At 42.8% G+C, this 140,474-nt stretch overlaps 7 protein-coding genes and 2 pseudogenes across 14 annotated transcripts; 5 read left to right on the top strand and 4 right to left on the bottom strand.

The window, feature by feature from the left end:
• Window positions 1-10,512: 10,512 nt before the first annotated feature.
• LOC106605265 (retinoic acid receptor beta) lies at window positions 10,513-24,842 on the top strand. The gene is made up of 8 exons (XM_014200710.2): window positions 10,513-11,090; window positions 14,804-14,952; window positions 16,666-16,807; window positions 19,094-19,260; window positions 20,322-20,498; window positions 22,952-23,156; window positions 23,416-23,574; window positions 23,961-24,842. Exons 1-8 carry the CDS (start codon window positions 10,940-10,942, stop codon window positions 24,137-24,139), a joined length of 1,329 nt encoding a protein of 442 aa, XP_014056185.2. The 5' UTR covers window positions 10,513-10,939; the 3' UTR covers window positions 24,140-24,842.
• A 4,665-nt stretch (window positions 24,843-29,507) lies between these two features.
• On the bottom strand, window positions 29,508-45,267 carry LOC106605264 (serine/threonine-protein kinase Nek10). Of its 2 annotated transcripts, none has more exons than XM_014200709.2 (34): window positions 45,111-45,267; window positions 44,758-44,876; window positions 44,529-44,589; window positions 40,760-40,896; window positions 40,578-40,673; window positions 40,409-40,493; window positions 40,194-40,235; window positions 40,015-40,093; window positions 39,860-39,927; window positions 39,585-39,664; window positions 39,397-39,483; window positions 38,977-39,201; window positions 38,494-38,633; window positions 38,332-38,393; window positions 38,106-38,183; window positions 37,946-38,010; window positions 37,757-37,859; window positions 37,231-37,359; window positions 36,760-36,897; window positions 36,545-36,590; window positions 35,988-36,109; window positions 35,724-35,826; window positions 35,452-35,527; window positions 35,049-35,178; window positions 34,878-34,948; window positions 33,590-33,888; window positions 33,429-33,500; window positions 33,277-33,331; window positions 33,091-33,128; window positions 32,897-32,997; window positions 32,634-32,744; window positions 32,360-32,474; window positions 30,540-30,592; window positions 29,508-30,389 (listed from the first exon to the last, which is right to left on the bottom strand). In XM_014200709.2, the coding sequence occupies exons 2-34, from the start codon at window positions 44,826-44,828 to the stop codon at window positions 30,306-30,308; spliced, it is 3,222 nt and encodes a 1,073-aa protein (XP_014056184.2). In that variant the 5' UTR covers window positions 44,829-44,876; window positions 45,111-45,267; the 3' UTR covers window positions 29,508-30,305. The 2 variants fall into 2 exon arrangements, with proteins under 2 accessions (XP_014056184.2, XP_045574372.1); XM_045718416.1 differs by having other exon boundaries at window positions 44,758-44,862.
• A 413-nt stretch (window positions 45,268-45,680) lies between these two features.
• Window positions 45,681-57,789, top strand: LOC106605262 (septin-7). Of its 2 annotated transcripts, XM_014200706.2 has the most exons (15): window positions 45,681-45,898; window positions 47,446-47,447; window positions 47,597-47,699; window positions 49,740-49,846; window positions 51,762-51,862; window positions 52,039-52,173; window positions 52,900-53,017; window positions 53,260-53,352; window positions 53,856-53,952; window positions 54,057-54,108; window positions 54,249-54,377; window positions 55,327-55,347; window positions 55,988-56,123; window positions 56,451-56,593; window positions 56,851-57,789. In XM_014200706.2, exons 1-15 carry the CDS (start codon window positions 45,895-45,897, stop codon window positions 56,888-56,890), a joined length of 1,281 nt encoding a protein of 426 aa, XP_014056181.1. In that variant the 5' UTR covers window positions 45,681-45,894; the 3' UTR covers window positions 56,891-57,789. The 2 variants fall into 2 exon arrangements, with proteins under 2 accessions (XP_014056181.1, XP_014056182.1); XM_014200707.2 differs by lacking the exon at window positions 55,327-55,347.
• Window positions 57,511-59,873, bottom strand: LOC106605263 (protachykinin). The gene is made up of 5 exons (XM_014200708.2): window positions 59,292-59,873; window positions 58,965-59,067; window positions 58,852-58,862; window positions 58,365-58,419; window positions 57,511-58,270 (listed from the first exon to the last, which is right to left on the bottom strand). Exons 1-5 carry the CDS (start codon window positions 59,391-59,393, stop codon window positions 58,260-58,262), a joined length of 282 nt encoding a protein of 93 aa, XP_014056183.1. The 5' UTR covers window positions 59,394-59,873; the 3' UTR covers window positions 57,511-58,259.
• Window positions 59,874-61,570: 1,697 nt separating this feature from the next.
• Window positions 61,571-70,309, top strand: LOC106605248 (uncharacterized; annotated as a pseudogene).
• Window positions 70,310-70,794: 485 nt separating this feature from the next.
• LOC106605378 (collagen alpha-1(XXVIII) chain-like) lies at window positions 70,795-85,935 on the bottom strand (annotated as a pseudogene). The gene is made up of 36 exons (XR_006769915.1): window positions 85,412-85,935; window positions 84,866-84,999; window positions 80,689-81,257; window positions 79,982-80,002; window positions 79,831-79,890; window positions 79,606-79,659; window positions 79,461-79,505; window positions 79,293-79,319; window positions 79,159-79,203; window positions 79,011-79,055; window positions 78,055-78,108; window positions 77,376-77,444; window positions 77,217-77,285; window positions 76,943-77,011; window positions 76,723-76,791; window positions 76,507-76,575; window positions 76,311-76,379; window positions 76,106-76,174; window positions 75,951-76,022; window positions 75,763-75,831; window positions 75,601-75,672; window positions 75,447-75,515; window positions 75,252-75,320; window positions 75,076-75,144; window positions 74,904-74,972; window positions 74,699-74,767; window positions 74,471-74,539; window positions 74,293-74,361; window positions 74,054-74,134; window positions 73,934-73,969; window positions 73,811-73,847; window positions 73,493-73,713; window positions 72,892-73,224; window positions 72,451-72,635; window positions 71,780-72,065; window positions 70,795-71,624 (listed from the first exon to the last, which is right to left on the bottom strand). The product of XR_006769915.1 is annotated as a collagen alpha-1(XXVIII) chain-like (transcript).
• A 724-nt stretch (window positions 85,936-86,659) lies between these two features.
• LOC106605261 (GATOR complex protein MIOS) lies at window positions 86,660-95,512 on the top strand. Of its 3 annotated transcripts, none has more exons than XM_014200704.2 (12): window positions 86,660-86,774; window positions 87,533-88,407; window positions 88,591-89,074; window positions 89,527-89,625; window positions 89,834-90,088; window positions 90,518-90,687; window positions 90,993-91,058; window positions 91,173-91,331; window positions 91,632-91,784; window positions 92,165-92,381; window positions 92,916-93,045; window positions 94,161-95,512. In XM_014200704.2, exons 2-12 carry the CDS (start codon window positions 87,589-87,591, stop codon window positions 94,249-94,251), a joined length of 2,643 nt encoding a protein of 880 aa, XP_014056179.2. In that variant the 5' UTR covers window positions 86,660-86,774; window positions 87,533-87,588; the 3' UTR covers window positions 94,252-95,512. The 3 variants fall into 3 exon arrangements, with proteins under 3 accessions (XP_014056179.2, XP_014056180.2, XP_014056177.2); XM_014200705.2 differs by having other exon boundaries at window positions 86,666-86,945; window positions 92,165-92,369; XM_014200702.2 differs by having other exon boundaries at window positions 86,666-86,945.
• A 621-nt stretch (window positions 95,513-96,133) lies between these two features.
• On the top strand, window positions 96,134-121,483 carry LOC106605259 (glucocorticoid-induced transcript 1 protein). 3 transcript variants are annotated; one of them, XM_045718413.1, is made up of 9 exons: window positions 96,134-96,288; window positions 96,408-96,788; window positions 100,099-100,247; window positions 107,287-107,379; window positions 111,941-112,048; window positions 116,086-116,223; window positions 116,694-116,892; window positions 118,460-118,580; window positions 118,851-121,483. In XM_045718413.1, the coding sequence occupies exons 2-9, from the start codon at window positions 96,458-96,460 to the stop codon at window positions 119,254-119,256; spliced, it is 1,545 nt and encodes a 514-aa protein (XP_045574369.1). In that variant the 5' UTR covers window positions 96,134-96,288; window positions 96,408-96,457; the 3' UTR covers window positions 119,257-121,483. The 3 variants fall into 3 exon arrangements, with proteins under 3 accessions (XP_045574369.1, XP_045574368.1, XP_045574371.1); XM_045718412.1 differs by having other exon boundaries at window positions 111,938-112,048; XM_045718415.1 differs by lacking the exon at window positions 96,408-96,788 and having other exon boundaries at window positions 96,136-96,288; window positions 111,938-112,048.
• Window positions 121,484-122,015: 532 nt separating this feature from the next.
• ica69 (Islet cell autoantigen 1) lies at window positions 122,016-129,774 on the bottom strand. The gene is given in 14 exon segments (NM_001173875.1): window positions 122,016-123,212; window positions 123,472-123,564; window positions 124,505-124,783; window positions 124,954-125,016; window positions 125,321-125,361; window positions 125,470-125,523; window positions 125,526-125,572; window positions 126,043-126,141; window positions 126,253-126,378; window positions 126,806-127,004; window positions 128,826-128,949; window positions 129,095-129,167; window positions 129,393-129,567; window positions 129,678-129,774. Coding segments are annotated over 14 exon segments (1,512 nt in total). The 5' UTR covers window positions 129,695-129,774; the 3' UTR covers window positions 122,016-123,090.
• Between the last annotated feature and the right edge of the window lie 10,700 nt (window positions 129,775-140,474).

Genomic DNA, 140,474 nt, shown 5'->3' with positions numbered 1-140,474 from the left:
AAACAATCCCAGAACAACAGCAAAGGACGTTGTGAAGATGCTGGAGGAAACAGGTACAAAAGTATCTATATCCACAGTAAAACAAGTCCTATATCGACATAATCTGAAAGGCCACTCAGCAAGGAAGAAGCCACTGCTCCAAAACCGCCATAAAAAAAGCCAGACTACGGTTTGCAACTGCACATGGGGACAAAGATCGTACTTTTTGGAGAAATATCCTCTGGTCTGATGAAACAAAAATAGAACTGTTTGGCCATAATGACCATCGTTATGTTTGGAGGAAAAAGGGGGATGCTTGCAAGCCGAAAAACACCATCCCAACCGTGAAGCACGGGGGGTGGCAGCATCATGTTGTGGGGGTGCTTTGCTGCAGGAGGGACTGGTGCACTTCACAAAATAGATGGCATCATGAGGGAGGAAAATTATGTGGATATATTGAAGCAACATCTCAAGACATCAGTCAGGAAGTTAAAGCTTGGTCGCAAATAGGTCTTCCAAATGGACAATGAGCCCAAGCATACTTCCAAAGTTGTGGTAAAATGGCCTAAGGACAACAAAGTCAAGATATTGGAGTGGTCATCACAAAGCCCTGACCTCAATCCTATAGAAAATTTGTGGGCAGAACTGTTAAAGCGTGTGCGAGCATGGAGGCCTACAAACCTGACTCAGTTACACCAGCTCTGTCAGGAGGAATGGGCCAAAATTCACCCAACTTATTGTGGGAAACTTGTGGAAGGCTACCCGAAACGTTTGACCCAAGTTAAACAATTTAAAGGCAATGCTACCAAATACTAATTGAGTGTATGTAAACTTCTGACCCACTGGGAATGTGATGAAAGAAATAAAAGCTGAAATAAATCATTCTCTCTACTATTATTCTGACATTTCACATTCTTAAAATAAAGTGGTGATCCTAACTGACCTAAAACAGGGAATTTTTACTAGGATTTAATGTCAGGAATTGTGAAAAACTGAGTTTAAATGTATTTGGCTAAGGTGTATGTAAACGTTCGACTGTATATAGAACCCTTTTTATGGTTATTTATAGAACCTTTATGGAGAATAGTTCTTTATAGAACCAATCTCAATTTCAAAGGTTCTTTGTAGAACCATATAGGGTTTTTTATTCTGGTTTAATAGCCATATTATATTGTAAAACTTCTGTAGGTTTTAATATTGTGTTAATTAACAAGTTGAATCAGGTGTGCTAGCTCTGGAAAGGCTGCGGGTCCCTGAGGAGAGAATTGAGAACTACTGACTTAGTCAACCGTTCTCAAATGACACAAGGCCATTCGTGAATCTTTCAGGAGACACCGTCACTGGACATAGTGTAACGGCTGTCGTTGAAATGAGACCAAGGTGCAGCGGAGGATGTGTTCATCTTAAAAGGTTTTAATGACCGAATGAACACTATACAAAAAAGAAACCAAAAGAACAACCAGCAACAGTTCTATCAGGAACAAACTCTAAACAGAAAACATTCACCCACAAACCCCAAGGGAAAAACAGGCTGCCTATGTATGACTCTCAATCAGCAACAACGATCTACACATGTTCCTGATTGAGAGCCATACACGGCCGAAACAAAGAAAACCACCAACATAGAAAAAGAAACCTAGAACGCCCACCCATGTCACACCCTGGCCTAACCAAAAATAGAGAACAAAAAACCCTCTCTATGGCCAGGGCGTTACACATAGTCATAAATAACATGTACTAGCATAAAACAACAGATTAGATCAACTGGAATGACACTCACTCACGGTTGCACAAAAAGAGCTGTGAACAAACCACGCCCCCAAATTTTTGAATGAGATGCTCTACATTTTAATTATCACTAAAAGAGGAAATAACCCTTTTTTGAAAAGCAAATAACCATTGAAGGGCCCAAAGGATTATTTGAGTCAGTATGGTTCCACATAGAACCATCACCCCTTCCCCAAAAACCCTTGATGATGCCTCATTTGTTTGATGTGTACCTGTTTGATTATGCCCAGGTATGAGTTTGCAACACAGGAGGTTGGTGGTACCTTGATTGAGGAGGACGGGCTCAAACGTAATGGCTGGAACGGAATTTATGGAATGGTATCGAACTCATCAAACACATGATTTCCATGATATCATTCCTTTTACTCCATTCCAGTCATTATAATGAGCCGTCCTCCCTCCTGTGGTTTGGAGCTTTTCTACAGGAAAACATACATCACTAACAACTCCTCCATTTTCAGGGTTCATCCCAGCGCATGCCTTCCCTATGACTATTACTATGTGAAGTTGCCCATGACCTGGACCTAAGCACAGAGCTACTGCGGACAGAAGTATATTGACCTGGCCACCATAGACAACATGGAGGATATGACTACACTGAATAACATTACAGCTGATTATACTGACTTGGCCTAGATAGGAGTGTATGATACCATAACGAACTGGACATGGTCATTGGCTAATAGCCCTGGTGAGAAAGATACAAGGTTTCTAAACTGGTGGACCAGTCAACCGAATAATAAGCATAGCGATCAGCACTGTGTAACGATAGAGAGGAAAATGGGGATAGTAGAGACTGGAATGATGTGCCCTGTAGTGATCGGAAATCCTTTGTCTGCTGTGATGGTAAGAGCCATACACAAACGGTTCCGTCAAATCAACAGCAACTGCGGAATGGTTTCGACTATGGAAATTATACATTGTATTGGGACGAGACGGGATTGGGGTTGGGATTGAATGTCCTAGTGTGTCATTTAAGGAATTACATTTTATTGTTCGTTTTACAGTAAGAGTATAATGTTTATCTCACTGTATACATAAAACAAGCAAAATGTTTTCAGAGGTTTGGTAACAAAATCGAAATACTAAATTGATGTGTGCAGTGGTTTCTCAAGTGTAGTCTGCAAATTGTTGTTAACTTGTGTTGCATTTAACCATTTGTGTAAGTAATTATGTAGTTTGTACAGCTGCTTTGAAGATACTCAGTATTTTGAGTATTTTTTTTAATGTCTTTTTTTAATGTTTTTGGTTCATTACAATGTTGGACAATGATAATATAGCTTAGCCATTTTCAATGAAACAATTGTGTCAGACACTTTGGAAACATCCTTTGAATACTCTGCTCTGTGTCACATGACCCATGCTATAATCCATGCAACTCATCTATCTACTGGTGTAGGATCTTCATTTGATCACTCTTTTTCTTTCCTGCACCACAGGAAATGCAGATGGGCTTCACAATTTACATAAATTCACTGAAAATCTGCACTAACACATGGTTATATTAACAGTATAGCACTTTTTAGGTAGCTAATAGACTAACCACCCATCAACCAACATTATGGACTAACATTTCAAATCCTGTTGCTGCAGAATTATTTTGCTGTGGCAATACCGGTCAAATGTAGATCCTACATCTGAATGAATTGTCTTTTACAAATATGGGGCAAGTGCAGATGAATGTCAGCTTCCAGTCTTAATTCCACATAGATTATAGTTACAACATGGTCCCAAAACAGACACAGTATGGATGTCCTCAATCCACCATTGCCCACAGATGCCCCATTTTGAATAACCATGGCAACCATACATCAATCAAGAAGATGGTTTTCCTTTGTTCGCTTCTTAATAGGCCTGACACTATCCCTTTAGAAAATCAAACACCCATTTAAAAAGAGTTTGATTGAATGTTGGCAGTTTTAAAGCCACTTTGTCCCTATCATCCTGTTGCTGGTTGTGTAACAGCCTGTATAAAAGATATATAACTCCAATAAATAACTCTTTAAAGATGTGGTGAGCTGAGTGAGGGCTAACAACAGGCTGTAAACAGCTAAAAAGCAAAGCTAATATTAAAGAAAATGTTGCCTTCACTCATAGTATCGCTTTTCCAATTCTTCCCTTTTTAAGGGTGGGAAGAAGAGTATCTGTCATTCCTTCCAGAACTAAGCTATAAGGATATTCCCTAGACTTTGGCATGGGATGGATGCAGTGGGACCCATCATTCAGGGCAGGTGGGGCAGAGCCCCACAGAGCCCCACATTTTGAGCCCCACATGTTTAGCAAAATATAATAATATATATAAATATATATATTTCTTTGGGCTTGCCTGTTTTGCATGTTATTTTGGCATTAATACGTGTCACATATCAGTTTGAAAACAATGTAAAAAATATTTACAGTATATCATTGAGTTCATAAAGCTGCATACAAACATGTTTTATTGAGTAAGGCAGCTCCAAAATGCAGGTGTTTCAGCCTAGCTCAGTGCTTTCTGTGGTGATGGAGTGAGCCAGCAGAAAATAAACTCAGCAAAAAAAGAAACGTCCTCTCACTGTCAACTGCGTTTATTTTCAGCAAACTTAACATGTGTAAATATTTGTATGAACATAACAAGATTCAACAACTGAGAGATAAACTGAACAAGTTTCACAGACATGTGACTAACATAAATGGAATAATGTGTCCCTGAACAAAGGGGGATAAAAATCAAAAGTAACAGTCAGTATCTGGTGTGGCCACCAGCTGCATTAAGTACTGCAGTGCATCTCCTCCTCATGGACTGCACCAGATTTGCCAGTTATTGCTGTGAGATGTTACCCCACTCTTCCACCAAGGCACCTGCAAGTTCCTGGACATTTCTGGGGGGAATGGCCCTAGCCCTCACCCTCCGATCCAACAGGTCCCAGACGTGCTCAGTGGGATTGAGATCCGGGTTCTTCACTGGCCATGGCAGAACACTGACATTCCTGTCTTGCAGGAAATCACGCACAGGATGAGCAGTATGGCTGGTGGCATTGTCATGCTGGAGGGTCATGTCAAGATGAGCCTGCAGGAAGGGTACCAAATGAGGGAGGAGGATGTCTTCCCTGTAACGCACAGTTTTGAGATTGCCTGCAATGACAACAAGTTCAGTCCGATGATGCTGTGACACACCACCCCAGACCATAACGAACCCTCCACCTCCAAATCGATCCCGCTCCAGAGTACAGGCCTCGGTGTGACGCTCATTCCTTCGACGATAAACGCGAATCCGACCATCACCCCTGGTGAGACAAAACCGCGACTCGTCAGTGAAGAGCACTTTTTGCCAGTCCTGTCTGGTCCAGCGATGGTGTGTTTGTGCCCATAGGTGACGTTGTTGCCAGTAATGTCTGGTGAGGACCTGCCTACAAGCCCTCAGTCCAGCTTCTCTCAGCCTATTGCGAACAGTCTGAGCAATGATGGAGGGATTGTGAGTTCCTGGTGTAACTCGGGCAGTTGTTGTTGCCATCCTGTACCTGTCCCGCAGGTGTGATGTTCGGATGTACCGATCCTGTGCAGGTGTTGTTACACGTGGTCTGCCACTGCGAGGACGATCAGCTGTCCGTCCTGTCTCCCTGTCTAAGGCATCTCACAGTACGGACATTGCAATTTATTGCCCTGGCCACATCTGCAGTCCTCATGCCTCCTTGCAGCATGGCTAAGGCACGTTCACGCAGATGAGCAGGGACCCTTGGAATCTTTCTTTTGGTGTTTTTCAGCCTCAGTAGAAAGGCCTATTTAGTGTCCTAAGTTTTCATAACTGTGACCTTAATTGCCTACCGTCTGTAAGCTGTTAGTGTCTTAACGACCCTTCCACAGGTGCATGTTCATTAATTGTTTATGGTTCATTGAACAAGCATGGGAAACAGTGTTTAAACCCTTTACAATGAAGATCTGTGAAGTTATTTTGATTTTTACAAATTATCTTTGAAAGACAGGGTCCTGAAAAAGGGACGTTTCTTTTTTTGCTGAGTTTAGGAGCATTGCGCTGTGATTGGCTCAGTGTTCTGTCACTCATGGGAACACTACGTCATCACGAAGTTTAAGTCCTTAGTAAGGGTAGACATCCAAAATTTCAGCCCTTTGGGTCCTGCCATAGAGTTATATTACAAGTGCCCTTCCAAGAAGGCTCAAGGTCATTGGCCACAGATAAAATGATGTCAAATCACTTCATACGTACAGTAGCTTTGATTGGACTGATCATGTCAACATCTTACTTTCAAAGTCTTAGCTAGCAGTCATCATCATGAATCAAGTCTACTGGCAAATGCTTTGGAATCATTGTCATATAAAGAGAAATGATGAAGAGAAATGATAGATAAAATGTATCGGTGCTCATGGGCCATTGGACCTAAACATTACACAACAAGTTGGAAATCGCAAATTTAACAATGAGTGGTTTGTAAGGAATCGTGACAGTGGCTAACCGCAAGCATTGCAACTGGGAAGTCGGGAATAAACGAGCTCAGACTGGTAAAATACATTTTGAACGGTCATCCAACTCGGAATTGGACCGCCGCGCCACCTTCCTGTTCAAGTGAGCACAGCACAACAAGGTGAGTCCATGTCTTATATGCTGCTGCATAAATGATGTAATATGCCAGGAAGATATGTATACTCAGTGTACATAAGAAAGTAATAATAAGTGTATGTTGTGTAGTAAACTGTTAGTAGCCCATGTGCCTCACCCTAATAATTTGGTCTATTTTCACCTCTTAATTTCGCCTAACGTTACTGTTCTGACTTAGTTGTGCACATGTAGCCTATAACCTGTTTTTGAGAAATATCATCATCTAACATTGTAAGAGCGTTCATTGTCTGCTTATATGCCCCCTTTTTTTATCCTACGGTTCTGACTTGGTGTACAGGGAAAATACTTTAAGAGCAGCCCATGTTCTGCATTCTGTCGCTGTACATTTCAAAAGTGCTGAACCCACAGTTATAGTCTTAGCTCGCTCATTAATGTCTTAATCAGAATTACGGAATGCCTCTATCCCATCATCGTTCCCTTATGCCATAGGTTGTACATCTCGATTGTCAGTAGAAACCACATTTGTTTAAGCAAGTCAGCCATATCAGCTATGTTTTTGAAAAAGGCAGTAAACGAGGCTGAATGAATTGTTTTGCTGCCAGACAAGGCTCCGCTAATAGCCAGGTGTTCACTCCATTGTGCTGGAAAGAAAGCTCTGCTGTTGGGACAGCTTTATGTAGGCCCTAACAGTTTGTGGGCACCACTTGTCACCGTTATAGTGCAATTATTGTATTGTTTAGTGTCGTGTGGTGTAGTGGCTTTTGAGTTTGCCCCACCAAGATTTATATGCTAAAATCGCCACTGGATGGATGTAATGTAGTCTGATGTTGAACAGCAATAACATGCCAATATTTAGTAAATTATACTAGTTCATTGATGATGCAGTTTATGTGGGTAATGAGTGTGTGTAATTGGAACAGATGTATTGGATAATGTGGGAAGAGAAAGAGGACAGTCAGTGCCATATACAGGACCATAGTTATACAACAATAATAACTGATTCATCACAAGTAAATATACTGTGGTATCAATGTTTCACTGGGATCTGAGTAGCACTGGGGGAGGGTGCATTGTGACAATCTAACTATGGTGTTAAGGTATGGAAAGCTGCTTCCCATATTAGGCCATCCTTATCCAATCAGTGCGGATTTGCTAGTAATCTGCACTACTGCACTCCTTTGAGGTGAAATTTCACAGCTATTTCACATGCGTGGGAAGACAGTGCTTATATTGGTAGAAAGAAAATATTATTTTTTTTACGCTCATCCATTGGTAGATAACATGCCACGGAAACATATGGCATTTTAATATATAAAGTGATGAACAGACCCTGGTATTTTTTTTAACCTTTATTTAACTAGGCAAGTCAGTTAAGAACAAATTCTTATTTTCAATGACAGCCTAGGAACAGTGGGTTAACTGCCTTGTTCAGGGGCAGAACGACAGATTTGCACCTTGTCAGTTCGGGGATTTTAACTTGCAACCTTTACAGTTACTAGTCCAATGCTCTGGGCTACACTGCAGCTCCACAGTGGCGCTGAAACATTTTTACAGAGAAAGAGAGTGAACAGGGATGTATGATGGAAATGGACAGATTGAAAGCAAGGGAGTATGTACTAGCAGCATACCACCCTGCATCCCACTGTTGGTCTCTGAAGCTAAGCAGGGTCGGTCCTGAGTCTGTCCCTGGATGGGAGACCAGATGCTGCTGGAAGTGGTGTTGGAGGTCCAGTAGGGGGCACTCGTTCTTCAGGTCTAAGGCGATAATACAAATAATAGATGTTTTATTGTCACATACAATGCCATAGGGCAGTGAAGGGGACATTGCCCTCCATAGGGTGCCGTCTTTCGGATGGGACATTAAAACAGCTGTCCTGAATCTGTTGTCACTAAAGATCCCATGGCACTTACTGTAAGAGTAGGGGTGTTAACCCTGGTGTCCTGGCTAAATTCCCAATCTGGTCCTCATACCAACATGGCCACCTAACCATTCCCAGCTTCCAATTTGCTCATTCATCCCCTCTCCTCCCACTGTAACTCTTCCCCAGGTTCTTTTATTTTTTTTTCAATTATATTTTATTTAACTAGGCAAGTCAGTTAAGAACAAATTCTTATTTACAATGGTGGCCTACCCTGGCCAAACCCGGACGACGCTGGGCCAATTGTGCGCTGCCCTATGGTACTCTCAATCATGGCCGGATGTGATACAGCCTGGATTCAAACCAGGGACTGTAGTGTCACCTTTTTCACTGAGATGCAATGCCTTAGACCGCTGCGCCACTCGGGAGCCCAGTTGTTGCTGTAAAAGATATGTTCTCAGTCAATTTACCTGGTAAAATAAAGGGAAACTTGAAACTTCGAGAGAGAGAGTGAGAAAGGGAGATACTGTAAAGGGAGAGGGAGTGAGGCTGCCTGGACTGGGTGATGGGGGCCAGCAGGCTGCAGGAATGCTCTGCATGCCTGTCCTCTGAATGACCCCTCCTCCCTGGAGTGTGGGAGATACTGGGTAATTAGCTTCCTTTAACACTGGAGCTATGGTCCCGTGAATGGGGTTAGCAGTGGCATTGAGGGAAACTATTATGTGTATTTACCTGTAAAAAACTCATTCAATATTTTTATATTTATTCTCTCAGTCAACCCCCCCCCCATCCGGTTTATATATATTCCCAGTTGATATTTCTGAGTTAATCCCCCACTCCTCCTATTTTCTTTGGTTTCATTTCCAGTTGATGTACACTGCAGTTGGTGCTGTTATGTTGAAATTTAGCAGATTCTTTTCCCTTTTTCCCCCCATCTTGATGGCCTAGTTTATCTCTCCTGCACTAGATTTAATTATGGTGCTCTCTCTCAGTGAATTTGTCTTCCATATGTCAGGAATGAGAAATGGAAGAAGACATGGATTAAGAAAAACGGAAGCTAAAGAGTATCGATTTTCCAGAGACATGGTAGTTTAGATAACAAAATGCTAATACTGTGACATCCTCCATATTCGTTTCATTTTAGACTCATGTCATTTTATTGAATTCCCGAGCGTCCCTTTAAAAGCGACAGTTGAAGTGGCCTTTTCTGACAGTTACAGGTTCTGAATTTGCTTTAACCACCTTTTTGCTTACAAAACCACACATTCTCAGGGAAAATATATTCATAAAAACAACTACGCAAATCAGCTTTAAAGTCACACACTGTAAGATGCGTAATAATGTAATGGTGTGCCAAAGGTGTGCAGTCTTTTTGGTTAGGAAAGTTATACTACTCTCATTTAAGTATTTAACATGTCATATCTGTTCTTTGAAATCAAGGGGTATAATTCTTCATTTTAAATTAATGTACATCTTACAGACTGGGGCTTTAAGTTTCCTTATCTGAGAATGCCTTGTTATTTTAGCTTTTACTTAAAGCAGAGGAATTATGCATATTTCAAATTAGAATCAACATACCTATACAGACCTTTCCTTTCTATTTCATTCCATCGCTATCTTTAGCTCAAAGCTCTATCGTTTTCTTATCATATATTTCCTGCTGATGTGAGAGCTTAGAGAATAGCCTTTGAAGTCTTTATTGTGACACTGTTCAATATTTGAATTGCTTATCTATCTCACCCACCTAAGATTTACACTTACAGAAACATTTAGTTCCATTTTTAGGTATAGATGACACAATTGGCTTTACTGTGGAAAAAAAAGAGTAGTGCCCAGGTCATTAATATTAGGTCTACTTTCCAGATATGAAAGACAGCCTAACTTCCACTTATTCAAAGGCTGAGATGTAGATGATTGGAGATGGTTGCTAGATAGCTTACATTTTGAAAAGTATGCTTTTCCAAGTATCTATTTTATTTTATTCGTTGCTGTTCTGTTCTATTTCATTATATTCTATCGTATCAGACTTCTAAAATACGTGTCATTTCTATTGTCAGTAAAAAGTGTGAAATCAATGAAGAAATTCAGAATCCTACAACTTGCTCGCACACTGTATTTCTACCACCATTTGACCTAACATTCTACCCAATATTCTACCTATGCACAAAATATTGACGTCCATCACATCTGGTGAGGGAATCCTTGTATTTGGTGATGTCAGACAGTGTTTGGGTCATTTGAAGGTTAGCGGCCGCCAAAAAGGTTCACGGAAAGTTCACCAGCATATATTAGGTAATTCAATCGGTCCCTGTGACATAACTAGTATGAAGTGGTTGTGTGGAGACAGCGTAACCCATTCGTCAATAAATGGGAGCTAAGAACTCCAAACCAAACGTTGTTATGTAAAATAGCCTACTATTCTGTTTTATCGGGTTTTCACAAGGACTGACTATTTTGCTGTGCTCCCTGCGCGCAATGGAAGCAAATATTTTTTGATAAATGCATTGATGGAAATCTTCTCGCGCATACAGCTGTAGATATTTTTTGCATCGACTCAAATTAATAAAATATAATTTTGGTCAATTACAAACTTTTAACAAAAATGTCCATCATACGCTTGACTGAGAGGGAAAACAGAATCCTACTTGGGCGTGCGAATTAAGGACAGTTGCATTCCATTTGTTCCATTTTTACGTTTCATTAGATCCTGACGCATCTTGATAAGGACTCGGCCTTACGCTTATGTTATAACGAAAAAAACATGTTTGACTATATGGATTTTCTCGCAGTTGGTCCAGGAGAAACGCTGGACTTCTATACTGCAAGTCCTTGTATGCTCCAGGAACCATCTCTAACCGCATGCTTCACTGGACTAACAGAAACGGATTGGCAAATTCATCGGATCGCGCAATGTAGGTGAAGCTTTATTTTTATTTGGCCTATTTGAGGATTTAAGTAATTATCCCTCAGTTGCCAACTGTTTTACTCTACACTAAATCAAAAATATTTGTTGTGATCATGTTACACCAGGAAATACTGAACGTGGGACTTGACATGATACATCCAGTTGTATCTTATTCTCACACCTTTGATGCACTATTTATAATATAGCCTATTCCTTGCGTCAATTGTTCGTACATTGTAGCCTAAACTGTTCCCTGTGCAGTCCTGTATCATTGCATATTTAATCCAAAGACAATGTAAACATATTTATTTAGGTCATGTTGTATGTAGGCTACCATCTTTTTTTCACAGGCTGTAGTTCAAGGTATTTCGTCACATATCTTTCTGAATATGTAATTGATGTCATATATCTAGTTCAAATGAAGTAAAATAAAATATTATTTCAGATATAGGGCTTACATCAACTTCAATATATAAGCCTGCACAAACAAAAAATAACACACAAAACCATTTACGTAAGCCTACACATGAAAGTTTATGTTAAAGGTGCAATCTGCAATATTTACTGCTTTTTATGGTCAATTCAGTTAATGATACCCATTGAATCTTGAAGAATAACTTCCAAATGCCTAATGTGTTTAGTACAAGTGTATTACACCACTATAACCCAAAATATAAGGTTTCTTTTTTTTACTTTTACATTTGTAAATAATGCCTTTGTAAACAAAACGTAGCTTCAAAATATGTTTCAAACTATAATGTTGATATAACTGTTAATCCTTGCATCCATAGCTTTATTGATAATTGGACTGTGGTTACATTTCTCCAGCCCAATCCCTCAGGTTTATAGCAAACCAAGTGACAGGGCTGCCATTTGGCTGAAAAAGGAATGACAGATTGTGTCTTTAAAGCTTTGGAATAGGGTCAATATCGTTGTTATTTTACATGTGCACATTGTTTGCTTTGTTGCAACTGATGATTGCATTTATTTAGTTTCGGTAAGCCTACCTCCTAGTTTATGGAATGAATTCACCGTTGTGCAATCAATCAGTATACTTACTTGTTATCCTAAATCAATAATACATGGATTATTACTGTGAATCCATTGATAATGAATTGGCCATAAAATCTGCACTCTTATTTGACTCGTCACACCTCTGCTGTCACCTACTACACTCACTGTTCCTCTGTATTATATTTTTTATTTAACTAAGCGTGTCAGTTAAGAACAAATTCTTATTTACAATGACGGCCTACCCCGGCCAAACCCGTACGACGCTGGGCCAATTGTGCCCCACCCTATGGGACTGCTAATCACGGCCAGTTGTGATACAGCCTGGAATCGAACCAGGGTCTGTAGTGACACCTCTACCACTGAAAAGCAGTGCCTTAGACCACTGCACCACTCGGGAGCCCATTTCCTCAACTAGTTGTTGATATTTACAGATCAGATTAGGAAGTCAAATTCCATTCAGATACCTTTGGTTTCCTCTATCTGGTGGTTGATCTAGCTGTCTCTTCGGAGGTTTACATTTAGCCTAACACCAGTGTGCTTCTGACAGTCAGTCTCAAGGGCTTCACAGGACATTATGCTCCTTATATTTTCTGCGATATCAAAGGCGTATCGAAGGCAGCACCAAAGCCTGTTACAACATTAGACCTTCTCTGGCAGCGCTCAGTGTTTTGAGATGGAGGAGCATGTCGACCGAAGCCCAGCCAATGTGGTCAGTGGTCAGGACGGTCACTGGGGGTCACCGAGGGTTCATTGGATGGTCACCAACAGGAGGTCAGACGAGACCCAGACTGCTTGGCTTGTCTCCCTCACAGCAAAGTAGTTGTGGGGAAACTCTGCAAGTAAAGCCTAATAATATATTTACCTCATTCATCACTTAGGCTATTCTACAAACACATGAATGTTGTATGATCCAGTGACGATATCCTAATAACTATAATTATTGTTCCTGTTTACAAGTGTAATGGAAAGGGTATTTGGATCTCACTGAGCAATTAGCCTCATGTTGAGTAGCCTACTCACAACCACAAAAATTCCCTCACCACAGATTGCCTTTACTTTCAGCATCTAGCCCCCAAAAGTCCCCCAAAAGACCTCAGTGAGAGTGTGACAGCATTGTGATAGCATTGTGACAGCATTGTGATAGCATTGTGATAGCATTGTGATAGTATTTTGATAGTATTGAGATAGCATTGTGATAGCATTGTGATAGTATTGTGATAGTGTTGTGATAGCATTGTGATAGTATTGTGACAGCGTTGTGATAGTATTGTGATAGCATTGTGATAGTATTCTGACAGCATTGTGATAGTATTGTGATAGTATTGTGACAGCATTGTGATAGTATTGTGATAGTATTGTGATAGTATTGTGATAGCATGCAGAGAAAGTGACTTTCCTTTGACATAGTGGAAGCAGATTGTGGCACACATCTTAAAGCTTTACTCTTTACCAGTTTCTCTCTTAAATGTTGGTGAGCGCCTCCCTCCCCCTCCAAACCACTTAGTCTAGTTTAATATTCCACTGCTTCATCATCAGTCAGTTGCTCTTGTGGCATCCTCCGCCATTGTTTTGCAGTGGAGAGAATACTTACTAATGTGTGTGTTCTCTTGTTTGACCCGGCGAGGGTAGGTTCAACTGGAGGCCATGGGTTCAAGGGGATGGATATAAGCAATTTTTCTATTTTTGTCCCCTCAATTTGGCTTTTTTAGTTATCTGTCACTGGCCCTATGTGCTTTAACGGTGGAGGTGATAAGAAGCCAGCAGGGATGCTTGCCCTGTCGCAGTGGAGGCTCTCTTTAAAACTGAAGAGATGTCTTAAGAGTGTCTGCTGTCGTCATTTTCCCACAAAGTATGGCATTGGAATAGTATGACTGTATCTTGCCTCCTCTTCACCCTTGCGCTCTCTGTGAAAAGGACGACACAGACATCTTAATAGAACAGCTGAACATTATCTCAGTCAGATACGCCGATCAACACAAGGCCTCAACATGTCCTCGGGAACACAAGTGGACTTGGAACCATGGGCTGTCATTATATATGTTCTCAACTCATCTACAGTAAATTCGTGAATCGTTTTCCATAGAGATAGTTCTATTGCTGAGTCACTCAGTACAATGTTTACTGGCCATCGAAAATTAGTACTTGTTCTCTGATAAAAGATGCCCAAGCACTTTTCTGTTTGGTTAAAAACAAAAAAGAAAAAAAGATTGAATGCTATGTTGCATAGTCGTTTTGCAGAATGTTTACTGACCATAGCAATAACAATTGGTCCTCGAATAAAGAGGAGGCCCAAAGACATAATCCAATTTGATATTTCTTCAGTTTTTAGGGATTTAGTACTGTTTTACTTCAACACATTACTGATTGAAGAACATGAAGCTACATAAATTCAATGTATGACTGCATTTTCAGCAGCTGCATTGGAATTTTCTTCTCCTAGCTTTGTCCTAATATTACTTTCCTCTCCTCCTTGTCTTCACGTTAGAGCATTTTGCGAATTAAAGTGACAGAAAAGTGATGAAAACTCAGTCACAGCTTATGATAGAAAGACGATAAGGAAAGGAGGCTATTTCAGAGTTTATGCAGTGGCAGCCCTCATCTCACTCCCAACACTCAGTGCCTGTCTTTCTTCCCAGCGCCTCATCATCCCTCTCTCCCTCTCTCCCTCTCTTCCTCTCTCCCTTTATGCCTCCTGTGTGTCAGCAGCTGTGGAAACCCAGAGCTCCAGTTCAGAGGACCTGTTCGCCAGCCCTCTCTCACCTCCGCCCCCTCCTCGCACCTACAAACCCTGCTTCGTGTGCCAAGACAAGTCTTCAGGCTACCACTATGGCGTCAGTGCTTGTGAGGGCTGTAAGGTAAGGGACCGGACTGATCATGTACATATCTAGAGAAACCCATCTGACTGCTCAAATGATGAATAATTCCACCTTTTTTCCATCAGCGGTTTCAACATATTCACCATGTTCATTTCTACTTTTGAGTTCCACCCAAGATCTAATTTACCTGTGATATGGATAATGGATATGTAAAGCCAGAAACTGCAACAAGCGCCACACACACACACAATTCCCACTATTCTCTGGGGTTCTTAAATGTCCCCCCTCTACCACTCTTTGATGGTCCTTGGCAGTGAGCTATAGTGAGTAGGTGTAAACACAATTGTTCATGAAAGTTAGGACGATTGGCCCTCCGCTTTAGCTGAATGCTCGGGCAACAGAAGGCTCCACAAAGAGAAGTTAAATAATTGATGGGCAGCGCAGTGAACAAGACCAAGAGCGTGGAGGAGACCATGACTACAGATAACATTCTCTCCTCCTCGTCTTTCAGAACAAGATGAAAGGCAATGATCCTAATTATAGATTACGTGTGAGATCACATCTGTGTTAGAGATGAGAAGTGGCGTTTGTTACAGAGTTGTCTCGCTGACTGTTTAATGCAGAAAGTGAGCATGGAGTTTATCTCTCTGATCACCTTCACGAGCATGCCCCGGAGGGGAACCTCATATAAGGAGCTGCATGAAAGAGATTTGTCGATTGTTTGTTTTCTCAACTGTAGCAGGTGGAAAGTGGAAATGGCTTTAGAAATATCAGTAGTCTGTTGATACACGTATTGATCTGACCTGGCATATCTATTTAGATGTTCAAATTAAAAATCTAATTAATTTTTTTCTCTAAAAGAAATATAGCATATAGATTTTTTTAAACATTTAAAAAAAAAATGTATTTAACCTTTATTTAACTAGGAAAGTCAGTTAAGACCAAATTCTTATTTACAATGACGGCCTACCAAACGGCAAAAGGCCTCCTGCGGGGACGGGGGCTGGGATTACAAATAGAAAATACAAGTTCTGTTACCCGGAAGTAACCCGACTTATAATATAACTATATAACGTTACTCAACCTACTGGATTTAACCCTAAAGAGCAGACTCAAGGCCACTAGGGACTGTTTGACTGCCGTGTTTACCCAGAGCAAACACTAGTATCACTAAAGGACCTGAATCTTGGCCCTGATAAACAGCTCATGTGTCGGGATCACACAGCACCAGTCAATACTATTGACTGACTATGGACCGGCCACGGCGTCAGACACAACACGTGTGGTGTTACCCTGCTACACCCTATACCATTGATGTGTTTCACAACATGATTCCGGTTGCATTTGGCATGTTGTTTTTTTTCTTCCTCTAATTTCATTGTGACGGCGTGATAACAGTCATTCATTATATATGAAGGATTTACATGTCGCTTTTTTTTTCTTTGCATATGGAAAACACATGTTGATGTTAAAGGGATACTTGGGGATTTTAGCAATGAGGCCCTTTATCTACATCCCCAGGGTCAAATGAAATCGTAGAGACCAAAATTCAGAAGTGTCCCTTTAATGTCCTCATTTTAGAAGGATATATGTATTCAGAGGGTGATGTAATAACATTACTACGCCACCTCCAAAGTCATTAGAGGTCCTTTCAGACGTCTGTAGAATGTTAACTGCTGGTAGCTGAAAGTACAAGGGAGATGTCTTCTCTATTGAAAACATATTATTATCCTTTCCGTTGGTGCCTCCCAGGGTTTCTTCCGTAGAAGTGTCCAGAAGAACATGGTTTACACGTGCCACCGGGACAATAACTGCATCATCAATAAGATCACCAGGAACCGCTGTCAGTACTGCCGGCTACAGAGGTGCTTCGCCGCGGGCATGTCCAAGGAGTGTAAGTGTCAATAACATTTCAGTGTCTCCATTCAACCACTGAAGAGCAACATTTCTAAACAACGCCCAATCCACTGGATTATACGCCAAAACTGCAAAACACTGCTATGCAACATTCCCAAACTTTTTCATAAAACTCTTACCCAAAATACTCAGAAAGTGTTCACACCCCTTGACTTTTTCCACATTTTCGTGTGTTACAAAGTGGGATTAAAATTGATTGTGACAATATGTCACTTTTTGGGCGAGCCGACCAAATTAACATAGAAGTGTGGGTTCTAGATATATCATTCCACTTGAAAGCAAGTCTAAGAAGAGGTGGATCTGTTCTATGTGCGCTATTTCTATGCGTCCCGTTCTTAAGTTTTGTTTGTGCGTCTTTTACTTTCGGTTTTGTACACCAGCTTCTAACAGCTGAACAAAAAATATTTTGGGTCATGGAAAATATATTCACAGCGGTTTAGATACAATGATTCTCTACACTATAGTAACTTATTTTGTCACATAAACTGAAATTAAGCGAACTATTAGAGTTCTAGCAACCAGGAAATGGAGGATCGATTTCTGCATAGTGCATCTTTAAATGTCACTTTTTGTCAACGAATTACACAAAATACAGTGAAATGTCAAAGTGGAAGAAAAATTATACTTTTTTTTTTACTTAATGGAAAATAAAACGCTCATATATTTTGATTAGTTAAGTATCCAACCCCCAGAGTCAATACATGTTAGAATCACCTTTGGCAGCGATTACAGAGTCTTTCTGGGTAATTTGACTTAAATTTGCTTGAAAATGTACGGCAAGACTTGAAAATGTCTGCCTTGCAAGGATCAACATCCAACTTGACAGAGCTTGAAGAATTTAAAAAAGAATAATGTGAAAATATTGTACAGTCCAGGTTTGCAAAGCTCTTAGAGACTGTTTTGGAATATTTTTTATTCTGTACAGGCTTCCTTCTTTTCACTCTCATTTAGGTTAGTATTTTGGAGTAACTACAATGTTGTTGATCCATCCTCAGTTTTCTCCTATCAGAGCCATTTAACTCTGTACCTGGTTTAAAATCCCCATAAGCCTCATGGTGAAATCCCTGAGCGCTTTCCTTCCTCTCCGTCAACTCCGTCAAGGACACCTGTATCTTTGCAGTGACTGGGTGTATTGATTCATCCAAAGTGTAATGAATAACTTCACTATGCTCAAAGGGATATTCAATGTCTGCTTTTTTTTTTACCCATCTACCAATAGGTGTCCTTTGCAAGGCATTGGAAAACCTCCCTGGTCTTTGTGGTTGAATCTGTGCTTGAAATTTAGTGCTCGACTAAGGGACCTTACAGATAATTGTAATGTGTTGGGTAAAGAGATGGGGTAGTCATTCAAAAATCGTGTTAAACACCATTATTGCACACAGAGTTAGTTTTATCTCAACAAAATGTGGAAAACGTCAAAGGGTGTGAAAAGTCTCTGAAGGCACTGTACCTACAAACCTGTCTAATCACGTCAATGCTTCTGCTGTCCGAACGTTTTCCAAGAAAACTAATTCCACCTCCGCTGTCCAAACACATGAAAGCACTTCAAACACCATTGCCCAGAAGGCCACTGACCCAGATACAATCTCTGTTGTGGGTAGGGGGATGGTGTCATGGTGATGGATGCCTACTACTCTGAATGTCATTCATCTCTTCTACCCAGCATGTCGGCATTACATAAATCCATCAGCACATGTATCAGCCTTGTGGCTGGTATGTAACGGCTACTACTACTACTATTACTGCACCATCGTCTGCCGTTGTCACTGATTGGTGTGTAATGCAGCCCCGAGTGAAGGGTTTACACAGTGATTGCAGGAAGTAGGGCAGACTAGAGTGGATTATCCATTGACTGCACAGATCCGTCTGAGGCGTGTGTTTGTCTGAGGAGACCAGGTGCATAAGATGGATCTCTCCCTGAGATCTGGCTCAGTAAAATGAGAGGCCTGTGTTGAAAACCAATGGTTGAAGTACGTTGACGTGATTTATAGATCAGTCGGAAGGTAACGTGATTATTTTACATTACTTACACACTCACTGGTAAATGTGCACGGCTTGTTTAGAAAAATATGGTCCTTTAACAGACTCTTTACTGTTAACACCTACTATATATTCTACAGGTGTTGCCCACAAGGGAAATCACACCCGATGTATTGTGTTACAAGCACCGTGATCCAACCAACTTAGCTGTTGCAACCAATTCAATTTCATTTTTTTTTTGTTCTTGACTTATCTCCGTTCATATTTCATCCTCTCTTCCCAGCTGTCAGGAATGACCGGAGCAAGAAGAAGGAGAAGAAGGAGACTCCCAAGATGACCATCATCGAGACATATGAGCTGACAGCAGAACTGGGCTGTGTAGTGGAGAATATCTGTAGGGCTCATAGAGAGACATTCCCTTCCCTCTGCCAGTTGGGCAAATACACTACTGTGAGTAACAACCACTGCCATGTTAGCACCATAGATATAAATGACATGTGTCGTGGATAGTGTTCCATTTAAGCCTGTGTCTGTTGAGGCTCAGAAACACTATCCCTGTACCATAATCCATTCATCTAAATGGAACATACTGGTTGTATTGTTGAGATAATACTCGGAACTAATTGCTCTCTCTTTCTCTCTCTATCTCTATTTTTCTTTTCCTTTCTTTCTTTTCAATTCAATTTACTGGCATGGGAAACGTATGTTAACATTGCCAAAGCAAGTGAAATAGACAATAAACAAAAGTGAAATGAACAATAAAAAATGAACAGTAAACATTAAACATTACACTCACAAAAGTTCCAAAAGAATAAAGACATTTGAAATGTCATAATATGTCTATATACAGTGTTGTAATGATATGCAAATAGTTAAAAGTACAAAAGGGAAAATAAATAAACATAAATATAGGTTGTATTTACAATGGTGTTTGTTCTTGCCCTTTTCCTGTGGCAACAGGTCACACATCTTGCTGCTGTGATGGCACACTGTGGTATTTCACCCAACACATATGGGAGTTTATCAACATTTGATTTGTTTTCGATTTCTTTGTGGGTCTGTGTAATCTGAGGTAAATATGTGTCTCTAATATGGTCATACATTGGGCAGGAGGTTAGGAAGTGCAGCTCAGTTTCCACCTCATTTTGGGGGCAGTGTGCACATAGCCTGTTTTTTCTTGAGAGCAAGGTCTGCCTTCGGCAGCCTTTCTCAATAGCAAGGCTATGCTCACTGAGTCTGTACATAGCCAAAGATTTCCTTAATTTTTGGTCAGTCACAGTGGTTAGGTATTCTGCCACTTTGTACTCTCTGTTTAGGGCCAAATAGCATTCTACTTTGCTCAGGTTTATTTTGTAAAATCTTTCCAATGTGTCAAGTAATTCTCTTTTTGTTTTCTTGTGATTTTCTCTCTTCATCCCCATCCCCCTCTCTCTGCCCCCCTTCTCTCTCCCTCCCTCCATCTATCCCCCCTGTTCTCTATCTCTCATCTCTCCTTTACCCCCCCTGTGTAGAACTCAAGCTCAGACACTAGGATCCAGTTGGACCTGGGGCTGTGGGATAAGTTCAGTGAGCTGGCCACCAAATGTATCATCAAGGTTGTGGAGTTTGCCAAACGGGTTCCTGGCTTCACCGGCCTGACTATAACTGACCAGATCACCCTCCTCAAAGCAGCCTGTCTGGACATTCTGGTGAGTGGTGTGTGTGTGTGTGTGTGTGTGTGTGTGTGTGTGTGTGTGTGTGTGTGTGTGTGTGTGTGTGTGTGTGTGTGTACTGTACATTTGTGTGTGTATACTGTATGCGTGAGGGGATATATATGTGTGTGTACTGTGCTGTTTGGTGCAGACACTATGGCTCTGCTGTTCCATTGTCTATCAGCCACAGTGTGCTGTTTGGTGCAGACACTATGGATCTGCTGTTCCATTGTCTATCAGCCACAGTGTGCTGTTTGGTGCAGACACTATGGATCTGCTGTTCCATTGTCTATCAGCCACGGTGTGCTGTTTGGTGCAGACACTATGGATCTGCTGTTCCATTGTCTATCAGCCACGGTGTGCTGTTTGGTGCAGACACTATGGATCTGCTGTTCCATTGTCTATCAGCCACGGTGTGCTGTTTGGTGCAGACACTATGGATCTGCTGTTCCATTGTCTATCAGCCACGGTGTGCTGTTTGGTGCAGACACTATGGATCTGCTGTTCCATTGTCTATCAGCCACGGTGTGCTGTTTGGTGCAGACACTATGGATCTGCTGTTCCATTGTCTATCAGCCACGGTGTGCTGTTTGGTGCAGACACTATGGATCTGCTGTTCCATTGTCTATCAGCCACGGTGTGCTGTTTGGTGCAGACACTATGGATCTGCTGTTCCATTGTCTATCAGCCACGGTGTGCTGTTTGGTGCAGACACTATGGATCTGCTGTTCCATTGTCTATCAGCCACGGTGTGCTGTTTGGTGCAGACACTATGGATCTGCTGTTCCATTGTCTCAGCATACGTTTGTGCTGAAGACAGACACAGTGGTGGTGGGTTCAGACAGAGTGTTACCGCTGAAGGCATGTTTTATTCTCTTTCATCTCCCCATATCTTCTGGTTTTCATTGTCAACTCTGCACCATCAAAGGTTGGTAGATTCTCACTAGCTGCACCATGGTGATTCACTCACGGCTTTATTTTCTCGATGGGAACTCTTTAATCTGAAATCAAAGCGTTATCATGTTTATTTTACATTACTGAGGTGGTTTCTAATGAGGCGTGCAGGGATAATTACTGTGCAGAATGATGGTGATTTAGGCCGTTTGTGAAACTTGACTCAGTGCCTTGCTGTGATGGTCGTTATTTAAGCTACAGATGTTTTTTTAAGGAGTTTTGGAAGATCTCCCTCTTGATCTGTCTATCTCTTTCTCTCTCTACCTGATCTGTCTATCTCTTTCTCTATCTCTCTCTACCTGATCTGTCTCTCTTTCTCTATCTCTCTCTACTGGATCCCTCTATCTCTTTCTCTCTCTACCTGATCCCTCTATCTCTATCTCTATTGACCTAATCTGTCTATCTCTTTCTCTATCTCTCTCTACCTGATCTGTCTTTCTCTATCTCTCTCGACCTGATCCGTCTATGTCTTTCTCTATCTCTCTCGACCTGATCTGTCTCTCTCTATCTCTCTCGACCTGATCCGTCTATGTCTTTCTCTATCTCTCTCTACCTGATCCGTCCATCTCTTTCTCTATCTCTCTCGACCTGATCCCTCCATCTCTTTCTCTATCTCTCTCGACCTGATCCGTCTATGTCTTTCTCTATCTCTCTCGACCTGATCCCTCTATGTCTTTCTCTATCTCTCTCGACCTGATCCCTCCATCTCTTTCTCTATCTCTCTCGACCTGATCCGTCTCTCTCTTTCTCTATCTCTCTCGACCTGATCCGTCTATGTCTTTCTCTATCTCTCTCGACCTGATCCCTCTATGTCTTTCTCTATCTCTCTCGACCTGATCCCTCTATGTCTTTCTCTATCTCTCTCGACCTGATCCGTCTATCTCTTTCTCTCTCTCTCTCGACCTGATCCCTCTGTCTTTCTCTCTCGACCTGATCTGTCTATCTCTTTCTCTCTCGACCTGATCTGTCTATCTCTTTCTCTATCTCTCTCGACCTGATCCGTCTATCTCTTTCTCTCTCTCTCTCGACCTGATCCCTCTGTCTTTCTCTCTCGACCTGATCTGTCTATCTCTTTATATTTCTCTATCTCTTTCAACCTGATCTGTCTATCTCTTTATATTTCTCTATCTCTTTCAACCTGATCTGTCTATCTCTTTCAACCTGATCTGTCTATCTCTTTATCTCTTTCAACCTGATCTGTCTATCTCTTTCTCTATCTTTCTCTACCTGGTATGTCTATCTCTTTCTCTCTCTACCTGCTCTGTCTTTCTCTATCTCTCTCGACCTGATCTCTCTATCTCTTTTTTCTTATGCAGACTCCATGTAGGTTTGTGTTTTACCTCTATGCTTCTCTCTCTCTCTCTGTCTCTTTTTCTCTTTGCCTGAACTGTCCTCTTCTTGAACAGGCATCTCACCATGACCTGTTTCTATACTGACTGTACTGTCCCTTTCTATACTCTCTGTACTCCCCCTCATGTCCCCTCTGTCTCCTGTAGATTCTGCGGATCTGTACGAGGTACACACCTGACCAGGACACTATGACCTTCTCAGACGGGCTCACCTTGACCCGTACACAGATTCACAACGCTGGCTTTGGCCCGCTCACAGACCAGGTGTTCACCTTCGCCGGCCAGCTTCTGCCCTTGGAGATGGATGACACAGAAAGTGGCCTACTCAGCGCCATCTGCCTGGTGTCTGGAGGTACTGCAACTAGCCATAACTTATGTACAGGCAGAATGTTTTATATGGAACGTGAACTATCTTTTTTGTTGTTTTATGAAGGGATGTACTTTTAGTATTTACTCCAATATTTACTCAAATAAATTAACCTCATTGTCATTTTTGTGTATATATACATATAGGCCACGTTGAGGAGTCACACAAACAAAATAGATGAGCTGAATTAGCAGTAGATGAATGATGTGTCGGTGTCACACTGACAATGTCTCTCCTGTGTCAGACCGCCAGGACCTGGAGGAGCCGTCTAAGGTGGAGATCCTGCAAGAGCCCTTACTGGAGGCCTTGAAAATCTACTCCCGGAAACGCCGGCCCAGCATGCCCCTCATGTTCCCCAAGGTCCTCATGAAGATAACCGACCTGCGCAGCATCAGCGCCAAAGGTTAGAGGTCAACTCCCTATCGGCCATGACACTTACTTTGACCTGAACTACAAACCTCTTGGCTTGGCTTCATGACTGTTATAACCAGGTGTTATGGCATATTGTGATTTTACAACACCAGTGCACATCCAACCACATCCAAGGCTCATTTAAGGATGTAGTGTACAGAGAAAAGTAGAGAATCGGGTGACCTGTGGATGTCGGTGTGGGCAACAAGTCTAGTCAGTGTAAAAACCCTTTAAGACATGCTGGGTGGAAGTGGGTTAAATAGGAAAAAAGAAAGGAAATCTGCCACTGATGAGCGTGATATAGTTAAGCGAAATAGTTAAGAGACACTTTGACTACTCTATAAAGTGTCATTGACATTTTCCCTTGTAATTACACAGGAGCTGAGCGCGTGGTGACGCTGAAGATGGAGATCCCAGGTTCCATGCCTCCTCTTATCCAGGAGATGCTGGAGGAGATGGAGAACCTGGAGAAGCAGAAGCAGTCTGAGGAGGTGCAGAGAGCAGACAAGAACATCACACCCACACACGCACCCTCACCATGTCCACACAGTACATAGACACTGGCCTGTTTGCTTGAAAACCTTACGAGAAGGAAAAATATACCTCCAATGGGATGTCCCGGAAAGGCAATGATGAGGATGGTCAAATGTGAACAATACCAGTGAAAACAGTGTATTCAGACTTGAATATATAAAGGGAATTGTAAATAGAATCATGCTACAGTACTTAGCAAAAGAGAATACTCATAACTGGATGTGACTGGAGATATAACAGGACTAGCCTGTGTGTTGGTCAGTATCATAAGGTGCTTAGAAGATGGTTTGAATACATACAGTGCATTGCAGTACTAGAGAGTAGCTTAACGTATTAACCTCACACAGAGCTTTTCTATTCGGATGGGAGTGGAATTCATGTGAATTGTGAATAGACATTCCATTGTGGTGCGACAAAGGGGCAAGGGCATGACAATGCATTTTTCAGAGGTCATTACTGGTTGCGTGTGGGTCACAAATGTACGAGAGATTTTAAAACAGGTTCCTATTCTAAAGTAAGGGGCTTCATGTTTCCATTATTTCAAGTCTTGCATGATTGGCTTTGTTAAGTAAGTGCTATTACTCTCACCATGTCAACATGTATTCTACATACCATTGTATGGTTATGTTTATCTCTATGATGAACGGCATGGTGCTTTTTTTTTTGTGATACTGATTATGATCATATTTCAGGTAGTTATTGGTCTATTAAAGTCTTGAAACTATATATACCCTGGGTGTGTCTGACTCATTTAAACAAAAACAAAAAAATATTTACACGATCCAGTGCTCCATACAAAGGTTGATACTGCCCCCTGTGGTCTTTGTGGAGAATGACACTCAATTGCCTCAGTGGAAAAACTTCTGTGTAAACACAATAATATGAAAGATTCAAGAGTGGCGCAACATAGCTTCAGCATGTAAATCAGCTAGAAAGATGTGTCGGCATCGAGTAATTGTCTCTGGCCCCCTCCCAGTTAGGGGGAGGGATAAGCTCTACAGCAGAGTCTCACAACTCAATCGCTGGTTAAAAACTGTTTTCTGCCCCTCCCAAAAGATAGAATTTGAAGATAATTGGCCCTATTTCTGGTACTCACCCACAAACAGGACCAAGCCTGGCCTGTTGAGGAGTGACGGACTCCATCCTAGCTGGAGGGGTGCTCTCATCTTATCTACGAACATAGACAGGGCTCTAACTCCCCTAGCTCCACAATGAGATAGAGTGCAGGCCAGGCAGCAGGCTGTTAGCCAGCCAGCCTGTCAGCTTAGTGGAGTCTGCCACTAGCACAGTCAGTGTAGTCAGCTCAGCTATCCCCTTTGAGACTGTGTCTCAACCCAGGTTGGGCAAACTAAACATGGCGGTGTTTGCCTTAGCAATCTCACTGGAATGAAGACATCCATTCCTGCCATTATTGAAAGAGATTGTGATACCTCACATCTCAAAATAGGGCTACTTAATGTTAGGTCCCTCACTTCCAAGGCAGTTATAGTCAATGAACTAATCACTGATCATAATCTTGATGTTATTGGCCTGATGAATTTACTGTGTTAAATGAGGCCTCACCTCCTGGTTACACTAGTGACCACATCCCCCGCGCATCCCGCAAAGGCGGAGGTGTTGCTAACATTTATGATAGCAAATTTAAATTTACAACAACAAAAAAAAACGATGATTTCGTCTTTTGAACTTCTAGTCATGAAATCTATGCAGCCTACTCAATTCCTTTTTATAGCTACTGTTTACAGGCCTCCTGGGCCATATACAGTGTTCTTCACTGAGTTCCCTGAATTTCTATCGGACCTTGTAGACATGGCAAATAATATTCACATTTTTGGTGACTTTAATATTCAAATGGAAAAGTCCACAGACCCACTCCAAAAGGCTTTCGGAGCCATCATTGACTCAGTGGGTTTGGTCCAACATGTCTCCGGACCTACTCACTGCCACAGACATACTCTGGACCTAGTTTTGTCCCGTGGAATAAATGTTGTGGATCTTAATGTTTACTACGTTTGCAATCGCAAAAAATTATCTGCTCAGACCCCAACCAAGGATAATCAAAAGTCGTGCTATAAATTCTCGGACAACCCAAAGACTCCTAGATGCCCTTCCAGACTCCCTCCGCCTACCCAAGGATGTCAGAGTACAAAAATCAGTTAACCACCTAACTGAGGAACTCCATTTAACCTTGTGCAATACCCTAGATGCAGTCGCACCCCTAAAAACAAAAAACATTTGTCATAAGAAACTAGCACCCCGGTATACAGAAAATACCCGAGCTCTGAAGCAAACTTCCAGAAAATTGGAACGGAAATGGCGCTACACCAAACTAGAAGTCTTTCGACTAGCTTGGAAAGACAGTACCGTGCAGTATCGAAGAGCCCTCACTGCTGCTCGATCATCCTATTTTTCCAAGTTAATTGAGGAAAATAAGAACAATCCAAAATGTATTTTTGATACTGTCACAAAGCTAACTAAAAAGCAGCATTCCCCAATATGGCTTTCACTTCAGCAGTGGTAACTTCATGAAGTTCTTTGAGGAAAAGATCATGATCATTAGAAAGCAAATTACGGACTCCTCTTTAAATCTGTGTATTCCTCCAAAGCTCAGTTGTCCTGAGTCTGCACAACTCTGCCAGGACCTAGGATCAAGGGGGACACTCAAGTTTTTTAGTACTATGTCTCTTGACACATTGATGAAAATAATCATGGCCTCTAAACCTTCAAGCTGCATACTGGACCCTATTCCAACTAAACTACTGAAAGAGCTGCTTTCTGTGCTTGGCCCTCCTATGTTGAACATAATAAACGTCTCTCTATCCACCGGATGTGTACCAAACTCACTAAAAGTGGCAGTAATAAAGCCTCTCTTGAAAAAGCCAAACCTTGACCCAGAAAATATAAAAAACTATCAGCCTATATCGAATCTCCCATTCCTCTGAATTTATTTGGAAAAATCTGCCTTTTTGAAGACACACAATGTATTCGAAATGCTTCAGTCTGGTTTTAGACCCCATCATAGCACTGAGACTGCACTTGTGAAGGTGGTAAATTACCTTTTAATGGCATTAGACTGAGGCCCTGCATCTGTCCTCGTGCTCCTAGACCTTAGTGCTGTTTTTGATACCATCAATCACCACATTCTTTTGGAGAGATTGGAAACCCAAATTGGTCTACCCGGACAAGTTCTGGCTTGGTTTAGATCTTATCTGTTGGAAAGATATCAGTTTGTCTCTGTGGATGGTTTGTCCTCTGACAAATCAAATGTAAATTTCGGTGTTCCTCAAGGTTCTGTTTTAGGACCACTATTGTTTTCACTATATATTTTACCTCTTGGTGATGTCATTCGGAAACATAATGTTAACTTTCACTGCTATGCGGATGACACACAGCTGTACATTTCGATGAAACATGGTGAAGATCCAAAATTGCCCTCCCTGGAAGCCTGTGTTTCAGACATAAGGAAGTGGATGGCTGCAAATGTTCTACTTTTAAACTCGGACAAAACAGAGATGCTTGTTTTAGGTCCCAAGAAACAAAGATATCTTCTGTTGAATCTGACAATTAATCCTGATGGTTGTACAGTCATCTCAAATAAAACTGTGAAGGACCTCAGCGTTACTCTGGACTCTGATCTCTCTTTTGACGAACATATCAAGCCTGTTTCAAGGACAGCTTTTTTTCATCTACGTAACATTTCAAAAATCAGGAACTTTCTGTCCAAAAATTATGCAGAAAAATTAATCCATGCTTTTGTCACTTCAAGGTTACTACTGCAATGCTCTACTTTCCGGCTACCCGGATAAAGCACTAAATAAACTTCAGTTAGTGCTAAACACGGCTGCTAGAATCTTGACTAGAACCAAAAAATGTTATCATATTACTCCAGAGCTAGCCTCTCTACACTGGCTTCCTGTTAAGGCTAGGGCTGATTTCAAGGTTTTACTGCTAACCTACAAAGCATTACATGAGCTTGCTCCTACCTATCTCTCCGATTTGGTCCTGCCGTACATACCTACACGTACACTACGTTCACAAGACGCAGGCCTCCTTATTGTCCCTAGAATTTCTACGCAAACAGCTGGAGGCGGGGCTTTCTCCTATAGAGCTCCATTTTTATGGAATGGTCTGCCTATCCATGTGAGAGACGCAGATTCGGTCTCAACCTTTAAGTCTTTATTGAAGACTCATCTCTTCAGTAGGTCCTATGATTGAGTGTAGTCTGGCCCAGGAGTGTGATGGTGAACGGAAAGGCACTGGAGCAACGAACCACCCTTACTGTCTCTGCCTGGCCGGTTCCCCTCTCTCCATAGGGATTCTCTGCCTCTAACCCTATTACAGGGGCTGAGTCACTGGCTTACTGGTGCTCTTCCATGCCATCCCTAGGAGGGGTGCGTCGCTTGAGTGGGTTGAGTGACTGACGTGATCTTCCTTTCTGGGTTGCCTCCCCCCCCCTGGGTTGTGCCGTGGCGGAAATCTTCGTGGGCTATACTCGGCCTTGTCTCAGGATGGTAAGTTGGTGGTTGAAGATATCCCTCTAGTGGTGTGGGGGCTGTGCTTTGGCAAAGTGGGTGGGGTTATATCCTGCCTGTTTGGCCCTGTCCGGGGGTATCGTCGGATGGGGCCACAGTGTCTCCCGACCCCTACTGTCTCAGCCTCCATTATTTATGCTGCAGTAGTTTGTGTCGGGCGGCTAGGGTCAGTCTGTTATATCTGGAGTATTTCTCCTGTTTTATCCGGTGTCCTGTGAGAATTTAAGTATGCTCTCTCTAATTCTTTCTTTCTTTCTCTCAGAGGACCTGAGCCATAGGACCATGCCTCAGGGCTACCTGGCCAGATGACTCCTTGCTGTCCCCAGTCCACCTGGCCGTGCTGCTGCTCCAGTTTCAACTGTTTTGCCTGTGGCTATGGAACCCTGACCTGTTCACCGGACGTGCTACCTGTCCCAGACCTGCTGTTTTCAACTCCCTAGAGACAGCAGGAGCAGTAGAGATACTCTGAATGATCAGCTATGAAAAGCCAACTGACATTTACTCCTGAGGTGCTGACCTGTTGCACCCTCGACAACAACTGTGATTATTATTATTTGACCCTGCTGGTCATCTATGAACATTTGAACATCTTGGCCATGTTCTGTTATAATCTCCACCCGGCACAGCCAGAAGAGGACTGGCCACCCCTCATAGCCTGGTTCCTCTCTAGGTTTCTTCCCAGGTTCTGGCCTTTCTAGGGAGTTTTTACTAGTCACCGTGCTTCTACACCTGCATTGCTTGCTGTTTGGGGTTTTAGGCTGGGTTTCTGTAGAGCACTTTGTGACATCAGCAGATGTAAAAAGGGCTTTATAAATACATTTGATTGAATAATCTAAAGCCAAACATACAAATAGGATTCTCCACAGCAATAGATTTATTTCCAATGTAATGGAAATACATGCAATAGTTTCTATTAACACACAGACCTGAGGACACGAATACCTGTCTGTCGAAAGTTAAACATAGGTAGAAAGTGCATCTAGCTTCACCTGAGATTTCCTCAAAGCATAGCTGTTTAGAAACAAATTAAAATGTACAATTAATAACGTTTAACATAGAATATCATCTGGAAGTAGACTATTTAACTGTGTCCTCAACAACAACAACAAACAAGTCATTGTATAGCGACATTAGGAACATGCCGTCTGATGCAGGTCAGACAATACCAGAGATAAAGCAGTAAAATCCCTATCCTGAGTCTACTTAAGAGTTAAAGAAAGTGTAACCTGAGAGAGAGAGAGATCACAAAATAATCACACAAACCTCACACAAGCACACAACACTGAGAAATACCCTTTAAACTGTACAGATTTGTACATATAATCAATGCATGAGTACATTAGCTCAGTGCAAACTCAAAGAGGAAAAACTGCAAGTGACCATACAGCTTTAATTTCCTAGGCCATAAATAGTCCAATATGCATATGTTTTGGAGAAGTATGACTGCTTTCTTTGACCCGAAATCAGTACTCCTACCCTATTTGTCTCTGTTTGAGCCTTTCGTGAAACACTTCACTTTTATGCAGACTGTGTATCATTGATCTACTTCCTTCTCAAGGTTATCAGCCTCTCAAAAAAATGTAGTGGTAGCCCATTTTGACAGTGTGACTGGAAAACACTAGCATGCTAATAAAGATATGCTTTATAAGGGTGGTGGTCACTTGTTTGTCCCTGTTGCACCCTGGTCAATCCTCATTGCGTTGTAGTATCCATTCTCCTCCAGAACCTCCTCTATAATGGCCTGAAATAAAAGATCCCTTATAGCATTCATATTTCCTAACCAGTTTCTCAGTTCCAGCCAGACATAGACATCCACATGTCCAGAAATATGTCAACTACAACAGGCTATCCTACTGTATTTATTTCTATACATAAAAAAACAAATACTAACCTGCATTTGCTCATAGCTGATTCCCTCCTTGAGATCACCATTTTCCATATCACCTGTAGCACAAAGTTACATTTTAGGCTTCTAAACACCTAGACAAGAGTTATAGCGACCCCCGTGGGAGACAACGTGAGAACACAACACTCATCATGTAGCTTTGGTTCTTGGCTCAGTATTCTGTTAGATTGCTACGTTAACCAGTATGCACTAGGACTGAGGTTAGGGTACCTTGCTTGCAGGGTTGGGGGGGTAATGGATTACATGTAAGGGATTACAACAACAACACAAAAACGGTAACTGTAATCCGTGACGTTACCAGCAAAAATATTGTAATCAGATTACAGATACTTTGGAAAAACTAGATAATTACTTCAAGGATTACTTTTAAATTCAGAAAGGATGTTTGTGAGAAAAAAAATCTTTGACACTTCTCTGTTTTCTCAATGACGTTCAAATCAGCATTGAAAAAAGGTGCAAGTTTAAGTTTGTTCCACCTGAGCGAGTCTGACCACAAGTCAGAGACCACTATGATGACACACCAAATGGGTTTGATGGATCGCAGGAAAAGAGCAGGAATAAGCAGTCCAAGCTATGTCTTCCAATGGTGCGACTGCTGTCGGCATCCAAAGCTGATCCAACTTGAAGGAAAGGATGACAGTAGTGGTGTAGTCTACGGTGATACGGATATCACTTATTATTGATATCTACATAGCGCATTGATGTGAGCTGCTCTCTTATTTAGCTATTGTGGTTGTTGTGGATGGCTGTTCACAAACCTAAATGTGCATTTGAATGGTTGAATGGTTGAATTTAAGAAGTTTAAGCTGCCTATCAATCGTTGTTTTTGAAACCAGTGGACAGCCAGTGAAAAAAAACGTATAAACGCCTCATGAGCTTAGTTCAACTGTCACACTCCATGAGAACCAAAAATATAAGCTTGTTTTACTCCAATGTTTGTAAACACTGTATAGCCTCATAACGTGGTTAAAACGATAATTGTGATATCATGGATAGTCAGTCCTTGCATCCATAGCTCTGTCTATTCATCTGAGAGTGGTTACATTTATCCAGGCCCATCCCTCAGCTTTTTACCAAAACAGAGGCGGGGCGACCGTTTTGTTATTGTTTCATCTGTGGATTTAAACAGCTGCATATTATCAAGATATCAAAGTGTCACCAACAAAAAGGTAAACAATAGGCCTATAGAAAATGCAGCATATGGCATTCCTTTTACACATGCAAATAGCACTTTTCAGGAGTGCTCAAAGCATGCCATTCCAAGAGAGCAGAATTTATTTTTCAACTCGAATCAATAAGCCCAATCAGTCCTCCATGATAACAATCGTAAATCATAAACAACAGAGTAGGGCTGGCTAATAAGTCCTTAGTTTTGGGGTCATGCTCAAGTAAAACAATTTGGCTAATCTATACTTCCACATTTCCAAATCCTATTCTTGAAGATCCAGGGTGTAAAACATTTATTGGAATGACTGGAATTCTGATAGACTTTGGTTTTTAATGTAAATATATAATGGAATCATATTATTATATGTAGTAGAAAGCGATAGGTTAGAAGAAGCCCACATAACCAACCCATAGAGTAAAATGTAACATCCATATATGGCCAGCTATGTAAACTTTAACATTGATTTATCCTGCAATAGATGTGGTTCAATTGGTAACATACATTTTTGCCATCTTCTAATGCATCTTAAGGGGAAAGTAATCTAAAAGTAACCGAATGTAATCAGATTACGTTACTGATTACAATTTGGGACAGGTAACTAGTAACTGTAACGGATTACATTTAGAAAGTAACCTACCCAACTCTGCTTGCTTGGCAGCACCTAGATGGTCTCCTCCAAAAGACTGGACCAGAGACCACCAGTCTGAGCTGGCAGAGCCTGACTCTATTAGCTCTGGAGACCCCTGGAGCAGCTGGAAACAAAATGGAGATCAACACATACGGATTTAACCCGTAAGATGAACTAGACTGGTATATAGGCTTACAATGCCACGCTGACTACCGCAGCGCAACTCCATAGTTGAGGCAGACCGCTCTAACGTTGCTGTAAGTTCCTGGTCTCTTGTACTTACCTTGTTAAGCTCCACCTTGAGATTGTAGGGACTGCTTTTGTAGTGGAACAGGGACTTTTTGAATCTCTCAATCGCCCGCCGTTTGACACTGTGCTGAAGAGCTGGGGGAAGCTGAACATAAAATGGTTAAAAACAGTACGATTTAAAATATAATGGCTCAAATGTCTAGACATACTGTATACACCAACCAACTGGTACATAGTTCTCATTATTATTACCGGAACTCTAAATCAAATGAAAATCTAAAGTACATATAGACTTACCTGAGTGATGTAAATGATCTTATGCAGTTGTACCAGGAGTCGTTGGATGGGATCATCGATCTGCCGAACCTTCCTCTGAGACACGTAGATTCCTGCTGACACTATGAAACCCGCATGTTTATCAGTTGAGTTGAACCCACTTAACCAAAGTTGAAGGAGGAAAGAAGAACATCCTTCAAAATGACCCAGTTTACCTGGTCGAGGTTTTGGCTTCGGAACAGCAAACTCACCACTGAGGAAAACAGGATGGTTATTTTAGCCCTTGACTGACAAACTGTTGTCATGACACAAACAGTATAGGCCCTCTTCAGATGAAATGATGATATGGGTAACATTCAACAACATATAATATATCAGAGTATGATCGTATATAGACTCACCCAGCTAAGTTTGGTTCATCTACCACGGAAGCGCTGACGCTACTCTTTATCGGCCCTTTAACAATAAAAAAAATCCAAACATTACACTTGGAAATACTCCTAGTAATTGAATGATCTAAATTCAAGTGAGCATTTTGAATTCAAGTGCTCACCAGCGTCTTTATACCCAGAGACAGTGGAGATGTTGGTATGAGAGGGATCTAGATCTTTATCTGAGCCATTATCTATATAAACACATAGATCATAATCAACATGGTAGAAAATGTTTTATGAGAAACATTAATTACGGCCATATAATCCAAGGAAGATTTACCTTGGCTGTGTATTTTTTTGCTTTGGTTTGAGCTGTGGCCTAAAGAGAAGTATGGTACCATGGACTCATCAGTCCTACTAGTGGTTTTCTCCTGGTCTTTAGAGGAGTGGCAGCAGCTGACCCTGCCCCTATGGCTCTCCAGGAAGTACTTCTGTGCTCGCTTCCTGTCTCGCTCCGCCCTCCTCTCCAAAGCATTCTGGGAAGTATACAAACTGTCCATGAACCTCATCATGATGTCAGAGATCTTGGAGCTGACTTCCACGATGTCTGGACGCAAGTCTGCGTCAGTTGTCAGGCACCTGAGGGGTATTATGGGAGTTATTTAGGTAGTAATCAGATAATGTAGCATCTTATCAAGCATTGTCCATCATTGATTTGAGTGATGCAATGTGTGATCACTGCCTGGTACGGCAATTGCTCTGCCTCTGACCGCAAGGCACTACAGAGGGTAGTGCGTACGGCCAAGTACATCACTGGGGCTAAGCTGCCTGCCATCCGGGACCTCTACACCAGGCGGTGTCAGAGGAAGGCCCTAACAATTGTCAAAGACCCCAGCCACCCCAGTCATAGACTGTTCTCTCTACTACCGCATGGCAAGCGGTACCGGAGTGCCAAGTCGAGGACAAAAAGGCTTCTCAACAGTTTTTACCCCCAAGCCATAAGACTCCTGAACAGGTAATCAAATGGCTAACCGGGTTATCTACATTGTGTCCCACCCACCACCAGCCAACCCCTCTTTTTACGCTGCTGATACTCTCTGTTTATCATATATGCATAGTCACTTTAACTATACATTCATGTACATACTACCTCAATTGGGCCGACCAACCAGTGCTCCCGCACATTGGCTAACCGGGCTATCTGCATTGTGTCCCACCCACCACCAGCCAATCCCTCTTTAACGCTACTGCTACTCTCTGTTCATCATATATGCATAGTCACTTTAACCATATCTACATGTATATACTACCTCAATCAGCCCGACTAGCCGGTGTCTGTATGTGGCCTCGCTACTTTATAGCCTCGCTACTGTATGTAGCCTGTCTTTTTACTGTTGTTTTATTTCTTTACCTACCTATTGTTCACCTAATACCTTTTTTGCATTATTGGTTAGAGCCTGTAAGTAAGCATTTCACTGTAAGGTCTACACCTGTTGTATTCGGCGCATGTGACAAATAAACTTTGAATTGATTTGATTCTTTGCTATCCACATCAAAGATATTTAAGTGAAACATAAATGAATGAACTTTATCATATTTTTATACTTCTATACTATATTTATACTTACCATTTAATCATGTCTGTGACTCTCTCTGAGAAAATGCCTTCCACCACTGGTTCATAGACTGCCTCCACAATCTACCAAACACAAACCACAGTTTAGCAGCAATAGCCCTAGATACATAAGATAACCTATGTGAGTAGGTGTGTGTGTGTATATGTGCGTTTTGCGTGTTACCTTGGTGGCGAGGGAGAGCATGTTGCTGCTGTAGAATGGAGGCCTCAGTGTGGCCATCTGGTAGAGGATACATCCGCTAGCCCAGACATCAGCCTTCTCCCCATACGGCTCACTCTTCACTATCTCTGGACTACACACACACACACACACACACACACACACACACACACACACACACACACACACACACACACACACACACACACACACACACACACACACACACACACACACACACACACACGCACAATGGCAGTTGTAGAGATCATTCAAATGATATTGGAGTGTCAGTAATGAAGCTTGATAAAGGCAGTCGTGCCTTAGAGACGACCTACTTCCTCATCAGGACAGATCTACCTGAAATCTCCCCTGAGTATGAGTAACTATTATACACATAACTCACCAGGAGTACAGTATGGTCCCAACCACTGATGTTAGCTTGCTGTTCTCCTGTTTCTGTTTAGCCAGACCAAAGTCAGCTGAAATGGATTCAGTTCAAATGTTTTACCGACACGTATACCTTCAGGCATAAGGACATGATGTACGTAAAATGAATGGTAAGTGGTTTGCGGAAGATTTTGACTCATTCATATTTACGTGTGCCTCTGGTTTTAGTACAAGATGCCATGAGGAGGGAGAAATAGAGCATGAAAAGGACAACTGTGATTGACTGACTGATAGTGACTTTGTCCCTCTCTCCCAGCATGACGTTATTAGGAGTGAGGTCTCGGTGGACGATCCTCTTCTCCTTGTGCAGGTACCTTAAAGCCAGACACATCTGAGGAATTTCATCGGGAGAAGAAAAACAAGGACATGCATTCTTTAGTAAACAACATCATAGCATTGATTGATTGATTCATTCATAGCAATTATCCAAGAGAGAATTCAAAGTCACAGTAGCTTTGTTGTCAGTGCAAAGCAATGGAGGCCGATACTTACCTGGATGAATATGTTCCAAAGTCTCTCCTCTGTGAATTGCTGCTCCTTCTCTTTCAGAGAGTTGAAATGGTCCCAGAGGGGAACACCTTCTATCAACTCCATGACAATGTACAGCCTGTCACCTGAAACAGTGTTCATAGTCATTTATAAAGCTGATATCTTAATAATGTTAACTCGCTGCTTTGTGTGATGTATTGTTGTCTCTACCTTCTTGCCCTTTGTGCTGTTGTCTGTGCCCAATAATGTTTGTACCATGTTTTGTTCTGCTACCATGTTGTGTTGCTACCATGCTGTGTTGTCATGTGTTGCTGCCTTGCTATGTTGTCGTCTTAGGTCTCTCTTCATGTAGTGTTGTGTTGTCTCTCTCGTTGTGATGTGTGTTTTGTCCTATATTTATATTATATTTCTTTTCATTTTTAATCCCAGGCCCCCGTCCCCGCAGGAGGCCTTTTGCCTTTTGGTAGGCCGTCATTGTAAATAAGAATTTGTTCTTAACTGACTTGCCTAGTTAAATAAATGTTAAATAAAAAATACAGAAATGTGTGTCTGACACTTACCTTTCAAGAATGTCTTGTAATATTTCACAACATTTGGATGGGTCATCTTCAGGGAACAGAGAAAAAAAGGCATGAGTGCTCATCATTCAAAAAGAAGTACTGACTGGTGTGTTGTAGGTAATACTGTATATAACCACATGGTAGAATATCAACAAACAAAAGCTACGTGTGAGACATGAACAACTGTATCTGGCTGATAGTAAACCAATGCTAACCTGTTCCTTAATGATGGTGAGCTCAGACACTATCTTCTCCACGTTGCTGTCTCTGGACTTCTTATCTTTACCAAAGGCAGGGTTGTGGAGATTCACTTCCTTCAGAGCCAGAAGGTTCTGACCACTCTGTTTCCTCACCTCTCAGCACAACCGCACACAACAATCAAAACCAGATAGGTAGAAAATATACCAGAAAGAACGTTAAAGACGTGTGGAGTGATATTAGTGCCAAAATACACTTCAGATTCAATTTCTTTTGCCACTAAAATCACTCCATAGTCATGCCAAATGGTACAAATTCAAACTCAAGCATGTAGAGGTAGCAAAATTCTAGTGATCATGAGTCCTTGAAATCAAAGCACAATCAGACATGCCACATCAATCACAACCACATTGTAATGGTTGTCATGTGTCCACTCATACATGCACGTTAAGGTTGGCACTGATGAATGGCTCAGTGGGAGGCTCTACCTTGAACACACTGCCGAAGGCCCCAGTGCCTAGATGGTCCAGTATGGAGTAGCCATTGATCACTCTCAGAGGAGGGCGGTTCTGGTCGACAGTCTCAATATTCTCCCTCAGGCTGTCCAATTCCTCCTGCTAAAGGCAAGCCAACACACGCCAGTAAATAATCCTCACAGAGTGGAGTAGGGTACTAATGACGGCAGAGAATAGTTCATGAAAATAGTAAATTAATCATTCTTCTGATTATACGGGGCTTTACATTACAATCTAAAAGGAGACAGGAGAGGGCCCTTGAATGTACAGGTAACTGCCAAAATAATGGAAACACTTGAGTCAATGAGGGATAAAAAGTATATTGAAAGCAGGTGCTTCCACAATAGAGTTCCAGACATTTGTAGAATCTATGCCAAGATGCATTGAAGCTGTTTTGGCCCAACACCCTTTTAAGACGCTATATGTTGGTGTTTCCTTTATTTTGGCAGTTACCTATATGTTACGTATAGTCGTTTTTACAGTATAGCAGTTTTCTCACAGTGTAGAGACAAACTTTTGCTTGAAGTGCTTCATAGACAGTGATGTCTCTCACATAATGTCCAACATCAATGAACAGCTCAAATAAATCTGTAGGAAAGAGCCTGAAACATGATTTTTTTTTAAATACATTTTCTGAAAGAAACAAATATGTACATTGACTTTAAGAAACAATGTCTTATGTCATCACCTTTTAAACAGATGTCGGTTAAATTCCATGCTGAAGAGGAAACGTAGGGTCCGAAATGCATAGCACTGTCAACATCAACAATAATGACTATCATTGTAGTATAAGGGCAAACATGACATGATAATTGTAATTACACCATTATGTAATGCATGTGTAATACCTGTAGGGATATTGCTTTTGGTCCATTGAGAAAGCTTTGTGGCAGAATCAATTTCGCAATTACATAGACCCCATTCTCCTGACGAAGCAAAGAGAAGGCATTTCAAAAATGCCCTTTCCACTAACACAATTCTGAATCAGTATCATAATCCTATATATTGTCCAGTCCATTGACTGTTCTAATGGCAGCCAACACTCTGTTTATGTTTGTGGCTAGGTGCCCTTACCTGAACCACCTGATGTGCAGTGGTGTCATCCAAAACGAGCTCAGTCAGAGCCGCACAGCATGCTGCAATAAAGACAGACATTTACACAAGATCATGTTGAACGTAGATCAATCTATAATATCTATAGTCAAAATATCCAACATGTCCAGTGTATGTTCCTACCTGACTGTAGAGACATGGTGTCGTCCACATCCTCCTGTAGACTGAGCTCCTCACTGACGTGCTGTCTCTGGATGCGTCCCGCTGCATTGGCGCTGCAGAAGGCCTCGATAGAGGAGCGGTCCGAAACGTACGACGGCTCACTGGAACAGACAACATACAGTACATTACGGAACCCTACTGGTCTGGGTTGCATACCACTTTCTCATCATCTGAATTTCCTCATGGTCATAATAACCACTAACCAATGTTTCAACCACTGTCTTTGACCCACTAAACTCTCGAGTAACTCTTGACAATACTATATTAGCTTAACCAGAGGTTGCATACCATTTTCCCATAATCACAATTTACTCAAGGTCATAATATGCACTAACCTAGGTCTCACCCAATATACTGCATTTGACCCAGTGAACTCCTGAGTAGTCTATGCTCTCCATGAACTTTTATGATACTTCTTTAGTCTATCCAGAGGTAGCCTCTCACCTGTTGAGGATGTGGAGCAGCTGTTGCACCCCTCCCCAGGTGCGTATCTCGGCGCTGGTGTCTGGCTCCTCACACAGCTGGACCAGGACCCACACTACGCTCCACAGCAGCTTCAGGTGCTCCCCGTGCAGCAGGCTGAGCAGCACCGGCAGGCCCTCGCACTCCCTCACCTGCTCCCGCACCTGCCGCACCGGGGAAAGCAGCCGCAGCAACTCTGCACTCATCCTGAAAGGGACACAGAGAAAAATGGATACGCAAAACACATATCAAAGCAAGACATTGGAAAGTGCATCTTATTGCTAGTGATATAGTGAGTGATGTTGTTGATGGGGGTGTAAGGCGAACTGTTATTTTGAAGCAACTTTGTTGTGCAAAGATGAACGCATAGAGTGTGACTGATTAGGGAGGTAGGTACTGTACCTTTTGGACAGTAAGTCATAATCTTGTAGTATAACAAGAAGATTCTCCACGATTGACAACTCTCCTATCTTCTTCTTGCATTCTGAACTAGGGGATAGATCAAGTGATGTATTTAAGTGTTAGCTACAGTGTATACTTTGACTAAAGGTATGCATGATGTCCCAAGGTCCCTTTATAAGAGCAGTTACCTCTCAGCCAATGAGGTGAGTGCTAGGAGGGCACCTAGTAACACGCTGCTGTCACGTGTTGATAGGAGCTTTACCAGGGTCTGAGCATGAGCATGAAATCTTACATCATTATATGCTCATTAGTTACTACTTTCCAAGACAGAAAAAAACAAAAACCTATCCACAAGTAATGGGGAGCAGACATTGGACTAACAGTCAGTTAGGAGTACAGCTCTTCATGTAACACAATCCTACTGTATATTGTATGAGGCAGTGAAATTTGTACAATTGTTTACCTTATGAGCGCCACTCTCAATAACCCACTGCCTTTGGTCCTCCACTGCAGACAGTTTCTGAAACATATCTATTCAGGAATGAAGAGACAAGGAACAATAAGGAAGGACATTGAGGGAAATACAGGCTACTTTTTGGGGGGGATTTGATAACTCACACGTCATGGTGACCAGCTTCTCCATGGCAAATGTCTGCTCTCCACACCCCAGATAACTGCTGCACACCAACTCCATGTACTAAAGAGGGAGGGAAAGGGATAGAAAGTGACAGCTATAAAAAGCAACACAGGACTGTCAGACTATACGTTTTTTTTAAATAGATTTAAAGTACATTTACCCTTGCGAGAAGATCGACACCTTGGAGTTGATGAAAAACTCTCTGAAAAGAGAGGGTATGATGAGAATTAAAAAGATACCTGAAATCAGAGTGTTGAATTGTCCTGGTTGCTTGTCAGGTTTTTGTCAACTAGTCAAAAGAGAAAGGCAGCACGAGTCATATCTATTTTACATCATACGAAGTTGAAGGAAGAAAAGGCCCATCATTTGTTTTACCTGATAAAGTGGTTCTCTTACAAGCAATCGTAGACAGATGAGCACTCTAAGGACAGACTCAGGTGGTGCATGGTCGACCCAGTCACTACAAAGGAAGTACACACACAACTGAGCAACTTTCAAGACCTTCATCAGCTGCACAAAAATTGTTGAAACCATATGAGACTACCTGCACAGTCTGTTCTTGACCAAAGAGGTAAGGATCTCCAAAAAAAGCTTATGTTGAGGATGACTGTTGAAACAATGTTGATTTCTGTATGTTGCACTGTTAGAAGGAAAGATGTGTGAGAAAAGTTAATTATGTGATCAATCATATTCAAGGAATCCTAAATGCATTATTTAGGGATTTACCTGAATTTCTCCAGCTCAGGATCTTCAGAGGTTATGTGAATCTGACTCCTATTGCTGCTGGCAGTATTTAGCTGGAGAGTGGTCTGGGATCTTCCTCCACTGTTGCGGACCTTACATGACTGACTCAATACTGCCACCTGGAATGTCAGGCAGACAAACCTGATCACATCATACTGTACAGTCGTGGCCAAAAGTTTTGAGAACGGCACAAGTCTGCTGCCTCAGTTTGTATGATGGCAATTTGCATATACTTCAGAATGTTATGAAGAATGATCAGATGAATTGCAAAGTCCCTCTTTGCCATGCAAATGAACTGAATCCCCAAGCAACATTTCCACTGCATTTCAGCCCTGCCACAACAGGACCAGCTGACATCATGTAGGCATGTATCATCAGGCAGCCGAGCGGAAATGGAGGAAAACTCGCCTCCCTGCGGACCTGGCATCCTTTCACTCCCTCCTCTCTACATTCTCCTCTTCTGTCTCTGCTGCTAAAGCCACTTTCTACCACTCTAAATTCCAAGCATCTGCCTCTAACCCTAGGAAGCTCTTTGCTACCTTCTCCTCCCTCCTGAATCCTCCTCCCCCTCCCCCCCCCTCCTCCCTCTCTGCGGATGACTTCGTCAACCATTTTGAAAAGAAGGTTGACGATATCCGATCCTCGTTTGCTAAGTGAAACGACACCGCTGGTCCTGCTCACACTGCCCTACCCTGTGCTTTGACCTCTTTCTCCCCTCTCTCTCCAGATGAAATCTCGCGTCTTGTGACGGCCGGCCGCCCAACAACCTGCCCACTTGACCCTATCCCCTCCTCTCTTCTCCAGACCATTTCCGGAGACCTTCTCCCCTTCCTCACCTCGCTCATCAACTCATCCTTGACCGCTTGACCCCTTCTGAAAAAACCTACACTCGATCCCTCCGATGTCAACAACTACAGACCAGTATCCCTTCTTTCTTTTCTTTCCAAAACTCTTGAACGTGCCGTCCTTGGCCAGCTCTCCTGCTATCTCTCTCAGAATGACCTTCTTGATCCTAATCAGTCAGGTTTCAAGACTGGGCATTCAACTGAGACTGCTCTTCTCTGTGTCACGGAGGCTCTCCGCACTGCTAAAGCTAACTCTCTCTCCTCTGCTCTCATCCTTCTAGACCTATCTGCTGCCTTTGATACTGTGAACCATCAGATCCTCATCTCCACCTTCTCCGAGTTGGGCATCTCCGGCGCGGCCCACGCTTGGATTGCGTCCTACCTGACATGTCGCTCCTACCAGGTGGCGTGGCGAGAATCTGTCTCCGCACCATGCGCTCTCACCACTGGTGTCCCCCAGGGCTCTGTTCTAGGCCCTCTCCTATTCTCGCTATAGACCAAGTCACTTGGCTCTGTCATATCTTCACATGGTCTCTCCTATCATTGCTATGCAGACGACACACAATTAATCTTCTCCTTTCCCCCTTCTGATAACCAGGCGGCGAATCGCATCTCTGCATGTCTGTCAGACATATCAGTGTGGATGACAGATCACCAGCTCAAGCTAAACCTCGGCAAGACGGAGCTGCTCTTCCTCCCGGGGAAGGACTGCCCGTTCCATGATCTCGCCATCACGGTTGACAACTCCCTTGTGTCCTCCTCCCAGAGTGCTAAGAACCTTGGCGTGATCCTGGACAACACCCTGTCATTCTCCACTAACATCAAGGCGGTGACCCGATCCTGTAGGTTCATGCTCTACAACATTCGCAGAGTACGACCCTGCCTCACACAGGAAGCGGCGCAGGTCCTAATCCAGGCACTTGTCATCTCCCGTCTGGATTACTGCAACTCGCTGTTGGCTGGGCTCCCTGCCTGTGCCATTAAACCCCTACAACTCATCCAGAACGCCGCAGCCCGTCTGGTGTTCAACCTTCCCAAGTTCTCTCACGTCACCCCGCTCCTCCGCTTTCTCCACTGGCTTCCAGTTGAAGCTCGCATCCGCTACAAGACCATGGTGATTGCCTACGGAGCTGTGAAGGGAACGGCACCTCCATACCTTCAGGCTCTGATCAGGCCCTACACCCAAACAAGGGCACTGCGTTCATCCACCTCTGGCCTGCTGGCCCCCCTACCTCTGAGGAAGCACAGTTCCCGCTCAGCCCAGTCAAAACTGTTCGCTGCTCTGGCACCCCAATGGTGGAACAAGCTCCCTCACGACGCCAGGACAGCGGAGTCAGTCACCACCTTCCGGAGACACCTGAAACCCCACCTCTTTAAGGAATACCTAGGATAGGATAAAGTAAACCTTCTAACCCCCCCCCTTAAAAGATTTAGATGCACTATTGTAAAGTGGTTGTTCCACTGGATATCATAAGGTGAATGCATCAATTTGTAAGTCGCTCTGGATAAGAGCGTCTGCTAAATGACTTAAATGTAAATGTAATGTCAGTGATTCTCTCGTTAACACAGGTGTGAGTGTTGATGAGGAGAAGGCTGGAGATCACTCTGTCATGCTGATTGAGATCGAATAACAGACTGGAAGCTTCAAAAGGCAGGTGGTGCTTGGAATCATTGTTCTTCCTCTGTCAAATATGGTTACCTGCAAGGAAACACGTGCCGTCATCATTGCTTTGCACAAAAAGGGCTTCACAGGCAAGGATATTGCTGCCAGTAAGATTGCACCTAAATCAACCATTTATCGGATCATCAAGAACTTCAAGGAGAGCGATTCAATTGTTGTGAAGAAGGCTTCAGGGCACCCAAGAAAGTCCAGCAAGCGCCAGGACTGTCTCCTAAAGTTGATTCAGCTGCGGGATCGGGGCACCACCAGTACAACTTGCTCAGGAATGGTAGCAGGCAGGGGTGAGTGCATCTGCACGCACAGTGAGGCGAAAACTTTTGGAGGATGGCCTGGTGTCAAGAAGGGCAGCAAAGAAGCCACTTCTCTCCAGGAAAAACATCAGGGACAGACTGATATTCTGCAAAAGGTACAGGGATTGGACTGCTGAGGACTGGGGTAAAGTCATTTTCTCTGATGAATCCCCTTTCCGATTGTTTGGGGCATCCGGAAAAGCACTACCATCAGTCCTGTGTCATGCCAACAGTAAAGCATCCTGAGACCATTCATGTGTGGGGTTGCTTCTCAGCCAAGGGAGTGGGCTCACTCACAATTTTGCCTAAGAACACCGCCACGAATAAAGAATGGTACCAACACATTTTCCGAGAGCAACTTCTCCCAACCATCCAGGAACAGTTTGTGATGAACAATGCCTTTTCCAGCATGATGGAGCACCTTGCCATAAGGAAAAAGTGATAACTAAGTGGCTCGGTGAACAAAACATTGATATTTTGGGTCCATGGCCAGGAAACTCCCCAGACCTTAATCCCATTGAGAACTTGTGGTCAATCCTCAAGAGGCGGGTGGACAAACAAAACCCCACAAATTCTGCCAATCTCCAAGCATTGATTATGCAAGAATGGGGTGACATCAGTCAGGATGTGGCCCAGATGTTAATTGACAGCATGCCAGGGCGGATTGAAGAGGTCTTGAAAAAGAAGGGTCAACACTGCAAATATTGACTCTTTGCATCAACTTCATGTAATAGTCAATAAAAGCCTTTGACACTTATGAAATGCTTGTAATTATACTTCAATATTCCATAGTAACATCTGACAAAAATATCTAAAGACACTGAGGCAGCAGACTTTGTGAAAATTAATATTTGTGTCATTCTCAAAACTTTTGGCCACGACTGTACAACACAAAATAGAGGGTTCGACATTCAGCTGAATTGACATGTCCTTACCTGGTGTCTGTGAGCATTAGTTTCAAGCAGGGACAGTAGTTTCCTGAGATCATGTGATTCTCTAAAAATGTAACATTTTGGTCAATCCTTTTATTCCAGTCAAAACAGGATATCAGTTGTGTGCGAATATTTTAGTTGAAAATGTCCCAAAAAAACTAGGCCTATTTTGACATTATGTATGTGCAGTATCTGAATTGACTGAAACTGAAATTACTTCAATACATCTTACTTGTTGTCTGGTCCCTTTAACTTCTGGAGTAGTTTGTCTGCTCTTCTCACCTTTTTAACTGGGTTGGGCATTATACAAATTCCCTTCTGCTTCCATGGGTCATACCTGAGGTACAACTTCTGATAATTGACACAATATAACAATGCATTCAATATCATGGCATTTGGTACATTGTAACTGCTCTCAATATACAAATAAACATAGTCTGTTTTAGAAACATTAGCCTAGCGGTAGCTAGTAACACTGAACAACAACAGGTGCGACATAGTTCAGGAATAATGCAGCCATCCACTACAAGGAACACAAAACAAAGGAGAAACATGATTCCTTTGAGCCACTGAGCAGTCCCTTACCCTCCTTCACCATGGCAAATATGTAGGATACACCTGTTATTTTATTATTCTTTTTTTCTTTCAAGCTTGTTTTCTCCTTCAAGGTTGCAGTTTATTCATGGGCATATTATGGGAAAGTATGTGCCCGAATTGGAAAAGGTCATACTGAAATTGATGATAGTTTTAACCAATAGGTAGAAGCAACATTATTATGTGGTAGTTTCTATGGATACAACTGACGCCTTTTCGCATTCCGTCACCAGATAATTTTGTTTTTGGAATGTAGTTGTTTCTTGTTCCCCTGTTATTATAGCTCAGTGGGTGTTCCAGTTTCACCAAGTGCATAAATAAACACATTAATACAAAATAACTGTAAATTAACAAGTAGGTTTATAGCTCTTATTTTGATTAATATTTATTTTTCATACACTACTAACCTGTATGCATCTATCTATATGCAAAATAAACTTCCGATTTTGGAAAGTTAAGTAGATGCAGAGTTTCTGTCTGGTTTCTGTTGATGGAAAATAAACAAGATGAAAACAGAGATTATCTAAACTTTTAGCAAAAATGTAACACTTTTGTCGCGATAGCATGTGGATAACTCAGGCAATGAACAAACTACCGCGAGATGTTTGGTCCTTAATTTTTGCTATTCATAATCTCAGTACGCATTGTATCTGGCGTACTCTCCGTCGTTCAGGTGTGACATTACGTCGGCCATAGTACGTAGGTATGCGCTAGTGAGAAGGGGAATGTCGGGTTGTGAATGATCGGTTTCTGAGCGGCAGCAAACGTCAACATTATGGGTGAGCCTACTTACTCTATCAAAAATGTCCGAAAACTGCTTTGGAAATTACATTTATAGCTTGTTGTATCAGAATGGCTATTTTAAAGTAATGGTTGTTCGTGGCTTTCTAGTTGTCTGAGTAACCAACGCCCAGTCGTCCCCCCACCAGTTGTTGGATGAGTTGCTAGCTGGTTAGCATTAGCTTAGGCATTTCCTGTGTAGTTATTTTGTCCCTCATCACGAATTACTTGCGCCAATTTTACCTACCTAGTGGTTCATTCCAAACGCTAATGTTTTATTTGATGTATCTGGTGTTTGTTAAGTAAACTCAATCGAGGTAACGCTAGCTAGCTTTTTTTTTTATTGTGGCGATAACGTCATGTTCACCACCTAACGTTAGCCAGCTGGTTTGCTAGCCTGCGATTCAGAAAATGCCAACGCCATGTCCTTACCCTTAAATTAAATTATTGTCCCAGTATTCACCAAGCAAGCCATTGTTTATTGTTAATGGTTAACTAGCAAAACAATAATGTCAAGCAATGTATTTACTTCCAGCTACTTCAAACACTTGATTTTCCCATGAGTGCTACACTGAAAAATAGATTGAAGTGTGTGTGTGTGTGACACCATATAGTGTAGAAAACAGCAAACCAGAGTATGTTCTGATAATCTGAGGGAAGGGGACAGATGAGGATAAACACTCGCTCAAACCAACACAGTTAGATTCTCAGACCTTGGATAGATCTAAGGACAAGTCAAGTCTGAAGATGGGTATCTTTGGGTGTCTGCCTTTTCAAATTGGTTTGGGGGTAGGACCAAATCAAAGCGAGCCAGGTTTTTTATTAAATTAGGCCTATTAAATTGCGATGAAGATCCACTCATGACTGCATGACAAAAATGTGTACTCCTCTCACGACTTCCTTCAATTGACACGATAACTGAAACGGAAACCACACTAGCTAGCATAATCGTGAAGAAAGATTTGAATCAGTTGCCAAAAACATTTTCCGTGTAACAGTGTAAAGCATTGGATGCTGGTGGGAGGACGGGCTCATTGTGATAGCTGGAATGGAATATATGGAACAGTATCAAACACATGGAAGCCAGGTTTGATGCCGTTTCTTTTATTCTATCCATAACAATGAGCCCGTCCTCCTATAGCTCCTCCCACCAGCATCCACTGGTGTACAGATAGTGATCTCACTCATACCATGCATGGACATAAAGAAGACATACAATTTCAACGATAATTTCGCACAGACATAGGCTTTCAATTGAAAACATTTGAACAACAGTCCAAGGCTAAGGGCATCAACAGAGATTGGGCTCCGTTATAACCCATGGCAAAGCCAACAACATTGTATCATACTATCCAACTCTGTGATGTTATGCTTGCTAACCTAAGCACACATTATTTATCCCCAGGCTTTACAGTTTGTGAAATTGATTCTGAAAACAGAATTCTTTGTTAGGATTATTACTGATATTGATTGTTGTCGCCTGTGTTCTCTCCTCTGGCTCTTACCTCACTTTGGACCACATCGCATGATTATTTCCATAAAACAGCTGTAAGTATAGATGGATTGGTCAGTTAGGCCAATGTTTATTTGCCTTCTTATCAGAATTACTTTCCCATCATTTTTGAAGTAATCTTGGCCTGTTACAAAACATTGCAAGCGCTGTGTTGGTGATGTTGTGCTCGTATGTTACTTTCCAGCAACAAAAGAATCTGGAGGGGTATGTGGGCTTTGCTAGCCTTCCCAACCAAGTGTACAGGAAGTCGGTGAAGAGAGGCTTTGAATTCACCCTGATGGTTGTGGGTAAGAAAATGCTATTCATATATTGAGGTCATGGTTCAACCGAGTCATGTTTTCAGTCATTTCAGTTCACACAACACAGTTGACCAGTTAAAGCTCTGTATGGTAAGTTTACATTTGGAGAAAGGAATAGTTATGTACAAGCAAAGTGCATGTATGTGTGTGGTTTTAACCACCTCTCAGTCGGGGGAGGGGAGATAACCTCTCTCGTTTACTTTTTTCCACATCTGCCTGCCTTTTTTAAAATAGCATTGTTTTGATTGGATTTATTAAAAACTGCGCAGTATTCTCAAAAATACGAGAGTGCCTTTGAAGTACTTGGATGCGGTCGTTGAACTCGGCCAGGACCTTCATTTGCTAATCAGTCACTGTTTGGAGGGAAAATGTTTCTTTGGGTCAAACCATTTCCTGTGGTCGGCATAGCAGAAGTTCTCCCTCACTGCTAAGAATAGTTCATCTCGCATTTCATCTGAACAGCAGCCTCTTTCTGAGCCAGTCATGGGTTTTATCATTGATCAGTTTAAGAAGTCAGGCTACACTGGTCATTCTATCTAAACATGTCTGCCTTGCCAGGCATTCGCATGCAACGGGGTTCCTCTTAAACAAGTCACCATGATTTACCCTGCTGTATAAAATGTCCTTTAAGGCAGTGTGTTGGATGGTGCCCAAGTTGGCTGTTGGGGCCCAGAAATGCCTTGAAGATTTCGCCAGCCTGATTGTTGCAATAATAATACGTTTTTTAAAGTCCTATTTCTGTGAATGCAAATGCATCACAAACGATGCATACTTTGCATATGTGAAGCAGGCTAGTTTATATAAATACACCAGTGTTTTCCATGTAACAGGACAGATTGGCGTGCTGCGCTCAACAAGGCATAGTGCGCTGTGCCAGTCACCGCTGATAACGCTAGCCCTTTCTCACACTACCAGTGACCTAAGCCAGCAGGGACATGTGGGCGCAAAGCTCCTCAGGACTGGGTAGAGGAGCTAGCTCTGCCTACTGCCGAGGCAGTGCGTATGCAACAGTGTACGAGACTGATATTGCTGAATAAGCAAACTATCAACCATTTTCTTTTTTTCCTGTAGATTTTGTATTAAAATGTGATGATACAAAATGATACACTGTTACATACACACTGTTACATACACACTGCCTCGGCAGTAGGCAGAGCTAGCTCCTCTACCCAGTCCTGAGGAGCTTTGCGCCCACATGTCCCTGCTGGCTTAGGTCACTGGTAGTGTGAGAAAGGGCTAGCGTTATCAGCGGTGACTGGCACAGCGCACTATGCCTTGTTGAGCGCAGCACGCCAATCTGTCCTGTTACATGGAAAACACTGATGTATTTATATAAACTAGCCATCCATATTCATAGGAGGATGAAGATGGGCATTGAAATGCACGTCGTCAAGTGCAATCACTCAACGCAAACGGTAGCTCTCAACTCTCAATACTGTGGCCTGTAAACAGCAGCTAGTTGACGATCGAGGTCAGTGCCAGTGGTCATTTCCACTGCCCTAATGATTTCATTCCCCAGGAGCATGGAGACCAGGCACACAATGGCTAGCCACGCTAGAGAAACGGGACCACACAGCCGGCATGATAAGAGGCATTCTCTAGCCACGTTCAGACCAGGAGCTGTTGTCCTAGCCCTTTACACAATCATTAGATGGATGGTCGTCTTGGACAAATGTCAATGGCCCTCAATCAAAGACATGACCTTTGATGGGATTTATTGGCTGGGCTTTATTAGATGCTTCTACAGTACCCTGGGATGCCTCTAAAGTTGCATGAATGGCTATCACACACTGGGATGTACCTGCTTTCAACATGTATGGTTAGCTGTTTATAATGTCTTTGAATGTTGTTCTTGCTGATATATATACTGTGCACACTAGGCCGATATGTTGATTTGAATTGCATCGATTCAGTCATTTAAAATGACAATGATCCTAATGTGGCAACACAGTCATTAGGCTATATGAGCCATGCTAAAAAAGAAAAATAGATTGTTTTATTGCAACTGTTTTTGTTTTCTTCTTCTAGGTGAATCAGGATTGGGCAAGTCCACGTTGATCAACTCTCTGTTCCTAACAGACTTGTACTCGTCAGAATACCCTGGGCCTTCGCACAGAGTCAAAAAGACTGTACAGGTAGTTTAAAACACTTCTGCTTAGGGGTCCTGGATTCTCTTGTTGAATATCCTTATTTCACTGATGACCATGTTAGTTTTCCTCACTGTTGATACCTTGGCATTTAAAACACATTCTGCGCTATGGAGCAGACTAAAGTATTCATACCCCTTGACTTATTCCACATTTTGTGTTACAGCCTGAATTTCCTCACCCATCTACACACAATACCCCATAATGACTTGTTTTTATTTTATTTTTGCCAATGTATTGAAAATGAAATACATTTACGTAAGTATTCACACGTCTTTGTCAATACTTTGTAGAAGCACATTTGGCAGCAATTTACAGCTATGAGTCTTTCTCGGTAAGTCTCTAAAAGATTTCCACACCTGGATTGTGCAACATTTGCCTTTTTAGTATTTAAATGTTTTCAAAGCTCTGTCAAATTGATTGTTGATCATTGCTGGACACCCATTGTCAGGTCTTACCATAGATTTAAGTCAAACTTGTAACTCGGCCACTCAGGAACATTCACTATCTTCTTGGTAAGCAACTACACTGTAGATTTGGCCTTGTTTTAGGTTACTGTCCTGCTGAAAGATGAATTCATCTCTGTGTCTGGTGGAAAGCAAACTGAACCAGGTTTCTCTTTAGGATTTTGCCTGTGCTTCGCTTTATTGCGTTTCTTTTTTTTTATCCTGAAACTCCCCTGTCCTTAACGATTACAAGCATACCCATAACATAACACCATTTTATGCTTGAAAATATGGAGATTGGTACTCAGTAATGTGTTGTATTGTATTTGCTCCAAACATAACACTTTGTATTCAGGACAAAAGTGAATTGCTTCACATTTTTTGCAGTATTACTTTAGTACCTTATTGTAAACAGGATGCATATTTTAGAATATTTTTTTCTGTACAGGCTTCCTCTGTCATTTAGGTCAGTATTGTGGAGTAACTATAATGTTGATCCATCCTCAGTTTTCTCCGATCACAGCCATTTAAATGCTGTAACTGTTATAAAGTCACCTCTCCGGCAACTGAGTTAGGAAGGACGCCTGTATCATTTTAGTGACTGGGTGTAATGGTACAACATCCAAAGTGTAATTATTAACTTCACCGTGCTCAAAGGGCTATTGAATGGCTGCTTTCAATTATTATAATTATTTTTTACCCATCTACCAATAGGTGCCCTTTGCGAGGCATTGGAAAACATCCCTGGCCTTTGTGGTTGAATCTGTTTGAAATTCACTGCGCCATTCAAGACGTTTCAGCTTTTCATTTATTTAATGTAAAGAATTTCGAACAACATTATTCCACTTTGAAATTATGGGGTATTGTGTGTAGGCTTGTGACCATTTTTTTTCTCTCAATATAATCCATTTTAAATTCAGGCTGTAACACAACAAAATGTTGAAATGGCAAGGGGTGTGATTATGTTCTGAAGGCCCTGGATGTGATTTAGTCCAGAAACTTGCTCTACTTGGTCTCCAAAACCCAACGTGATCTCCACACAGATGCTCGTCTGTTTTTCTGGTTCCTCTGCATAGTTGGGTAATGGCACGGTGTTAGACTGCATGTTGATACAGGCAGCTAGAATTAGCGTCACCCACCTGCCTCAATGTTGTCTTCCTGAGAGGTTGTTTTGGTCCTCTTCTTTCCCTTCATTGGGATTGGCAGTATGCTCATTTCTTCTGTGTTGTTGCAAACACTCTCTTGTGGAGACAGGTGTTGGCTCAAGGCATTGGGTCCTGCATTCTTTTCCAAAAGTTACACAACCAGAAGTGTAGTGGGCGCTTGATATTCTTACGACGGTTATTAGGAAAGTTGTATTGTTCACTATCTCACTGTCATACACCAAATATGAACAGTAACAGTATGCATTTAGACAAGCCAACTATTGAACGCTAATATAATTCTCTATTTCCCAGGTGGAGCAATCCAAAGTGTTAGTAAAGGAAGGTGGTGTTCAGCTCCTGCTCACAATAGTCGACACCCCAGGATTCGGCGACGCTGTGGACAATAGCAACTGGTACGCAAAGTTTGACAACTCCTCCATTTTGGCTCCAGTAAACGCATTGATCTTGACCCATTTGACGACAGCCATTTCAGCTCATAGCTTGCGAGCAGGTTTCTAGGATGTAGCGACCATTTTTGGCTCAATGTGTGTGGGTTTGTTTCCTCCCTGTGGCTGTGTGTACCGCGCAGCTGGCAGCCGGTCATCGACCACATAGACAGCAAGTTTGAGGATTACCTCAACTGTGAGTCGCGGGTGAACAGACGACTGATGCCCGACAGCAGAGTGCAGTGCTGCCTCTACTTCATCACCCCCTCGGGACACGGGTGAGTCTGGGTGGGAGGGAGGGAGACAGGTCGGACACTGTGAATGAAGGGGTAGGGCGTCTTGAGATTTACTCAGATTTCACAAGTGTAAAGTACAATACCCCATATTAGAAATTCCAATAATTTTTGGCTACTGCCTCTTATAGGATTTTTTTTCACTCTTTAGGGTTGTTTTGCAGTATACATACATAGTTGTGTTTCATATGACTGTTAGTGCTAAAGGGCATTGGCCATCCGTCAGAGAAGGCTGTGTGTGTATCGTGGCTGTGGGGTAAATGGGGTGTGTGCATCTTCTGTTCTACGGGGCGTTGTTTTTACAATCCCCCAGTCAGTGTTGAGACAGGCTCTTAGGATGAGCAGCTTATGCTGGCCTCTCACACACTGACCCCTCACACACACACACACACACACTCCTCACAGCACCAGCTGATATAAGCTGACTCGCACTTGAGTGCCTTGCACAGTGACACTCCTCACGGGAAACAGCTGGGGAAAGTGTTCTGGACACAGTAGTTATTTGTGTTGTCATTGTTGATAAATGACTTGTTTGTTTACACTACTAAAACTCTATGGCAAACAATGTTTTATTAGTTAATAGATGTAAGGAAAGAAATGTGAGCTTGGTGGTTTTCTATGAAAATAGTGGACCTGTCAGGAATCTGTTCATCAGTACCCCTACACCACCATTTATGGTATTAATGTACATTTTGTCACGTCTCCCTCCAGACTGAAGCCTCTGGATATTGAGTTTATGAAACGGTTGCATGAGAAGGTGAACGTCATCCCACTGATCGCGAAAGCAGACACTCTCACCCCAGAGGAGTGCCAACGGTTCAAGAAGCAGGTCAGTGGGCTCTGTCTGGGCGGGCTGGGCATCAAGGGTTTACACAGACCAAGACCTGATTGTTGCAGATAGAAATGGAGTGTTTGGACAGAATGGGCGGTTTCCCATTCCACATACTGCTCTGACGATGCCCTCTAAATCACCCCTGGGCAGTACAGTCTGAATGGACTTGATACCACATGATGAAGAACTGTCTCACACGTCTTGTGTATGTTCATAAAACATACTGAACCTTCCCTCAGATCATGCGGGAAATCCTGGAACACAAAATCAAGATCTACGAGTTCCCAGAGACGGATGATGAGGAAGAGAACAAACTGGTGAAGAAGATCAAGGTATGACACACGCGTACCGCGAGTAGTTGTAAGCACCATGCGTGTACCAACGAACTTAGCCTTTTCAACTGTTAGGCACTTAGCTACATCACTCCCGCCTGGATATTGGGATCGCAATTGTTTTTGCAAAATCAACAATTCCCCGCTTATTATGCGAGGCTGTGCAAATTACCAATCACCGCACTATTACCACATAAAACAGTAAAATAATTGCAACATTACCGCATATAGCTCTCAATCACTGCACACAAAAAAAGAGTGCTGGACATTTTAACCAATAATGCACTTTTACTGCATAAAATGGTTCAATCAAGCAGCACGTCAAACTTTTTTCCAAATTGGTCGAAATCGTCGCAAATTGCCATGCAAAACATCCGAATTGCCTCAGCAAAACCAAATTTTTTGACCCACAACTAGTCTCTCACAAAATTCTGGATTGTATATATACACATACATACACACACACACTCGCCTCACACACCATTGTGTTATTTTGCTTGCAGGACCGTTTGCCCCTGGCCGTGGTGGGCAGTAACACCATCATCGAGGTGAACGGGAAGAGGACCAGAGGACGACAGTACCCATGGGGAGTGGCAGAAGGTACCAGGCATGATGGGAGATGAAGTTAGGGGAAAATGGAAAATCTGTTAAGAGGCTCCTTTTGGAGAGGGGTTTAAATATGTATTGATTGTCTTTCCTTGCAGTTGAGAACGGAGACCACTGTGATTTCACCATCCTACGAGACATGCTCATCAGGTACAGACTCAAAACATGAAGTTACAAAAATGTATAGAAAATGGGGAAATTACAATTTATTTTATTTTTGTAATGTTGTCAACCACATTGACCATAGCCTCAACTTGATAGTTTTCTAAGACTTGTTTTGTTGCGTACAGAACCCACATGCAGGACCTGAAGGACGTGACCAATAACGTCCACTATGAGAACTACCGTAGCAGGAAGCTGGCGGCCGTCACCTACAACGGACAGGACAACAACAGGGTCAAGGGTCAACAGTCGACGAAGTGAGTCCAACAGCTACCAGTGGTTCTTTATTTAACAAGGCACAGCCTGACTCTTTTTGATTCAAGGCAAATTTTACTGGACATCTGAGACATTTGAAATGTTTTGTCATATTGATGTGATATTTAGGCTGTATATAAATGGATGTTATTGTCGTAGTGTTCTTTTGGAGTTTTTCCCCCCAATATAGGTCCATCATTCCAAATGCAAGTATTATAGCTTAAAGGGATACTTATGGATTTTTGCAATGAGGCCCTTTATCTACTTTCCCAGAGTCCGATGAACTCGAGGATACCATTTTTATGTCTCTCTCCGTGCAGTTTAAAGGAAGTTGCTATCTAGCACAATGCTAACTAGCGTAAGCGCAATTGCTAACTAGCCTTGCCCATAGACTTCCAGTCATTGCGCTATCTACAGATACCCATGGACTTCCAGTCATTGTGCTAACGCTAGTTAGCGGTGCGAGCCAATGCTATCTCGAACTTCCTTCATACTGGACACAGAGATATAAAAATGGTATCCACAAGTTCATCTGACTCTTGGGAAGTAGAAAAGGGCTTGGTTGCCAAAATCCATAACTATCCCTTTAAATTCCACACTGTTGCTCTCTCACACCTAAGACCCTGTTATGTACACCAACCACGCTCCGCATCGTAGCCCTTTTACTGAGAGACACCCTCACACACTGCGGTTCCTAACGCACAGCTAAGCACCAAACACATGCTACTAATGTAAGGCTACTACTGCACACTACTACTACACACACCGTTTCATGCCTCTTGAAAAGTGGTTTTGTTTCTTTGTGAACTTTTCCTTGTTTACCGCGAGAAAGTAGATGTTTCGTTCTTAGTGTATGTTTTTGTTAGTGCGGTCAGTCCGTTTTGAGTTTCTCCGTTGTCGTAGTGCATGATTTCATCACAGCATGCTAAGTGTGTGTTTCTGTTTTTTTAGACATGACACAGGTGAAGGCATGTAAGTGGTCAATTTATGTTTCCTTAGATCATTTTGTTTTAATATACCATTTTCCTCCCTCCCTTTCCTCGTGTTCTTCTGTCTGGGTTCTCTTTCTCCCAGTTCAAGGTGTTGTTCTCCTCTCCTTTCCTCCCCCTTACGTCAGACAATGTCTCAAGGAACCCTGTACATGCCAACATTCAGAAGTCAACTTGGAATTGATAAATATGCATATTACACTGAAAACACTTCAAATGTAATTAGCGTAGTTGGACTGGTGGCTTCTTCTCACTTTCAATTGAGTTTACTAACATTTAGCTAAGCTAACATCCCAAAGCACCACTTTTTCACTACAGTTACTCACTAGCCTCTGCTAACAGCTTAGCTAACTCAGCTCCGTGATTGCTTGGTGCTGGTCTTTGAGTCCCCTGCTCCAGAGCAAATTGGGTTTCTTCTTCCCTCTGCTTTTCCACACTTCAGTCACCACATTGTTGGGTCCTACCATTCCTTTCATGCATAGATCCTTGTATGTACCAATTCCCTGTAAGGAAATGGGGGTGGCATTACTGTGCGGATTGTTCCACTGTGTTGGTGATGGAGGGGGTCGGTGCACTGTAGGACTGGTCTGACTGTTTGCGTGCATACGTGTGTGACCCTGCAGGAGCCCCCTGGCTCAGATGGAGGAGGAGCGGCGGGAGCACGTGGCCAAGATGAAGAAGATGGAGATGGAAATGGAACAGGTGTTTGAGATGAAGGTCAAGGAGAAGATCCAGAAGCTGAAAGATTCCGAGGCTGAGGTAACATCAGTCACGTTGCCTTACTAAACTACTGACCCCTACCGTATGGTTTGACTTCTTACTTCCTGATGCATAAACACTCACTTTTTGGTGGGTGTTGATGCACTGAAAGTCTTAGTGAGACAGTGAGTAGGGTGTGTGAGCGGATGTGTTTGACTAGTTCTCGTGTGTGTGTGAACTTCACTGCCCCTCTCTCTGAAGTGTTACATTTCCAAATGCACACTTATTTAACCAGGATAGTCCTCTTAGCAACAATTGTCAGTTATTCAGTGAGTCACAGTTGTGAGCATGTCTTTTCAATTGTTTACAAAATCTCTTCTTCTGCAGCTGTCGAGGCGTCATGAGCAGATGAAGAAGAATCTGGAGGCCCAGCACAAGGAGCTGGAGGAGAAGAGACGCCAGTTTGAGGATGACCGGGCCAACTGGGAGGCCAATCAGCGTCTGGAGCAACAGAGACTGGATGCCTCCAGGTAACACTGTCTGTCACACACCTGAACTGTAGCGGTGACTTTGGTTGTTACAAAAGTAGCTCTATTTATTGTTGTCTGTTGGATAGAGAAAAAAGCTCAACTGGACACACAAACAACGGGTCTGTGCAGGACGTAATACCAGCGTGTCCCACTAGACGTCACTGTTGTATAAGCATATCTCAACCACTGTTTGTAAATGTTTGCATCATTATATTGCCTTATATACTATATTCAATGCAACATGATCTCCTCTACAGGACTCTGGAAAAGAACAAAAAGAAGGGGAAGATATTTTAGATGGTGTTTCTGCAGAAACACCAAGTTGTACTTGTTGCCAGCTCGGACATCCGTGTGTGGCACCAAACCAACACCAAAGCTCTTGTACAGCCCAGCTGGGTCTGCATGTACTGTCACAATGACCGGAAGAGAGCTGCCTGTGGACTTCTCCAAGGAATGTGTTTACCTTAACCAAACTTACCGTCTTAGACAGGCCAAAACCATATATAACTGAATACTGCCCAAGGTTGCAATGTCTATTTAACAACTGATGTCTACAGTTTTATGCAGAGCAACAATCATGTTTCAGTGGTTTTATTCGTTTACATGCACAAAAGATCTTCCATGATGTGGAAAAGGAAATGGCATTTCCAAAATCCTTTTTGTTTAGTAAAGTGTAACAGATAAACCTCATACTGAACAGCTCCCCATGCAATGTAGCCTAACAGGAAACAACTGTCTCGGTCTCTCAATAGGAGGAATGGGAAATCTAAGAGGCTAAAATGCACCTTGGGCTTTTTTTTTATGGCTGAAGCTTTTTCCAAAATGTAACGCTTTCTTCTGTTTTTAGCAAATTTCACTAGCCTTGGACCACCATTAACTTCATAAATGTTATATTTCAGTTAGTTTATTTTTATATATACACCGAGCCAGCTAAAGTCCTTTTTTTTTTGTATGTAAGAATTCTTATGAAGATTTGACCAGTTTCCGAAGTGGATTGACTGTTTAAAATACATTCAGTAGTCGTACAAAGAGCAAAAAAAATAAATGAAAGGAATATTTCTGTAACTCCACATGTCATCAGATTAAGTGGGAAAGGAAAGTCAACACCGTATTTTGCTTTGGCTATGTACTCCATCTGTATTTTTTATTAGTATTGTACAAAGTCACTTAATAAACGTGATAGACTTGCAATGCAATGAATGCTGCTAAGAGATGCATGTTGATACTGCATTACTACATTCAGAATACCTATTATGTAGGCCTACTGAAATGTAAACACTTTAAATGTTTAGTATTAATCTGCTTTGTCTACACCATATCTCCACCAGAGGGAAACATGGGTTTCCTTTTCAGCGTTTTCTCAGTTTAGTGGTTTTACTTTTGATCTAAGTATTCTGCCACATTACATGCACAATATGAATGTTTTCAGAGCAGTAACAGGTTATTTCCTTTAATATTTTTGACATTTCACACCACAGTAATATGCATATTCCTTCATTTTCTAAAGCAATTTTTGCTAGTAGTGTTCATTTGCTGACTCAAAATGGTTTCAAAACATTGGACATCACGCTTGACTGAAACAATCATGCAAACACATGTTCAGTGCACCCTGGTACACACTTGATTCTTTTGATGCAAAGTTGTATGTAGTTGCTTTGGAGATCCATTAGAAGGAACCTGCAGGAAAAACAGTAATCAACAGTATGTCCTAAGAGGGGAAAAAACAATCACTCAGATTGAGTCATAGATACACTAAATGCTGGTATTTTACCTTGTTCTTCTGAGCTCCTTTTACCCATCAGTCCAGCAAGACTCAAATGTTTGCCCTGGAAAAGAGGTGAGAGTAGGGCTATTTCAGAATGAAATAAGTACATCTCCCGCAGTGATCCCATTTTGACATTACACAGCAGAGCCTCCTTGGTGGTTTTCATACCTTCTATCATAGAATTACATATTTAATAGGATCTCTGTGCCTTATATCCCATTAATATCTTCATAATAGTAGCCTCAGTAAAATTGAATTGAAATGGTCGTGGCGGCTGGGTAGGTTAGAGCGTTGGGCTTGTAACCGAAAGGTTGCGAGTTCAAATCGCCGAGTTGACAAGGTACAAACCTCTCGTTCTGCCCCTGAACAAGGCAGTTAACCCACTGTTCCTACGCCGTCATTGGAAATAAGAATTTGTTCTTAACTGACTTGCCTAGTTAAATAAAGGTAAAATAAAAAATTACCAACAGTGTCTAATGCATGCAACACTTACCTGGGATTTTGCTGCAAAGAGTGGAAGGGAAAAAGCAGAAATACAGATGAGCTTTTATAGAAATAGAATATTATATAAAATATTGAATTATTACTAGGACGTAGTTAGCCTACCAGAGCCTCTTTTCCCCATAAGGCCGAAGAATTGGCGTGACTCAGGTTTTCGAGTCATTCTTTTCAGGATTTCTTTATATTGCTCAGATAGTTGCCATTTCCTCTGAATCGATAAAAAACACAATTTGGCTTATTCATTTGATAGTAGCCTAGGCTAATCATGAGATGGTTATAGTAATGCCCGTGGCTGATTCCTAAATAGTCCACATTTACAAATGTACGGGACAGTGCTGAAACATGTTTTATCTTAATATCGACAATGACACTATAGGCTACAGTCAAATATTTAAAACATATTTTTTTTCCAATTTGAGAGAAGTGTCCTACCGTTTCATTGTCTTCTCTCCAACTGTCATCCAAATATTTTTTTTGGCTGAGGACAGTTGCCAAAACGAGGGAAAATACCATAATGAGTAGAATTATCTTCATTGTGGTAGCAGGTGTGCTGTGCGTAAAGTTGTTCCTCTTCGTGCGTTTATTTTATTTGATGAGAGTAACTGTACTGATAAAATCAGACCAATGGCCTGAATAAATACTGAATTCCTATAATATCAAGAGTTTCAAAGATGCAGCCTTCTGCAATATCACACGGAGCAAATTTAAACAGAGAGAAGTGCGTCTATCCATTGGCGCGACATTACAATCGGCGCTTTTATGCAGAAACAGAGCTGAAGTGGATGTCAATGTCAAGCCGTTTTGTTGTAACATAATTAGGTCGCATTATGAATCAGTAAGTATGCCTTTGTGTTTCAATTTCTGAAGGGGAAAACCACTGTTGCTTCTATTCAACAGAGGCCTAAAATCTAAATGTCTGGAACAAGGCTAGCCTACTTTTGGCACTGTGCTGGACTCGCAAATCAATCAATTCCATCCAGAAGTACGACATATACAAGTGACGTCAAAACGTCATATTTAATACATGGCAGCCTATTTATAGCGCTTTTGAATGACACAAGCCGCTTTATATAGTATAAAAGAAACACAAGAAACGTTAAACAACAAGTAGGGAGTAGGACTCCCAAAAATGACGCAGAAAAATTAATCCATGCTTTTGTTACTTCTAGGCTGGACTACTGCAATGCTCTACTTTCCGGCTACCCGGATAAAGCACTAAATAAACTTCAGTTAGTGCTAAATACGGCTGCTAGAATCCTGACTAGAACCAAAAAATTTGATCATATTACTCCAGTGTTAGCCTCCCTACACTGGCTTCCTGTTAAGGCAAGGGCTGATTTCAAGGTTTTACTGCTAACCTACAAAGCATTACATGGGCTTGCTCCTACCTATCTTTCCGATTTGGTCCTGCCGTACATACCTACACGTACGCTACGGTCACAAGACGCAGGCCTCCTAATTGTCCCTAGAATTTCTAAGCAAACGGCTGGAGGTAGGGCTTTCTCCTATAGAGCTCCATTTTTATGGAATGGTCTGCCTACCAATGTGAGAGACGCAGACTCAGTCTCAACCTTTAAGTCTTTACTGAAGACTTATCTCTTCAGTAGGTCCTATGATTAAGTATAGTCTGGCCCAGGAGTGTGAAGGTGAACGGAAAGGCTGGAGCAACGAACCGCCCTTGCTGTCTCTGCCTTGCCGGTTCCCCTCTTTCCACTGGGATTCTCTGCCTCTAACCCTTTTACAGAGGCTGAGTCACTGGCCTACTGGTGTTCTTCCATGCCGTCCATGGGAGGGGTGCGTCACTTGAGTGGGTTGAGTCACTGACGTGGTCTTCCTGTCTGGGTTGGCCCCCCCCCCTTGGGTTGTGCCATGGCGGAGATCGTTGTGGGCTATACTCGGCCTTGTCTTAGGACGGTAAGTTGGTGGTTGGAGACATCCCTCTAGTGGTGTGGGGGCTGTGCTTTGGCAAAGTGGGTGGGGTTATATCCTGCCTGTTTGGCCCTGTCCGGGGTATCATCGGATGGGGCCACAGTGTCTTCTGATCCCTCCTGTCTCAGCCTCCAGTATTTATGCTGCAGTAGTTTATGTGTCGGGGGCTAGGGTTAGTCTGTTACATCTGGAGTATTTCTCTTGTCTTATCCGGTGTCCTGTGTGTATTTAAATATGCTCTCTCTAATTCTCTCTTTCTCTCTTTCTGTCTTTCTCTCGGAGGACCTGAGCCCTAGGACCATGCCTCAGGACTACCTGGTATGATGACTCCTTGCTGTCCCCAGTCCACCTGGCCGTGCTGCTGCTCCAGTTTCAACTGTTCTGCCTGCGGCTATGGAACCCTGACCTGTTCACCGGACGTGCTTGTTGCACCCTCGACAACTACTATGATTATTATTATTTGACCATGCTGGTCATTTATGAACATTTTAACATTTTAACATTTTGACCATGTTCTGTTTTAATATCCACCCTGCACAGCCAGAAGAGGACTGGCCACCCCTCATAGCCTGGTTCCTCTCTAGGTTTCTTCCTAGGTTTTTGGCCTTTCTAGGGAGTTTTTCCTAGGGAGTTTTTCCTAGCCACCGTGCTTCTTTCACATGCTTTGCTTGCTGTTTGGGGTTTTAGGCTGGGTTTCTGTACAGCACTTTGAGAATATCAGCTGATGTACGAAGGGCTATATAAAAATAAATTTGATTTGAAAAAGAGTGTGATGTGTCAGAATGAGCGAGAAAGCAGGTGTGTGTGAGCGAGAGAAATAGACGAGTATGCGTGCGTGTATGTGTACAGTGAAATCCTTGAACCAAGCATAAGCATAAGCACACATACAGTAATAATCCTTGCGTCTGTAAGACTTTTTAGCATTTATGAGGCGCCGTACAAGTGCACGCGCCCACTTCATAAATCCCTTGGAATTAACAAAGAAGTACTCGTCCTTATACCGTCTGTCAACTCCCGGCTCAATGCTTTTTTTAAATACATATTCTGCGTTTACACAGCAATGACCCAATATACTGCTGTGTACATATTGATTTAGAAAACTGTCTGTGGTCCATTTAACTTTCGTTTTTGACTATTATTATTCTATCCTGGATAGTTCAGAGTTCTCAGGGTGTCATCAGAGTTATTTAATGACAGATGGGCCATGTATTTATTGTTTTCTTTGTTCATCTTCTGGAAGTGATGTATTTATTGAAAGATTAATTACATACAGGGTGAAATATGCCGGTGATTGTCAAGAGACTTGATGTGCGATATGATTGGCTGATGGGTTCCTGGAGCCAGATGAAACACCAGTTGATTGATGCAGGCGATGGGTGTGAGCCTGTCCCCTCCGCTGCAGGTGCTGTTGCCTGGGCTCCTTTTTCACCAAGGTCAGTTATGAGACAGAGAGAGGGATAGGTGGAGAGATGTGGGGAAACATTTAGCTGCCATTTTCCAGGATTAACAGAACAGTTGTTATACAGTTGTCCATAATGTATCCCATAGATTTTGAGAGGTTGTGTAAAGACTCACAAACAGACTTTCCATGTGCTTGAACTCGACATGAAGGAACACATTGACATTGTTTGTTTCCGTCCCCAGGTGAAGAACATGGCCAAGTCCAACGCCACAGGTGTCCTTGTCCATGCACGTCCTGGAAACCCAATCCAGGATATGAACTGTGTGGGAGACAAATGGTATGCCACTAGGCATACCTGCTGCCATAGTGCATCGGGAGCCCTCTGTAGCCCAGGCTCTTAGGTAACTAACACTGACTGAATGACTCATACAGTGTTAGGTCAAGTTGCTTTCCTCATTTAACTCACTGGAAGCCATGCTTCCTCTAAGGATGAAGTGTTCTCTCAGTAGTCTTAGATGGATTACTCATGGAAATTATCTATCGACTCCTGACCTGATGAGATATGCGAGCAATGGTCAATAGAACATACTGTGTATATTATTTTACACTTGTTGATTGTCAAATTCGCAACCATGGAGGAATATTGGACCAAATAAAGTGAATATATGGATGTTTATATTCTATGTTTTGTAGATATGGGCACATGGTGACCGTGTCCTTTCAGAGTAACCCCTCTCCAAACTTCTTCATTGGCATTGACCAGCAGGGGGCACTGTCTGAGATGGGCTGGTTCCACTACCCCTCCAAGTTCATCAACTGGCAGGCCCAGTGGTAAGCAGTAAGCACACTATGGATTCCCCAATTATTACAGAAGACATCAGGAATTCATATGTCAGGAGTATGCGAAGAAAGAGAAAGATTTTCAGCTATTTGGTAACTATAACCACTCCTTCATAGGTTTGATTTCTATGAGGGGCTTCAGACTAGACTCCGTGACCCAGCCTGGGTGGTCCCTGTGTTTGAGGAGGTCCAGATGCAAGGACAGAGTGAAGCAGTAGCCACAATCAGTGTAGATGAAGGGGGAGACAGGTTAAATAATGTTTTTTAAGCCTTGAGAAAATTGACACATGGATTGTGCATGTGTGCCATTTAGACGGTGAATGGGCAAGACAAAAGATTTAAGTGCCTTTGAACAGGGTATGGTAGTAGGTGCCAGGCACACCGGTTTGAGTGTGTCAAGAACTGCGATGCTACTGGATTTTTCACGCTCAACATTTTCCCGTGTTTATCAAAATGGTCCACCACCACCCAAAGGACATCCAACCAACTTGACACATCTATGGGAGGCATTGGAGTCGACATGGGCCAGCATCCCTGTGGAACACTTCCGACACTTTGTAGTCCATGCCCTGACGAATTGAGGCTGTTCTGAGGGCAAAAGGGGTGCAACTCAATATTAGGAACGTGTTCCTAATGTTTTGTACACTCGGCATTTATGGTCGTGCCATACACTAAGTCGACAATAAATGCATCAGCTTTGAATATAATTAGAATTTGATAATATTTCAAAGGAATTTTGACTTTGCCATTTCACTGTGTCGGTAGACATGTTGGAATTTGACATGCTGGAGTTGGACGCGTTTCTGTCCTGTCCCAGCCAGAGGAATTACTCCCACTGGGATCACACTGTGCAGCTGTTTGTGTGCTGTAACGATTATCAGTCCCCATTGCAACATGGAGATGGGGCGCTGTATAACAGCCTTCATTTGTTCATTTGTTGTCACATGATATTGATACCATTTGACATGAGTCCCCAAAATGCATTTTGGTATTCGTTAAGATCACTCAAGAAGGGCAAAGCTGTTCCATTTCCATTGACTTCCATTGATGTTTTTTATCACCATATCAAATAATTTGGGGTGGCAGCGTAGCCTAGTGGTTTAGAGCGTTGGACTAGTAACTGAAAGGTTGCAGGTTCGAATCCCTGAGCTGACATGGTACAAATCTGTCATTCTACCCCTGAACAAGGCAGTTAACCCACCGTCATTGAAAATAAGAATTTGTTCTTAACTGACTTGCCTAGTTAAATAAAAATTCTAGTTAACAATGAAGTACCTTACTGTGATTGTTTTCAATTAAAAGGGTAAAAAAGAAAACCAAATAGCTTCTTATTAAGGAGCAATTTCTCAAAGAAGAATTTTACTGGGACTGTCTAGGAGTGGTCTGAGGGGCCTAATGGGAGGGATATGTAACCTGAAAACTAGCACTTATTGGCAGAGGTTTGAAACTCTTTTTGTTATTGGTCTACTGACTTATACCACCTGGTGATGTCGCCAGGCAGGCCAAAACACCCGTGCAAAACAAGCAGAAATTCCAGGCAGTCTTTTCAAACAGCTCTTACACTAAAAGGGTATTAATCTTCACAGTTTTACAGTATTACTTCAACTTCATAGTGTGGAAATATATACTGAACAAAAAAAAATGCAACAATTTCAACTGAGTTACAATTCATGTATGGAAATCAGTCAATTGAAATAAATTCATTAGGCCCTAATCTATGGATTTCATATGACTGGACAGGGGTGCAGCCATGGGTGTGCCTGGGAGGGCATAGGCCCACCCACTTGGGAGCCAGGCCCAGTCAATCAGACTGAGGTTTTCCCCACAAATGGGCTTTATTACGGACAGAAAAACTCTGCAGCTTCATCAGCTGGTCTCAGACGATCCCACAGGTGAAGAAGCCGGATGTTGAGGTCCTGGGATGGCGTGGTTACTCATGGTCTGCGGTTGTAACGTACTGGACGTACTGCCAAATTCTCTAAAACGACGTTGGAGGTGGCTTATGGTAAAGAAATTAACATTAAATTCTCTGGCAACAGCTCTGGTGTTTATTCATGCAGTCAGCATGCCAATTGCACGCTCCCTCAACTTGAGACATCTGTGGTGTTAATGTTCCTCCCCCAGAGGCATTGGGCGCTGGCTCACTGATGTTTCTCCTCTGGTGCCTCTGTTGAACAATGGGAGATGTACCTTCACCATGAAGACTGTGTCTTGGGCCATGGTGGTGTCTCTGAGTCAGATTCAGCCGCACAAGTCACTCAAGTAAGTTATAATGCCTACATAACAGGGTCACAGGTGTTAGGGCTCCCGAGTGGCGCAGCGTTCTAAGGCACTGCATCTCAGTGCTAGAGGTGTCGCTACAGACCCTGGTTCGATTGCAGGCTGTATCACGACCGGCCGCGATTGGGAGTCCCATAGGGCGGCGCACAATTGGCCCAGCGTCATCCGGGTTTGGCCGGGGTAGGCCGTCATTGTAAATAAGAATTTGTTCTTAACTGACTTGCCTAGTTAAATAAAAATAATAACATCTGCATAACACTGTCATAAGACATTCATACTCTACACTTTTTAATTAGTATTTTACTGATCATTGTGTATCAGAATTCTTCTCTAAAACACATGTATATTTTTTTACTGTATAGAAAATGCTAAGTGATGGTTAGGCAATAGGACTGACTCTTTCACTTTAAAAACCCCAACATTAAATAGGTTTCCAGTATGTGGGTATGCCATCCTGTTGTGTACAGTTCTACTAGTGACAAAGCAATGGACAGAAATCACTCTTCTTGAGCAATTTAGACCATTTCATCCCTCTTTCATCGTGGGTAGAAAAAGACGTGTACTTCCATCCTAAGCAAAGTGTCATAGAAAATAACAGGATGTTTGCAAATAGTTGCTGGAAAGTTGTCCTGGCAAAGGACAACCCCCCCATGAGTCTCGGTCATGACAGATTAGTCATGGAGAAAAAGTACTCCCGTATCAGCTTTTTCTCACTACACCGATGCAATACCGTCTAAAGACAGTATCATTACAGCATCATACTGTATTTCTTATATGGTAATAAGTAACAGGATGAACTCTTCAAACAGATGTTAGAACTAGATTTTGCTCTTGTTATAGACAATCACTCATACAAACTTTACCCCTTTAAGCTGATGTCATTGTACAGTGGAGGCACCTTTGACAAGGAATATAACAAGAGATCCCAACCAATCAAATTCACTGTCCCAGCCTCAACAAAAAAGGTATGATGCAGAATTGATATTTCTTCTGTTTACATTCACTCATAATAAAGGGTAATTGTCATATACTGCATGTTCTTAATTTTTTTTATATGTCTTTGTTTTAGTTAGTGCTTTGGCCATAATGTGGGTAGAAACTGCTTTACAAATCAAGTTATTATTGTAATCAGTCATTTTATGTACCATATTGTGTTTTAGGTGGAGTTGTATGCTGTAATCCCAGACCACCGGAGCAACGAGAACAGCTGCGGCGAGTTCTGCTTGACATCACACCACTTCCTCGTCAACGGAGCATTCAATCACGCTCGTATTTTTGACTCGGCAGGTGGGAAATGACTAACAGTAAAATTTGGTCATGCAGATTCATATAATCTTCCCATAGTCTGGGCCATAGTTACATCAGGGGCGGAAATCCCGGGGGGGACGGGGGGGGACACGACCCCCCCATCCTGGGAAAAATATGATTTGTCCCCCCCAATATATCACTGAAGCATAACTATGTAATTTAAATAATATTAATAATACGCAATGAAAGCAATTGTGCTGATTATAGACACTTAATAGCTTGTTTTTAAGTTTCAAAAGATTGCGACCCCCCCACCCTTTGCCTCACAATGGTTTGATCCACTGCCAGTTCCTTAGCTTGCGAGGTAACGTAGAGGTCGTATCTACTGTCTGAAAGGCACTCAATGCACGTAACTGACGTGAGGTTAATCCAGTCAATCGCGCACACACACTAGCTGAATATGCAGAGCTAGCGCGCAAATATGAACTATTAAGCTAGCTAGTACCTATTCCATTTATGTGGCGTCGTCAAAGATGGAATCTTTGCTATCGTTAATTTATTCCAAGATCAGCATGCATGTAAGTTAGTGCTTCAAAGTCCCTGTGATAAGGTTAGCGATAAACTGAACAGAACTACACTCTCTTCTACCATTGTTTTAAATATATTTAACGGTCTCGTTGCAAAAGCTAAATTGTCGCAAGGGAACTTTTATTTATATATTTTATTTCATCTTTATTTAACCCGGGTAGCAAAGATTATAGCAAACACCACTGAATTGGTGCTCGCTAGCTTTGCAAATTCAGCTATTGTTAGAAGCCAGCCAATATGAAACAAACTATTAAAATTACAAAAGGTTGCAGCATATGTTGTGTAAATGGTGAACTCATACAGCTGTCAACTCTTGTCACTGCAATCCGTTTCACATTTGCTAGCTACCTTTTAGATCGAAGCCCATATAGAATGATAGAAGATAAGATGATAGAAGCCCATCTCCTACTGTAAATAACCTACATACTGTGTGTGTGTAGCCAACCAGGTAGAAAAATGGCTGAAAAATGGCTGAAAAATGGCTGAAAAATGGCAGAAAAAAGACGGACATCAGAGTATTTTTCAGTACACCAAAACGCAAAGTAAGAACCCTAGTAGCCTAATATCTCAAAGACTAGTTGATAAAATGTTCATAAGAAAGAAATGTAATTCTAATGGGAATGTTTCACAATGATGTCATTAGGCAGAGCAGGCAACAGATGGCACACAGACAGCAGAGTTGGGGACAGATATGCAGGGACAGACTGGCAGAGACAGGGAGTCTCAGGTAAGTTTGTTGAGTCTTTGTTTGGCAACATTATGAAAGGTTCTCAATTTTTTTTACTTGTAAAATAGGAACATAATTGGAAAATGCCATGGATACCCCCACTCTCAACTTAAACTGGTGACTGAACTAAGATTTGTTAAAGGCAATGGTATTGCTGTTGTGATTAGTTGTGTAGTTTTGGGTACTGGTAGTTAGGAGTACGGCAAACACCTTATTTCTTTGGTTCCTCAATATACATTTACCATATTAAACGTAGGCTATGTGTTACAGCACTACTTTTGGTGTCCCCCTCAGGAATTGCTCTTGAGAAAATGTAATGTAATTGTCCCCTCCAAAGTTGATATCAGATTTTCGCCCCTGAGTTACATTAGCATGATGAGGTTGTATTCCTCTGGGGGCAATTACAATGAACCGCGGGACGATTCTTTTTTCTAATTGGATGGACTGGGGGGGTGGAACATTATTGTTTTTACACCGTAAGTATGCCTAAATAGATATTGTATTTCCCAATAGCATAATCATTTCATACCTTGATTACATTGAGACACGGTCAATGTCTCTTCATGTATTCGTAGGAATACTTGGCAACAGATTTCCTAAATTAAAGGATTTAGCTAAATTCCTGGAAATGTGTATTTTTTTTCCCAAACACAAAAATTATAACATGTACAAAAAATAAATGTTTACTGATAATTTGGCCTGCATGCTTCCTGTTGCTGAGCCCTGTCCTAGGGCGTTTGCCTGCTTGTGTCCCTGTTCTATTCTTGTTTGAGTGAGTCAGGTGTGGGCCATGCATTCTGTTCCAAATGAATGTAGATACTACCATATGAATGCATTATACTGCATTTACCATGTTTTTAATGCAGCATTCTTTAACGATCCCATTGTCCTGACTGTTTCCCGGGGTTGTGTTATTCTCCAGGTTCAGCCCTGGGGTGTGCCATGCGGGTGGGAGATGTGGCGGTGCCCAACGAGTATGGCACCTAGCTGTACGGCCGTGGAGGCTGGTGTGATGGGCTACAGGTCAACCCCTGGAGGATTGAGATCACCACACAGGTATAGAACTGTCACCAGACCTCGTCATGAAAAGTTGCCCTTGCGGTTCGTCATCAGAAACCTCTTTGTTTAGCTAGCAGTGGATACGATCGCATGCAACTTCAAATGCAGCTCATGCAAGTTAACAAACACGTAATCAGATGGTTATCGTCTGCAACATCACAGATGTCATCAGAGGATGGATTAAATCACCATTAGAGCTAGTTAAAGCCAGAAGAATAATGCACTTGTTGAACATAGCTATAGCCATCAGTCTTGCATGTTTTCATGGTCATCACTTAGTCACTGTTAAGTTTGTCAGGGTTCTGACTTTAGCGTCGGATATCCTGCTACAGAGCTTTTTGGTGTGGGGATGCGTGCGCATCACTCGAACGTGACAATTGCTAGTAAACGAAAAATGGCTTTATACGTCCTTTCCATAGAAATATAATTTATAATTAGCTCTATCAAAGATCTATCTAATTTAATCATTCTATTTCTATGGTTCTTTCATCCTCACCTCATACTGGGTTGATATTGAACTATGAAATGATGACGTAACAGATTTCTATTTTCCAGTTTCAGAGCACAATGTTGCCACCTTCAAATGCATACTAAACAGGCATTCTTTCACCATGTAAAGAAGACCATAAAACATAGTCTTTGTAAATTTGCATGCCTTTTTTTGGTGTTTTAGTTATTTGTGACATTAAAAGAGTTTCAAGACAACAATTTTGCTAATCTTCTATCCCGCATACTGCAGGGTTTTTGACGGAAAGGTTAAGCATTCAATTTCAAAATGTTTGCTACAGTAGGCATTTGTGTCCCTTAGTTTGCAGTGGAGTGCCCTTCATGAAATTAGCCTATTAGATGAGTACAGCACTTGATCACTCATGAGTCCTTGGAAAGGCACACATGACCCTGTCTTTCCAAGGCTTCAGTTATATTTTATTCATTTGATAGACACACACATCATTTTCATGGCCACTTCATTTAATTACCACAGGCTTAATTTGTAATCCATGGATATTACAGTATTGGGGTTGTTGTTTATATTTGTTTGATTACTATAGTGTTTCTCCTGAGGCCTTGAATTGTTATTTCTTGTTGTCTTTCTCAGCTGGACATGAGTGGGATTGAAGCCGATACTCTGCTCTACTTTGGCCTTTACAGTGGACAGGAGCCCAATCCGTCTCAAGACCCTGGCTACATTGTCATGCTCTCTTATCTGGTGCTCTACAAGTTGTGCTCTACAAGTAGGGGGGAAAAAATTATGAAATGTATGCATTCACTACTGTAAGTCGCTCTGGATAAGAGCGTCTGCTAAATGACTAAAATGTAAATGTAAAATGTCTCCCTGACAACCAGGTTGTCTTGAATGTGAATTTTAATGACTGTGATTGATGCGAATGAAAACCAATCATGATAAAATACTTATTTTCTTATCAGACTGGCACTTTTATCCAGTAATATTGTAGCCTATTCTATGTTCGGGTGTGTCACCAACTTGCACTGTTTTCCCACTCAAGAGTTTTCACTCGAAGTTCGATACAAAGAAGACGTCATCTTGAATAGCTCATTTTGCTCTTCAGAAAAGTTGAAGAAGGCTACTTAACCTGGTCAATTATGTGTAACTACACAAACGTAGCTTTTAGTGTCAAACTTAAACTTTCAGGTGATGACAAGACACTTTTCCTGACGCAAGATCAACCACCTTCTGCTTCTTCAATTATGCAAGTATGTCTTTTTGAACGGTTCACTTGCAGAGGTTGGAGGAGTGGGGGTTGGTTACATTTGCTACCACAGACACGAATGCATTAAACAGTGTGATATTTCACAAAATGTTCAAATATATCTGGATGTTCAAATGAACAACATTCTCTTTGTTCATTTAATTAACTTTAATGAAATTGTGCAGTGTTATAAACAATAATATCCAGCAGTCAGTTTTCATACAAATGAGTTACTTATAGAAAAGTTAATCAGGATAAAGGTTAGTGTTAAGACCTGCCACATTTGCAACATTACCATTTAGTGTTCAACAGTGTTTTTGGAAATCAATACGTTTCGCACTGCCCTTATTACCCCATCTTGAACATGAATAAATGGAATGGTTCCCTCACTCTATACTTCTTTCAAAAGCCCTAAGTCTCATTCACTTACAGTTACCTCCAAGAAATGAGGGAGCTTATGTTAAAACAAAGACACACATATACAGAGTTATGTAAATAGCTTATTGCCCCTGAGGGGATAAATTATATTTAATTCAAGTTAAATTGAATTGGTGCCATGTTACCGCCAACAGTTCCAAGACGAGGGAATACGAATCCAAAATAACTGTGATCGAACATTTGGTCCCAACATCACCTAGTACTCTCTCCGACAAGTTTTCTATCCATTTCTATCCACATGTCAAAGTATTGGTGAAGCGATAAGGCACTGATATTGAAATTGACCCACCTTTGACCCAAATATATCATGTCTTATCAATACAGTCAAGTAGATTTATAAGCATTCAAAACAAGTCAACAAATGTGTGTATGTTAGAACTTAACACAGGTTTTTTTGCAGCTCTTCTCCGATTCAAATCGGTTTTGGTTTCCCTGACAGCCTCCGAACCAGAACTGGGCACAGGCGTTAGCCGTAGTGTCATAGTACCACTTCACAAAGTAATTCCTGCAAGGCCCGGGGTCCAGAATCTGTCCACATCTCTCATCTGGGGAAAAAAGGAAGACAAATGGGGGACATTGCTTTTACTTGTACTGTATAGCGTTCAATGAAATGACAAGAATAGGAAATGGGGAAATATCAGCAAAGGCTACATAGTAGTTTGAGCTCTGGAATAGTGCTATATCCTATCATTCAAATCACCTGGTATTAAAGCATCCTGGGGCAGAGGTGGAGAGGTTGGGGGAGAGGTTGGGGGGAGCCCGGGTAGCTTTACTACGGGATGGGGCCTCTGGGTGGGGGCCTGGGAGCCCGTCGTGACCACACTGTGGGAGGGGTTCTTCATCTCTGACGGAAGAAGGAACTCTGGTAGGCGCTTGAAGGGTTCCCTGTCAAAGGATGGTACCCTGTAGGTCTCAGAGTTATCTCGGTCCCCGATCTGGGGGCCCTGTGGGATAAAGACTTTGTCTGACTCTCCTGGTGGACCTGGCTGTTTACAGAGGGTAAAGAAATGGATATATGTATTTTGTACATCTGCTATAGTATGTGATTGCAATCAAAATCTTGACACACAGGTCCATGTATGAACGCATTTGCAAATGAACATGTGCATGCACACACACACACACAACACACACTCAATTCATGGCTAATTAGCAGAAATTCAAGGTCAGACACTATCCTTATGTGGGGCCTTTTTAGCAATCATTTGGTTATGGTGAGTTGTCCTAATTTTCTTCACAATATTATATTTTACAATGACATGATATATTGTACTGCAAAGCTTAGTGAGGTCCGTAAAGCTCAGTAAATTTGCAGCCCTATTCTGATCATGACAGAACCATTATGTAAAGTCGAAGTGTTGTCATTCTCACCACCATCTGTGTTTTTGTAAAGTCTCCATTGAAAGTGGGCGTGTCAGTATCAGTCCTCTCTGGGGTTTCCCTGACAATCCCGGCTTGTCCAGGGGTTCCGGGAGAGTATCTGGAGCTAGGGATGGAGCTGAATTGGGCCCCGCCATCACTCTCACAGATCCGACTCAGCAGCTTGCTCTCAAGGGCTGGACGATCCAAGACAAGACAGTACCCCAATATTATTGGGACTAGGCATTAAGACACAGCTATGTAAAACGTACAGATATTTAGGACTGCATTTTCTTCGGCTAGTTTTAACAGCACAGGTGTTTCTCTGGCTTTAGAAGTATTTAGGCCCACATTAACTATTCAAATATAACTGTGGCTTTACAAGATGTTCCTTACAAGGAACATAAACTTCAGTAAGGATGGACATCATAGTGAAAGGTACTTCCTGCTTACCAGGAAGTGTCCTGAAGTCATCAATCAGGTAGACGTGTTCCCTGTCTGGGTCAGAGGCCATGAGGTGGAGCTCTTTCTTAAACTCCTCGTACAGCGGATCACTCTGGTTCACCACCCCGATGACAAACGTCTCAATGTTACTGCCATTGGCCTCTTTCACTGCCTCCTCCAGCCTCACAGAGTCCCTCTCGTCCGCCTGTCCATCTGTGATCACTATGGCCACTTTCCTCACCCGGGCCTGGCCGCCCGGAACACCTGGTTGGCCTGATGGATGGCGCTGCCCGTAAAGGTGCCTTCGCCCAGGTAGGTCATAGTGCGAACCGCCTTCTTCACCTGGTGGTGATAAATATTTATAACATCTCTGATGTAGCCTTGTCCCAGATCTGTTTGTGAGGTCTTATGTGACAATGACCATAAGAGTTGGCAAGACAGCACAAACAGATCTGGGACCAGGCTACTGTACTAGAGAGTAAGATTTTTCATTTTGGACGCTTGAGAGAAAATCACCTTGCATTGAACTGTTATGTCATATGAATTGAATGACATCATTACAGAGGCCTCAATAAAGTTTTGAGAAATATAAAACTGAGATAGTCTTGACCTGGTCCCGGCTGGCTTGCTGGTGCAGACTGACCACCACCATGTTGATGTGGCTGTAGAGGACCACCCCGATGCGAGTGGTCTCCCGGCTCACGGAGGCACGGTCGACCAGAGCGTTCACAAAGTCCTTAACCACGTTGAAGTTGTCAGGGCCCACACTCTCTGAGCTGTCAATCACAAAGACCAACTCCAGTGGGCTCTCACGGCACTTCACCCCACAACCTGGGGAAAGAGAAAGATTCATTGAAAGTCTCTGCAAACAGCCATTACAGGTATGGTATTGTACCTGGTGTGTGAATTACCACATTACCACACTAACCACATATAGATCTGACCAGTTTGATGACCTCCTCTCTCTGTAACAGATGGTAAAACACTTTAGTGTCTAGTCATTGTAATACTACAGTACAGAGGTACAGTGTACAAAACGGACTATACTTACTGTTAGGCCAGCTTCCCCTTTTTCTCCCAGTCTGCCCTGTAATTCAGGAGGTCACTCAATAACAAATATATACATCTGATAATGTCCATGCTTTTTCCAGATTTATAGTAAGACTAGTACCAAAGGTCCAGGAGCTCCTGTCTCTCCAGTCTCTCCACTGTCCCCCTTTCTGCCTCGTTCGCCCACGAACCCCCTGTCTCCCTGTAGGAACAGCAAAACGGAATCATTTTTCTATAACTTTGTCAAGTTCAAGACCATTTGTGAGACTGGATTTGGTTCTGGCTGCCGAGATTAGAGATTGGATAACATCTCTATATTTATTAAGCTACATGTTATATTGTTTGTGTGGAGGTTCTTACCTTATCCCCTTGAATACCCTGTCCTGGGGGCCCCCTGGGGCCCGTGATCCCCTGGAATCCTGACTCCCCCTATCAGGCAAAATCAATTCAGCATTTTGACCTGTGGAAACACAGCACTAGTATATGCCTGGCTGTACCATGACCTAACATGGCTTACTAAACGGTCCTTTAACTGTACCTTTGGTCCTTGAATGCCCTCTCCAGGCAGTCCCTGGGGACCCGGTGCTCCAATCTGACCAGCTGACCCCTGCAGAGAGAATCATGTCATCTTGATGCTCCGCCAGTCATATGGTTCCTATAAATCTTGCTCAATCATTGATATCCTGTGTACTCCAATCATGATGGCTAATTTCTCCTCCTACACATTGCTAAAATGATTATTATTGGTCTGAATAGGATTTATGACCTTGGGACCCATTAGCCCAACTCCTGGTGCTCCAGCTAGTCCTGTGGGGCCTGGAGTTCCCCGGTCTCCCTGAACAGAAAGATCCTCAGGTTAAATACTCACATAGAGATCTCAAAACAAACACATTAAGTTGCCCCTATAATTGGGTTAAGGTTATTTTGTGACCTAAATAGAGTTTATGCAATCATTACACCGGAAAACTCACCTTAGGACCAGGTAAACCTTTTCCTTCTGGTCCAATCTCACCTGTCAGTCCTGGTACTCCAGGGGCTCCCTAATAAGCATGACAGAACATCCATTCATACAGTATACATACTGAATAGTCAGCATAGATCAATGAATATGATCATAATACTAGAGAAAATGGGGATACTTACTGGGGTTCCAGGAAGGCCTTCCCCTTTAAGCCCAGCTGGACCAATGGGCCCTGGTAGCCCTCTCTCACCCTAAAAAGTGAGAGTGTTTTCACACCAATGGTCTTATGTGGTTCATTGGACATTTGAGAAATACTTGCACCTCCCAAATCAAACTGAAAGAAGCTGAATCAAATGACCTTCGGTCCAGTGATTCCTATTCCTGGTTCACCAACATGTCCGGGTGGGCCTACTGCACCAGGGTCCCCCTGGACACAAAACAGCCCAACATAAAACAGAACACTGACATCATCCTTAAGATATGGTAACACTTTAATATCCTAATAAAGTAGTAACCAACAGTGTTGTCAATGTTCCTTCTCACCAGAACTTACCTTGATTCCGGGTAAACCCCGCCCAGGTGGTCCATTTGTACCTGCTCGTCCAGCACTTCCGGTTTCACCCTGAAACAGGAAATATTTTATAACAGCAGAACCAACCATGCTTTGGGTCAGTAGTGTTGAGCATGACTGTTGTGCGTGCGCTTACCTTGGCCCCCATTGGCCCCACAGGCCCTACTGCCCCTAGCTGGCCCCTGGAGCCCCGCTCCCCTCGGTCCCCCTGAGAGAATAGTCACAGCTTGATTTCAGACACTCTTTTCCATAAATCTTTTTGAAATAGTGAAAATGCTTTAAGATAACTGATTTGTACCTTTTCTCCAGGGACACCTTTTCCGGGTGCCCCATCAGGTCCCCTGGGCCCATGTAACCCAATGTCACCCTGATACCATGTGAAATAAATACACAATACTGTAAACAAGGAACACTGTCAGTTGACAGACTGGCATTAATGTACTGTTCTAGTGATAATGACATTGCATCACAGCACACTGTGCCCACCTTCTGTCCTATGTCTCCATCCTCTCCAGAGAGGCCCGGAATACCAGGTAACCCCTCCGATCCTGGTTCTCCCTAGAGGAGCATTTACAAATCTCTATTAACACAGTTTTACTTCATCTGGTTTAAATACTGTCTTACTAAACCATCAGACTTACTTTAGGTCCTGGCTCCCCAACACCACTCTCCCCTGGGATTCCAGGCTCACCTGAGAAGCCTTGGCTTCCCTGTAGAACAAACAGTATATGTGACATCATATTTACTAAAGGAATATACTGTACGTTTGCGTCTTGCATTCAGATCTAAGACTTCCGTTTTTGCCTGACATTAGACTCCCTTTGATCATGTGACATTCAACCTTACCTTTTGGCCCATAAGTCCCACACCTGGATTCCCTCTGGGGCCTGGAGGGCCAACTGGCCCTTGGTTCCCCTGAAAAGAAGGGGACATTAGAAGAAAAGGAATATGAGTATAAGTATGTGTGAGTATACAGTATGTTTGAGAATAGACAAATTGACATTATACAGAAGGATCTGACTGCAGTTGAATCAGAATGTACCTTTTCTCCTTGAATTCCTGCCCCTGGCATTCCCACCGGTCCTTGTGATCCAAGCTGTCCAGGATTTCCCTGAGAGAAACATAAGACCACCCATCAAATGTCATTTCACTGAAGGAATATGGGATCATTCTCAATGGATCATTGATCGTTTATCATCATACGGACCAACATAAGACCTCAACATAGTAATGTCCAATAGTCTTAAACTTGCTTTACCTTATCACCTTTGACCCCAACACCAGTGAGACCACGCTCACCTCTGGGGCCCTCGTAGCCTCGATCCCCCTGAAAAAATAGATACTTGAGTCCACATTGATTTAAAAAACATATGACATATTAATGGCCCGTTGTACTTACACCAGACCTCCTTCTGACTTTAGGATGTGTACAGTTATACCTAACAGTATAATGCTCGGACACTCAAATATTTGCCCACCTTTGGGCCAGGGAGCCCCTCCCCAACAGCTCCCTGGTTACCCTGAGCTCCAGCAAGTCCTGGGGGTCCCTGAAATAAACAGTCTCATCATTTTTGACCCTCAAACAGTTTCAAAATGTACTGTCCAGTAAATGGAAACATTTAGTTTTGTTTTTAGATTACCATTGTCAAATCTGATCATATGAATCAGAGGTAGAAGGATAGGGTCATGTATAACGTTCCCATAGCGATCACTGTTTAGGTATCCAAAGCTATCATCTACAGTAATACTTACTGGCTGTCCTGGCTCTCCAATTCCAATGGGACCAAGGGTTCCTGGTCTTCCCTGAATTCCTTTGGCCCCCTGAGAACAATGACACATTTCAACATTCATGTTATTTACATAAACTGTAAATGTATAGCATAATCTCTGTAATTGTTATTATAAGGTTACCTTTGGACCTGGGAACCCAATGCCAATGTCACCTGCTGGTCCAGATGCACCGGTGGTTCCTTGGTCCCCCTGTGTTAGAAGTGTACGATCACTGTGTGAATGTGTCAAAACGCCTACTACTTGAAACCCACACCACCAACAAGTTAGTCATAAAACGCTTCTATTCCAAGTTCACACTGTAAGAGAAAACCCTTCCCTGGTGCTTCTCCACAGAGGAACTCTATCCAACAGAAGTCTACGAGGATGGAAAATGGCAATAAAATGCAGACAAAGGATCTTCATGGGATTCAATAACGCATCTCAGAATGGCATTTACGAAGAATACAGCAGTCACTTGTTCCTGCTACACATTATGTTCTTCATTGTGTCAGATTTTGTATTTTTTTATTGCTAAATAGCTAAATGGCTCTAAATCACTCTTGATTCCAAGGCCTTCCTTGTTTGAGAGGTCTGGTCAATGTCTGACAGAAAGTGAAGGATCGGTATTTAAATAGAAACGGAGAGCAAGGTCAACTCAGCTCTCATGGCTTCTCTGGCCAAGCAACACACTTTGACAATAGAGATGCTGTGTGAAAATGTGTTTCCATGTAGGAAAGTGTCATACAGTAGCACCCATGAATGTAATTGGCTGATTTCCTAGCACCCTTGAATGTCATTGGCTGAGAATTAGCGTGCCTACTTTAGGTCCTGTTTGGCCCTCCGGACCCTGGTCCCCGGGTGGTCCGTTAACACCCTGTGGAAGAAACCAAAAAAAATCCAGAAATGGCCTTAATGAATAAAAGCACAATGAAGTTGATTTATATAATGCACAGGTTCCATTGCAGTATCCTAACAGGTCCATGTGAAATGGTTTTGAAATGGCGTCTACAACAGCCTTTTTTTCTCACTGTACAGTATGTAGCTACTGTTTGAATAGAATTGATAGCCCAGAAAATCTAACTTATCCCTGATATCTGCCAAATCTATATTGTGAGGAGGTGTATTTTACATTTTACAATGTACCAGTTAGTAGCTGTTTCTTACAGTTGAACTAATGCAATACAAACGCACAGAACTATACAGAACAGAGCAGTAGTTTCGTTCCATTGTCAGGGCCTGGTGTCAAAACAACACTATCACTGATACCATGCCAGACGAGGGGCTGATAGTGAGGAGGAATAGTGCCACTGAACTGGCAACCCTGTCCTAGCCGCTAATCCTACGACATAAAGTCTGCTCCTGGAAAAGAATAATATCCTGCAAGCCTGGATTCACTGCTTTAGATACTCACATTAGCACCAGGATTAGGCATAATCCAAAATTCACATTCCATAAGTGCATGGATGGGAAAACGACAAACTCAACTTCCATTTTCCATATTTGAGAATGAAAGGGAATAAGGGATGTCTCTGACTGACTTAGATGTCGTCTGTTCTCAATGCCTGTACTCATTTCCACCCTGTCATCAAACAACATCTCAGTTAAAAAAGTACTCAGCCCTTGCTCTAAAGTGCATCATTCATTGAGAATCAATTAACCTATTCCAGATGAACATACTGTATCATATGCATTCATGATTAAAACAAGGTCCTAAAAAGATGTGTTAATGTGTTGAAGGAGTTGTGTTCTAATAAAAACAACAATGTTACATTGTACCTGGTCTCCTCTGGGTCCCCGTGGGCCAGGAGGTCCTCCAGGGCCCTGTAAGATGACAAGATGACATCATGCTTCCGTTGGCACACATACTGTAGAATAGATCACAATGTTGATTGAACCAAAATGGCGCAGTAATCATTGTACTTACTTCATCTCCTTTTCCCCCAGGGGTGCCACAGTCTCCTATCACCCCCTGAAATACAGCACAGGTTCAACCAATCATTGGCAAAACACTTTAAAGCAAGACAGTTGTATTCTGAAATGTCTTGAAAGATGTCCCACCTTGTCACCTTTATAACCAGGACTGCCCTGTAAAGTAAGAACAACAGTGTTCAACACCCAGTACTGAAGGTATCTCAGTCAATTATGGACATGTGGCGGTTAGATGGAAGTTAATTAGAACAGAATGCCTCAGAAAATAATGACAGAATAAAGAAATACATAGTATACCTCAAGACCGTCACTTCCTGGTCGGCCACTGACTCCCGGTTCTCCCTTGTAGAATTGTGACAGTGTTATAAATGTGAGATCAGGATTGTATGTAGATCACTGAGGTCATTAAAATACTGAAAATCACTATCTTTTTACTACTTACCCTTGATCCTTTTGGACCAGATGGTCCTTCATATCCTGGATCTCCTTTTTGACCCTTGACGATACACAATAAGTTAGTATATGGAGTCATTGTTGAATGAGAGTATTCTGTATTTCTTACAAGGTTTTTGTTTTGTTTTTGTGTGGTGCGTCAGTCATACTGGGTTACTGCATAATCCTTACTGTAGACCTAGACGTTCTGTTGAAAAACATCTAGTGTACTCACTGGGTTTCCAGGAGGGCCTCTCTCCCCTCTTTCACACAAACACACTTTAGCCTGTGGACACTGATACAATGAAAAGAATACAAAATCAATCTTATCACTCCACCTGCTACTTCCAGTGGCATTGTAGTGTTTATTGTTTTGAAGTACTTACCGTCTCAAGCGCTATTGCACCCTGGATGGGGAAAAAATACAAGAAGATTGTGTGAGATTTTTACCTAGAAACAATTCCAACAGTACCACTATTGATTGAACATTGTATTGTACCTGAGCAAGCCTGTACATGAACAATGGTACAGAATAAAACAACAGGGGGTACAGGCGGTAGAGAGCTAGATCACTTCCTGTCAGTTTTGCTTAATAAAGCTGTTCTCTTTTAAACCTCTAATGATGAATATGAATTTAAAAAACTATGATGGATTTTTGGAAAATGTATAATTTATGCTATTGTTTTCCCATAGACAGGTCTTGACCTCATTTAGAATATAGACAAATCTCTGTGTTTATGGAAAATGCATATTAGGGGAAGAATTCCCCACACAGCAACAATTCTGCCATTGAGGTTTGAGCCCCCGCTTAGGACACAGACATGATAACAAGACAAGTTTATCTGAGGAGCTCAGTACTGTTGGACAGTGATGTGTGGCAACTAACTTAGTTACCCTCACTTTGTACCCTGACAAACCTCTGGAAAAAGCTGTGAAGTTCTCATACTCATATAGAAAAGACAGTGTGGAAGGTACTATCATACCCTTTTCACACTACAAACAAATGTACCCAAACCATACTGTGCTGGCCTGGTTAAGCATACCAATCATCTTCAACTTGAGTGTAGGGTGACTTTGATATCAGAACACTCACCAACTCTTTCAGTAACTTCTCCTCTAGCTGGGGGTCAGTGAGACTGTGGACGAATTGCTTGGTCGGTGTGCTGGCGATAGCCCGGAGTTTGGCACTGTTCTGGCTCTGGCGGGCCAGGTCCGACAACCCTACAGCAAAAAGCTTCACGCCACTACCCTTAGCATCCGCTGCTGCTCCGATCACATCAGGGTTCCTCGGATGATCGGCACCGTCGGTCATGAGCACCGCCACCCTGACGCTGTCCTCCTTGGTCTCCTGGGTGAAGAGCTGCGTGGCGTTGGTGATGGCGTAGGTGGAGTAGGTGCCATGGCCAATGTAGGCCATGGAGCTGACTCTGCTGTGGAACACATCCAGGTCCTGCCAGGCAGTGAAGCTGTGCTCTACAGACACGGAGCTGCTGTACTGGAGAGCAGCCATCCGGAACTTTAGGGTCCATCCAGACAACTGGAGCATGGTGAGACGAGTGCTGAAATGCAGAACAAAGGACTTCTGCTTCTCGAACAGGAAGGTCTTGGCGCTCTCCGAACTGTCCAGAATGAAGGCCACCTCCATGGAGCATGTTGTCATGTCTGGGAGAGGGATGCATACATGTGTTTTACATGGAGATCGATTGGATAAACTTCAGGCAAATGTCAAAAGCAAATGAACATTTATACTGAAGAAAAATATAAATGCAACATGCAACAATTTCTAATATTTTTGCTGAGTTACAGTTCATAAGGAAATCAGTCAATTAAAATAAATGAATTAGGCCCTAATCTATGGATTTTTTTCTATTAAGCCTGCTTTGCTTAATAGAAGGAATTTGAAATGATTTCTACTTTTACTTTTTATACTTAAGGTTATTTTAGAAATTACATTTACTTTTGATACTTAAGTATATTTAGAACCAAATACTTTTAGACTTACTCAAGTAGTATTTTACTGGGTGACTTTTACTTTTACTTGTGTAACTTTCTATTAAGGTATCTATACTTTTACAAGTATGACAATTGGGTACTTTTTTCACCACTGATTTCACATGACTGGGCAGGGGCGCAGCCATGGGTGGGCCTGGGAGGGCATAGGTCCACCCACTTGGGAGCCAGGCCAACCCACTGGGGAGCCAGGCCCAGCCAATCAGAATGGGTTTTCCCGTACAAAACGCGTTATTACAGCACAAGGTGCACCTGTGTAATGATCATGCTGTTTAATCAGCTTCTTGATATGCCACACCTGTCAGGTGGAGGGATTATCTTGGCCATGGATAAATTGTCACTCACATGGATGTAAACACATTTGTGCACAAACTTTGAGAGAAATAAGCCTTTTGTGCGCATGGAAAATGTCAGGGATATTTTATTTCACCTCATGAAACTACTAGCCGCCTCCAACATAGTTTTAGAAATTTGGCAGTACGTCCAGCTAGCCTCACAACCGCAGACAACGTGTATGGCGTCGGGTGGGCGAGCGGTTTGCTGATGTCAACATTGTGAACAGAGTACCCCATGGGTGGTGATGGGGTTATGGTATGGGCAGGCCTAAGCTACGGACAATGAACACAAATGATTTTATTGCTGGCAATTTGAATGCACAGAGATACCGTGACGAGATCCCGAGGCCCATTGTCGTGCCATTCATCCGCCGCCATCACATCATATTTCAGAATGATAATGCACGGCCCTATGTTGCAAGGATCTGTACACAATTCCTGGAAGCTGAAAATGTCCCAGTTCTTCCATGGCCTGCATACTCACCATACATGTCGCCCATTGAGCATGTTTGGGATGCTCTGGATTGATGTGTACGATAGCGTGTTCCAGTTCCCACCAATAGCCAACAACTTCGACGCAGCCATTTAAGAGGAGTAGGACAACATTCCACAGGCCACAATCAACAGCCTGATCAGCTCTATGCGAAGGAAATGTGTCGAGCTGCATGAGGCAAATGGTGGTCCCACCAGGTACTGACTGGTTCTGATCCACACCCCTACATATTTATTTTGGTATATGTGACCAACAGATGCATATCTGTATTCCCAGTCATGTGAAATCCATAGGTTAGGGCCTAATAATGTTTTTTCAATTGACTGATTTCCTTAGCTTTGAAATTGTTGCATGTTGCGTGTATATTTTTGTTCAGTATACAGGGCATTCGGAAAGTATTCAGACCCCTTGACTTTTTCCGCATTTTGTTACATTAAAGCCTTCTTCTAAAATGGATTTTAAAAATATATATTTTCATCAATCTACACACAATACCCCATAATGACAAAGCAAAAACAGAAATACCTTATTTACATAAGTATTCAGGCCCTTTGCTATGAGACTCGAAAGTGAGCTCAGGTGCATCCTGTTGCCATTGATCATCCTTGAGATGTTTCTACAACTTGATTGGAGTCCACCTGTGGTACATTAAATTGATTGGACATGATTTGGAAAGGCACACACCTGTCTATATAAGGTCCCACGGTTAACAGTGCATGTCAGAGCAAAAACCAAGCCATGAGGTCAAAGTAATTGTCCATAGCGCTGCGAGACAGGATTGTGTCGAGGCACATATCTGGGGAAGGGTACCAAAACATTTCTGCAGCATTGAAGGGCCCCAAGAATACAGTGGCCTCCATGACTCTTAAATGGAACAAGTTTGGAACCACCAAGACACTTCCTAGAGTTGGTGCCCGGTCAAACTGCGCAATCAGGGGAGAAGGGCCTTGGTCAGGACCAAGAACCCGATGGTCACTCTGAAAGAGCTCCAGAGTTCCTCTGTGGGGATGGGAGAACCTTCCAGAAAGACAACCATCTCTGCAGCACTCGACCAATCAGGCCTTTATGGTAGAGTGGCCAGATGGAAGCCACTCCTCAGTAAAAGGCACATGACAGCCCACCTGGAGTTTGCCAAAAGACTCTCAGACCATGAGAAACAAGATTATCTGGTCTAATGAAACCAAGATTGAACTCTTTGGCCTGAATGCCAAGCGTCACATCTGGAGGAAACCTGGCACCATCCCTACAGTGAAGCATGGTGATTTCAGCATCATGCTGTGGGGATGTTTTTCAGCGGCAGGGGCAGGGAGACTACTCAGGATCGAGGGAAAGATGAACAGAGCAAAGTACAGAGAGATCCTTGATGAAAACCTGCTCCAGAGCTCTCAGGACCTCAGACTGGGGTGAAGGTTCACCTTCCAACAGGACAACAACCCTAAGCACACAGCCAAGATAACGCAGGAGTGGTTTTGGGACAAGTCTCTGAATGTCCTTGAGTGGCCCAGCCAGAGCCCGGACTTGAACCCGATTGAACATCTCTGGAGAGACCTGAAAATAGCTGTGCAGCAACGCTCCACATCCAACCTGACATAGCTTGAGAGGATCTGCAGAGAAGAATGGGAGAAACTCCCCAAATACAGGTGTGTCAAGCTTGTAGCATCAGACCCAAGAAGACTCAAGGATGTAATCGTTGCCAAAGGTGCTTCAACAAAGTACTGAGTAAAGTGTCTGAATAATTATGTAAATGTGTATTTCAGTTTGTTATTTTTTTGAATACATTTGCAAAAAAAAATCTAAAAACATATTTTTGCTTTGTCATTATGGGATATTGTGTGTAGATTTGTTAGAAGATTTTTTATTTTTTTAACAATTTTAGATTAACGCTGTAACAAACAACATTTGGAAAAAGTCAATGGGTCTGAATACTTCCCGAATGCACTGTACATCTACTTAGAGTAAATCACTGTTACAATGATTTAGACATTTAGACAATGATACATTAAAATCTTCCTGTTGGCTGAGAAAGTTGTTTGACTTCTCCAGCAGATTGTGCACCCTTTTTACAAAAGACAGAAACACCTTAGAGAGCAACTGAATGTAATAAGACATTTTTCCTCTTGAAAACGGCCTATGTCCCATCGATATGAGTCAGAAACATTTATTCTAGTGTAAATAGGATAATTTTCGTCATTAAGTCAGTCCAAAACTAAGATTTGCGAGATAATTTAGGAAAAAGACTGTATGACACGATGGTTAACTGTTATTCTCAGTCGCATTTCCTAATGAGGAGAATTGAAACCGAGGCTAAATCAGTAAATTCAGCCCCCCACATGCACGGGGTATTTCAGATGTAATGTAGCCATATAGATAAAAATAATAACGGATAAGCCACAGTGACTGACCATCATCACTAACATGTGGACTTCATTTACCATTTCCTCCATCTCTGAGGACACTATACTTTCCTTTTCGTCTTTTCTGGCCTATGGCCTCGTGAAGAAGTGCCAACAGTAGAAGGAACAGAGCCACTCCTTTCCCCATGTTGTCCTTTCTCAACATTCACACCCTAAACATAGAGAAAAAAAACATATGTCTTATTCAAGTGTGACATCGTTCTATATGGCAGGTGTGGAACCGATCTCCTCAATCACGATCATTCTTGATTTTCACCCCAATTGTTGGAGCACAGAATCAATGTACAGTACATGAGCCATCTGCAGTCACTGTATCAACTATGGGCTGAAGCTGGCAACATAAATGTACTTTATGAATTCCTGTAATGTTGTCAACTATTTATACAGACCAACTAAAACAACATGCCACATCATTTATGTTTTTTTTTTTGTTGCCTAGAAAAGAAAGTCATCAGTGTAAAGTAATCTATTTTTTCATCTTTTACATTCCACAAGAGAAAATAATTGCCGAACTATTTAGAAAGTTGTCATTTGATTTGAAAATGTGGATTTGAATCATCTTACCTTAGTTCTTATTTAAATACAGCCGCCGGTTTTGGTCATAGTCATCTGGAATGGTTTAGGAAGCAGCATCTCGTCCTGATCACCACTTCGGACTAGTCCACGACTTGAAGTGCGATGTCGCTTAGGGATGGACAGCGCTCCGTTCGTCTGCAAGAATGTGTAGATTATTGTGCGCTACACGTCACTATGTATTATCTTCATGTATCTTTATGACATTTCCCAGTTTTACAGACTCACAGACACTGCATAAATTGTAGTCACCCATGGGACGTGTATGTGAGCAATACAATTTGATTTAGTAGCGCGCGTAATGCTGTAGCTCTGGGCAGCGTTGACACGACTGTCATGAATTCCTTATAACGTATTATGCTTAATTAAGCATTATAGAGATGTAAAAAGCTGAGGATAAAAAGTTAAAACACGTTGTGGTTTCTTTAAACATTTCACTTTCCCCACAGTCTACGTTTGAATCCCGTTATTTGCTATTTAGAACTGTTTGTAACCTTTCTGCATGGTGATTGTTTGGATGTTGTACATAAAAATCCCAACTGGTACATGTTATGAAGATTTTCCTCTTCTCCACTTGCACGCCTACTAACTTGAAAAACAGACATGTTTTTTTTTTCTTCAATAGATAGAACCAGAACACAGGCTCCCCCGCATGTTCAAGAATCATTCAACTCCCACGTGGAATGAGACTTAATTTGATTTACAGTAGGATAAGGCCAACCTGTCAGTACTATGGTAAATTAGGGCTAAGTTGTTATGTCCCAACTTGTGTTCTGCAGGTTTGATAAAAACAAATATATAATTTAGTGAAAAATAAGGGGGCTGAATTTGTTTCTCTTTCTCAAACTTTTCTGTGGACCCCTTGCACTTCCCTGCGGACCCCAGTTTGAAAACCCTTACATTTTAGTCATTTAGCAGACGCTCTTATCCAGAGCGACTTACAGTAGTGAATGCATACATTTCATACATTTTTTTTTCTTTCCCCCCATACTGGTCCCCGTGGGAATCGAACCCACAACCCTGGCGTTGCAAACACGGGACTTGATCACCTAACAGATGTAAAAGCCTATTAAACATGCATATCTACTATTACAGTATAATATAAATGTAGTAGTATCCCAATATCATACATCTTTGGTTGTAGCGCCACCTTTAGGAATTGACAGTGCCGTCTTCCCCAAAATTCGAACGTGTTTGTGCGTAACCGGACCTTTCGAATAGCAATCTGCTTTTTCCGGGGAAATATTTTGGTGTAACATGAAAACAAGCACGGCTTAGGGTTGTGGTCGCCACTAGTTACCACATCCACAAAACTATAAAGGCCGCCTATTTCTACAATTTATCTTCTTAAAATGTGAGTTTAAACCTAACCACACTGCTACCTTTATGCCTAACCCTAACCTTAAATTAAGATCAACAAGCAAATGTTTTCATGACATTTTACGATATAGGCAATTTTGACTTTGTGGCTGTGGTAACTAGTGGACACCCAGTTTTGTTCATGTTGACATGTCTGTAGAAATGTGTAAGTTTCTTTCAATATTTTTTAAATCTTTATTATTAGAAACACAATTTACTAATGTTTATTTGCGGTTGATCTGTTTTCTTGACACTGGTACTTCGGGAAGCTAATCTTGCGATGTCAACAAAATTGTAGCTAGCTTGCCAGATAAAGTTAACTAACTACTGTAACTAGCTAAGTTAGCAGACTTTCATTTTTTTTGAAAACAAATCTGCTACAAAGTATCCTATATCCACATTTTGTTTAATTAACTATCTAGCTAGATACAATGTTGCATTAACATCTTGCAATTTAGGGCTATCGTTATTTTACGCCTTGGGATTGCTAACTAAATGTTAGCTGTGCCACTTGTCACATGTCACTAGCTAGCAGTTAGCGACCTAATATGTTGCTCCCGTGCTGCACATAATGGTAGCTGACTACATTGTGACAACATTTGTACAATATCTTCAGCTGAGTTTATAGAAAGTATGCTCAACATATTCGTTTATATAAAGTAGGACTGAACACATTCATTTGTCACTAATAGACTACTTGCTAGCTGTCAGTTGGTAACTTTCAGCTGTACTGTAAATGCTGTTTTCCCCCAGTATACCAAGTTGTAAACCGCAAGAGAATTCTCCAGGACAGCTCTTCCATTTGAACAATGAGTGGCTCAAAGCCAGACATTTTGTGGTCTCCCCACCACGCGGACCGCTATGTCATCTGTGACTCAGAGCTTGGACTGTACCGCATCGGACCTGTGGGGAGCGGCGAGACCAAAGCCGGAGCTCTCCCCCTCTCTGTGGAGACCGCCGCTACCCTATTAGCGATCAACTCTGACACCCCATACATGAAATGTGTGGCCTGGTACCCAAAGCACGAGCCTGAATGTCTGCTAGCAGTTGGACAGGCGAACGGCAGGGTAGTCCTCACTAGCCTAGGCCAGAGCCACAACTCTAAGTGCAAGGAGCTGATGGGGAAGGAGTTTGTGCCCAAGCATGCACGTCAATGCAACACCCTAGCCTGGAACCCTGTGGACAGCAACTGGCTAGCCGCCGGGTTGGACAAGCACAGAGCAGACTTCTCAGTGCTCATATGGGACATTAGCAGTAAGTTCTCCCCAGAGGCTAGTGTAGCCGCTGAAAAGATCCGTCTCTCGTCAGGAGACACAGACTCTGGCCTAGTGGTGACTAAGCCCCTGTATGAGCTAGGCCAGAACGATGCTTGCCTGTCCCTCTGCTGGCTGCCCCGTGACCAGAAGCTGCTCCTGGCTGGCATGCACCGCAACCTGGCCATCTTTGACCTGCGCAACACCAGCCAGAAGACCTTCGTCAACACCAAGGCCATACAGGGTGTGACAGTGGACCCCCACTTCCCTGACCGCGTGGCCTCTTTCTTCGAGGGCCAGGTGGCCATCTGGGACCTGCGCAAGTTTGAGAAGCCAGTGCTCACGCTCACCGAGCAGCCCAAGCCGCTCACCAAGGTAACTGACTGGTATGCTTTTTTTGGTCTGTTGTGAAATTCTTTTGTCCCCTGCCATCCAGTGTACAATCGACTTGCACATATCAGAAGTATACTTTTTGTGTGATCGCATAATGCATAATTGAGCTATAGCCTACATGTTTTGGATGTAAGGATGTACAACTCACTTTCCTTTCATTCCCAGGTGGCCTGGTGCCCCACGCGTATGGGCCTGTTGGCCACGCTGACGCGTGACAGCAACATAATCCGCCTTTACGACATGCAGCACACGCCCACGCCCATCGGCGACGAGACAGAGCCCACGATCATCGAGCGCAGCGTGCAGCCCAGCAACAGCCTCATTGGCAGCTTCGCCTGGCACCCCACTTCCCAGAACCGCATGGTGGTGGTTTCGGCTGCCAACCGCGCCATGACTGACTTCACAGTGTTCGAACGTATCTCTTTAGCCTGGAGCTCCACCACTTCGCTCATGTGGGCCTGCGGCAGGCACCTGTATGAGTGTGCCGAGGAGGTGGGAGGGGAGGGTACAGTAGAGAAGGACATAGCCACTAAGATGAGGCAGAGGGCACAGTCCAGGTACGGTCATGATACGGTCCAGGTGTGGAAGAACCATTTGCTGGCCGGAGGGGACGACCCCCAGCTCAAGTCTCTGTGGTACACTCTGTTCTATATCCTTTATTACACTCAATCTCAACTGGACCTCAAAGCCAGTTCCACTGTGTTTTTTCATTGTTTCCCTCTAATCGGGGACTGATTTAGACATGGGACACCAGGTGGGTACGATTAATTATCAGGTAGAACAGAAAACCAGCAGGCTCCGGACCTCGTAGGGTAAGAGTTGAATAACCCTGGTTTATTACGTTACTGGTGCTTACTAATTTCTAAACATATCTAGCTTTGTGTGATTTATGTGCTGTTCTGTTTATTTTAGATAAAGTAGTCCCTGTGTGAGAGACATGCCTGGCGTTCTGCTTGCACTGTGGTGATTCATTGAATTATCATTTGTCTCTGTGTTCATACACCTGACATACTGGATAGACTAAGTTGCTATATTGTATGTCACTGTTTGCACTGTGGTTCTTATGATGTCTCAGCGTTCCGTTTCCTATGTAAGTATCACTCATGAAGCAGTACACTGAAGACATGGAGCAGAAACAGCAGGGGAGCAAACAGGCCCTGGTCTACTCAGGCATCAAGAATATAGTCAAGTCCAGCTCAGGTAAGCAAGCTAAAGATATAGATCATCTTTAGGCCTATATCTAGGCTAAATATACCGGCTGAACCCTTGAAAGTATTATGCAACACTGCACATAGGTACTGTAAGTTATACAACTCTTTTTCAGTGTTTCTCCTAGGTTTTTCTTTGCGTTGGAGCAAAAAAGCCCCCGAAGTAACATTTGTATGTCTGTTTCTCTCTACTCCACCAGGCACTACAGAGAACCGGCGGTGCTGGAGCGGCTCAGACCGCCAGACGGACGTCCCCAGGTTCCACAGCGAGGAGCGCAGCCTTGCCCTTCGTCTGTGCGGCTGGATCAACCGAGGCCCCGACATCAACGTGGAGCCCTTCCTGCGCTCCCTGGAGGGGGAGGGCGAGTGGGAGCGTGCGGCCGCCGTGGCCCTCTTCAACCTGGACATCCGTAGGGCCATCCAGATCCTCAACAAGGGAGCCTCCGCTGAGAGAGGTACTGGCGTGAAGTCATCTGGGACAGGGCTATGTAATGCATTTTTGAAGATTCTTTGTAAGGGCTCAAGAACTTGTTTGCAATATACACTGTATGTACTGTACACAGCATAAAGTGTGCTACTAATTACTGCCTGGTCACAGACTGACAGGGAGACTAATTAGGTATTGAGTGTTAACTTTACATGCATTACTCTCCTGTGCCCTTGTTGCCTGAGGTGTCACTTCCATCACGTCACAGCAAAAGTACCATAACATACTGCTGGGATTTCACCACTGTAAACAAAAGCAGTATACAGTCAGAAAGTATACCCACCAATATTAGGTTAGGATTTGGCTGCAGTGTACAGTGGAAGCTCATAAACCAGGCTAATAAACCAAGCTATCCAAGCAAAATAAACCAAACTTCCCCACCCTTCCTTCTTCGCAGGGGACCTGAACCTAAACGTGGTTGCCATGGCGTTGTCCGGCTACACGGACGAGAAGAGTTCCCTGTGGAGGGAGATGTGCAGCTCTCTGAGGCTGCAGCTCAAGAACCCCTACCTGTGTGTCATGTTTGCCTTCCTCACCAGTGAGCCTGGCACCTACGACGGAGTACTGGTACGCAGGGAACGGGGTAAACCATTGACATAAACTGGGTTGCCAGATTCATATGTGCATTATCCAATCCTTTATAACATTCATTATCATGTTAGGTTGAAGTACAAAGGGCTATAGTTCCTGAATTGTCAAAAGGGGCTAGGGACCAGGAGGGGGCCTCAGTGAGTTTTCAGGGAAACTACAAATGAATCCTAAATATCAGCAGCAGCATGAAGAGGGCAGTGTTTGACATAATAGTTTGAAGATTCCAACATTTTAAAAAGTACAACTTAGTCATACAAACCTTGTTGTGTTTCCCTCCTTAGTATGAGAGTAGTGTGGCGGTAACGGACCGAGTGGCCTTCGCATGCATGTTCCTTAACGACGCACAGGTAAGACCTCCAGCAAAACACACGACAACATACACTAAATAGACAATCTTTTTTTTTTCTTCACTGATTTACCCCGTTTCTATCTTTTCCTTTTCTCTGTGTGTTGTTATGTAGCTGCCTCGCTACATGGAGAAGCTGACCAGTGAGATGAAGGAGGTGGGGAACCTGGAGGGGATCCTGCTGACGGGGCTGACCAAAGACGGAGTGGACCTGATGGAGAGCTACGTGGACCGGACCGGAGACGTCCAGACCGCCAGCTTCTGCATGCTCAAGGTATGGTCGGAGCAGGGGCTGAATAGTCTTGCGCTGCCCGACATCACACTGTAGAACGGTTGAAGTCGAGGCAACGGGCTGACTGACCTTGTGGTTCATACTAACTATGATCACCTGTCCCGTGTTGGCTAGAATTAGACAGTTTTGCTCAAGATCGATTGTTGCATCTTTTCCCCAAGGATTTTCCCACATTCAGGCTTCTAGATTTGTTGAAATGTTAAGATTTGCTGGGGTTCAAATTCTTAATGATGCTCTGTCACTGTAAGGGGAGCTTCATTACCAAGTGTTCTTCCCTCCCAGGGTTCCCCAGGGGAGGTGGTGAAGGACCCGCGTGTCCAGTGCTGGATCGAGAACTACCGTAACCTGCTGGACGCATGGAGGTTCTGGCACAAACGGGCTGAGTTTGACATCCACAGGAGCAAGCTGGACCCCAGCTCCAAACCACTGGCACAGGCAAGGAAAGGGAAAGGGAACACTGCACTAAGAGATGGGGACATTTGTTCATAGTTATTCACGTCTCTGTCTTTTGGTTTATCTGTTCATAAATCTTCACATGGAGGATGTGACTGAGTGACCAACTTGCTTGCAGGTTTCCATACATTTAAAACACAATAATGAATATGATTATCCTGATTAATAAGTGATGCTAGTTGTTTATTTGTTATTGGTCAGCCAGATAATGATACACTGTATTGGACCCGTACATTCATCTCTAGCTTTATAACCTTAACAATGATCTCGATGCTATAACCTATTCATGTTGGCTTCTGCTTGCTCTAATTTAACCTGCCAGTCCTTATCACACTTGACCTTTGTGTTGTTGCCTGCTGCAGGTGTTTGTGAGCTGTAACTTCTGTGGGAAGTCCATATCGTACAGCTGCTCGGCCATGCCCCACCAGGGCCGCGGCTTCAGCCAGTACGGGGTCAGCGGCTCGCCCACCAAGTCAAAGGTCACCAGCTGTCCCGGCTGCAGGAAGCCCCTCCCCCGCTGTGCCCTCTGCCTCATGAACATGGGCACGCCTGTGTCCAACTGCCCAGGTACTGGACATGGTATGCTCCACACATAGGCTCTGGGTGGAAGTTGCCTGTAGCCACAGATCTAGGATCTAGAATCCTAACCATAATCATTATGGGGAGTGAATGAAAAACTGGTCATGGATCAGTGTTGAAGGTCAACTTTACCCTACTGTCACAGTTCTGCAGCCAGTCTAACTTCCTTATTACACACCCTTTTATGCAAATAGGAATGCAAGTGCATACACACACTTTAGGGTAATTGAGCGAGAGAAATGCATACATACAGTACATTAGCTTGTGATACAATGTTGTTGTATCACTAACTAATACAAATCACACAGAAAATAAATAAAGCAGATCATGAATGTGATGATGATTGTAGATACTGATCTGTACTTTAGTTGGCTTATAAAACATCAACTACGTTATTAATAGTAATTTAGTTAACCTGTATAGCGCTTTTCATTACGGAAAATAATCTGGAAGTACATAAAAAGCAAAACAAACATTCACATTTGATGGTTTAGATTAGATGTGTGTAGTCATACAGCTGTTGTTTTTTTCCAGGCACGGGGAAGTCAGACGAGAAAGTGGATCTGACCAGGGAAAACAAATTGGCCCAGTTCAACAACTGGTTCACCTGGTGCCACAACTGTCGCCATGGCGGCCATGCAGGTCACATACTCAGCTGGTTTAGGTAAGAACATTACCGGAACGTTCAGATAACGTTTTCTGTATCAGAGTAGTTTTGTCAACAGAATGCATCATAGGTCTTGTAAAATGTCCTGGCAGTGTGGTGCCAGGACAACAATCTCTCCAAAATGTGAGCACGACAAAGGAGCTGATCGTGGACTACAGGAAAAGGCGGGACAAACACGCCCCCATTAACATTGACGGGGCTGTAGTGGAGCAGGTCGAGAGGTTCAAGTTCCTTGGTGTCCACATCACCAACGAACTATCATGGTCCAAACACACCAAGACAGTCATGAAGAGGGCACGACAAAACCTTTTCCCCCTCAGGAGACTGAAAAGATTTGGCATGGGTCCCCAGATCCTCAAAAAGTTCTACAGCTGCACCATCGAGAGCATCCTGACCGGTTGCATCACTGCCTGGTATGGCAACTGCGCGGCGTCTGACCGTAAGCGATTCAGAGGGTAGTGCGTACAGCCCAGTACATCACTGGGGTCAAGATTCCAGAACCCATATAATAGGCGTCTCAGAGGAAGGCCCCAATAATTGTCAAAGACTCCAGTCACCCAAGTCATAGAATGTTCTCTCTGCTACTGCACGGAAAGCGGTGCCGGAGCATCAAATCTAGGCCCAAAAGGCTCATTAACAGCTTCTACATCCAAGCCATAAGACTGCTGAACAATTAATCAAATAGCCACCTGGACTATTTACATTAACCCCCCCACCCCCTTCGTTTTTACACTGCTGCTACTCACTGTTTATTATCTATGCATAGTCACTTTACCCCTATCTACATGTACAAATTACCTCGACTAAACTGTACCCCCACACATTGACTCGGTACCGCCACCCCCTGTATATAACCTCGTTATTGTTATTTTATTGTTATTTTTTTATTTTATATTTGTTTTACTTTAGTTTATTTAGTAAATATTTTCTGAACTCTATTTCTTGAACTGCATTGTTGTTTAAGGGCGTGTAACTAAGCAGTTCACGGTAAGGTCAACCCCGGCGCATGTGATTTGGTAGCTTTGTGAAAAGCGTCACACTTTCGATGGTTTGTGCATTTTTTAATGGTTGTTTATTGATTAACCTTTGGTTGTCCTCTCTGTTCCCCATAGGGACCATACAGAGTGTCCAGTGTCGGCCTGCACCTGTAAGTGCATGCAGCTGGACACCACAGGAAACCTGGTGCCTTCAGACAGCCACTAGAGGGGCCTCTGGTAGGGTCCACAGCCTAACCACCAGCCTAAAACCTGCCTGTGCACTCTCACTACACTATGGCACCCACCAGTCGACACACCCCAGACTAAGCCAGGTTGCTGGGTACTGTTCTGGACAGGCCGCTTGAATAGTGTTGACACTGGGTGATCGCTTGAGTTGAATAAAAACGTAACATCTTTTCATAATCGTATGGTAAGAGAGGCTAGATGTGTTACTGATGAATCAATGAATGTCTTGAAGGATTGTGGCTTGATGCTTACTAATGACATTAAGGAGATCCTTAAAGGGATATATTATAAAGGTTGTGTTATAAACGGCCTCCTTTAACCAAACCTGAATCAGGATGATCCTTTAATTCCTAGCATTAGCATATAGCCTTCATTTCCCCTATGCCTTTAATCAGCCAGCAGGTAAAGGATGTGATTGTGTGCCAATATATTGTAGCTATGTTTTAAGACCTATCTTTTTTCAAGCTTTCTTTCTAGGTCACAATCAGACCGAGATATCTCGAAAAACATTGACAAAGTGATGAAAGAAGGAAGTTAGTTACCCCAGGCAACAGAAAGAGAACAAATTGACAATGCTCTCTCTCTTCTGGTTACACTGGCCTGTGCCACTCTTCATCTCACATTGTATGTTAGGGCTTACAGTGCAGCGGCAGGGAGGGGGGAAGTTGTCTGTGTATTCACCTCCCATCTCCCAGCCTGTGTCTTGTGAAAAGAGGCAGAGAAAAAACAGCAGCTGCTCGGCACTCCAACAAGACCCTCCAGATTGTTCTCTTCATAAAGAACTTCAGCTGCCGGAACACCACTGAACACCATTGACTCAAAGAGGGCGAGAGCTGGAGAGCGAGAAGGCTCTCGGTTCTCTCTCCCCGGGCAAAAATCGCGCACAAAATATGCATACTACACATCAATCCGGGATGGGTGTCCAGACGTACTCCACAGGGACGGCTATGTGTAAGCTGCATTGTAAATGTGTTTTTTTTTCTCTGCCACCCCACCACCCTCCCCATTGGACTACTGCTTCGACTCGGGGAACCATTGTAAGTGAGAGGGGCCTGCACCCGAGCTGGCTAAATCACTTAGTCATGGAGTAGGGAGGGGGGCATGCGAGCTACTGTATTCTGTTTTTCACCACTGTCTCTCAGCGTCGAATGTTTTATTGTGTAACCTTTTTTTGAACCATAATGGAGTGGGGTTGGCAAATTCAGTAGGCGTGTACCGTTCTGAATAAAAAGTTACTTGAACTCAAGTCTCCTAAAAGCGGTTTTTGCATTTGCCTTTTGAAAACAGAATCGTAGTAACTAATTGCTTCAATCTTTGGTGGAAATGTATGCTCTTTTAATTATAACTTTAGGCCTAAATCTTTGGTATTCTCTATGATGCAACTGTTACCGTTTTGTCTCATATTTACATTTGTATAGAGGAAATAAAATACACATTGACTCTCCAGTAAATATCTAGGGTGTAAACTCACAAGTCCTCATAAAACATATACATATAGGGACTATGCAAATTTGGTTTGAAAACGGTGAGGATCATATTTCATCAAATCGTGTCTTTGTCCGAGAGTCAGGTTTGTCCAACAACATTTCGTCCATATGAATTCATGTCATTACATCACACATGATGTATTTAATTGTACAGGTAATTACACAAATATTGTAAAGTTAATTTTTAAAACGAAGGTTTTGAGAAAAATTGGTCCAATCCTTATAATACATCGATGACGTTATTGGCTGAAAGTACAGTCGATAGACATCATTGGACCAATGAGTAATGTTACTGTATAATTCAGCTGTCCAACCACATGATCAGAATGAACGAGTGCAGCCCGCCCAGGTTTATCAGCCAGTAGTCTTGCGGCTACAACTGTCATTTACAGTGGACATGGGGACGGTAGGGAAGCGCCAAAGATTAGGGAATATGTTTAGCTAACTATATAAATTAAGTTTGTAAAACAACATATATTTAAAGTTATCGACAAACATGCACAAAGAAGACTTGTTTTAGTGTTCTTCAGGTAAGTTATTGCAGTAGAATTCGCCTTTTCAAGATGCAAGATAACTGCGAGATTGCTGCAAAATGAGCTCTAGCAGCATACGAGCTAAAATTAAAGGAAGTTTATCCTCTGTTTTCCAGAAGCGGATATCTTGTCGATTTTTTTCCTGAAAGTGATACGAAGCAGCAGAATGTCCGTTCCCACCAACTCGCTTCAACAACAGTCCACAGTCAGACGTAGCAATGCAGGGTCCCCCAGTTTATCCAACAGCTGCCGTTTGCACCCCATCCGTGCTACCGTGCCCTACCAGCTCCTACGCGGGGGCCAGAGCAGCCCGACACGCTCTCTGTCTCTCTCTGTTGGAGGCAACAATGGACCGACAAATAGCCGCGGGTCATCTCCCCCAAGTGCGACACTGAATCTTGGAGTAAATTGCACTGGCGCCACGAGACAGAGACTGTCTCCTGAAAATAGGGTCTCGCACTCACCTGACCGGGGTCCAAACTCACCCATTTGTAGAGGTAAAATATTTTTATATTATCCAGCTACCACATGCTACAATATAGATGTATTCAGGATAAATGCATAATTTTGCTTGCTCTTGGTGATGGTCAAGAGATTGCAGGCGTTTTGTATTCCTGTAATACAGTGTTTGCTATGCATTTTATAGCCTAATTCATTTTTTAAATATTGATGGATTAATGAGAGTGACTGGGCCCCATTCAGTCACCTTGACATGGAAAAGGGCCCTAGGTTTCTAAGGTAAGTCAAACACATGATTTGTCTTTTTTCCGATTTAGGATTCATATAATCAATCATTTGTAAACTATTGGTCCTGTGTGGCTCAGTTGGTAGAGCATGGTGTTTGCAACGCCAGGGTTGTGGGTTCGATTCCCACGGGGGACCAGTACGGAGAAAAGAATGTATGAAATGTATGCATTCATTACTGTAAGTCGCTCTGGATAAGAGCGTCTGCTAAATGACAAAAAAAAAAAATCACTAGCATGTTGGGTGTTGATTGAATATATGGCCCCAGAGTTACACAAAAGGGGAAGTAGGCCCATATGAAGGCCTACTACTACAGTACATCACTAATAAGGAAGCTTATAGTGTCCTCTCCTCTTACACGCCTGCTACTTCTGGACTATTGACAGAAAAGGGGAGGAGAGCAGCAAGATATGCTTAAGGGTTGTAAAGGGGCCGTAGACCCTGAGAATCGTTGTTGAACGAACAGTCAGGTTACAGGTGTATGACCTACTCCCTTTCAACTGTACTGTATTGTACACATCGGGAACATATTGTGAGCCCTATGTTATGGAGAATGGAAGTGAGTGGTGTGACATTTCATGCCTATTGGTTCAGCCTGAGCCGTTGTTCCTTTCAGGTGATAAGGAAATGGAGGGTGGACTGAAGGGCGAGATGGAAGACTAGACCACTCTAAATCCTGTTTCTGAGACAGACTCTCCTGACAAATATTGATGTTGCTGCAGGATGTTGCCGTGAGATGCTGGCCTTCTAGGCAGAGTTCCTCTGTCTAGTGTCTGTTCTTTTGCCCATTTTAATATTTTATTTTTATTGGCCTGTCTGAGATATGGCTTTTTCTTTGCAACTCTGCCTAGAAGGCCAGCATCCCGGAGTCGCCTCTTCACGTTGAGACTGGTATTTTGCGGGTACTATTTAATGAAGCTGCCAGTTGAGGACTTGTGAGGCATCTGTTTCTCAAACTAGACACTCTCATGTACTTGTCCTCTTGCTCAGTTGTGCACCGGGGGCCTCCCACTCCTCTTTCTATTCTGGTTAGAGCCAGTTTGCGCTGTTCTGTGAAGGGAGTAGTACACAGCGTTGTACGAGATCTTCAGTTTCTTGTCAATTTCTCGCATGGAATAGCCTTCATTTCTCAGAACAAGAATAGACTGACGAGTTTCAGAAGAAAGTTCTTTGCTTCAGGCCATTTTGAGCCTGTAATCGAACCCACAAATGCTGATGCTCCAGATACTCAACTAGTCTAAAGAAGGCCAGTTTTATTGCTTCTTTAATCAGTACAACAGTTTTCAGCTGTGCTAACATAATTGCAAAAGGGTTTTCTAATGATCAATTAACCTTTTAAAATGATAAACTTGGATTAGCTACCACAACGTGCCATTGGAAAACAGGAGTGATGGTTGCTGATAATGGGCCTCTCTACGCCTATGTAGATATTCCATTCAACATCATCCGTTTCCAGCTACAGTAGTCATTTACAACATTAACAATGTCTACACTGTATTTCTGATCAATTTTATGTTATTTTAATGGACAAAAAATTTGCTTTTCTTTCAAAAACAAGGACATTTCTAAGTGACCCCAAACATTTGAACGGTAGTGTAGATGTATTGTTAATCTTTCATTGTCAAACGGAAATATGAAGCTATTTTTATTTGACCGTTTCCTCAGAATTGTAGGCTATTTGCAGCAAACACACTGAAGGGAATTTGTGGTGAATTTGTGATTTTATCCTTCGAGGCATCTGACAAATTTAAGGTTAAACATTAAAGTGGACAATACATTGTGTCCTTGTCAGCCATGCAGCTTTGTGATTGGAACATTGGAGAAGTTAACTAGTGGGAATCTTCATTTCAGTCAGTCATCGTGTTCATTCGCATCACTCATCTCATCTGAGCTAGGTGGTGGGGGAAGGGTCGCAAGAACTACGGGCCAGGGTGAAGGCCATGGAAAAGGGTGACATTCCACTACATGATCTTTAGGTTCGCACTATGACATCATCCCCACACCAGGCCTTCCCAATGGTCTCAACAAAGAAACTCCCCCTCCCTGTCAAAGTGCCAGCTGTGCTGAAATGGCCTGCCTCATTGTCACACGTCCCCAAACTGCAGAGTAAGAGTAAATTGGAAAACAAGCTTGTTGTTAAACCTAGAACCCAGCCCAAAATCTGTCAACTTTGGTAGAAAGTTCACTATTTTTGAAAAGGTTGATTAGAAAATAGTGAGAGGGACCGTATGCATACTAAAAGCCAGGAAATGATCTGACTTTATTTTGCTCTTGAGAGCCTAAATTTAGCAAAGTGGAGAGACATTGGAAAATCACTTGGGCAAAATTTGCATGCTGTGTTTGGAGAACTTTGGCTAGGAACAATATTGATGGAAATCCACTCCCCTTTCCTCAGATAGTTTACCCTAGGTCATTGGGTTTACTTACTTAGCCAAAATATTTTGGTTGATATGCTCAGACTTGGCTGACCATCTAGGCTTTAGAGCCTAGGTGGTGTGTAGTGGTATCGAAAAGGAACACTGCATATGCACTGAGACAAGGAACAGATTGAATGGAGAATGTGGACCCTGGTCACCTGCTTTACCCCTCAGGAGCTCTTTGATATGGAAATCAAGGAGCTCTCATTGACTTTCAACAATCACAAAGCATAATACTTCTTACTAGCCTATGCTTTCGCCCATTTCCTCCTTCATGTCTCCCTGCTTTAGAAAAACAGGGCATTTCTGTGTTTGGGTCTTTTACTGTGAGTTACTGCAGGAGGAATGTTGAGTGAATGCAGGCCATATTGATGTTAATTATGGTGTGGTTGTTTATGAGTTCTTATGTGGGTGGTGTGTGTTTAACTACTTTGGCTGAGAGAAGGCAGCTCCCATGACATCAGACTGAGCTTCAGCACAGTCAGATTAGTTAGGCCTAGTATATATCACTGTAGAGCACTGATAGTCAATAAGGTTAGCAATAGAGTCGTTTATGGAAAACAACAAGACGTTCCGGGGCCAATTGCTCAGTATGACAGTGTGGGTGTGTCCTATCCTGACCCTTGCTCTCCCCTCACTCCTGTAGGAGAGAGGTCCAAACTGCAGGTGCGTAGCTCCAGTGCTATCCGGCGGACATCTTCCCTGGACGCCATTATGGGGCCGTACCTCACAGGCCAGTGGCCTCGTGACTCCCACGAACCCTACCCTTCCTGCATGAAAGACAAAGCCACACAGGTAACTGTAGGCCAAAGGAACCCTAAAAGCTAATGATGCACATCATAATCATTTATTTAAAAGCATATGTTTTCGAAATAAAATTTATCTTCAGAAAAACACGTACTGGGTTTATTTCGACTACAATTTTCCTGGGTAGCAGCCCACACATCAGCACTCACTATTCTGGTCAACGTGATTGATCGTTTAATGCCGTTTGAGAATGGGCAGATGTTTGTGGTTATGAACCCATATTGAATATGTATGATGATGGCAGGGCCATTGACCATGGCCGCGCTGTCCGTCCTAATAGAATCCTTTCATGTGGCTGAATGAGCGCCGCCCAGCCTCATTTACATGGCTTCATCCTTTAACCCTTCATTCACCTTGGGGCTCTTTGTTTAGTCTTTGGAATGGGAGTGGCCTCCAGGTTCCAGTAGCTACATATAGAATCAACGTTCCCCTAATGATGGTGTGGACTGCTTCACTTAAACCACTTCTATTAGGAAAAGCACAAACTCCCCAAGTACAGTCACAGACTAGCTATTTCCTGTTAACAAGATCTCCCAATACCCCAAATCGCCTGTAACACTACAACAGCAAAAAACCTGGGACAAAAAGTCTTTGTTGTAGCACACAATCCAGAGACGGGCTCTTTTCAGAGCTGTAATGTAGCGCTCTGTGGAGGTGAAGTTGTTTGCACCTGTCCCTCAGGCGATGGTTGGGGCTAGGAGAGGAATCCCACTGCTTACCACCTGGCCCTCGTGGCTGGCCCGTCTGCCTTTGTGTGGGAGTGAGGAGCGGAGGGCCATACATATGGTAATCACTGTTCCGGGATAGATCTGTCTGCCCTAGACCCTGTGGTTACAGAACACAGAGAATGTCTGTATGAAGATTAAACAGAACACACACACACACACACACACACACACACACACACACACACACACACACACACACACACACACACACACACACACACACACACACACACACACACACAGGCATACCCACAGACAGACAGACAAACAGAGTGCAATGATTTAGTCTGGTGTGTGTGTGTGCACACACATACACACACACCAGACTAAAGACTGTCTTAATCTTAGTTTTTAGAATTGTGTTACACAGGCAGGATGTGGACGGTCTATTATTACATTTACATTTACATTTAAGTCATTTAGCAGACGCTCTTATCCAGAGCGACTTACAAAATGGTGCATTCACCTTATGATATCCAGTGGAACAACCACTTTACAATAGTGCATCTAAATCTTTTAAGGGGGGGGTTAGAAGGATTACTTTATCCTATCCTAGGTATTCCTTAAAGAGGTGGGGTTTCAGGTGTCTCCGGAAGGTGGTGATTGACTCCGCTGTCCTGGCGTCGTGAGGGGAGCTTGTTCCACCATTGGGGTGCCAGAGCAGCGAACAGTTTTGACTGGGCTGAGCGGGAACTGTGCTTCCTCAGAGGTAGGGGGGCCAGCAGGCCAGTGGTGGATGAACGCAGTACCCTTGTTTGGGTGTAGGGCCTGATCAGAGCCTGAAGGTATGGAGGTGCCGTTCCCTTCACAGCTCCGTAGGCAATCACCATGGTCTTGTAGCGGATGCGAGCTTCAACTGGAAGCCAGTGGAGAGAGCGGAGGAGCGGGGTGATGTGAGAGAACTTGGGAAGGTTGAACACCAGACGGGCTGCGGCGTTCTGGATGAGTTGTAGGGGTTTAATGGCACAGGCAGGGAGCCCAGCCAACAGCGAGTTGCAGTAATCCAGACGGGAGATGACAAGTGCCTGGATTAGGACCTGCGCCGCTTCCTGTGTGAGGCAGGGTCGTACTCTGCGAATGTTGTAGAGCATGAACCTACAGGATCGGGTCACCGCCTTGATGTTAGTGGAGAACGACAGGGTGTTGTCCAGGATCACGCCAAGGTTCTTAGCACTCTGGGAGGAGGACACAAGGGAGTTGTCAACCGTGATGGCGAGATCATGGAACGGGCAGTCCTTCCCCGGGAGGAAGAGCAGCTCCGTCTTGCCGAGGTTCAGCTTGAGCTGGTGATCCGTCATCCACACTGATATGTCTGACAGACATGCAGAGATGCGATTCGCCGCCTGGTTATCAGAAGGGGGAAAGGAGAAGATTAATTGTGTGTCGTCTGCATAGCAATGATAGGAGAGACCATGTGAGGATATGACAGAGCCAAGTGACTTGGTGTATAGCGAGAATAGGAGAGGGCCTAGAACAGAGCCCTGGGGGACACCAGTGGTGAGAGCGCATGGTGCGGAGACAGATTCTCGCCACGCCACCTGGTAGGAGCGACCTGTCAGGTAGGACGCAATCCAAGCGTGGATTGTATTATCAATGACAATCAACTCAGCATGTTTTACTTCTGAGTTGTCTAAAGTGAGGAGTTATGCATTACAACTCTTTCCGTGTTCTTCAAGCAGCTTGAATCCATAATAAGCGTTTAGTCATGTTCTAGACGTGCATACTGTAAGATGGCTGTAGATGAGAAGACCAACAAGGCCACAGAACCAGAACGTAATGCCCTCATCAACTCAAATCAGACCAAATGATAGCAGTGGCATTCTATACTCTTACCTCAGCATGTAAACTAAACAAACCAACTTGAATGCCATTGTAAATCCATTGACGTTCACTATCCCCGCTGGGAAATCAAACAGGATTTTAAGTGGGGTGAGAATCATTTAACATGGGCTGTAGACTGTGAAAGTAAATTACGCTAACTTTATCTCACCCAGAGCATTATCTGGCACGACACCTGGCACACAACCCCACAAAACACACAAGGCAGACCGGGAAGTGCAAAAACTAAGTCGATAAAAGAGCCTTGAGGTAAACAAAGCTGGGAGCTCTGTGAACAAATCAAATCAAATGTTATTGGTCACATACACGTGGTTAGCAGATGTTAATGCGAGTGTAGCGAAATGCTTGTGCTTCTAGTTCTGACCGTGCAGTAATATCTAACAAGTAATCTAACAATTTCACAACAACTACCTTATACACACAAGTGTAAAGGAATGAATAAGAATATGTACATATAAATATATGAATGAGCGATGGCCGTGCGGCATAGGCAAGATGCAGTAGATGGTATAGAGTACAGTATATACATATGAGATGAGTAATGTAGGGTATGTAAACATTATATAAAGTGGCATTGTTTAAAGTGACTAGTGATACATTTATTACATCCAATGTTTAATTATTAATGTGGCTAGAGATTTGAGTCAGTATGTTGGCAGCAGCCACTCAATGTTAGTGATGGCTGTTTAACAGTCTGATGGCCTTGAGATAGAAGCTGTTTTTCAGTCTCTTGGTCCCAGCTTTGATGCACCTGTACTGACCTCACTTTCTGGATGATAGCGGGGTGAACAGGCAGTGGCTCGGGTGGTTGTTGTCCTTGATGATCTTTTTGGCCTTCCTGTGACATCGGGTGGTGTAGGTGTCCTTTGTGAGTGTTTTTGGTGACAAGCCAAATTTCTTCAGCCTCCTGAGGTTGAAGAGGCGCTGTTGCGCCTTCTCCACCACGCTGTGTGTGTGGGTGGACCGTTTTAGTTTGTCTGTAATGTGTACGCCGAGGAACTTATAACTTTCCACCTTCTCCACCACTGTCCCGTCGATGTGGATGGGGGGTGCTCCATCTGCTGTTTCCTGAAGTCCACGATCATCTCCTTTGTTTTGTTGACAATATTTACCTGACACCACACTCCGAGGGCCCTCACCTCTTCCCTGTAGGCCGTCTCGTTGTTGTTGGTAACCAAGCCTACCACTGTAGTGTCGTCTGCAAACTTGATGATTGAGTTGGAGGCGTGCATGGCTATGCAGTCATGGGTGAACAGGGAGTACAGGAGATAGCTGAGAATGCACCCTTGTGGGGCCCCAGTGTTGAGGATCAGGGGGGTGGAGATGTTGTTTCCTACCCTCACCACCTGGGGGCAGCCCATCAGAAAGTCCAGGACCCAGTTGCACAGGGCGGAGTCGAGGCACAAGGTCTCAAGCTTAATGACGAGTTTGGAGGGTACTATGGTGTTACATTTAAAAAAAATTGTACCTTTTATTTAACGAGGCAAGTCAGTTATGAACAAATTCTTGTTTTCAATGATGGCCTAGGAACAGTGGGTTAACTGCCTTATTCATGGGCAGAACGATAGATTTTTACCATGTCAGCTTGGGGATTCGATCTTGCAACCTTTCGGTTACAAGTCCAATGCTCTAACCACTAGGCTACCTCCTGCCTAATGCTGAGCTGTAATCGATGAACAGCATTCTTACATAGGTATTCCTCTTGTCCAGATGGGTTAGGGCAGTGTGCAGTGTGATTATGTCGTATGTGGACCTATTGGGGCGGTAAGCAAATTGGAGTGGGTCTAGGGTGTCAGGTAGGGTGGAGGTGATATGATCCTTGACTAGTCTCTCAAAGCACTTCATGATGACGGAAGTGAGTGCTACGGGGCGGTAGTCGTTTAGCTCAGTTACCTTAGCTTTCTTGGGAACAGGAACAATGGTGGCCCTCTTGAAGCATGTGGGAACAGCAGACTGGGATAGGGATGGATTGAATATGTCCGTAAACACACCAGCCAGCTGGTCTGCGTATGCTCTGAGGCTAGGGAAGCTGTCTGAGCTGGCAGCCCTGTGAGGGTTAACACGTTTAAATGTTTTACTCACGTTGGCTGCGGTGAAGGAGAGCCCGCAGGTTTTGGTAGCGGGCCGTGTCAGTGGCACTATATTGTCCTCAAAGTGAGCAAAGAAGTTGTTTAGTTTGTCTGGGAGCAAGACATCGTGGTCCGCGACGGGGCTGGTTTTCTTTTGTAATCCGTGATTGACTGTAGACCCTGCCACATACGTCTCGTGTGTGAGCCATTGAATTGCGACTCTACTTTGTCTCTATACTGATGCTTAGCTTGTTTGATTGCCTTGTGGAGGGAATAGCTTCACTGTTTGCACTCGGTCATGTTTCCGGTCGACTTGCCATGATTAAAAGCAGTGGTTTGCGCTTTCAGTTTTGCGTGAATGCTGCCATCAATCCACGGTTTCTGGTTGGGGAAGGTTTTAATAGTCACCGTGGGTACAACATCACCGATGCACTTGCTAATAAACTCGCTCACCGACTCAGCGTATACATCAATGTTGTTGTTTGAGGCTATCCGGAACATATCCCAGTCCACGTGATCGAAGCAATCTTGAAGCGTGGAATCAGATTGATCGGACCAGCGTTGAACAGACCTGAGCACTGGCGTTTCCTGTTTTACTTTCTGTCTATAGGCTGGGAGCAACAAAATAGAGCAGTGGTCAGATTTGCCGAAAGGAGGACGAGGGAGGGAAGTTAGTAGCAATGATCCAGAATGCTGCCAGCCCGGGTCGCGCATTCGATATGCTGCTAAAATTTGTTTTCAGATTAGCTTTGTTAAAATCCCCAGCTACAATAAATGATCGTAAGGAATTCTAGGTCAGGTGAACAAAAGGACTTGAGTTCCTGTATGTTGTTATGATCACACCTTGACTCGTTAATCATAAGGCAGACACCCCTGCCATTCTTCTTACCAGAGAGATGTTTGTTTCTGTCAGAGCGGTGCGTGAAGAAACCGGGTGGTTGTACCAACTCTGGTAACGTATCCCAAGTAAGCCATGTTTCCGTGAAACAGAGAATGTTACAATCTCTGATGTCTCTCTGGAAGGCAACCCTTGCTCGAATTTCATCTACCTTGTTGTCAAGAGACTGGACATTGGCGAGTAGTATACTCGGGAGGGGGGAGCGATGTGCCCATCTACGGAGCCTGACCAGAAGACCGCTCCATCTGCCCCTTCTGCGGCGCTGTTGTTTTGTGTCGCCTACTGAGATCCAATCCATTGTCCTGGGTGGTGGTCCAAACAGAGGATCCGTTTCGGGAAAGTTGTATTCCTGATCGTAATGTTGGGAAGTTGACATTGCTCTTATGTCCAATAGTTCTTCCCGGCTGTAAGTAATAAGACTTAAGATTTCCCGGGGTAACAGTGTAAGAAATAATACATTAAAAAAAACTAAATACTGCATAGTTTCTTAAGAACGTGAAGCGAGGCGACCATCTCTGTCGGCGCCATTACACTGCTTTTTGCAAAGTTAGCACTTAGCATTGGAAACATTCCTTTCACTATTCATTCAGCCCTCAATGTTTGGCTCTAGCATCAAACACCACAGCAATACCATAGCCATGTACAAAAACACATCCGCCATCCAGCATAGTGGCCTCTTTATTGGAGCACAAGCACCCGTTTAAACCGTTTGTCCTTTCTGAAAAGCAATGTGCCAGTAGCCATAATGCTTCACTAGTGTTCTTCATATTACATATCATAGAGTGGGTCTTTTGTGTAACGTTGTGCGTTATAGAGGATGTTTTGTTTTTCGACAAGGGTCAAACGTACGGCAGTACGAGGACATTGACATTTAAGATGCTTCGCTTTACTGTACTGACCACGACTCCTTGGAGGACCAATGTCACTGTTGATATGCATAATCAAGGGGAAGTGCATCATGGTTGCATACATGCTTTTGAAACATCCTGTCTCTTTTTTTTCATATATTTTACATAAGTTAACCATTTCATTATTTATGTAAAGGTTGCATTCTTGTAGACACTAGAGCACTTTTCTTTATCCGCTGTAGTGGAGAAAGAGCAGCCATTTCCCACAGACTTACAAGCTAGTAGTTAGCATGTAGTATGTCAGTCACCAGCCACAAAGTAGCCTTTGGCAGTCTGTCCTAATGTGGATTGTCATTAAAACGGTAAGAATACAACTTTAAGTAGTAGCTATCACACATGTTATTACTGTTTTGTGCTTCTGGTGAGATGCAGCCATCTTTATCCCGCAAATACAATTTTTGACTCATTTGATTGTTTCCAGATGTGTGCATCTCTGGTGAAGTCACAGGGGCGATGATTGCTGTCACCCACCTCTCTAGTCTCTCAGTCTTCCTGAATTCCATACAAACGATGGGGATTGATGTGGGTGTATTTGTTTATCCACTGCTTAGAGTATGCATATTTATATGTGTGTGTGTGATTCAGACACCTGGTCTGTGGATAGAGGAGGCTGGAGGGGAGCAGGGAAGCCCACACCAGCGGTCAGCCTCCTGGGGCAGTGCAGACCATCTGAAAGAGGTAGGTGCCAGACTCAACCTTCCTAACATATATAGCCTAGCCTACACACTCTCTGCATGACCTATGTCCCTAGCCAAAACAACTGTACGGAGCGCTATCCTATTATTTGTAATCCAATACTGTAACCAATGTCAACACCATAACTCTCTGAGGAGTTAAACGTTAGACCAGAATAGCTGGTCTGTCACAAAACATCCAGCGAGAGTTGTATTGTTGACGTTATTGGATCTGCGCTGTATGTGCATAGTCAACTATACTTCCAACAAGTTTTTGTCAGTGCTTTGAGGTTCAGCCATTACTTTAAATGTGTTTTATTTGTCAGGATACGAGGTTCAGTTAAATATTATTCTCCTGAAGGTCGGTTTCCATGCGCGTAGCCTGGCTGAATTAGTGGCTAGTTGGAGACCACATTGAGCTATTAGTTCTCTAGCTCTTCCAGACCACAGTCTTTATTTAACCTTCCTTTCCCTCTGTAGTCTAGTCCGTGGCATCTCTGCAGGGTGTAACAGCCATATCATTTCCCTCTCAGCTTGGCCCTGTTGATACTCCAGTGACAAGGATGAACCTTATCTAACTCTATAAAGGCCTCGTCCTCCTGCAAACAACCCATATATAAGCGTGTTCCAGTCTGCTGGCTTTTGCTCAAGAGCAACACAGCAAAACAGTTGTATTGAGGCTTCTGAAGTGGACTGACTTACATAAGATAGGCCTGTTGTTAGATGAGCGATAAACACTAACTGGATGGAATGTTCTCTCACTATGCTGAGATGTTTCTTTTTGTTCTTGACATGATTATGATGATATGCTACTGTACTGTATGTGCATGTAGTAACATATAGCGACATATAGTACATGTTTCTAAAGATACTAATAATCTAAGTTGATCTAAGTCACCCATTGTAGCATATAAAAGTAGCAATAGCTACATTTGGATTTGACATATAGTCTTACATATTGTCAATGAAATGTATTATTTTAGCAGACCCAGTCATATATAGCCAAAGGCCAAATCCTCCCACCCAACAGTGAGTGGTACTATACAGAAGAGATGGGGGAGGGGGAATCAATACAGTAAGAAGGTGTATTAAAATCTTATCCTTCAAGGTCTGGATTTTCTGTTCTACCTGATAATGAATTGCACCCATCTGATGTGCCAGGTCTAAATCAGTCCCTGATTAGAGGGGAACAGAAAAACACAGTGGAACTGGTTTCCAGGTCCAGAGTTGAGTTTCAAGGCAGTAGAGTATCGCAACATTGTTTTTGGTGATTTTATATTGATACTGTTGACTCGAAGTATTGATAGTGGTTAGAGCGTTGGACTAGTAACCGAAAGGTTGCAAGATTGAATCCCCGAGCTGACAAGGTACAAAAATCTGTCGTTCTGCCCCTGAACAAGGCAGTTAACCCACTGTTCCTAGGCCGTCATTGAAAATAAGAATTTGTTCTTAACTGACTTGCCTAGTTAAATAAAGGAAAAATAAAATAAATAAATAAAAATAAACAAAATACAAGATAGCGTTAGCTAGCGCTAGTCAGGTGTACCTACCCAGAACTCTGGTATTTATCATCCTATAGCTAGTTCTTCATCTTTTTCATTGTTTTAAATGGTGAGCCAACATGTTTTGAGCACTTTTACCTCCAAATTGAATTTTGTCATGGCTTTCTCTTATCCGTCTGCAGCAGACATATAGTGAGCAATATGTTTGGAACGTCATATATATTTTTTTATTGCAAGAAAATCGCAGTATCCAATCGCAATACATATACAATCGCAATACATATAGAATCGCAATACATATAGAATCGCGATACATATAGAATCGTGATACATATAGAATAGTGATACATATAGAATCGTGATACATATAGAATAGTGATACATATAGAATCCCAATACATATCGTATCGCTCACCTAAGTATCGTGATAATATCATATTGTGAGGTCCAGCCCTTTAATACACTAAGCTTTACACTGCCCTGTTCTTTCTCATCTTCAGAAACCTCATATGGATTGCCTTGTCACTATTGACTCCTATCATGTCCTCTCAAAGCAAGTCAATCCAAACGAACCACACTGTATTGTTCTATAATAACCTCTATGGAATACATGGTACTGTTCTATAATAAACTCTATGGATGACATGGTACTGTTCTATAATAACCTCTATGGATGACATGGTACTGTTCTATAATAACCTCTATGGATGACATGGTACTGTTCTATAATAAACTCTATGGATGACATGGTACTGTTCTATAATAAACTCTATGGATGACATGGTACTGTTCTATAATAACCTCTATGGATGACATGGTACTGTTCTATAATAACCTCTATGGATGACATGGTACTGTTCTATAATAACCTCTATGGATGACATATTACTGTACTATAATAACCTATGGATGACATGGTACTGTTCTATAATAACCTCTATGGATGACATGGTACTGTTCTATAATAACCTCTATGGAATACATGGTACTGTTCTATAATAACCTGTATGGATGACATGGTACTGTTCTATAATAACCTCTATGGATGACATGGTACTGTTCTATAATAACCTCTATGGATGACATGGTACTGTTCTATAATAACCTCTATGGATGACATGGTACTGTTCTATAATAACCTCTATGGATGACATGGTACTGTACTATAATAACCTCTATGGATGACATGGTACTGTTCTATAATAACCTCTATGGATGACATGGTACTGTTCTATAATAACCTCTATGGGTGACATATTACTGTACTATAATAACCTCTATGGGTGACATGGTACTGTACTATAATAACCTCTGGGTGACATGTTATTGTACTATATTAACCTGTATGGATGACATGATACTGTTCTATAATAACCTGAATGGATGACATGATACTGTTCTATAATAACCTGTATGGATGACATGATACTGTTCTATAATAACCTGTATGGATGACATGATACTGTTCTATAATAACCTGTATGGATGACATGATACTGTTCTATAATAACCTCTATGGATGACATGGTACTGTTCTATAATAACCTCTATGGATGACATGGTACTGTTCTATAATAACCTCTATGGGTGACATGGTACTGTTCTATAATAACCTGTATGGATGACATGGTACTGTTCTATAATAACCTCTATGGATGACATGGTACTGTTCTATAATAACCTCTATGGGTGACATGGTACTGTACTATAATAACCTCTGGGTGACATGCTATTGTACTATATTAACCTGTATGGATGACATGATACTGTTCTATAATAACCTGAATGGATGACATGATACTGTTCTATAATAACCTGTATGGATGACATGGTACTATAATAACCTCTATGGATGACATGGTACTGTTCTATAATAACCTGTATGGATGACATGGTACTGTACTATAATAACCTCTATGGATGACATGGTACTGTTCTATAATAACCTGTATGGATGACATGATACTGTTCTATAATAACCTGTATGGATGACATGATACTGTTCTATAATAACCTGTATGGATGACATGGTACTGTTCTATAATAACCTCTATGGATGACATGGTACTGTTCTATAATAACCTGTATGGATGACATGATACTGTTCTATAATAACCTCTATGGATGACATGGTACTGTACTATAATAACCTCTATGGATGACATGGTACTGTTCTATAATAACCTGTATGGATGACATGGTACTGTACTATAATAACCTCTATGGATGACATGGTACTGTTCTATAATAACCTGTATGGATGACATGGTACTGTTCTATAATAACCTGTATGGATGACATGGTACTGTTCTATAATAACCTGTATGGATGACATGATACTGTTCTATAATAACCTCTATGGATGACATGGTACTGTTCTATAATAACCTGTATGGATGACATGGTACTGTTCTATAATAACCTGTATGGATGACATGGTACTGTTCTATAATAACCTCTATGGATGACATGGTACTGTTCTATAATAACCTGTATGGATGACATGGTACTATAATAACCTCTATGGATGACATGGTACTATACTATAATAACCTGTATGGATGACATGGTACTGTACTATAATAACCTCTATGGATGACATGGTACTGTTCTATAATAACCTGTATGGATGACATGGTACTGTACTATAATAACCTATATGGATGACATGCAGGGAAGGGCATCCTATAGAGTAGACATACTCTTTTTGTTTACTGTATAGCCAGGATTATAAGATCAGCATTAAAAGACCTCGCCTTAGTCTGCATTATAGAACTGATTATGTTATGATTATATAACCAGTACAGAAACATAATAACCCTTTGACTTCACTTATGTATTGCTTTGTACCTTTTCTAAAGGCATATTCCATTGAATTATACCTCAAATATAGCCTGGTGGTCCAGTCTATTTGTGCTTTAGCCAACTTCTCTCTGCCATGTATGGCATGAAACAATAGAAGTGTTGGCTACACAGCACATGCAGTACATTCAAGGCTACCTTGAATGTCCATTGAGAACCATTCATTTTCTCCGAGGTAAACCCCTTGTCTTTCTCCAGCAGATTGCTAAGCTCAGGCTGCAGCTCCAGCGCAGTAAACAGGTCAGCCGCCAGAGCAAAGACAGAGATCAACAGCAGGGACTACACACCAGCACCACATGCCATCCCCAGGTGAGTTATACCTTATTGCTGCCTCCCTGTGTCTGCCACCCAGATCACAGGGCACGGTAGCATGGTACTAGTATGGTATCTGCCCCAATGCTATATTCACAGTGGGAGTGTCACCGTACCACGTACAACCTTAAATAAATGCAGTACTTATTATGGATAATACTTGATTGTAAATGTATAGACTAGGGTTTTGGTAGCCTGGGTGCCAGGCTGTTTCCTCTTCAGGCAACATGTCCTTGCAAAACAACAATGTGGGTCTGCTGTAATGCAGAATTGTGCAGCACAATTCAAGCAATTGTTCAGGCATGTTTCCTGTCATATGAATGTGGTCAGACCACTTATGTTATATATATATATATACTTTTTAAAAAAAGAGACGTCCCTTTTGCAGGACCCTGTCTTTCAAAGATAATTAGTAAAAATCTAAATAACTTCACTTCATTGTAATGGGTTTAAACACTGTTTCCCATGCTTGTTCAATGAACCATAAACAATTAATGAATATGCACCTGTGGAACGGTCAGTAAGACATTAACAGCTTACAGACGGTAGGCAATTAAGGTCACAGTTATGAAAACTTAGGACACTAAAGAGGCCTTTCTACTGACTCTGAAAAAAAACAAAAGAAAGATGCCTTAGGCATGCTGCAAGGAGGCATGAGGACTGCAGATGTGGCCAGGGCAATAAATTGCAATGTCCGTACTGTGAGATGCCAAAGACAGCGCTACAGGGAGACAGGGCGGACAGCTGATCATCCTCGCAGTGGCAGACCACGTGTAACAACACCTGCACAGGATCGGTACATCCGAACATCACACCTGCGGGACAGGTACAGGATCACAACAACAACTGCCCGAGTTACACCAGGAACGCACAATCCCTCCATCAGTGATCAGACTATCCGCAATAGGCTGAAAGAGGCTGGACTGAGGGCTTGTAGGCCTGTTGTAAGGCAGGTCCTCACTAGACATCACCGGCAACAACGTCGCCTATGGGCACAAACCCACCGTCGCTGGACCAGACAGGACTGACAAAAAGTGCTCTTCACTGACGAGTCGCGGTTTTGTCTCACAGGGGGTGATGGTCGGATTCACGGTTATCGTTGAAGGAATGAGCGTTACACCTAGGCCTGTACTCTGGAGCGGGATCAATTTAGAGGTGGAGGGTCCATCATGGTCTGGGCGGTGTGTCACAGCATCATTGGACTGAGCTTGTTGTCATTGCAGGCAATCGCAACGCTGTGCGTTACAGGGAAGACATCCTCCTCTCATGTGGTACCCTTCCTCCAGGCTCATCCTTACATGACCCTCCAGCATGACAATGACACCAGCCATACTGCTCGTTTTGTGCGTGATTTCCTACAAGACAGCAATGTCAGTGTTTTGCCATGGCCAGCGAAGAGCCCGGATCTCAATCCCATTGAGCACGTCTGGGACCTATTGGATCGGAGGGTGAAGGCTAGGGCCATTCCCCCCAGAAATGTCCAGGAACTTGCAGGTGCCTTGGTGGAAGAGGGTGGTAACATCTCACAGCAAGTACCGGCAAATCTGGTGCAGTCCATGAGGAGGAGATGCACTGCAGTACTTAATGCAGCTGGTGGCCACACCAGATACTGACTGTTAATTTTGATTTTGATCCCCCTTTGTTCAGGGACACATTGTTCCATTTCTGTCTCAGTTGTTGAATCTTGTTATGTTCATACAAATATTTACACATATTAAGTTTGCTGAAAATAAACGCAGTTGACAGTGAGAGGACATTTCTTATTTTGCTGAGTTAATGTATATATATATATATATATATATATATGTGTATGTATGTACGTACGTGTTCAAATTTGTTGGTACCCTTACAGCTCATTGAAATAATGCTTCATTCCTCCTGAAAGTGATGAAATTAAAAGCTATTTTATCATGTATACTTGCATGCCTTTTGGTATGTCATAGAATAAAGCAAAGAAGCTGTGAAAAGAGATGAATTGTTGCTTCTTCTACAAAGAGATTCTAGAATGGCCTGGACACATTTGTTGGTACTCCTTAGAAAAGATAATAAATAATTGGAGTATAGTGATATTTGTAATGAATTTGTTTCTTTAATTAGTATCACACGTCTCTGATCTTGTAATCAGTCATTCAGCCTATTTAGATGGAGAAAAGTAGTCACCGTGCTGTTTGGTATCATTGTGTGCACCACACTGAACATGGACCAGAGAAAGCAAAGGAGACATTTGTCTGAGGAGATCAGAAAGAAAATAATAGACAAGCATGGTAAAGGCTACAACACCATCTCCAAGCAGCTTGATGTTCCTGTGACAACAGTTGCAAATATTATTAAGAAGTTTAAGGTCCATGGAACTGTAGCCAACCTCCCTGGGTGCGGCCGCAAGAGGAAAATCAACCCCAGATTGAACAGAAGGATAGTGCGAATGGTAGAAAAAGAACCAAGGATAACTGCCAAATAGATACAAGCTGAACTCCAAGGTGAAGGTACTTCAGTTTCTGATCGCACTTTTTGAGCGAAAGTGAAGACCCAGGAGGACTCCACTTTTGAAAGAAAAACATAAAAAAGCCGGACTGGAATTTGCTAAAATGCATATTGACAAGCCACAATCCTTCTGGGAGAATGTCCTTTGAACAGATGAGTCAAAACTGGAGCTTTTTGGCAAGTCACATCAGCTCTATGTTCACAGACGAAAATATGAAGCTTTCAAAGAAAAGAACACCATACCTACAGTGAAACATGGAGAAGGCTCGGTTATGTTTTGGGGTTGCTTTGTTGCGCCTGGCACAGGGTGCCTTGAATCTGTGCAGGGTACAATGACATCACAAGACTATCAAGGCATTCTGGAGCGAAACGTACTGCCCAGTGTCAGAAAGCTCTGTCTCAGTCGCAGGTCATGGGTCCACCAACAGGATAATGACCCAAAACACACAGCTAAAAGCACCCAAGAATGGATAAGAACAAAACATTGGACTATTCTGAAGTGGCCTTCTCTGAGTCCTGATCTGAATCCTATCGAACATCTATGGAAAGAGCTGAAACTTGCAGTCTGGAGAAGGCGCCCATCAAACCTGAGACAGCTGGAGCAGTTTGCTCAGGAAGAGTGGGCCAAACTACCTGTTAACAGGTGCAGAAGGTACCCTGAGACAGCCGGAGCAGTTTGCTCAGGAAGAGTGGGCCAAACTACCTGTTAACAGGTGCAGAAGGTACCCTGAGACAGCTGGAGCAGTTTGCTCAGGAAGAGTGGGCCAAACTACCTGTTAACAGGTGCAGAAGGTACCCTGAGACAGCTGGAGCAGTTTGCTCAGGAAGAGTGGGCCAAACTACCTGTTAACAGGTGCAGAAGGTACCCTGAGACAGCCGGAGCAGTTTGCTCAGGAAGAGTGGGCCAAACTACCTGTAAACAGGTGCAGAAGTCTCATTGAGAGCTATAGAAAACGTTTGATTGTAGTGATTGCCTCTAAAGGTTGTATTAGGTTAAGGGTCCCATAATTTTTGTCCATGCCATTTTCATCTCTTTTACTATTTACAATATTATGTTGAATAAAAAATCTGAAGCAAAGTCTGATTTCTATTAAATATGGAATAAACAATGGTGGACGCCAATTACTTTTGTCAGTTTCAAGTTATTTCAGAGAAAATTGTGCATTCATCGTTTTTTGTAGAGAGGTACCAACGAATTTGAGCACGTCTGTATATATATATATATAACATCAATAGATGTTATATTTGATTTAAAGAGCTGAGTCCCTATTCTGACCAGAGACAGAGATGAAGAAGAGGAGGAGACGTGTCTGGGCATGCCCAGTTCCCGGCATGCCCAGTTCCCGGCATGCCCAGTTGACCTCACTTTAATGTCATTTAACTTAAAATTTAACCTCACATAAATCACATTCTATAGCGATACCATACACTGAAATACTGGGGAGAGCACACAATTGACAAGATGTCTGTTTAAAATGATCATAGAAAAGCTACAAAACATTTCCACCGCCTAACAAAATATAATTGAAACCTTGGTTTGCAATGTTTTCCAGAATAAGGTGGTTTCTACAGCCCTGTCGAACATCCCAGTGCCAAAGTCCCTCATATCGAGAGTGCCTAGCAGCGTGGAGGGCATCAACCACGAGCTGGAGAATGTGTTCATCAGAGAGGACTGGAAGCAGGGAATACAGGTGGGCACACACACTGTATTCACACACACACACTGATTTAAATTGCTGAGAGTTGAGTAGAGCTGTAAATTGTGTGTGAAGTAGGGCAGTAAACCTTGACAGGTTAGCGAAATGGGTCTCCCTGAAGCGTGTGCACACACACACATATTTACGACCTGCAGCGCAGCAAGTCTTCCTCTGCTCAGAATCAGCTGTACCCTACAGCACAAGCAGAAGGGCTCTGCACATTTTCATACAGTATCATACATTATCATCTGCTCTGGTATTCGCTTTTCTGCTTGTCATTCAAATACGTCCACACATGCTGGCGTTTACACGCAGTGTGATAATAATGAAATGAACTGAATGCATTGAATTGACTTATGTATGATGATCAATAACAACTGTGAATTATATAGTGCCCTGCTGTGGTTCTCGCACTCCTCTCATCCCTTCATCCTTTCCCTCCGTCTCCACCTCTGACCTCTCAGGCTTTGGACGTGTTGGACGGCCGCCGCGCCCCCTTTCAGCCTCATCGCTACGGCAATGGCGGTGACACACGTGACACGGACACCCGTGACACGGACACCCAGGCCCCCTCTAGTGGCGGTTCCAGCCCCTGCCCATTCACCCCTGACCCCCTCCACTCCCCAGAAGGCAGCCCCTGCTCTGCAGAAGAGCTTGACAAAGGTCGTCCATTCAGATGTATTTTCTGGCTTGCATGATCTATTACTGTAGTTCAAGGCACACATTCAACAGTCTCCAGCCATTGCATGTCTCAGGAGCAGAGTAGTTGAGCGGTTGGAAATCCCGCTCACCGCTCCATATCCTTTCCAACCGCTCCGCTAAAAAAAACGTTCTATGCCTACGGGGGGAAAAAACACCAGTTCCAAATTCGCGCCATTCATTAAAATCACAATTTAACCAACACCCATCTATTTTTGTGAATAACTGGACCTACCGATTTGGTTTTTAAGTGGATTTGAATGTTAAACAGCATATAAACACTCTAAATAGGTCAGGAGCCAGACAGGGAGCCTAAGAAGGAACAAAAATGAATTATTTAGGCTGTATTATTTCAAGGCTATAGCCTACAAAGAAGTACGTTGTGAAGCATTTGCGAATTCGAAACGATAGGCTGCCAGGGACATAAAGCGCGCAGCATTTAAACAACGTTTTGTTGTATTAAATCATTATAGTCTATAAATTGTGCATTTAGGCTATGACTTACTTTGAATTAAATACTAATTAAAGGAAAAATGACTTGTTAGTGCTTTTGAATTCATTTTTAGAAACAAGGGTTTGGCCAGTCTGTGGGTTCAGACTCATGCGATGGTGCCTGGAGAGCCGGCCAGCAGCGGATAATATCCTCTCCACACTTGCAGAGCCACTGGGGATGATAAACACCGTTTTGGCCACTCTTGCCAGGCTGGGCAGAGATGCAGAGTTGTTTTTTAATGTATTTTTATAGGTAGGCCTAAAGGTTTTTAGCCTAAATAACCCAATCAAAACGGAAAGCTCCTTGAACGTGGGAATATGCCAGGCCTATTGGGCCAAAATCAATGCTGGCCTATTGTATAGATAATAGAACAAAAATGAACGAAACATTTAAGAGATCTGATTTTTAGTTTAGAAATACTTTCTACAATGATGCACTTAGTTATCTACCCACTTTATTCCTTTCTTTTAGCATGTGCACGTAGTAAGTACACATTATACTTTTGGGATAAGTGTCTTTTCAGATTCCACAATGATTCTTTAGTTGTGGACACTACAGCACCGCACTCCTTCTCTTGCTATTGGTCCTCATCGTTGTAAGTCACCATGATTTAGCACCTGTGTGTTTTATCAGTTTTTTATGAAAATGTTTAACTCCGTGACAGTAGCTGAAGCATGGGGTTATTCGCAGCACACAAGTAGACTACAAATGCATGCAGGGGCGGGCATGCCCTGAGCTCGTGCTGTGAGCGCTACTGGAGCGAAATTGGAGCAGGCGAGAAGGCCAGTGCTCCAGCCTTTGGGAATCTTGCTCCACGCTCCAATCAAATTGGGCATGCTCCGCTCACATCCTCTGCTCAGGAGCCTAGTGATCAGGATTTTGTTAATGATAAATAGCTCACGCTGTATTAATACTGTGCCGTATTATGTGAATCACCTCATTGTCTTCTACAGGAAACAGATCTCTCTAGCACACGTTCCTTTATAGGGACATAAGATCACCACACTGACCTGCTTACATGTTTCATTCTGTTTTCAGACAGCGGCTGCGGCTCTCCCCTTCCCAAGTTTGCCACCTCTCCCAAACCCAACAACAGCTACATGTTTAAACGGGAGCCTCCGGAGGGGTGTGAGAGGGTCAAAGTGTTTGAAGAGATGGTGTAAGTCTTCTTCACTACGTCGAGGGGTGTTCCTCATTCGAATGCTTCTCAACTTCATAGTGCTACATGTTTTAGTTTCTTTTTTAAATTGGTCTGATAGTGTCCTTATGCTACTGTACAGATGTAGGATCTTCATTTAGTTCTCCTGCAACGGAATGATCAAATTAAGACCCTACATCTGTAGGACTCTCTCACTAGGTGTTTCATATACACAATTTGGTATGGGATGATAAAAAGATGAAGACATTCTCCCTCACTTTTCCTCCCCAGGTCTGGTGTCTCCAGAGGCTTCCCTCTTTTTTCATGCCCAGACAAAAACAAGGTGAACTTCATCCCCAGGGGCTCCGCCTTCTGTCCCGTCAAACTCCTCTGCTCCTCCCACTTCACCACAACCTCGCCCAGCCCTGGTCTCCATGGAAGAGGCAGCACGTGGCCCGAGGACGCCATGACACCCGCTAGTTCCACTACTCTGGCCTCCACTAACTGGAACTCGTCTATAGGCACAGACATGGTCAGTAGCTCAGACACAGGCACCGACACAAGCACAGAGAACAGCACAGACAGTCTGAGCCCAGACACTAACACAGACACAGGTGAACTGACAAGCACAGCAGTGGTCCCAGGTGGCCTGTCTACAGATCCCTGCCCCACTACACACATCCTTCTTACCAGCTAGTTCTCAGGTACAGTCCAGATTATGAGCATTAGCCTGGTCCCAGATCAGTTTGAGCTGTCTTGCTAACTCCTATGGTCGCAATGACCATAGGAGGTAGCAAAACAGCACAACAGATCTGGAATCAGGCTAGCTGAGTATGGCTCTTTAACCCAACATTAGCCAGCAAGGAGGGCCTATCCTTACTAACCTAGCCTTCTCTTCTGAAAGGTGTGGCAGGCAACATCCTCCAGAAAGACTTGTTTTCTATTCAGAGGGTAGATTCGATTGTTTCATGTATTGTGTTCTTTAGCAATCAGCTTTATCAAAATCAATTCAAGAAACCGAGAAAAAAAAGAAGGGAATTAAGCAATGGGCAAGAGAGAAACATATTTTATTGAATTTTGAAAATGTTTATCTAATCAGCTTATTTAGCTGTTCTGTGTTGCTAGCCAATATTACAGCATGGATAAGCTTTTTAATATAAAATAAAATATCATGCCTGTTTATATTAAAAACCCTATTGGGATGTCCTACAGTTACAATACAATGCTCCACTTTTTCCTGAATGTTTACACTTATTTCAGGTCTCAATCCAGTTTATGTAAACACATGACAAAAAGCTAAAGAAAGACGATCTGAAAGTGACCAAACAGCCAGCTACAAAGCACAGTGTCCCCACATAGCCTTGTTTCAGGTCCCCTGAATAACCAATGAACTCAGGTCATTTGGAATGTACTACGACTCATGCATGAACTTTGACGTTGCCTTTTAGGGTTCATTCATGACATTACTCCTAAGACATTCCATAGTCTTTATACAAGTGCTGATTCTAATCTTTCAACACGACATATTAAAGGATTGCCATCGATAGAAATTATAACTTGGTGCACGGGAAATCTGTAAAGATAGTTTCAAGTGCTTAAGAGACATTCCAGAGGTTATTATATTGTAGCTCCAAGATATCAGCAGTATTAGCTTTCAGAGCCTGTTCAACCTCCCTAGTGATGAAATTGATAAATATGAGCCATGACATTTTACCAATAAAATTGATCAAAATAAGGCCTAGATTCAATCGGATTAAGCGTTAACCAGCTGTGTCTGAGTTTTGGCGGCGTCAGGTGTTACTGCGTTGGAGCTGTCAAATCGGTGAACAAACGCTCCTGTGATCATTGTCACGAAGCCACACCCGTCCCAGTCGCGATAGAAGTTCAGAAAGAGAAAGTGTAGGCTATATAGAAATAATGATGCTCAAATTGAAAATCACTAAACAAAATAATGAGAACTTCTATCAGCCTAATCGAGGTTTAGATTACATCTCACATTCCAGTGTTCGAACTTGTAAACAAGGCTACATGGGATTTCTCTCAATGCATCTCCATGCAGCCAATGGCAATGTCCGCTTTAAGTATAACGCCGGGAGCCGCTTGTGGATTTGACAGCTCTAATGCGGGTGTTGGCTAGTGCGCATCTGACAGAATCTAGCCTTAAAAAAAAAATGTTTTAAGCATCAACAACAAAAAAATGGGAAAAAAAGCACAGCCGAAAGTTACTTTTTTAAAAACTAAATAGATAAGCAATCAACAAACACTTATAATTCTGTCAAAATCGGAATTAACATTGAGGCTAATGAGATATTTTCAAAGCACTTAATTCCAGGCAGGATAATAATCAACATATAATAATATTACACAGTACTATATAAAATGGAAAGCAAATCAGATCAATGTTAAGAGTGCAATTCCACAAATCTGTTAAATAAACTGAGTATCTTAGTGTTGATTTGACGTTCAGTATGGAGTAAAATATTTTATTAAACTGTGTACAAGGGCTGGATTCAATCATTGTCGCGGAAGTTCCGCGGGAACGTCGCCTTTAAATATAAATCGAGCTATAACATGGACCCCCCCCAATTACTTCTACGATACGGATTGAATCCAGTCCCTAAGTGTATTATGTATCTTCCGTACATTACGTTAAAACCCCTTGGCATTAATATAAAAAAATATGAAGTAAAAACAGGCAAAACCATTTGCAAAACAAACGTATGCAACACAATCCACTCAAACCTAGATGTATATTTTGTCGGTAAAGATGACCGCTGCTCGATGACTAGTTTGAATCATACTAACATTATTTTCGAAGTTCAGCAAGGCTTGCCATGTTCGGCACTAATATTCCATGCCTGTGTATTTCATGTTTTATATGTAGACCTTGTGTTTTTACAATAAAGTAAGCAATAAAAATCACACTTGATGTTTGTCTCAATTTTTTAAAGCACTAGCTTCACATTATTTTAGATGTATTTGAACCCCTTTAGCTTATTAAACCCCGGCTTCCAACAAGACAGGATTTTGGAAGGCTGGCCACGTGAGACTAGGGGCTCGATTCAATCCGTATCGCCGAAGTTCAGCGCTATAGCACAAATTTAATTTAAAGGCAATGTTCCTGCGTTCGCAGAGACTGCATTCACGGTAAACACTGCATATGTCATCTCAATCAGAAATGTTATTTCAAGCGTGCTATACCGCTGAAATGCTGCGATACGGATTGCATTGAGCCCTAGAACCCCTTAAAACCTGGTTTATTAGTTTAATGGTTCAGAGGAAACCTACAGTGACAGCATATGCCTCAGGGATTCATAGTGAGATGTGTGCATTCTCTACTATCTATTCAAAGCTAATTAACCAAAGAGGAAGAATACAGTCTTGTGGTAGTTGTAACCTGACAATAGAGAAACAGCATAGCTTTGCAGCATTCAAATAAAGCAACAATACATAAGATAACAGGAATAAACAAGGCTTTAATGTAAATTAAGGGCAATAAGTTTAATTCTAATAAGTTAGTCTCATTTAGCAACATTTTTACTGACAAAATCAAAATGCACGCTTCTTCAGCACTCAACAATTAATAAAATGTAAATATAATTCTCTAATAATTTTGTTTACACACTTAAAAACCAGTCACCAATTACAACATGTGTATTCTCGCTCTTCCACATGTTGCTCTCCAAGCAATATAATACAGATTGTGTACTTGAAAAGGTGCAGCTAGTTAATAAATGTACACCTAGGCTGGGATTCAATCTGAGGCGTGCTATAGAACAGACTAAGGTCATTTACGCTTGAGCCGACGTGCAGTGGTTAGCGTGAATAGGATTTCCGCAAACGTCTGAGAAAATGTCTTAAGGTGCATTGTGCGCTGCTCTATAACGCGCCTTGAATTTATTCCAGGGTATCTCAAACAAATCAAATGTTAGATATGTTATTGTCAACGGTAACATATTGTGAGTACAATCACACACAACTAAATAAGGAATACACAAAACATGCAATAAACGTATGATCTCAGACAAAACTGATACATATTGTACCCTTTCATACTGTATACTGATTTACTTATTGTACCCTTTCATACTGATTTTCCTATTGTTGAGATGGGTGTAAAGGCCTCATCATTGTCACCACCAGAAAGCTTACAGGCATACCCGAATGACAAGGCAATAATTCTGAAAAAGCTAATCCTGAATCCTTCGTTTACTTTTGGTTGTTGAAAGCATCTACTCTGTGACAACTTAACTTATAAAACATTGATAAATCATGTCAAACATAAAAAGACACAAATAACATTTGTTTTCTTTTGGAATTCATGATATCAAGCTCAATTGATTGATACAGTAAATGCATCATTAACAGCTGGTCCAGGGTCAAATGGTTGTTTAACTCAATGGTAAGGAGTAGGACAGGGGTTGAGAGAGATGACCCTAGAACAGATGTGAACTGCAAAATAACCATAACCCTCATGTGCATTATGCTAACTTATAGCGTAGGATCCCTAGACGTGAAGCAGGTCGCAGGTCTATGCGTTGTGAAGCTCATGCTCCTGCCCACTCCTGCCTACTGCGTCTGGGTTCGACAGAGGGTCCAAGTCGGCGAACAGGTTAAACCAGGCTGAAAGGTCTTTGGCGGTCTCTGGCGTCTCTGTACAATCAGAACCAGAGGTAAACCATCTCGCACAGTAAACTTGGATGTTGAATGGTAATGTCTTGTTTAATACAGGGCTTCATCTGACTCAGACATTGTGCTATTCCTGGTAATATTTATACCCAACAAGTACTCCGAAAACGCTCATAAACACATGTTCTTGCTGGAAACAGATTTTTTTTTTAAAACATTTTTATGAGCTAAACCCTTTCTTTCAATTCTATTCATATGTTTTACTCGTTTGGCCCAATCCTACCTCTCGCTGCTGTTGGCCTAGAGGGGTTCTGATTGGCTCCAGATGATTGCTCTGTTGCCTGGGAGATGGGCTGTGGAATGCTCGTGGCCCAATCTGGAAGGGAGATGGAGATTTAGACCCATCTTGTGGGGATACACATCCTTGCTTGATCCAGGAGACAATAAATTACTTTCACACAGAACTTTTGTGCAATAGACAAGAATATTGCAATTATTGAACACTGCATGTTCTCCAAAATACAATTGTCAGTCCATAACCATTTCAGAAGGTCAAATAAGGGGTACTTATTTATATTTGTCGAGTTTCACGCATGCACAAGTATGTATGTATGTATGTATGTATGTATGTATGTATGTAATGGAAACTTATTTAATAATACATTTAGATCCACATGAGGTTAAAAGATTACATTTCAGTATGACTGTTCACTTCACTAGCCCCCACGGTGAATATAGACAAACACAAAAACAGATGAGGGACTAGTAGTCGCTGCCCAGACCCAGAGAGAAATGGAATGGAAAGCGATGAGCAATTAGCTATGGGTAAGCAAATCAAATAGCCAGTGTCAAATAGCCAGTGCCTATTACTTATACAGCTGTAGTTTAAAAAAATAATTTTAGGGCCATTTTTCTCTCAGTGTGGAAATAGTTACGCATGGTGAAAAAAAAAGAAGGTTTATTTGTTGAAGTGCTTATTCAGAGAGAAGAAAAACTGTCAAGGCTGACTGCACAACCCTAATTATGTCATTTCTGGGCTCATTCATAAAATGTAACCAACCACAGGGTTGAATTTAATTACGCCAATAATACAAATTGATTCAATTGTCACATGCTCCATACTCTGGTCAGGGCTTTCTCCTCAATTTAATCAAGGATGATCTTTTACATGCTTTCTCTCCACAAAACCCTGTGTTTCAGAAGAACTACACAGGGATGCTTCACATGGTTTGTTTTTCAATGAAGAGCAATGCAATCTGACCAATGAAGAAATATGCACAACAGTGTTGTATGATCTACAGTGTTTGACCTCTGACCTGAGAGCGAAGATTGGAGATTGTTCCTGTTCCGGTCCAGGAGGTGAGATGGGAGGAAGATGGAGGAGTCTTCCTCCTGCTGGGGTTCCACTAGGCCCCCTTTACTAGTGGCTCCGCTCCCCTGGTCCCCCTTACCAAACACCTCCTGCCACTCCTGTGAGAACTCGCCCTCATCCAGAGACGTGCTGCCCAGAATCTCATTCAACAGGGCCAAGCTGTCCCTCTCTCCACCTTCCTCCTGCTCTTGACTAGAGAAGGCTGAGAGAAGACCCTCAGGCCCTGGAATAACCAATCAAATACTGTGTTATTTAGAGGTGGGCAGTGGGGCCTAATAATGGGTAGTTAATTATGTTTTTTTGGGGTGAAATAATTTCACATGATCTGTTGATACATTTTTCTCTGGTATTCATTTAGGACACATACATTGAGGTGGTGCTTCTGTACATTACCTGTCATTTGTCTATTAAGGTCAATTTCTTCAAAGAATTGTCCAGAAGGTGTCTTGGTTTGAGCTGCACAGGATGAGAGTGAAAAGTGGATGGTAACTTGGTTTAAGGCCTAGATTCAATCAAATTAAGCGTTAACCCGGATTCCATGCAGCCAATGGCAATGTCCGTGATAGGCATAATACCGGGAGCCACTTGAGGATTTGACAGCTCTAACACAATTCCACCTCAGACACTGTCAACACAACAGCTATGTGGGTGTCGGGAATCTGATTTAATCTAGCCCTAAATCCATCAATATAGAACAAGTGTGCGTTACAATGGCTTGTTAATTAGTTGAAATATTCACAAATACACTGTTGTCCGTTACCTTCTTCATTGGACTCTTCATTGGGATCTATTGAGATAAGTCTAAGGACAACAAAAAAACATGTTACATGTAGTGTACAGTATAGGATCCTGTGTAGCCTAATGTAAGACTTTAAATTAATTCTGTCATGTTGTACGGATTTTACTTACTGGTCATCTGCAGTCTCCTCAAGATCGGTCTTTGTTATGACTTTCTTCTCCCTCTTTTCTTCGATCCCTGAGATGACAGTTTATCCATGGGGTCTTGGAGGCTCTGGAAGTAGAAGAATGACATACTGACAACATCACAAGACAACACCACCTTGTGCGTTCATCTAAGTGAGGCCTTATGGTGAAATACACCGTTCTTCGTTATTGTAAAGTAAAACACTGTACGGACACCTTTTGAGTATATCATAGATATATAAACGGACTGTTCACCGTTTCCAAAATCCTGACAAAGATAATACAGCTTACAGAGGGATAGGACTCCTGAGTGACACAGCAGTCTAAGGCACTGCACCTCAGCGCTAGAGGTGTCACTACAGACCCTGGTTCGATTCCAGGCTGTATCACAACCGGCCGTGAATGGGAGTCCCATAGGGCGGCGCACAATTTGCCCAGCGTCGTCCGGGTTAGGGTTTAGCCGGGGTAGGCAGTCATTTTAAATAAGAATTTGTTCTTAGCTGACTTGCCTAGTTAAAGGTTAAATAAAATAAATAAAATATGAGAGGCCTCCCTCACCTTGATTGTAGAGAACTCATATTGCTGGCAGCCCTTAAAGCTCTCATGAATGGCAGCCATAGTGTGAGACGTCTTCTCCCAGAAGTGCAACAGGGTGGTCTGAAACACACAAATACATATTAGCACAAGGCTGTAGCCAACAATTACTATTATGCAATAATTGTTATTTTACTTTCTGTGCATACACCACTCCTTGATATTCTGGTGTACCTGGTATGTGGTTAAAACATGAGAAAGCAGATTGCAGCGGCTGGCTCCTAATAAATCGACTTTCTGGCAGACATCATTCTTCAGTTTGTCAAAGCTTGTTTTAGTGGTTCGCACCTGCACTTGAACCTGAGATGAGAGGAGATGAAATATTACTCAACAGAAGGAAGACAGGATCATAACATTGCATGGAATAAAGATCACACATGAGAATACACAGATGTTGCAAGTGCAACTGAAGTCTTTCTCACTCAAGATAACCCCTGAGTGCAACCAACACAAAACTGAAGAAAACATGCCTTTCCCCTAGTTCCCATGAATCAGCTCCATACTAAAGAACACAATCACACACAAGTTTACAGTAAATTGCACCATCTAGTGGTGAATATAACAATTTCCATTTTCTGTTTGATTCTATGAAATTCGGATTTAAATTCGCTCTAAAGAAACAGGTACAAATGCTTAATCAATCTGGCCCACCGACTTCAGTCTTACTGTTTAAACGGTCCTTCGTCCTGATATGATCGAGACCTATATCTAAAGAGAGTATGCTAACCTTGCGGAATTTCTCCATCTGTTTGTGTGTGTCTGGATCGAGCTCCTGGGATACATCCTTCATCCAGAGCAGTGCTCCACGGTATTCCGTCCTGGACTGTTCCATGCGGTTCACCGTCAGCCAGGTGTCAGAGATGGCCCGGTATCGGAAAGTCTCCACCTCCTGGTAGAGGCGAGACAAAGGACTACGCAGAGACAGCCTGAGGGGGGACAAAAAGACTGTCGTCAACAGAGAACAAATCCACTCATCCAAATGAAGTGCAGCTGACACAATGTGGATGAGTGAGTGAAGAGCAGCAGCTGGACTAAAATATACATTTAGAAAGATGATTGTGTGTTCACTTTTTTCCCCCTGTTGTTAACCTTATTTCTGCTCCTGAATCTTTTTGACTGGGTTATTGTCACTAAAGCTTAAAGATGGAGCGGCAAACAGTAAGTAAAAATTCACTGATAAACCTTTACCTAAACAACATGGATTATCATAGCACTCTCTCAATTATGAGTCATCAGTTTCTATTCAAACACTCTGGGTACTGTGTTGATACAGTACAGGCCCATGTCTGTCGGAATACAAAGCTGTCACTGTATGCCGTTTTCTTTCTCTTTTTGTCTCTCTACACAGCAGACTCCTAGCCTGTCCCTTAGGAGCCAATTGACACAATCTTCTCCTCTGTAAGAGGGAGACTACTATCATAGGCAGCATGAGTTTCAAGTTCATTTTCACCATCAAAAAAAAAAAAAAATGTACCTTTATAAATACAGCATTCCATGCATCATCACATTTGCAGACATATGTAAGAAGCCTACTATTCATAATGTGATGAGTAGATTGAATAGTCATGATATAGGCTAATAATATAACTCAATCACTGTTCGCAAAAAAAGACTGTTCAATGCACGGCTGAGCGCGTAGTGACGTAGAGCTATATCAGATATGTTTCTTTTCTTTGCACGGGAAAAAATGTGACCTTTCATAAACACATTTCATGCAATTCTACTACACTTTATAAGCAGAATATTTTTCATAAATACGACTAAAGTTACAGGGTAACCTACTCTGCTGAGAATGACAAACGGACCAATAAAAATGGAAAGAGACACAAATACTTACAATATGACGTCCATCTAACCCGGAAGAGGAAATGATTGTCCAAAAACAAACTTCCAAGTGGCACTGATCAGTGAAAACTCACCGGGGATATATAGCAGATGATGCTGATAAGTGTGTTCGCTCAATTATGTTGAGAATTTTGATATCTAAAAGACAGTATTTTCATCGTTTTCTCTTTACAGCAATTTGCTTTCAAAACTCTGTTTTCCCGCGATTGGATTTTGAAATGTTGCAATATGCCTGGCTAGGCCTCTGCTTTTCACTGACAGTCGCAACTCAACAATCATCAATTTGGTATTTGCCGCGCAAGCTGCAGAAATTGCGGGCCCTTCCCGACTGTAGGCAATGCGATTTAAAACAATTCACAGCCAATCTTTTTTTACATTTAGAAGATGCTCTTATCCAAAGCGACTTACAGGTACAATTAGGGTAAAGTGCCTTGCTCAAGGGCACTAAACACATTTTTCACCTAGTCGGCTCAAGGATTCAAACCAACGACCTTTCAGTTACTGGCCCAACACTCTTAACAGCTAGGCTACCTGCCACCAATTTTAAAATAAGCTAATGATCCTCTGTGGCCAAATCATGCTTTCTGGTGTAGTAGCCCATTTTGAATGATTCCAATTTTTTTTGTATAGACAGGAGTAGGCTAATTAGGCTATATCATTTTGCCAATTTAATTATCCTAGCCTTATGGACACGCCGCCTATGACTACTATCCTACATGTCTGTCTCACTACACTAGTAGTCTGTCTTGTCTCCTCTGGTAGAGGGAGACAGACATGCAGGATAGTAGTCGATCTCTCTACCTTGTAATGTGAGCCCCCTATTCTCTCTGTCTGTCTATCTATCTACACTGCAATATCCAGTGTGTCTGTCTGTCCTCTGGTAGTGTGGTCCAGGTACAAACCTCTGCTGGGAGGAGAAGCAGAGGGCCTTCCCGGTAGCCTGCATGATCTTCCCAGCTCTGGTCCGGTCCTGGGAGCCCTGCGAGCGCAGGAACCGCCCCAACTCATTCTCCTCCTGGGATAGAACTGAAGAGGAGGGATAGAACCACATGGTAGAACTCAGAAGATTGAACAGGGCTTTAGAATCCGGGTCCAGAAGAACCTTGGGTATCCAGATGTAACTGGGTCCGACATGGAAGCGGGTACCAGATGTGAGGGTGGAAAGACTCACAGCAGATTCTTCTCTGGTACTGCTCGATCACCTTCAATAGCTCCATGCACGTTCTCTGGACAGAGTGAAACACCTACAATGCCATGGGAAAATGACTTATGCCAGTCAACTAATACTTATGCATTTTATGCAAATCTTGAACAATCATCTGCCTATGTTATGTGATGAACAGAGGTTGATACTTGATATTGTCAGCTCAGGTCTTTGGTAATTGGCACAACAGTTGTCTGTATCCATGACAATGTATCCATGACACAGTAACAAAACAGATTAGTAGCATTTGATCTGTGAAGCTAACCTCCAGTTTGCCATCCAGGTCTGCGTCTGACGCCACGACATGTTCGTCCTCTTTCTTTCCCGTGACCTTGATGATCTTCTGTTTGGTTTTCCAGTACTTTTGCTGGAACTTGTTCACAACAGACGAGTCTTGGCTTTCAATAAAGCGGTCAAAATACTCCCGCGAGTAGCCACCACTGCAATGACATCCGAAACAGTCAAAGTCTTGTTACTTTATCAACCATATGGCAAAGAACAAATACATTTGTGATGTTAATTAAAAGATGGTGAGTGTTTGTGTACTCACTAATTTCCCCTCTCCATTTTGTCTGGTTACCTGTAACGTAGGTTACGTGTTATGTCATGGCTTTGCAGGCCAACTTCAACTCCATTCACCAGGTAGGTCTGGACCAATGGTGTTCACAGTGGACTAAAACTGTACGAGTTTCTACCTGCCCATTGGTTGAGGTCAAATATTAACCAAAAGTAGCTACTGTGAAAACAAAGTTGACACCCAACACCATTTTGAAAAGTGCACCTGCTGCCCCGCTTGTTATCCTTGACAGTCATGGGCATGTTAGAGGACTCATTATCTTGCTCGATAGACAGTTAAAAACAAAACAATTAATTTTTTCATTGAGAAATAGGTAGGATGGATATATTCAATAACCATTTACAAAATTAAACAAGGCTCAACCTATCATGCTAGTCTAGTCTGTAGGCTAACAGTGCAGACCTGAAAGGGCCTGGCAATACTCTGTCACGATTCAGCAGCCTCTGATAATAAGGTACCTGGTTTTAGGCCTGTCGCTGACAAGGCAAGCACGCACCTTGTTCAAGACATTATCATCATCAGATAGCCAAGGATAATGCCATAACAGAAGATTTATAATAAGACGATTCCTGCATATGAATGAATGCAATGCCCGGTTTACTCGGCCGCCGTACCAGAATAAACAGAACGCTTCGCATCATCAGCGTATGTGAACCAGACTGCCCTCTCCATATTCTTATAGCCGCCAATAAACACCTATTGACCAAAAGCAATTAATTTACATTGAAAATCACATACCTTGCTGTGTTGATAGCCTACCATTCAGCTATACCCAACGTCCATACATTTATTCTACTATTATTGATTAGGCTATACAGCGTAACCAGCATCTCATTCTGTTGAATACAATCCTTGCGCTGAATGATCGATGACGTCATGTAACAACGCACCAAACTCGCTCCCATAAAAAGGGTGCAGTCGCGTATGTTGATCAAATATTTGGGATCAGCAAATAATACGGAAGGCGACAGGTTTGCATGAATTTCCTCCCTGCAGTACATAAGTGTTCGTCGTGAGAAAAAAAAACACGTTACAAATAATGTTTTGGGTGGAAACAATTTGCATACATTTTTTATTGTAGGCCTATGTGAACTGTTGTGGCCTTATGGACACGGTTGATAGTAAATATGAGAAATTACATTAAATGGGGACAGTAGGTAAAAATAGCTTGATGCCCACTACAGAGGACATTTACTAACAAGCTCCTATTTAATGTGGAAAAATAATAATATTACACTGCTCTGAAAACTCACCTAAATATTCCTACAATATGTACCTGTTAAGCTCTGTTTATACCTGGTTCTAACTTGCATCCTTTGTCCCTCATCTTCAGACGATTAAAAGATGCATTGTGATCGGACTTTCCAGACCTCGGAGGTAGTCAGGCACGCATTGGTCGAGATCCCCTGCTCAAACGTTGCATGGGCATTAACCAATGGTTGTGTGTTACGTCATCGACTGACAGATTGTCATAACGTATGATGTGGTTAGCTGATTCATTTTTTTACATTTTACTCATTTAGCAGACGCTCTTATCCAGAGCTACTTACAATAGTGAATGCATACAATTCATACATTTTTCTCCGTACTGGTCCCCCGTGGGAATCGAACCCACAACCCTGGCGTTGCAAACACCATGCTGTACCAAAGGAGCCACACGGGACTATACCTAAAATACATGTTCTTTCGATGTAAGATCTGGCAGCAGTCAGCAACGCCTGAGGATATGGACAGTGAAACCATTTAAATCAACATGATCCCGCCTCCTAATCACTGCCAAGTGGCACAATTGACTTATGACATCATTATCTGTCTTAAAATAAATAAATACATATTATTGAAGAAGGCACAGCCATACCGTAACGTTGGTGTTTTACTCAATAAATTACTGGGGGTTTATATAGAATGTGCGACACTCAAAATAATTGTATCAGGGTGTGCTCCAGCCATGCTTTTTATTAGATCAATATCTGTTTTTAAATAAATAAATATTATATATTGAAAGAATAGCTGCCAAATAACTTTCATACAGGGAGGGACCAGGAAATCTGGTCGCAATGCAGACACAGTGGACTGATATGAGACACATTTTAATACCACGTGTATACCACAGGAGGTTGGTGGCATCTTCATTTGGGAGGACGGGCTCGTGGTAATGGCTTGAGCTGAATAGGTGGAATGGTAGCAAATACATCAAACACATGGTTTCCATTTGCTCTGTTCCACCCATTATTATGAGCCGTCCTCCCCTCAGCAGCCTCCACTGGAGTAGACATATTTACCACCACAAAGTGTCTATTTACCATCTATTTACCACCACAAAGCGAAGCTGGCACTAAGACCGCTCTCAACCAACTCTATAAGGCCATAAGCAAAGAAGAAAATGCTCACCCAGAAGCGACGCTCCTAGTGGCCGGGGACTTCAGTGCAGGCAAACTTAAATCAGTTTTACCAAATTTTTACCAGCATGTCACATGTGCAACCAGGGAAGAAAAAAAATCCTAGACCACCTTTACTCCACACACAGAGATGCATACAAAGCTCTCCCCCACCCTCCATTTGGCAAATCTGACCACAATTCTATCCTCCTGATCCCTGCTTACCAGCAAAAACTAAAGCAGGAAGTACCAGTGATTCGCTCAATACGGAAGTGGTCAGATGACGTGGATGCTACACTACAGGACTGTTTGCTAGCACAGACTGGAATATGTTCCGGGATTCATCCAATGGCATTGAGGAATACACCACCTCAGTCACCGGTTTCATCAATAAGTGCATCGATGACGTCATCCCCACAGTGACTGTACGTACATATCCCAACCAGAAGCCATGGATTACAGGCAACATCCGCATCGAGCTAAAGGCTAGAGCAGCCGCTTTCAAGGAGCAGGAGACTAATCCAGACGCTTATAAGAAATCCCGCTATGCCCGCAAACAAACAAAGCGTCAATACAGGATTAAGATTGAATCCTACTACACCGGCTCTGACACTCGTCAGATGTGGCAGGGCTTGAAAACTATTACGGACCACAAAGGGAAACACAGACGCAAGCTGCCCAGTGATGCGAGCCTATCAAACGAGCTAAATGCCTTTTATGTTCGCTTTGAGGCAAGCAACACTGAAGCATGCACGAGAGCACCAGCTGTTCTGGATGACTGTGTGATAACGCTCTCGGTAGCCGATGTGAACAAAACCTTTAAACAGGTCAACATTCACGAAGCCGCTGTTCATCGACTACAACTCAGCGTTTAACGCCATAGGGCCCACAAAGCCTAGGGCCCACATAGGGCCCACAATCACTAAGCTAAGGACTCTGGGACTAAACACCTCCCTCTGCAACTGGATCCTGGACTTCCTGACGGCCTGCCCCCAGGTGGTAAGAGTAGGCAGCAACATGTCTGCCACGCTGATCCTTAACACTGGGGCCCCTCAGGGGTGTGTACTTAGTCCCCTCCTGTATTCCCTGTTCACCCACAACTGCGTGGTCAAACACGACTCCAACACCATTATTAAGTTTGCTGACGACACAACAGTGTTAGGCCTGATCACCGACAACAATGAGACGGCCTAAAGGGAGGAGGTCAGAGAACTGGCGTGGGGGGCCTGGTGTCAGGACAACAACCTCTCCCTCAACGTGAGCAAGACAAAGGAGCTGATCGTGGACTACAGGAAAAGGTAGGCCGAACAGGCCCCCATTAACATCGACGGGGCTGTAGTGGAGCGGGTCCACATCACCAACGAACTATCATGGTCAAAACACACCAAGACAGTCATGAAGAGGGTATGACAAAACCTTTTCCCTCTCAGGAGACTGAAAAGATTTGGCATAGGCCCCCAGATCCTCAAAAGGTTATACAGCTGCACCATCGAGAGCATCCTGACCGGTTGCATCACCGCCTGGTATGGCAACTGCTTGGCATCTGACCGTAAGGCTCTACAGAGGGTAGTGCGAACGGCCCAGTACATCACTGGGGCCAAGCTTCCTGCCATCCAGGACCTAAATAATAGGCGGTGTCAGAGGAAAGCCCATAAAATTGTCAGACTCCTGTCACTCAAGTTATAGACTGTTTTCTCTGCTACCGCACGGCAAGCGGTATCGGAGTGACAAGTCTAGGACCAAAATACTCCTCAACAGCTTCTATCCCCAAGCCATTAGACTGCTGAACAATTCATAAAAATCGCCACCAGACAATTTACATTGACCTCAAGTTATAGACTGTTTTCTCTGCTACCGCACGGCAAGCGGTATCGGAGTGACAAGTCTAGGACCAAAAGACTCCTCAACAGCTTCTATCCCCAAGCCATTAGACTGCTGAACAATTCATAAAAATCGCCACCAGACAATTTACATTGACCTCAAGTTATAGATTGTTTTCTCTGCTACCGCACGGCAAGCGGTATCGGAGTGACAAGTCTAGGACCAAAAGACTCCTCAACAGCTTCTATCCCCAAGCCATTAGACTGCTGAACAATTCATAAAAATCGCCACCAGACAATTTACATTGACCTCAAGTTATAGACTATTTTCTCTGCTACCGCACTGCAAGCGGTATCGGAGTGACAAGTCTAGGACCAAAAGACTCCTCAACAGCTTCTATCCCCAAGCCATTAGACTGCTGAACAATTCAGCAGAGACTCCTGTCACTCAAGTTATAGACTGTTTTCTCTGCTACCGCACGGCAAGCGGTATCGGAGTGACAAGTCTAGGACCAAAAGACTCCTCAACAGCTTCTATCCCTAAGCCATTAGACTGCTGAACAATTCATAAAAATCGCCACCAGACAATTTACATGGACCCCCCCTCCCCCCCTTGTACACTGCTGCTACTTGCTGTTTGTTTGTTACCTATGCATAGTCACTTCACCCCCACTTACATGTACAGATTACCTCAACTAGCCTGTACCCCTGCACACTGATTCGGTACCGGTGCCCCTGTATATAGCCTCGTTATTGTTATTCTTATTGTGTTACTTTTTATTATTACTTTTTATTTTAGCCTACTTGGTAAATATTTTCTTCTTCTTTAACTGCACTGTTGGTTAAGGGCTTGTAAGTAAGCATTTCACGGTAAAGTCTACATTTGTTGTATTCGTCGCATGTGGCAGACGTGCTTTGCTAGAGCTCCGCTCTATTTTGAAACAAATTAATATTTAACTTTTAAACTCTCACAACCTATAACTTCAAACACTGGCAATATGACAAAGGGAAAAGGCACCAAAAAAGGGGGCGATAAACAAGATAATTTGAATGAGATAGACAACGAACCAATTTCAACATCACCGACCCACAAGGAGTTAGCTGAAGATGCTAGCTCCCAAGAGTTCCCCACAGATCTTACTCAACGTGACATACTGGCTGCTATAAACTCACTAAGCAAGAAGGTGGACATAAGGTTGGCTGATATTTCAAAGAGTATTGGGACTTTGACTGAAACTGTGAAGGTAACTAAGGGAAGGGTGCATGAGGTTGAGCAGACGACAGTCGATCACGAGGCCAGGCTACAGGACATCGAGAACGCAACGCTCAAAAATGACAACAAACCCCTGAAAGCCCGATTGGAAATGCTTGAGTCGCATTCAAGACGCCAGAACATCCGAATATTTGGGATCCAGGAGGACACTGAAAAATGGAAACCCACTAAATTCGTCTCGGGGCTGATACTGGCATTGCTGGGGAGTGAACACTTCAAAACGGCCATCCTGATCGACCGCGCACACAGATCACAGGCAACGAAGCCGGCCAAGGGCGCGCCACCAAGGCCATTCATTGTACGGCTGCACTATCCCCAGACCAGGGATCTCAGCCTCAAGCGGGCTAGTCAAAAGTTCCCCCTTAACTACAACGGAGCCAGGGTGTCTTTCTACCCAGATATTACTTTGGAGGTGAGGAACCAACAGATAGTGTGATGAGTTACGCAACAAATGCAAGGCGGCCAACATCCGATATGAATTCCTCTTCCCAGCCCGGTTTAAGGTGACAGTTGAGGGATCAACACGTACGTTTGACAACCCAAAAGAGGCCGATCTGTTCTTGTCAAGCAAGTTCCCTGGCTGAGGATACTTAACGGCTTGGTCAACCGGCTAAATGACCAAATACAGGCCAGGAATGTGTTTGAATTTCCTGCCTATATCTTTTCGATCAGAAGATCAGAAATTGGGACTTATATGATGGGTGAAATGTTGTGGCTTATATAGCATTATTTAGCCTATCATGTTTTAGCGCCACTCACCCCCTCACGTGAGAGTTAAGTGTTATTTAATATTAGTTTATATGCGTGTTGTTTGTTCCTTATATAATGACAAACCGGGGCGTAGGTTTAACTACTTTTAATGAACATATACTTCAGCTAGAAAACTTCATGTTTAGCCATGCAAGGAATTCTTTAACCAACCATCTGCTTCCCGCATAGCCTGCTGGGTAACGTAGTCTAAATGTTATTAACACGTAACAACACAATGCGGAGCATCTATAGATGACGAGTTAGTTCAAACTGTATGTCTATACACCCTAAAGTTTGTGTGTTAGTCAAGGAGTGCTTCGTTTGGGGAAGTAACTCAGTAAAGGGACGGGAGGGGGGATGGGGTCTGTGTTTTATGTTCACATTTATTAATACAGGTGGCATGACAAGCTCCCGCACGGCGGGACGTTTTTCTTTTGGGCTTTGTATGAAAGCAACAATTTTCTCTAAAATAAGAAATGCCACATAGTGACCGAGCACAGAGTAGACCTGGTGGAATAAAGATAGTCAGCTGGAACTGTAATGGCTTAGGGCATGTCGTGAAACGAGCTAAGGTTTTTTCTCATCTTAAATCACTGGGGGCTGACATAGTGCTTCAAGAAACTCATATTAAACGCTCCGCTCAGGCCAAGCTACGAGTCGGCTGGATCGGTCAGATATACCAGTCTAACTTTGATGCAAACGCAAGAGGGGTAGCAATCCTGATAAGGAAAAACATTCCTTTTGTTTACTCATCCTCGATTTCAGATCCTAATGGTCGTTGTATTATTGTGGCTGGTACACTGAAATCGAAACCAATAACCTTGGTCAGTTTATATGGACCCAACTTCGATGATCCATTATTTTTTCAAAGGGTATTTAAGGCCATACCAAATATCTCGCATACAAGTGTTACTGTTGGATGTGACTTTAATTGTACGTTAGATCCTCTTTTAGATAAACGGTTATCAAGGTCACTTCAACAATCAAATGCCAGTGTCTGTCTAAATACATTGATGACAAACCTTAACATTGTTGATATTTGGAGGTTGACGCACCCAACAGATAGGGATTATTCTTTCTTTCCATCAGTTCATAAATCATATTCCAGAATTGACTAATTTCAGCAGCTGCGTCGGTTACCTATCACCCTATTCTAATTACGGACCACTCTCCTCTGTCCATGGTTGCTGAAACTCTAACATATGTCGACAGGTCGGCGACCGTGGCGCTTAGACGCATACCTGTTGAAAGATGAGGCTTTTTGTCAGTATTTGAAGGAGCTGATTGCCTTTTTCCTCGGAGCTAACGACACGGGGGATGTTGACGACTCCACCCCTTGGGAATCTCTAAAGGCTGTGATTAGAGGTTACATTATTTCTTATACATCAGAGAGGAAGAAACGCGCCAATACTAGGCTGAGAGAAATTGAAAGAGAGTTAGGGGAACAGAACGTTTTTAGGACGAATTCCTCGAATACAGGCCTTGAGAAGATCACAAAGTTGAAATATGAATACAATACCATCCTTTCGAAACGGGTGGGCTCTTTACTTGCTAGAACGCAACAAAGTTATTTTGAACTGGGTGACAAACCACAGAAATTATTAGCAAGACAGCTAAGGCATGTACAGGCATCTAGAGCTATTCACAAAATAAAAGACAAGAAGGGTAAAATAGTAACACATCCGCAGGATATTAATAATTGCCTTGCGCCGTTTTACTCAGAGCTATATCAATCAAAATGCGTTGCTACTGATCCACAAACTATGGAACGCTTTCTCGCTGAACTAGACAGGGGGGCAACTGCTGCACTCGATGCAGGGATAACTTTAGAGGAAATGAACACAGCGATAGCACAATTTCCAAACAGCATGGCCCCAGGCCCGATGGATATGTAATAGAATTCTATAAGAAGTACTGCGCCAGTCTAGCTCCACTTATGTTGCAAATGTTTAAACAATCCAAAGACAATGCCAAACTCCCGCAAACACTGTATGAGGCTACAATAGCACGGGTCTTGAAAAAAGATAGAGATTCCATGGAGATGTCGTCTTATCGCCCCGTGTCGTTACTCCCCATAGAAAATAAGGTGTTGACAAAGTTATTGGCAAACCGATTGAAAAAATACACTGCTCAAAAAAAATAAAGGGAACACTTAAACAACACAATGTAACTCCAAGTCAATCACACTTCTGTGAAATCAAACTGTCCACTTAGGAAGCAACACTGATTGACAATACATTTCACATGCTGTTGTGCAAATAGAATAGACAACAGGTGGAAATTATAGGCAATTAGCAAGACACCCCCAATAAAGGAGTGGTTCTGCAGGTGGTGACCACAGACCACTTCTCAGTTCCTATGCTTCCTGGCTGATGTTTTGGTCACTTTTGAATGCTGGCGGTGCTTTCACTGTAGTGGTAGCATGAGACGGAGTCTACAACCCACACAAGTGGCTCAGGTAGTGCAGCTCATCCAGGATGGCACATCAATGCGAGCTGTGGCAAGAAGGTTTGCTATGTCTGTCAGCGTAGTGTCCAGAGCATGGAGGCGCTACCAGGAGACAGGCCAGTACATCAGGAGACGTGGAGGAGGCCGTAGGAGGGCAACAACCCAGCAGCAGGACCGCTACCTCCGCCTTTGTGCAAGGAAGAGCACTGCCAGAGCCCTGCAAAATGACCTCCAGCAGGCCACAAATGTGCATGTGTCTGCTCAAACGGTCAGAAACAGACTCCATGAGGGTGGTATGAGGGCCCGACGTCCACAGGTGGGGGTTGTGCTTACAGCCCAACACCGTGCAGGACGTTTGGCATTTGCCAGAGAACACCAAGATTGGCAAATTCGCCACTGGCGCCCTGTGCTCTTCACAGATGAAAGCAGGTTCACACTGAGCATGTGACAGACGTGACAGAGTCTGGAGACGCCGTGGAGAACGTTCTGCTGCCTACAACATCCTCCAGCATGACCGGTTTGGCGGTGGGTCAGTCATGGTGTGGGGTGGCATTTCTTTGGGGGGCCGCACAGCCCTCCATGTGCTCGCCAGAGGTAGCCTGACTGCCATTAGGTACCGAGATGAGATCCTCAGACCCCTTGTGAGACCATATGCTGGTGGGGTTGGCCCTGGGTTCCTCCTAATGCAAGACAATGCTAGACCTCATGTGGCTGGAGTGTATCAGCAGTTCCTGCAAGAGGAAGGCATTGATGCTATGGACTGGCCCGCCCGTTCCCCAGACCTGAATCCAATTGAGCACATCTGGGACATCATGTCTCGCTCCATCCACCAACGCCACGTTGCACCACAGACTGTCCAGGAGTTGGCGGATGCTTTAGTCCAGGTCTGGGAGGAGATCCCTCAGGAGACCATCCGCCACCTCATCAGGAGCATGCCCAGGCGTTGTAGGGAGGTCATACAGGCACGTGGAGGCCACACACACTACTGAGCCTCATTTTGACTTGTTTTAAGGACATTACATCAAAGTTGGATCAGCCTGTAGTGTGGTTTTCCACTTTGATTTTGAGTGTGACTTCAAATCCAGACCTCCATGGGTTGATAAATTGGATTTCCATTGATTATTTTTGTGTGATTTTGTTGTCAGCACATTCAACTATGTAAAGAAAAAAGTATTTAATAAGATTATTTCTTTCATTCAGATCTAGGATGTGTTGTTTAAGTGTTCCCTTTATTTTTTTGAGCAGTGTATGTTTCTGACATCATACACCCTGACCAGACAGGTTTTATCCCGGGCCGACATATATACTACAATTTGAGACGCCTTTTCAACGTAATGTATCATGATCATAAAGTTGAGGCAGTGGTATTAGCTCTTGACGCAGAGAAGGCATTTGATCAGATTGAGTGGAAGTATATGATGTCAGTTCTGGAGCATTTCGGGTTTGGAAATTAATTTCTTAATTGGATAAGAATTATTTATGCACACCCAATGGCGTCCGTGGTAACCAATCAAGAAATGTCGCAGTCATTCCGCCTGTTCAAAGGCTGCCGACAGGGGCAATCTACCCCATTTAGAACAGTGATGGACAAGTTCACAAGCCTTGGCATTGTAGTGACAAGAGACCTTGATCAGCTATTGAAAGCGAATTGGGTCATGAAAATTTATCAGCTTAAACAAAATATAGATTTTGGAAAACTCTGCCTATTTTTAAAATTTATTTATACCTTTATTTAACTAGGCAAGTCAGTTAAGAACAAATTCTTATTTTCAATGACGGCCTAGGAACAGTGGGTTAACTGCCTTGTTCAGGGGCAGAACGACAGATATTGTACCTTGTCAGCTCGGGGATTAAATCTTGCAACCTTTCGGTTACTAGTCCAACGGTCTAACCACTGGGCTACGCTGCCGCCCCTATCTCCTTGGTTGGGCGTATAAACGCTATTAAAATGGTTGTCCTACCCAGGTTTCTTTACCTCTTCCAATGTCTACCCAATTTCATACCACAAAGCTATTTTAAGAAACTGGATTCAATAGTAATTCCATTTTTATGGGATAACAAGGCAGCCAGAATTTCAAAGAAGCATTTATGCAAGTACAAG

This window comes from Salmo salar, chromosome ssa05 (genome assembly GCF_905237065.1).
Source record: "Salmo salar chromosome ssa05, Ssal_v3.1, whole genome shotgun sequence".
NCBI classification, from domain to species: Eukaryota; Metazoa; Chordata; class Actinopteri; order Salmoniformes; family Salmonidae; genus Salmo; species Salmo salar.
The sequence above is the reverse complement of the archived record's forward strand: the minus strand, read 5'-3'. Positions and strand labels throughout refer to the sequence as shown.

Excerpts from the sequence above, each read along its gene's own strand:
- LOC106605265 (XM_014200710.2), top strand. The coding sequence starts at position 10,940 with ATGTTTGACTATATGGATTTTCTCGCAGTTGGTCCAGGAGAAACGCTG. Across the intron at positions 11,091-14,803 it reads AATTCATCGGATCGCGCAAT|CTGTGGAAACCCAGAGCTCC; the intron begins GTAGGTGAAGCT and ends GTGTGTCAGCAG. Across the intron at positions 16,808-19,093 it reads CGCGGGCATGTCCAAGGAGT|CTGTCAGGAATGACCGGAGC; the intron begins GTAAGTGTCAAT and ends CTCTCTTCCCAG.
- LOC106605264 (XM_014200709.2), bottom strand. The coding sequence starts at position 44,828 with ATGCCCAACCCAGTTAAAAAGGTGAGAAGAGCAGACAAACTACTCCAG. Across the intron at positions 40,494-40,577 it reads GTCAAGAACAGACTGTGCAG|TGACTGGGTCGACCATGCAC; the intron begins GTAGTCTCATAT and ends CTTCCTTTGTAG. Across the intron at positions 33,501-33,589 it reads CAAAAAAATACACAGCCAAG|ATAATGGCTCAGATAAAGAT; the intron begins GTAAATCTTCCT and ends GTGTTTATATAG.
- LOC106605262 (XM_014200706.2), top strand. Across the intron at positions 55,348-55,987 it reads CATGACACAGGTGAAGGCAT|GAGCCCCCTGGCTCAGATGG; the intron begins GTAAGTGGTCAA and ends GTGACCCTGCAG. Across the intron at positions 56,594-56,850 it reads CAGAGACTGGATGCCTCCAG|GACTCTGGAAAAGAACAAAA; the intron begins GTAACACTGTCT and ends TCTCCTCTACAG.
- LOC106605263 (XM_014200708.2), bottom strand. The coding sequence starts at position 59,393 with ATGAAGATAATTCTACTCATTATGGTATTTTCCCTCGTTTTGGCAACT. Across the intron at positions 59,068-59,291 it reads GGAGAGAAGACAATGAAACG|AGGAAATGGCAACTATCTGA; the intron begins GTAGGACACTTC and ends TTATCGATTCAG.
- LOC106605261 (XM_014200704.2), top strand. The coding sequence starts at position 87,589 with ATGAGTGGCTCAAAGCCAGACATTTTGTGGTCTCCCCACCACGCGGAC. Across the intron at positions 89,626-89,833 it reads TATAGTCAAGTCCAGCTCAG|GCACTACAGAGAACCGGCGG; the intron begins GTAAGCAAGCTA and ends CTACTCCACCAG. Across the intron at positions 90,688-90,992 it reads GCACCTACGACGGAGTACTG|TATGAGAGTAGTGTGGCGGT; the intron begins GTACGCAGGGAA and ends TTCCCTCCTTAG.
- LOC106605259 (XM_045718412.1), top strand. The coding sequence starts at position 96,458 with ATGTCCGTTCCCACCAACTCGCTTCAACAACAGTCCACAGTCAGACGT. Across the intron at positions 100,248-107,286 it reads TGAAAGACAAAGCCACACAG|ACACCTGGTCTGTGGATAGA; the intron begins GTAACTGTAGGC and ends TGTGTGATTCAG. Across the intron at positions 116,893-118,459 it reads TGCAGAAGAGCTTGACAAAG|ACAGCGGCTGCGGCTCTCCC; the intron begins GTCGTCCATTCA and ends TTCTGTTTTCAG.